The sequence below is a fragment of the Cajanus cajan genome, chromosome 7 (genome assembly GCF_000230855.2).
Source record: "Cajanus cajan strain Asha chromosome 7, NIPB_CcT2T_4, whole genome shotgun sequence".
Classification (NCBI taxonomy): domain Eukaryota; kingdom Viridiplantae; phylum Streptophyta; class Magnoliopsida; order Fabales; family Fabaceae; genus Cajanus; species Cajanus cajan.
Window position 1 is genome coordinate 45760160 of NC_138523.1, and position 107942 is coordinate 45868101.

At 30.9% G+C, this 107942-nt stretch overlaps 9 protein-coding genes across 14 annotated transcripts; 4 read left to right on the plus strand and 5 right to left on the minus strand.

Moving 5' to 3' along the window:
* Positions 1–9562: 9562 nt before the first annotated feature.
* Positions 9563–18947, plus strand: LOC109795178 (Tetratricopeptide repeat (TPR)-like superfamily protein). Its single transcript, XM_020354608.3, has 14 exons — positions 9563–10086; positions 10347–10469; positions 10624–10693; positions 11654–11767; positions 14419–14502; positions 14759–14809; positions 15005–15034; positions 16441–16503; positions 16626–16691; positions 16808–16936; positions 17143–17178; positions 17531–17650; positions 17789–17977; positions 18686–18947. Exons 1-14 carry the CDS (start codon positions 9704–9706, stop codon positions 18794–18796), a joined length of 1569 nt encoding a protein of 522 aa, XP_020210197.1. The 5' UTR covers positions 9563–9703; the 3' UTR covers positions 18797–18947.
* Positions 18685–22459, minus strand: LOC109795177 (metal-nicotianamine transporter YSL1). Its single transcript, XM_083059835.1, has 6 exons — positions 21839–22459; positions 21566–21738; positions 21184–21278; positions 20868–21002; positions 20477–20781; positions 18685–20387 (listed from the first exon to the last, which is right to left on the minus strand). The coding sequence occupies exons 1-6, from the start codon at positions 22218–22220 to the stop codon at positions 19444–19446; spliced, it is 2034 nt and encodes a 677-aa protein (XP_082915961.1). The 5' UTR covers positions 22221–22459; the 3' UTR covers positions 18685–19443.
* Positions 22460–35288: 12829 nt separating this feature from the next.
* On the plus strand, positions 35289–44181 carry LOC109815158 (uncharacterized). The gene is made up of 18 exons (XM_020379799.3): positions 35289–36042; positions 36302–36383; positions 36515–36583; positions 36771–36941; positions 37028–37093; positions 38140–38208; positions 38295–38363; positions 38437–38711; positions 41910–42046; positions 42155–42249; positions 42322–42360; positions 42455–42514; positions 42684–42785; positions 42912–42963; positions 43051–43106; positions 43266–43330; positions 43414–43465; positions 43630–44181. Exons 1-18 carry the CDS (start codon positions 35459–35461, stop codon positions 43693–43695), a joined length of 2109 nt encoding a protein of 702 aa, XP_020235388.2. The 5' UTR covers positions 35289–35458; the 3' UTR covers positions 43696–44181.
* A 1822-nt stretch (positions 44182–46003) lies between these two features.
* ENODL8 (early nodulin-like protein 8) lies at positions 46004–47131 on the plus strand. Its single transcript, XM_020354779.3, has 2 exons — positions 46004–46419; positions 46557–47131. Exons 1-2 carry the CDS (start codon positions 46227–46229, stop codon positions 46946–46948), a joined length of 585 nt encoding a protein of 194 aa, XP_020210368.1. The 5' UTR covers positions 46004–46226; the 3' UTR covers positions 46949–47131.
* A 496-nt stretch (positions 47132–47627) lies between these two features.
* On the plus strand, positions 47628–49238 carry LOC109816576 (protein yippee-like At4g27745). Of its 2 annotated transcripts, none has more exons than XM_020381656.3 (3): positions 47628–47885; positions 48032–48131; positions 48774–49238. In XM_020381656.3, exons 2-3 carry the CDS (start codon positions 48039–48041, stop codon positions 48996–48998), a joined length of 318 nt encoding a protein of 105 aa, XP_020237245.1. In that variant the 5' UTR covers positions 47628–47885; positions 48032–48038; the 3' UTR covers positions 48999–49238. The 2 variants fall into 2 exon arrangements, with proteins under 2 accessions (XP_020237245.1, XP_020237237.1); XM_020381648.3 differs by having other exon boundaries at positions 47634–47885; positions 48012–48131.
* A 979-nt stretch (positions 49239–50217) lies between these two features.
* LOC109816568 (UBX domain-containing protein) lies at positions 50218–56410 on the minus strand. Its single transcript, XM_020381638.3, has 4 exons — positions 55558–56410; positions 51298–51468; positions 50921–51124; positions 50218–50703 (listed from the first exon to the last, which is right to left on the minus strand). The coding sequence occupies exons 1-4, from the start codon at positions 56305–56307 to the stop codon at positions 50473–50475; spliced, it is 1356 nt and encodes a 451-aa protein (XP_020237227.1). The 5' UTR covers positions 56308–56410; the 3' UTR covers positions 50218–50472.
* Positions 56411–60660: 4250 nt separating this feature from the next.
* LOC109817965 (aluminum activated malate transporter family protein) lies at positions 60661–64226 on the minus strand. The gene is made up of 6 exons (XM_020383332.3): positions 63669–64226; positions 63258–63398; positions 62867–63139; positions 62605–62723; positions 62269–62412; positions 60661–61771 (listed from the first exon to the last, which is right to left on the minus strand). Exons 1-6 carry the CDS (start codon positions 63982–63984, stop codon positions 61292–61294), a joined length of 1473 nt encoding a protein of 490 aa, XP_020238921.2. The 5' UTR covers positions 63985–64226; the 3' UTR covers positions 60661–61291.
* A 2779-nt stretch (positions 64227–67005) lies between these two features.
* LOC109817964 (Serine/threonine-protein kinase WNK (With No Lysine)-like protein) lies at positions 67006–72123 on the minus strand. The gene is made up of 10 exons (XM_020383330.3): positions 71662–72123; positions 71342–71431; positions 71097–71193; positions 70954–70995; positions 70681–70740; positions 68317–69819; positions 67979–68080; positions 67710–67865; positions 67482–67607; positions 67006–67353 (listed from the first exon to the last, which is right to left on the minus strand). The coding sequence occupies exons 1-10, from the start codon at positions 71763–71765 to the stop codon at positions 67231–67233; spliced, it is 2403 nt and encodes an 800-aa protein (XP_020238919.2). The 5' UTR covers positions 71766–72123; the 3' UTR covers positions 67006–67230.
* Positions 72124–92131: 20008 nt separating this feature from the next.
* On the minus strand, positions 92132–94654 carry LOC109817952 (dof zinc finger protein DOF4.6). 5 transcript variants are annotated; one of them, XR_014427899.1, is made up of 4 exons: positions 94461–94654; positions 93270–94129; positions 92431–92645; positions 92132–92347 (listed from the first exon to the last, which is right to left on the minus strand). XR_014427899.1 is itself a non-coding variant. In XM_020383310.3 (3 exons), coding segments are annotated over exons 1-3 (885 nt in total). In that variant the 5' UTR covers positions 94485–94654; the 3' UTR covers positions 92132–92591. The 5 variants fall into 5 exon arrangements, 4 of the variants coding, with proteins under 4 accessions (XP_020238899.2, XP_020238896.2, XP_020238895.2 ...); XM_020383310.3 differs by having other exon boundaries at positions 92132–92592; XM_020383307.3 differs by having other exon boundaries at positions 92132–92639.
* Positions 94655–107942: the final 13288 nt, after the last annotated feature.

The window sequence follows — 107942 nt, forward strand, 5'->3', positions numbered from 1 at the left end:
AATTATTATATAATTTTTTAAAAAATTAAAAACTTGTAAACTTAACTTATATATTAAAAATTTGTAATTTAATAATTTGATCATTAAAATTTGATTTTGAATATGAGTTATTAAATAAAATAAGTATGTCAAGACTCATCATATCTAACTCACATTGTCATTTCTAACTAATAATTGATAGACCAGATGTAATTTTATTATTATTATTTTTTTTTTTGAAAAGATTAGTGATTGACTTTTATATATATGGAATCGCATTTTTTTTTAATATAAACTTTTCTTTTATTAAAAAAATATCATTGTGTCTATTAGTATCTATTGTTATTACCGTGACCCACATTTTTTTATGATATATATGTTTAGTAAATCCGGGAAAAACACGTTTATTACTATTCATCCACATCTAGATGCATGAATAAAAAAAAACAAACTATGAATGAATAAAAAATATCACATCTAGATGCACATATAGTTGGTTCGATTTATAATTTTGGTGACCAAAATAAAAAGAAAATGAAAATGAGTTGATATAAGTGATTAAAGTTTTAGATCAAATTTAATTATTTACTTTTCATTAGTGTGGATTCAAATTCTCTTAGTGTGTAAAATTGTTTGTATAAAATAAATGTATAACATATTTTTACAATTATTTTTCAATTTAAATTGTTAAATATTTTTTAATTTTCTTAAAAATTATAAATAAAATAAATTAATCAAAACTTACTTTTAAAATAAGGAAATTATATATATATATATATATATATATATATATATATATATGAATAAAAAACATAGATGTAGATGCACATGTGGTGGGTTCGATTTATAATTTTGGGTGAACAAAGTATCTCATTAATAAAACACGAGGCAAGTGGTGTTGGTATATAATTCATATGTATCATGTATTACATGTGTGTTTGGTTTAAAAATTGTTCTTTAAAGGATTATTAAAAATTGATTACTTTTTAAAGACTTTAAATTTACTATATTCAAAGTCCAAACTTATTGTGTGCATGCATACACACATGCTGTTCAGAACAAATTAACTATAAATTACTTTTGCACAATATGTCAGATGGATCCTAAGTCGTCTTGAACATGCAGTTACTCGAATGACAATGACTAGATTGAATAAGGTGAGGTAACTAGTCTCTGACGATTTTGCAGTATTTCTGCATTGGGGATTAAGAAAACATGCATTGGGTGTCTAGTTTGGATTTTCATAGGAGAGAGACAAAATGAAGCAAGTGCAGAGATGTGAGTGATAGCATGCCTTGTCAGTCCATATCAACCTCCATGCATGCTACAATATTAATAGAAAAATGTTTTTTGTATGAACTTTTTGTTTAAAAGACAAAACATTATCTCATTAATTTAACTTCCTTGACATCAATAATAATAAATGTAAGAGAAAAGAAAAACGACTGCATATATATATTTATACAAATTTGTCTTGCAACCCAAAATTAAATCCAATTTTTAGAAGCTATCAAATCGGAAAAGATGATGGTCACGTGCTCTATATATATTCTTAGAGTAAATAACAATTTTTTGTGTGCAGTATTTTAGCATGAGTACAGAAACATACATAAGAGGTGTGTTTAGTTTTGTATGTTTTCAGGAGAAAGACGAAAGACGAAAGAAGAAGGTGGAGGGGTACACCTGGTCAATCCATCAGCAACCTCCATGTTACTAAAGAAAAATAACGTTTCTGTGATTCTTTTACATTTATTTAAAGACAAAACATTTTTATTATTAAATCAACTTCCTTAGCATCAATGATAACTGATGCTTTGTTTGGTTTATAAAAGAAAGATAAAGGGATGAAAATAAGAAGAAAGAAAATGAGAATAATTAAAAATAAAATGAGATAATTATTTAGTATTTTGGTAGAAGGAAAAAAATGAAAAGAAATAAATAAATATATTTTTATAAGAGATAAGTAACCCTAATAAATACTGAAATATAATAATTGTTTATTTATGTGAAGAATATAACAACAATTTTGCTTATTTATTCTGTTATTTGTTGTTTTCTTCCCAATTTAATTAGAAAGAACTAATTAGATAGAGTTTACAAGTTTTTTTCATTACAACAAAATAAAATTTTAGTGACATTTAATATAACTTTTAGTGGTAATAAAAATTGCTACAAAATTTTTTACCGGTATTTCTACAATAGTCATTGTGACACCCTCTACCCCAACATACATATACAACAATCATAAAAACATATGCTTGATTTAAATAAAATCTTTATAATTAAAACAATGAATCCATTAATATAAGAGTAGAGAATTCACATTCGTAAACTTCAAACATGGTCAAATATGGAATTGATAGAAAAATGAATCTTTTCCAAGACAAAATAACAAGAAGGAAATCCTAAACTAAGCTTAGTTATTATGTCCTGATGTCACATATCCTATCAAACCATGTCCAACTGAAGCCTAAGCCTCGTTACCAACATTCTCGTGCTGATGATCACCTGCAACACAATTTAAACACATACAAAGAACAACAAGGGAGTGAGAAACATCTCACTCATGTTCAGGTGTAGAAATGAATGTTAAATAACACACACACACAACAAACATAAGTCACAAGCACAAATCACATGTAAACAATACACATACACAATCGATATCACATGCATATTCATTTATCATGCAATGATGCCATGAACTCGACTCGTAAATGCATGCATGTGGCGCCATACACAAGTTTCATATTTCTCATCATTTTATCTATGGTGACCCAAGGTACACCTGGAATAACTTGTTACATCACTGGTATGCGGCCTAAGCGGCACACATGAAATAAATCATTTCATCACATAGCTTGTTACATCATTAGTATGCGATCTAAGCGGCACATCTGGAATAGGTCATTTCATCACATAGCTTGTTACATCACTGATATGCGACCTAAGCGGTACACCTAGAATAAGTCATTTCATCTCATAGTTTGTTACATCACTGGTATGCAGCCTAAGCGGCACACCTAAAATAAGTCATTTCATCTCATAGCTTGTTACATCACTAGTATGCGGCCTAAGCGGCACACCTGGAATAAGTCATATATGCACATGATGCATGTCACACATTTACTATTTCATTGACCCAACATTTCACTTGTCATGGAATTTTCATGTCTTATCTATACAAGAAGCACTTCAAAGATAGCCATCAAAAGAGACATCTGGCTCTAGCTAGCACCACTGAGAGGTCTCCATCCACTACAAAACTCCATGCCTATCTTTGACTACTTTCATACCACATATGATCATTATAGTCCTAAATCACATAGAAACATACAAGGGTAAGCTAGAGTTTTAAAAACAACACATGTACAACACTAATTTCAACATGTTATAGATATCAAGTATATCATCAAATAATAGTTTCACATTCGACGCTATCAACATACATCACTATCACATTAACTTCTTTATCAACATGAACAACTCAAGATATTACTACACAATAATCAACTTTAACACCACCATGAAAACTATATCGATCATCAATGCTCAATAAGGCATTTTTCAACATAATATATACAACACAACATCTTCAACACAATAGTTAGGTACATCGTCATGTACTTCAACTAGGAAATTTCCTACAATATAAGGTGAACAATTTAAGTAGTTTGGCCCTATCGAACCAACAACACAAGGTGATCTTTTTGGATTTGCTAGATCAATAACAAATTAGATATCAATCCACAACATAATAACTTGGTTTATCGAATCATCACTTAAATAGGGAAGTCTAGTACTACTATCAGGTTATAACAGCTGGATATAGGTATATCATGACATTAGTTAGCTTAACCAAGTTTCCTGTGAGATTAACTCATTGATTATCCTTCAAATACCAGGTCCTTTTGATATTCGATTAGAAACTAAGTTATTGACTTTGTACTTTACTCAATTTGATCATTTTATACATGTGTGTCTTGACCTTATCTACACACGGTACCAATTGAGTCCTAAAGAAGAATCAACACAACAATCCTCTTTAAGGATCAACTTCCCAAAAAGGATTTTCAACAATGTTAGGCTTTTAAAGAACCACAACACAATATCCACACAATGGGATATTCAACTTTTAAAATCTCTCATATAGTCCTAGGTTGGTCTTCACAACTTCAACAACATTATGCCTAAATACTTAAAACATTTTTAACAACACAACTTTGTCATGTGTATAGCAAATTCAACAAAGCTACAACTCATCTCAACTTTCAACTAGCAACTCAACACAATCATCACATACAAACATCATCCATTCCACTTATTCATCCTCATTTAGTCATCAAACAACTCAATCAACAAGTATTCAACATACAACTCATTTATTAAATAAGCAACAAACTCAAATTGAAAAATAAAATATTTGATTAAGTTCCTACGCTAAGTGTGGAATCTCATGCTAAGAGTTAGGCTTTAAGAGAGTTATATATATATATATATATATATATATATATATATATATATATATATATATATATATTTATTTATTTATTTCATTTTTCTCATTCTAAGTGTGAGACTCATGCTTAGTCTCAAGCTTCCAAAGGACATCCAAAGCTCACGTTAAGCGTAAAAATCCATGCTAAGCCTCAATTTTCCAATGACACTCTCCAATTCTCACACTAAGCTTATGTTTAGTGTCACAAATCCAGAATCCTCTACATAAATGAAGAACACCCCCACAACCATGAATGCCACCCAAATCTCCAAATTCTCTCAACTTATGCAACAATTCATACATGCAACCTTAAAGCCTTTCAATTTTCATAACATGCAACTCATAAATCAGAGGAAAAGAAACATGCATCAACAACACCTTAAGGAAATCATCAATTTCTCAACTTTTCATCAAGAACACCAAAACCCCTAAATCCCCTTTCAAACCCACTTCAATTTGATCATACACAACCATGAATCTCAAGGGAATTCAAACAACATACAACTCATGCATCAACTCATGAGTCTACTTACTCAATCAAGACCAAAAAATCTAGCTTCTCTTACATTGGATTCAAAGCTAATCGAGAAAGAAGAGAAAAAAAAGGGTCTTAGGTTTCGTGCCTCCCTTGACTCAAACAGGCGATAACATTTTAAGCCTTTTATTGACCTGAATTCAAGATCAACACATCTTCCATGAGAATCAGAAGAAAGAAGAGAAGGTTTAGAGTGATGGAACTCACGGAACAAAATCTTGCTCTCTAAAATTCTCTTTAAGACTTTGAAAATTAAAGTTTATGAAATTTTATTTAATTAGAAGTCTTATAAATTTCACATCTCATAAATAATTTAAAGTAACTTTAAAAATTACCTAGACTCATAGGATCCTTAATCCTCATAATCACTCAACACAAAACATCGCAACAACATAAATTATCTAAAACATCAACTCACAAACTTAAAGTGTGACGGTTATAACTTACGATCTCATACATAATATCTCTATCTTAATTATTGACAAGTTCACTGATCCATCAATCAACATAGAAGCTTTACGAGATAAATTACGACTATAAAAAAATAAATCAATTGGTGGTTGATATAATTATTAAATTAGGTCCCAATAAATGTTTGGTTGTTAAATTATAAGACAACACGGATTCGTCGTGATTGATATTTCATGCAAGTTCCCCTCACGGATTCGTCACCACACTTGCTGGGGAAGCAAGTTGAATGGGCTTGGAATGTACCTCACATGCCTACTACCGTGCTTCGTTGCCTTTGGGTTGATTTGCCTCATATCCATGCTTCTATTTGGGCTTTACCTTTTACTTATCTCTGTTCTTTTTGTGATATTTGGGCCGAATGGAGTTTAGTTTTGTTAGGTCGAGATATTTGAGTTCACGATCTAGGGATGGCAAAAATACTCACACCCATTGGTATTTGGGGTAAAATTTGCTACAGATAATAAATGAGTAGGTTAATTGGGTACTCGTGAATAATGGAGATGGATAATTTTTTAACCGTTTATAAATGGGCTGGGGGCGGGTATGATGATATCCATATCCGCGGGTACCCGTTTAATAATATTTCTTAAATATCTTAATTATTCTTGTACCAAAAAGATGGATAATTTGATTAATTTTCTAGCTTTGATTGGACTAATAAGATTTATGTATTTTAAGTTGTTTATTTTCGTTTGAAATTATGATATTGAATTATTGTAGTTTTGTTATATGAGATTTTTACTTGTGAGATTGATGTATTTTAAGTTATTGATTATCTTGCTTTTTTGTTGTTATTTCAACAAAATTAACGTTAATTACAAGTTTAAAATTAACATTAAATTTTTTATTTTTAATATTTCAATGACATTAAATATAAATTTAAAATTATTTATAATATAATTTTTTGAATTTTTAAAAAAATTAATAAATATCCATGGATACCCACCGGTATTCAAGAAATTCATGAATATCCGCTTAACGAATACCCGCACGGATATGGGGCCAATTTTCATCCAGCGGGGCGGGGACGAGTTTATTATTACCGCCACGGGGCCCCATTGTCATCCCTAGCACGATCATTCTTGAGTTTTTTTTTGTGTGTTTTTTTATTAGTTATAATTTTTCAATACTCAGCAAAGTAATGTCTTTTTTTTTTCTTTTCTTTTTTACAGAAATATTTGTAATATTTGATATACGTACTGATATATGAATGTGATGCCATTTTATATAGCCTTGTGCCATATTTGGTATTTTGTTAGGAATATCAGCATTAAGCAGGTATTACAGTATTTGGACTTATGTCCGTGTTTTAAAAAAAAAAACTTTTTTTTTTGGTAGAAATGGAAAGTTCAAAAAGAAAAGTCAGGGCGAAAAGCCAAGATAGGCCACAACAAAGACAACTACGTGATTCCCATGCTGTCCAACGTGAGCTGTTCAATAACTTCATTAGGTGGTGACGACCACGTGAAGTCTCCTCCGCTACAAGTTTTCTTCGTAAGTATGTCTGCTACCTTATTTGCTTCTCTGTTGATGCAGTTAATTTTAATATTCCAGGTCCTTCTCTGAAGATGGTTGATCTCTTCAATAACCTCCAAATGAGAATGTCTCAGGTTATTTCCTTCGGTTATACACTTTATGGCTTCATGGCAATCAGTTTCGCAAATTATGTTTCTCCAACCTTTATTCCAGCAGATCTCCAGGCCAAGTTTAATGGCGTATAATTCAGCTAGAATATGGTCCCCTCTTCCCATGTTATTCGAGAAGCCAAAAAGCCATTTTCCATTGCGATCCCGAATAGATCCGCCAATCGTCATAACACTAGATGAAGGATTGAAGCTGCCATCCACATTAACTTTAACGAACCGGTCAGTTGGGGGTTGCCATTGATTATTTTCATCACTGTCCCATTGTGATTTCCTCATAAAACTTAGGTCTGCCATGGTTGTATAAACATGGCGGATAACTTTATAAATATCCCACTTTTCTTCATCAAATATGTGATTGTTCCTCCATCTCCAAGCCCACCACATAGTAGTGATGATTTTAACAGTATTTTTATGTTTTAGGATATTTGTAACCCAGGTGAGAATATTGTCTGTCATCCATAAATTCTTTTCAAGTAGCTCTAATTTATTCCACAGTTCCTTTGATTTGGGGCAATCCCGGAGGGCATGGATAACATCCTCGGTGGTTGCAGAGCAGCGGGGGCAAGATTCCAAGTTAGACAGGTGGCTAGCCTTCCTCTTACTATTTGTCGGAATTGCATTGTTAAGAATAGACCAACAAAACATTCTTAATTTCTCCGTAATTTGAAGTTGCCATATTTGCTTCCAAATGGGGTGAGGGTAAAATTCAAGATCGCCTTGAAGCCAATTATAAGCTGAAGAGGTTGTGTAGTCTCCAGAAATTGTCTTACTCCATCTGAATGTGTCTTGTCCCACTGGTGTTGGGGGGACTTTAACTCTAAGGATCTTTTGTTCAATGTCTTTGGTGATATTTGTGTGCAAGGCTAGAAGGTTCCATTTTTTGTTCACCCAGAGGTCAGCCAAACTGAGTTGGGTGTCAGAAATATGCACAAAAGGGACTTTAGTGCAGAGTGGCCCATCTCCAAGCCAATCCTCGTAAAATACAGAAGATCTTCCCATACCAAGTTTCGGTTCAAAGCCATATTTGAGAACCTCCACTGCCTTCTTGATACTTTTCCAAACGTAAGATGGACATTTGATGGTCAGAGGGGTCAATATGGAATTTGATTTCAGATATTTATGCTTCAAAAATTTTACCCAAGGAGTTTCAGGATTCATGATATATTTCCATATTTGATTCCCTAGTAAAGCAGTATTCATGTTTCTGGCTTCCCTTACGCCAAGCCCACCATGAACCTTCGGTTTCGTAACCTGAGACCAGTTAACTAAATTCCAACTACGGGAAGTGCCATCTTTAGACCAAATAAATCTGCGACAGAGTTGGTTGAGATGGTCACAAGTTCTTTGTGGTAGCCAGTATGCTTGCATAGTATACACCGGGATAGATGTTATAACTGACTTTGCCAGGCAGGTCCTTCCAGCTCTATTCAAAAGTTTTCCTTTCCAGGAGGCAATTCTACTCCTAACTTTGTTGATGACATGCTCAAAATCCTTATTCGTAGCTTTACCACTGATAAGGATATGGCCTAAATACTTTCCCACAGAGTTGGATTTCTTTATCCCTAGTAGGTTCTCAAGCTCCTCAAGTCTTGAGTTGATTATCTTCTTTAAGCAAACAAACTTGGATTTCTGTTGGTTAAACCCATGTAAATATTAACTTTATTAATCATATTAAAATCAAATATATATTTATACATTCACATTCGGACTCATTAAAAAAAAAGTAGTCTAAAAGTACAAGTTCACTAATCATATAAGTTACACTAGGCTCGTTTTTTCTTTTTTAATTAAATAGAACCAAACATAATACGTGGAAATGGGCAAGAAAATGAATGAAACAAATTAAGTTACACTGTCATTTAATTTAAAGAATTGCATCAACTACTTTGACTTACGTAATTTAGTTCCCTAATTCGAATGGAACGCCATTGAGGGATATATAGTTTTCTCTTTAAGTTTTAATTTGCTACTCATCTGTTTTTAACCTTTATTTTGATTTTGACTAGATTTTGCTTAGACAATAGATCTATAATTATGGTTAATCTAGTTATTTGTTAATTACCCTATAATTAACGTATAATTTTAGTCCTTTAATTTTTTTTTTACTTGAATTTAGCCTCTCAATTCATTTTCTCCACTGTTAATTAGTCTCTCAAAATTAGAAATTTCCAAAATTTTCCCATCTTTAAAATCTTGATTTTACACTTTCATGATTTTTTTTAAATATTTTAAATCATTATGTGAAGGAAAAAATCATCATTAACAGATCAAATTCAAATATTAATCAACATTGAAAATATAATTAATCAATGCTAAAGAATATAACGAAGTCAATGGAATTTACACTTTATTATTTTATAATTTTGCATGTGTATATAATTAAATAAATTCTTACTTCTTCCGCAGTAGTAGTGAGAAAAGAAAAAAGAAAAGGAAAAGTAGTAAATAAAAGTTGTGCTCTCCGTTTTCAGTTTCTCGTTCGTTCAGTAGTCGCAGTTGGGGCCTCGTTGTCTCAGATCGGAGCAGAACTCTCCTTTCTCCTCAATCCTCTCTCTAAAACCCTAACACCTCGAAATGCCCGAACCGGAATCGCAGAACGGACACGAACCGGAACCGCAACCGCAGCCAGAAGCAGAACCAGTGCCACCAGAACAACCGCAACCACAATTGGAACCGAAATCGGAACCAGAGCCCGAACCAGAACCAAATCCCCAGCCAGAATCAGAACCAGCGCCAGCACAATTGGATTCGAAGTCGGAACCAAAATCTGATCCAGCGGTAAACGACGCAGATCTCAGGGAAACGACGGTCCATTCCAATGAGGCGCGCACCAATCCTCCTCCCAATCCGAAACTCCGAAAGGACGAAGGAAGTCGAACTTTCACCATGAGAGAATTGCTGAACGGATTGAAAACCGACTCCGAACCCGAGAGAGAAGATGCCAACTCTCCCTACAGGTTACCTCTCCTTTTCCTCGTTGAATCGAGAAAACGGAAAACGACAATGCGTTTGATGTTCCACTCGATGCAATCTTTTGCTTGTAGATCGTGAATGGCCTGTGGAATGTTTCACCGAGAAATGATTCTGATTTTTGCTCCTGTTAGCGCATTGTCTTTTTATACTGATTCTGATTTAAGGGTTTGAGTTTGGGAGTGTATTCCTCTCGTGCACGCATGAAATGTAGCTTTTATACATTGTGGTGTTTTAAAATTTTCAGCCCAGAGCAGCAGCAACAGCAGGCGGAGCAGAACAATGCTACTATGGATTTGATAAATAGCGTTGTTGGTGCTGATGAGGAGGGCCGGTCTCGGCAAAGGATTCTTACATTTGCTGCTAGGAGGTAACATGTTTACTTCTATTTGCTACTGGAAATTTCTCACCTTGAAAACTTCTTGCAAAACTGAAATCTGTTTTGTAATCTTTTGCAAATAGTAGTAGCTCCATGGTTTGTCCATATTTGTTCAAATTTGTAAAATCGTAATTGGATTTTCTAGGTATGCAACTGCAATTGAGAGGAACCCTGAAGATTATGATGCATTGTACAATTGGGCATTGGTGCTTCAGGTCTGAACAACTGTCTGACTTTGTGTTTTGTTTTTCATATTATATTTTACTGTTTTACTTCTTTCCTCCTCAATCCCCTTTTGGTTAGAATACCTGGGTTTTACCTTATCAATTTATTGCTCAGTATAAGTTATTCTGGCATTTTGCATTAATATAGCTGAAATATGCATTTTTCATTTTTTGATAATCAAATAAAATTCCTTGGATATCCATTACCAACAAAATGCATCTTGCTCTGATCTTTATTATAAACAAAAAAACTGATTGCATACATATTAAGATAATTAGTTGTTTGCGTTAAATTGATTTCCTAAATTGTCCTTATTATAAATGTCAAAAAAGGTTATGCATTAAAAGAGAGGTATTTTAAAGAAAATATCATTAAATGGGACAAAAACAGTTGAATTTCACTTGTATTTTAAGAATAAAAATTGTGACTTTTTTGTTGCTTATAATAAAGAACAAAAGGAGTATTGTTCTGTGTTAAACTCGTGTAAGCACATTGAATCATGTAGTTATTACTAGAAACAATCTGGTTTTTAGGCCAAAATTACAGTACAAAACATAGACAACACAAGGCTTCTCCCTAACAAGGACTGTCCTCCTTTTGCTTTTAGCAATCAGTAAAACTACCCAATGAATAACCACCACCAAGCCCCATACATATAAGGTATCACACACTAACTGTTACTCCACTAAATTGACCATTCTATATCTGCCTAAATAACTAAATAGAAATAATATGCAAAAATAATAATTCAAATCCATAGCTACCTAAATAACTGCCTAAAGACACAAACACTAATAATTCAACTCTACTAAGTGATGGTTTTCTTCTTATCCATTCTCACATAAACTGCCCAAGGTCTATCTCTGCCGGTTTGAAGTTTTGAATTGTAATTAGCTATATTTGGTCCAAGCTTTACATTAACTGTCTATTTGATCTTTTTCGGCATGCAGGAAAGTGCAGATAATGTTAGTGCAGATTCCACATCACCCTCTAAAGATGCTTTGCTTGAGGAGGCTTGTAAGAAGTATGATGAGGCCACACGACTTTGTCCCACACTACATGATGTATGTAGGGATATCCTTCTCAATGATGTTTAGATAAATGGGTAGCAAAATTTTAGCTAGGATTTGGATACGGGTGTAAATGAGTTGAACATTAGAATGCATGGGCTCAACTAAGAGCAGTGAAGCCTAAATGAACCCAAGCCTTAAATAAAACTCGGTATATATTATATAATTGTAAATACCACTAAAAAAGACTTTAAAGGGACATGCATAAGCACATGTATAAGTTATAAATACTATTCTGTATATTATTAATTTTTTAAATATTTTTCTTATATGTGCTATTAACAAGCTGAACAAAGCAGTAAAATTCTCAATCTCAGATAATTTATTGAATGAGTTTCAGTCCTTTGGGTTAATTAAAAATGTGAATCTGACAAAATTTGATCAGAAGTGGGACGAAGTGAGGGAAATTTTTGCAGGAACAGCCTTCTAAGTTCTATCAATGTGGTACAGAACAAGTGGTCAAGAATGATGCGATGAAACACACACTCTCCCTCTCTCTCCCTAATTCCTGGGTATTGAAGAGACCAGCCTATTTTTTTCACACTTATTCTTTAGATACACTATCTTCTCTTCTAACTTCTAACTAATTGTTGATAAATTATTGAGTCTGTTCTAAGTTCTAACTAAGTAACTAACTGCTAATGTATGGACCAAATATCTAACAGATCTGTACAGAGTCAATGATAGATACCCATCAGTTAGATAGTTAGTTACATTATTGAGTTAGTTAAGTAAGTGGGTTGAAATAGTTTGACCAGACATGTTGCCTACAACTAATAAGGGAGGTTGAGGCTTGAGAGAGATCATGTTGCCATTTGTGAGAGCAAAATTAGGGCTATTTGGCATTGGGATTTGGGGGGTGCAGACCCTCTAAGTTCTGCAGTGTGTGTGTTCTATTCTATATATTGGGGAGTTCTTCCCTATTTGTTCTAGTAAATATACATGTTTCTATCAACTGTTACCAAAGCTTTGATCTTGGAGCTATCAGTAGTGTAGATGGGAGGATTCAGGGGCTCTTCAAAGTTCAGCAAGAATGAAGGAACATGTTGTTGACATTAAAAAATGAGGACAGATATAAAAAGTTTCAGTAGGGAACTCAAGGAAGATTGAGAATTGTTGGTGCAAAAATACAGAAGAGAAGATAAAGGTCCTTGGAAGGAATAAAACAGAGGGGATGATGAAGTCTGGAAAGACAGAGGGGAATCTTGGTTCTTGGGAGCATAACAACAGAGGGGAAGAGGAAGCCTAGATGAATGGAGGGGTCACCAACTTGGGGGGAGAAGAAACAAAAAATTCATCAGTGTACATGGACAGGGCGTAGATGAAGACTTGTTGGTGCAAACTCAAGGACTGCTTCCTGTATATGAAGAAAGAACAGAAATTTCAAAAAGAAATAATGCTTCTGTGGAAAAGATAGGAAAAGAGCATCGTATCAAGGAAGAATTTAAACATATTGAAGGTGAAAATACAAAGGTTGGTTGAGGCAGAGATTGTTTAAAGGTAAATCAAATTTCATCAGTGAGTCATAAGCCCCAAAGGAGAAGAGTTGCAGTCATTCAATAAAGAGGTTGTTGGGGACGAGGAGGGTTGATCATGATGGGTGAATAGATGATGCACTGGTCTGCCGTGGGTACATAACTTAGTATCTCAGGTTGTCCAGTCAAGAGACTGCACAAAAGCCACCTGAGTTGTGTTCTTCCATGGAGTGGGATAGATGGAGCTCTAGCTCTCACGTGGGCTGATCCAACCTCTACTGTACGACTACGATGCTTGTAAGGTGGTCAATGTTACTTTATTAATGGAAACAACTGTAGAGAAAGGTGCTGTCTGTCAATTCCAGAACAACATGGTTTGTATGAAAATCACAGCAAGAACAGAAACAAGGTATACTAATACAATGTTAACTAAACTGCCATAGTCAAAACCAATGGATTGAGCTCTTTGCAAGGGGGAAACGATGAAGGGAGAGTGACCAAAAAAGCAGGAGAAAATAAATTTCTGAATTTAAGGGGCCAAATCCAACCAAGGACAGTGAGTCCTATGGGAAAAGTTGTCATATTATAACCCATTATCGGCAGTCATGTGCATCAGTGAAGTTCACAAGGCGAGCCAGATCTCATGGCAACTATAGCGCTGAACTAGAGTAGCATAGGAGCACTCACATTTGTTTTTGATCCAGAAGGAGTGAATGCTAATTTTGGGCTGAGTGAGAGAAATCATATTATCACTTTTGAGATGAAGTAAGAGCCTTTTTGCATTGGGAGGTGCAGACACTCAAAGTTCTGCATTGTGTTCTATTCTATTTTTACACTTCTACATGTGTTAAGTAATTTGTATCACCACAATTCCCTTGTATGTAGCTACATTTTATAACCAGGCAGGCTTTACCAAATATCAATCTTCTTACCTAGGGGACAGTAAGCACCTCTGCTATATTGCTATCAATGCTGTATTGGTAGCCAATCTTTCTTTAGGAAAATGCTGTCCTTGTTGTGATGATACTTAAGTAGTCAGTCTTGTCAAAGCTTTTTGATATAGTAGGAAAGCTCAATATTTTTCCTATTTTCTTATAAGCATGTTTGTATTTTTATACACAAAATGAGTCTTTTCTTTTCATTTTCCTGCCAACATTTGATTGTATTCAGGCTTTTTACAATTGGGCAATAGCAATTTCTGATCGAGCAAAGATGCGTGGCCGCACAAAAGAAGCTGAAGAGCTATGGAAGCAGGTCAGAAAATATAAATGCTGTCTTTTATTAATGGTTTCATGCATATTTTGGCATAGGAGAAAATGATTTTTTTAGTGGTTCTTGATCCTATACTAATCCCTCTATGCACATTGGATAGTGCTTGATACAGAATTGAATTCCTACTGAACTTGAATGGAAGAATTTTTCACATTTTTGGTTATAGTTGTTGTGGTTGATAGAAAGAGGCTCATTGTCACACAATCTAATTTTTGTTAAATTTAACATTTTTTCCCAGGCAACAAGGAACTATGAAAAAGCAGTTCAACTTAATTGGAACAGTCCTCAGGTTCTTCTCAATTAATTGTTAAAAGTTTGTCTTGCAATTTCTTGTAATGTCAGAATATAATTTTGAAGCAGCCTTTCTTGATATATATTTACTCTATTCTGTACAATTTTCTGTTCCTACACTTCTGATTTTGTTCACAAGCATGCTCATTGCATATTAAGCCCTTGTTAATGATCCTCATGGAATCTATTTCAGGCGCTTAATAACTGGGGACTTGCTCTTCAGGTATATTTAACTTGCTAGTGTAGAAGTATTTCTTTACATGATGCAAACTGCAATAATAAAAAATGCATGTATTTTTATGGTTACATGCTTCAAGTTCTAACTGCATTTTCCTCCTCCCAAATTGATGTGTATATTGCAAAGAATCAAAATAGAAATTTTGGAGAAGCTTCATTATATAAAATTCTCTAAAAGGCCATTTTCATGTTTCTCCAAGACCTGGATCTTTTTCCTTCTCCTCAAAGGTTTATATCAAAAGCACTTTGGGCTCCTGTGAATAAATCTTATCCAAATGTGCAGTCACAAATATCTTTTTCAAGTATTATAACAAAGAATCTAAACTCAAACGTGATAATAGTTTTCACTTGGAAATTGTAACAATGGATACAAGGTGCATATTTATGTAAAAAAAAATGTATATATATTCTTTTGTAACAATTACATGATTTATGTATGGTACTTAATAGATAACCATATAAAATTCCAATGCATAATTAATATAATGCGAGTAAGATTACAAGGAATCCCAGAGTAATCTACAGTTCATACCATATTTTTTACTAGCTATTAATTAAAAGTTAATAAATGTTTCTTATCCAAGTTATCATGTATACATACATGCTGCATTCCTCACAGATCAAGAGACAGTCAGATTTCATAATTAGCCTATTTTGCTATTTTTTTTTCTTTTGTTAAATCATAGTTGTTATTATATGATTGATTAAGTAGGTATGTGTCTCTTAATGAAGTTGGTAATGCTACATGTGAAAGTTAATACTTAATACTCCTTCTAATCACATCGTCATCTACTTCCATAGATTTAGCTGTTAATGTTCCAAGACTAAGTGCCAAAGCAAATCCAATAGGAAAATATGAGGACCCTTGCCTATTTTGCAATACATTTGGGCTCTAGTGTAGCAGTTCTAGCTCATTCAACGCTATACTCAAGCAGCCATGAGCAGCAATACTTGAGTAATGACCTAGCATTAGCACAGTTGAATCATTGATTCATGCCAGAAAAGATTCAACTCAGTTTTACTTTGGCCGTGGATTGTCTAATATCTTCCCTCTTTTATTTGGTTTTGGTGGTACCTCCTATGTAAAAAATTCAGCAAAAGAAGCTTGAAATGGGCAAGATTATCTTGAAACCTTCTATAGATGCCAAAAGAAAAAAGAATGGGATAAAACCTTTAAATTCCATTAGAACACCACATGTACCTATTCCCTTCATTTTATTTTTGGCTAACCATACCCAACTCTTCTCTTTTTGGAATATATTTCCCTATATCTTAAGAGTTCTTTAGTAAACATTGTACTTAATGCTGTTATAGAATTCATAGATTTCTTTATTGTAAATTCTCGATTAATTTATTTATATTTTTTTTTAAAAAAATTGGTTTTCAATTTAGGAACTCAGTGCCATTGTTCCAGCTCGAGAAAAGCAAAAGATTGTGAGAACTGCGATTAGCAAGGTATCATTTTTTTTGGTGGAATCAAATTGAAGTGACAAACATGTGTTTTACATTAGCTATGTCCTCTGAATATAGCTCATGTCCTCTTCAACTTTTTGATTTTTCGATATTCTTTGATGCAGTTTCGCTCAGCCATACAGTTACAATTTGATTTCCATCGGGCAATATACAATCTTGGAACTGTTCTGGTCATATTGCTTCTTCATTTTACACATTTAATGACACATTATGCTTTGGTGTCTTGAATTGCCATGTATGTAACAGTATTAAGAGTATATAATTGACTTACCAAATGTCTTTGCAGTATGGATTAGCGGAGGACACTTTAAGAACTGGGGGATCCGTGGGTGTTCAGGAAGTTTCACCAAATGAATTGTACAGCCAGTCTGCAATATATATTGCTGCTGCCCACGCATTGAAACCAAATTATTCAGTAAGAAGCCACTGTCAATTTGTCTTCCCTTGTGTAAATATTTACTGGCTTTATGCATTTTTTGGATTAGAAAGGATTTTTAGTCTAGTTAACATGTGTCTTTTACTTAATTTATGCTACTATTTTATTTCCTTGGATCCCCTTATTTTTTTTCCTCCAATGTTAATCATGCAATCAGTTCATTATTATTTTGGTGTATGTAACAGGTTTATAGCAGTGCTTTGCGGTTGGTGCGTTCTATGGTGAGTACATGTTATCTTAAATTACGTTAGTGTAGTAGCTTTTGACCTGGATCAACATTACAGTATGCAACAGAATTTATCATTTAAATGACTTAAAAAAATTGCTCTTTCAAGCTTTCTGAATTTTGTTTCACGTTAAATAACCATTCTGTTGTATTGGACCTCATCACTTAATTAGTTCTTATAGACTATAGTGAGTCAACCTATCTTCTTTTGTTAGAAGTTAACTTGTCCTCTACTTGAATTGGTATATGCCATCCGTTATTGCTGTTTTCATTACTATGCGAATGGAGTGGTAGTTGATGGATTCATTCATTTATACACTAACTATGACAGAACTCAATTTTCACAGCTACCATTACCACACCTTAAAGTTGGATATTTAACTGCACCTCCCGTGGGGACAACAATTGCACCTCATAATGACTGGAAACGATCAGAATTCCTTTTGGATCATGAAAAGCTTCAGCAGGTACCATGTGGCTGACAAATTGAATTGTCTTAATAGGCAAAGTTATATTTAGTTTCAAAAGCATTGCATAACCTCCAGGCTCTAGTATCGCAACTGCTAATTTATGATTAAATAATTTACATTCCTCCCTTGGTTCAGATACCCAGAGGAGAACAGAAACAAGTACCTCAAAATCTCTCAGGCAGATCAGCAGATGCAGTGAATGGGGATAAGAAAAGTATCAAAATAGATATAGCAGATATTGTTTCTGTATCAGCATGTGCTGATCTGACCTTGCCGCCTGGTGCAGGCCTATGCATAGATACAAATCATGGATCAGTTTTCTTGGTAAGCAACAGTTTCTTTGATCTGAATTTATCCATGTTGCTCATATTTATTGCTTCATTCCTCCGCACATATCAAAGATTGTTTAATCAAATAGCCCTAAATAAATTGATTGAAGGCAACATAGAGCAATTTTCTGACTGACGAATCTATGACCTTTTTCATGATGAAAAAATCCTGACTTATCCATATTTATTAATTAAATTACCACTTCTTCACACTCATTGTCCCTACAACTTTTAACTATAGTGTTTTATTTCTTGGTCAACCCTGTTGTTTTCTTCTGAAAAATGGGATTTTTTTGTGATCGCTTCTTGTGTTGGTAAGTGTATCTGGTTATGCCATGATATTATCAGATTTAAATGGAGAGAGCAATTACCTAAAATATGCACTATTCTTGTCCATTCTGTCTTGAAACAACAAACACAGCACCTTGGGGGCATATTGTCCATGCTTCCAGTAGTTCTCTCTGCATTTGCATAGAAAGGCAAAGTCCATTCATGAGTTTCAGTGTTTCCCAATTAACCCTTCCCCGACTCACCACACCCCCAATATATTTTAAAAATTGTTCTTCCAAATCCAAATTTAATTAATTTTTTAAGGGTTGATGAAATCATTAAAATGTGATTTCATCTCTCTAGAAACCCGAGAAGCTCTTTAGCTTTTGAAAATGCAGCTCTAATCTTCGTTTTCACTTCTTGCATTATCAAGGTTGCTGACTCTTGGGAATCATTGGATGGCTGGCTGGATGCAATTCGTCTAGTTTACACAATTTATGTGCGAGGCAAAAGTGATGTACTGGCTGGTATAATAACAGGATGAATGAATTTTAAGTGTACCCCCAATTTGATATGCCAATTTTAGTAAGAACTCATTATCCAGCGTTTTGCACTTCTCCGCGAACTTGTGTATAATATTGAGTAATGTATGAAATAATTTCAATACAATTGAAAAATCTTGGTTTACTCGTTGATCAGTGTTGAACATTCTAATTTTTACCAATATATATTTTACAAGAGTTGTAGAATTTTAGGAACTGAAATATGAATCCATGTACTTTGTTGGACAGGTGTCCGTACTTGTAATTGTACGAATTTCTCTTGCGGTTCAAGCCTATTTTCGTTTTTGTTCCTCTGCTTGATTTATCACTTCGTCGGTTATATATTCTTTAGCCCATTTCTGGTATGGCTTAAAAATACGCATTACTCAACGCGGAATGGGTTTCATTATTTTTGTTTGTGTGGGGGTTGGGGAGGTACGTGGAGAGCTGTGCTCCAAAAAACATACCTTATTTTTGTCAGAGAAATTTGATATGTTACAAACTGTATGCGGTGGTACCGGCACTCTTCTGTAATGCATTTGGATGATGTTTGATGTGCTCCAGATTATACTACCGTTTACCAAAAAAGAAAAAAACAAGGGTGTACTAGCTAATTCCTATAGCATTAAACAGTTTGCTCCGTGGTCGGTCAAGCCCTACTGGAAGGAACGAATTTCATGCAGATAGGAGGCTTAACTCTTGCAAGAGCTAGAATGGCTGCAGGTAGAGTCCATAGTCCTTCCCCACAAATTAGTCCAGATGCAGCTGCTGGAACCATCAACTCTGCCTTCTTGGAGTCAATCTTGTGCCATACAAACACAACCAAACTACCTATGCACATATCAATTGCAAAGTATGCCCCAACCAGAAATGGTACGGCCATGACCATTGGTAATGGCATCCATTTCCCTATCTTTTGGGGTGAAAAGTCTCTTATGATGTTTACTCCTATGGCAAAAGCAAAGAACCCAAAGCAAAGCTGCAAGCAATGGAGGGGCAATGCTGAGAAACCTTGGACCCCTATGATTGCCATGTTTCTGTAAATTAACGCATAAGGAGCTTTGAATTCTCCATGCAGGTTTCCCACATCAAATGCCTTGTAGTATAGGAAGAAGCTCAGAGGAGCTGTCACACAGCCCATTGCAATGCCGATTACTTGGCATATGAACATTGCTCTGGGAGAGGTACGTGTGTAATGAGCAGTTTTGAAATCTTGCATCAGAATGCAAGATACCGAGATCACCGATTTAATGATACCACAGCCCACAAGGCCAGCTACCACACCATTTTCTTTTCCTGTAACAGCTGCCAGCGTAAAGAGTGCAACTTTTCCATAATTGTATGCCATGTTTATGTCGGTGAGACCTGCTCCAAATGCATTACAGAATGCCAGAGATGGAGCAAATATATAAGCAACCACCACGTAGTACCATTTCAGCTGAGGAAACATGCGCGGGATTATAATTATGGAAATGATTGTGAAAACTACGTATCCTATGATTCCAGTCCGCATGGGAATATTCTCCGTCAGAAATGCCTCACTTTGTTTAAGGTCCTCAGTGGGATTCCCCTGCCGATCAGCAGCTACTGTTGCTGTAAGAAAACAACCTCAACATTTAGATATCATATGTTACTAATGAAAAAATAAAAAGTAGCTAGAGTGAGTATGTGACTACTCTTACCATTTTTATTGTTCTTGCCCTTGGCTCTTTCAAGGACATTGAGGACCGTGGAAATTAGAATCTTGGTGAAATTGTATATGCCATCACCCAGGATTAGAGCAATTGAAATAAAAACCTTATAACCGTATAAACCCTTCATGTTACTTTCTTCTAAATTGTCAGGGAACCAGTCTCCTTTAAGCCGATCAACAAGTGGATACATGATCCCAAAAGAAATCACGGCTCCAAGGAGCAAAGACAAGTTCACAAGGTGGGAACAAATCATTCCTGCTCCCACAAAAGTCATACTAAAGTCGAAATAGAATCTGCATATTAAAACCAAACAATATGATCAGTAACAGGTGGGATGGAACCATCCATTTCGAAGCAAATAATGTGCTCAAAATCATACGTTTGCTTCCAAGCTTGCAATCCAAAGGTAGGGAACTGTTCGAATCCACAGTCCTCTATCCCTGAGAAGAACCACTTAAATAAACCCCATAAGAAACTGATAGAAAAATACTTCGCGAACCCCCGTACTTGCTTCCTGCAATATTATAAAAAGATTATTATCAATCAGAATACCTTTTTATTGATAATAATATTATAGTCAATACTGATAGGGAAAAATACAAGTTCTTAGAGAAATATTATGATAATAATATAACTATTGTATCTGCTAATTGAAACAAATGAAAGCTGGTGAATAAAAGAGAAGTGTACCGTACTTGGCCATTTTGTCACCCTGAGTATGGAAACCATTGATGAGAACCGCTGTTGCCAAGCCACTGGGATAAGTTAGTTTGAGATCAACTATCATGATCTGTAGCAGAAAAAAGTGCAATAAGCCATAGTTTCTTGGAGGAGTCTTTCATTACATGCAACTCAAACCGAACTTCAATACTCTTTACAAGTCTTCACAAACGTAATGAAAAATTTAGTAAAAGAAAAATAAAAAAGCCAGGCCCCATTTTGTTGATGAGTGATTGTAACAAGTTCTACATATATAAATGCATCCAATATTATAAATCACTTAAAGATGTGAAGCAAAGACATCCAATCCAAAACTTGGAATAAACAAAAAAGGGATGTGCAAGTATTAAGTAATACCTTCCTGAGTGGAATCAAGACAAAGAGGCCAACAAAGCAAACCACAAAAAGGAAGCCAGTCATCCAACCAAATCCAGGTTCTTTAATAGCACTAGGGCTGTTACCCTCGTTTCCCACTCCAGACAACTCATAAGTCGTCCTGTTTAACCCCAACAAATAAGAAGCAAATCCTCCTGCCACACACGCAAACATAGATCAAACTACATATATAGATAGATAGATATAGATAGTAAATTCATTAAGTAATATATATGGAAAAGACAAGCCTCTAACCTCCAACAGCAATGCTATAGCATGCAACAGCACATGTCTGTATGATGGTGTTTTCCTGGCGGCTGAAGGGCTTGGCTACAAAGCCAGCCTTGTGAAGTAGTTTGGTCCATGTTCGGACAAACACAAAGGCAAGGAGTGCTGCAGAGACATTCAAGTTAGGAACCATTCCAGTTGTGAGGTTGAGCTTCATCACTATTATGCTGTATATGATTCCAATTATCATGCTCACAAACACTCCTCTCACTGTTATTTGTTCTCTCCATGGCTGAGACTCCACTTCACCACCTGGTACTGGTTGCTGATCCTCCAAGTCCTCATCCCTCTCAACTATTTCTACTTTCTTCTCTTCTTCCATGTCAAGGCCACTTGATGGGGAGATCATCTCTCAAGCAACACAAACTTTGTACATCAGAACTCAACTCAAACACAACAAAATAGATATTGTCTTCTTTATATTAATACTTTGGTATTTGTTAGTTGTGAAAAGTGGAATAATAATATACTATTACTATCTCACCCTAGTTTAATTGTTCTTTCTGCTTTATCCTTTTCCTCACCAACTGGATGGACCATGAAAGATATTAAGATGCTTTCTTTTGGCAAAGGCACAGCTACTGTATGGATTGATGTGGGGTACATATATAATAGAGCAGTGTTAATTAACAATACATAGGATGGGACAAACAGTAACTTTCCTTGACTTCCTGTTCTACAATTTAACAATGCTGATTCTTCGCAAGTTATTAATTAAGTTTAACCTTTGTGGAAAATTATTATTGATAATGTGTTTAAATCCGTGGATGTTTTAACAAGTTGCAGTGAATATTGGTTGGTCTATCATTGCCCAATGCTTGGCTTCTAGTGGTCTGAAAAATCGTATCCATAAATATCGGATTTAAAACTACAAAATAGTAAACATTGCGTACATCTAAAAACCAACACTGTGTCCACCCATCATAGAGCAGATGACAATTCAATACCATTATTCGTTTATACATTATTTTCTTTATCTTTCAATCACACGCTTTTTTCTCCCATTCTTTTTTCCTAGTGTTTTAACATGTATAAATAGATATTTTTAAATATATAAATTATATTTTAAATTATAATAAATAATTTATATAATAGTATAATTTTTTTAAAAAAAATATTAAAATTTATTTTATAAATAATTATGATAAAAAAATCGAATTAGGTAAGAACTAAAAAGATTTCTAAAACTCTCATTGAAAAAAAAGTTCTAAAACCATTCTTATTATCAATAATTATTCATATTTAATATATAAGATTTGATTACTAATTAAAATTTATTAAGAATAAATTTAGTTAATCTAATCATTAAATCATGAAAAAAAAATAAATAAATTTTATTAATAATTAAAAAAGTATTAAAAAGAGTGTTAGAGTGAAAATTCTAACATTTCAGCAAAATCATATTAAAGATATTAAAGATTTCATATCTACAATATTAAAGATTTCATATCAATTAGTCACAACATTTTTCTTTATCTACAAAATTATATAAATTGAGGAATAATCTTCAAAGTGGATGTTATATAGTACCCAATTCCATATCCATACAATTTTCTATCTCCTCCGTAATCAAATCCAAAATTGTTACCTTCCTGTGTGAATATTTTTTGAGTACCTGTAGGATTTGGTTACAGTTTGCCATCTCCAATAACAAATTATCACACAATACAATCGTTTTATTTTATTATGTTTTTCATTAATCGATTTTACACTTTGTTTCGGATTTAAAATTAAAACAGCCGGTATACTTAAAAAAAACCAAAGAAATTAATTGCAGTGATTTTGTGACTGAAAAAGAAAACCTAATTTATATGCTCTTTCTCCACAAAATAGTGGCACGTAAAGTTTAGTCAAAGAAAAGAATAAGATAGATAAGAACATATGTAATAAGAGAATAAACCATGAAAGGAAGAAATAACGAAAAAAGAAAAAAGAAAAACACTGTCTTATAGTTTTTCATTATTTTCTTCATCAATAGTGAATCTCTGTAGAAAAACCAACAATTAGATCTAAAAACACAGAAGAATAAAGTGTGCAATGGATGGCTGGAGGAAAAAAATTGAAAGAAGAAGAATATACAAATTGCTCTTAGCTATTATAATTAGGTTAAAATAACCTAAATATCTTAATTTAAAATAATTGTAATTACCTTACTTAAAAAATATGAATAGTTGATCATAATTAATTTCAACAACATTTCCTTCCAAAATTAATTTAATAACAGCTTCACAAAAAAAACATAATTTAAACACCACCGCAAAATGTCTTTGCAAAATGCTTCAATAAACCTAATTCTAAACACAGAGAGAGAGAGAGTATTTGAAACCTTTTACATATATAGAGAGAGAGATTGAAGAGAATAATTTCACTAAGAATTATTTGTGAAATAACTTAATTCACACACATACATAGTCAAAACCATTGGAGTTTACTTTAGTTGATTAATTGTTGTAGGCTTTATGCTATCGACTTCGATCCTAATGAACAGAAGAAGAAGAAGAAAAAAAACGTATTAAAAAAATCAAACTTAAAGCCATAAAGCAATATGCACATTTTTCCTTTCATTTCATTTTCTAATATCTGTCATTTCATCATTTCCTATCACGCCACTTATCTCGTTTATACTTCCGTGAAGGAATTAATCCTCCCTAAGAGGAAGAAAAAAACTTAAAATAGTAAAATATCATTTATTCTTTTATTATATTGTGTTTTTTTTCTCTCTCTCTCTCTCTCATCTCTCTTCTCTCCACCAAAATGAGTTATACGTAATCACTTAAAAGATTCTAACATGTAATTAAACTTGAAACGAATAATTGAATCTAAAAGTTAAGCAGACAACGCTATATACTATAAAATATTTAGCTACAGCATGAAGGACTACACTTTTCATTGTTGAAGATTTACTTTTCACAGATACGCCCCAACGGCAGATAGCACTTTGAAAAATCACAAGGCTCATCTGGGTGAGCAAAACCCTTTCCAAACAAAAGCAATTCTATTCTTTTAGAATCAGAATAGGCACACGCACAAATCTAATGAATTTGATGCACTTGCAAATACAACAGTGAGGCTAGGTTAGAACCTCATCTCATGCACCTTTTTCATTTGGTTTGACTATTGACCCACTACCCTTTTCCATGTTTGCCCCTCGCATGAGGTTCTCATAACATTATTTCTAGTGGCAAAGATTCTCTTCCCATAAGGGGACTTAAGGTGAGCCATTGAAACACATACATTGATATTGCACCTCTTAGTGGATGGGTTGGCCCGTCAACAATCAGCATCCAGTTTGAAAATGATATGGAATAATACAGATAGATAAACTTGGATCGATGCCTTTTTCCTTTTTTCTCTTTCTCAATTCATTTCATCATTCATATATTATATATAATACACATAGTGCTACATATTTGGCAAACCAACATAGTCTCGTACTATATAGCTCTTGCTAGTTATGCATGTTGATTTCATCTTTGTATGTTAATAATGGAAGGGTCATGAATCGGGTGCTGAAAATTTGTGAAGATTATGAAATGATGATGATGATGATCGATCATTGGGACCGTTGAATATGGGCACTAGTTAGGTTTGAAAGATTCCAGAGACATCACATCGTGCACAAATTCGATGGGTGTCTAAATGTAATTGTAGATAGATCTAAGAAACAAGGTAAGGTAAGGTAATAGTGAAAGTTTTTGGTTCATTAATGCATATTATTTGTGGCTCTAGGGTGGTGCGCATCTCTTGTGTGGGAAAGTAATGGTCAAGTTTTGATTTGTGACGACCACTAGCTCCGTAGTGGATACTAGCTTCATCATTGCCGTTATCAAATGCCACACGACGCTGACACGTGTCACCGAATTCTACCTTATTATAGCTACGGTGGAGTGTGGTCGACATGTGCCTCGTTCCTACACTTTTGCCAATACTTGATTTTGACATTGATTTTCTTTGTCCTTTGCCCACCCTACAAAGTACTCTTGTTTCTTTCTACTGTCAAATGTGGATATTGGGTATTACAAGATTACCATTGTGGGATGTAACTGTTATTGTTAGCGATCGTAATAGTGTTAGTGTTTGAAAGGAAAACACATAGTGAACTGAGTTTTATTTGAAAAACAAAGACATATGTATAGAAGATAAACTAAAATTTATTGATTTAGTTGTGCAATGCATGATACGTCAAATAAGGGCTGGAAAGTCAAACCCACCAGTCAGATGCACTTGTATATTTGTGAGCTTTAATAATTAGAGATGGTAAATGATTGATTTAGCTAGATAAGCACACCATCCAGGTGTGACAAAAAGTAATATAGAGACCCATCACTTTGGTTAAAAAGTAATTTAATTTTGTTTTTAAGTTATATATAGTAGATAAGCAAGGAAAATTAAAACATTTTTGTTTAATTGAGTAGAAATTAAAATAATAATTTATAAACACTATTTTTGGAACTCTTTTAAGTTTTCCATGTGGTTCATCTTCATCCCCAAAATAACACATTTAACTATTTCTATATAAGACATTTTCATACCTACAAGAAATTAACTAATTATGTTTATGCTCATTTTTCACTCATAAGTGTTTATAGGTTTCGCTTCTCATCTAAGTTGAGATTACTTATAAGAACCTTCTTGACTACCTGAAACATCCACTTCATTTAATTTGAAGGTGCCAAAAATATCCCTGATTAAATACCCTAAATAAAAAAAATAACATAAACAATTCTATAAGAAAAAATCCTTTCCCACCTTTTCCATTCAAAGGTGGTCAGAAGAAAAAGGTGTGTATGACTCATATGAAACTATTCAGTCCTTTTTATCTCCCAATTTCAAACAATGGAAAAATTGAATAATAAGTTATTTTTTTTGGATCCATAATCATTATATGGTTCCTTTGAGTCCAATCAAAGAAAGCGTGAAGCAATAAGGTTATGGAGTAGTGATCGAAATTAATGATAATATAATATCACAAATGAAGGTGAGGTTGCATAGCAGAGTTGCCAAATTCACATTGGAGATTGGAGATTTGATTTGGTTGAAAGACGTTTTGAGTTGAATTGGAGTGCGGGAGCAAATAGGCTTTTAGCCAAAGCCTTTGAAATGTTTTGGTGGGCTTGGCTAAGATTATTGGGCCACACCAAATCCGCATGCTAGCTTCGTCATGTTTCTTGGGTATAACTGTATAAGGTATTAACCTTAAACCACTTATTGACTAAAAATAAAATAAAATTAAACCACTCAACTTAAGAGAAGTTTAAATTAACTCATTTTTATTGTATCGTAAGCTGTGAATCCCATTATTGGACGTAACTCTTTTTTATTTTTTGTTATGAGTATCTTCTTATCTTGTTGGAAAATTATTCGATATTAAATATAAATACATCTTTCAACGATAATATGAATCTTAATTAACCTTAATTTGTCGTATTGTGGGGAATTAGTCCTCTCTGCTCAACTTAACCCTTGTATTTTTTATGGTTTAAGTAATTTTTCTCTTCAACCTAACAATTTTAAAATTTTGATTAAATAGGCTTTACAAGTGACCTCATTCATTGTATATTATCGATGTTAATTTTTATTAAGTTATAATCACTTGAATTATAAAATCATAAAATTATGAAGAAAAAAAATCATTTGTTATATTTTTATCAAATGAAAAATTGAAATTTGAAAATAGCTAATTTTCATTAATTAGACATTGTTTAAAATGTTAAAATTTAGTTAAAAAAATATTTCAAATAATATTCAATTTTGATGACTATCATGTCTAAAATATTTCAAAATATATTACATAATACACATTAGGACTAGTTTAGTAATTAGGATTGACTAAAATAAAACTACTCCTAGTTTTAGCTTATATGGTAATATTTTAGAGAGGTGTGTTGACAGTTCAACTTGTCTTGAAATTACTTTCCCATTCTATTTTTTATAAAAAAAAATAAATCATTGTGATATATGTGACTTAAGGTTCAATGTACTTGTTTAGAATAAAATTTCTAAATAGTATTAGATAACTATATAATAGCCAATCTACATCAATAGGGATAAAAAAGAAAATTTGAAGGGAAAAAAAAAAAAGCAAGATAACACAAGCACAAAGCGTTGAAAGAAATTAAAAAAAATGTAGAATACACCGCAACCTCTGAAAATTAAGAAAAAACTAATAACTAATAAATAAAAATTCATAAAAAAAGTAATATTAAAAATTACTAAAATTATTGAGAGAATAAATTAAAAGCTAATAAAAAAAAACTATGTGAAATTTTAAATAATTAAAAAAACATAGTTGAATAAATATGATTGGAAGAGTAAATGACCTTACTATATTTATATATAGAGTTAATCATTTATATACTGACAGTGTAAAAAAAATTTACACTAACAATTAATCATATATTTTAATAGTGTCATGTCAATTACTTATTTAATAAAATAATAATAAAATAAGCAATTTTAAAAGATACGATTGATTACCAGTATAAAAAACTTTACACTGACAATATATAAATGATTAATTCTTATATATATATATCTCCTATTTGTGTGTTCTTGCTTGTTTTTTAATCCTATATTTAGTTGGATATATAGAAAGAAAAACAAGAGAAGAGGTTAAAAATATAAAATTTGAATTGAAATTAATCAAAAGAAAAAATTGATTTTTTAAAATTTTAAAAATAAAATTCAATGTGTATTTTGTTTATTCTCTTTTTTCTTTACTTTAACTCTTTTAAGACTTCTTCACTCTCCCTTAAACATACCATAAATGTTGTTTAAGGAAAGCATTGTAGTTTCGTGTCTAACTAAAAGACGGAATCTTCAAACTGTCCTCCTCGTGCGACATTTACTATGCTACAATCATCCTCGACAGCATCGATGCCTAAGCTGTCACAACGATTTGCTAAAACATTATTCACCTTTTTAACCTTAATTACACATATGAAGCTAAAGCATTGTATAATACAAAAACCCGTAAATCGTCTCCTAATGCATTAGAAATAATATTTATGAAATTTCAAAATTTTCCTTCTTTATACTTTAGTTGGTGGCCATTGATTTTCATCCTCCGTCATTCCGAACACCGCGCCACACATGCTTCTTTTACAAAGGTATATTTGGTAAAGAGAAGAAAAATAGGTAAAAAATTGAATGAAAATAAATAAAGTAGGGACGAATAGATGAGTAAAAATACGTAAAAATAATGAAATAAAATTTGATTGTTTGATTGAAGAAAAATATATAATAAATAATATTATGTATGTTTAATAAGATAGATAAATAAATAAATATGATATTTACATGTTTATTTGTGATAGATTGATATGAGTGTATAGACTATTTTATGTATATAATATATAGGTATATGGTAGCCCGTGATAGAAATTATTTTCGGTGAGGGCAAGGATGCTCCAAAATGGGGTGACCACTCAAAATCACGGGAGTCTTTATTTGTTGATTTTATATATTCATGTTGGTGTCTGCATGATGTCTGGTAGTGTATTAAACAAATATATAGGAAGACATAAATATGGTAAATTAGTAAAATGCCATTTCCTTTCGCTCGGTGTCGTGTCCTCTCTCTCACAAGTTACAATCTTGGGACTTTTTGGCATTCATAAATAGGAGAATCAATTATTTGGCTTCGCAAGTTGCGTTGTTTTTGAAGACAACTTGTTCTCAGATAAACTCGACCGTTTGGATACATGCACCTTACGTAAAAATTCTCTGTCTTACCGCTGAGAAACAACCAACATAGGACCATTAAATATTGATAATGATACTCATAGCTAGATTCCCACTTCCATGCATGCTGATGCAACTTCTGCAGATCCATCGTTTTTCTTCCTCTCCTTTTTTAAACAACTCACCCTCGGTTATATACTTCACTGCTTATGTTATGGATGTATAGTTTTCTCATATATAATTACTTTACCTTTCATAATACGTCACAGTCAAAATACTTTATCGAAAAGTTCCTAAAACTTAAATATATAATTAAGAATTTACTCATTTAGCGCAAGCAAAAGCTACTTTGCCTCTTCCTTTTCTATCATTTCCATATACTTCAATGTTTCATCAAAATTAAATCTAGAGACAACTTCTTTAGGCTATATTGCATAGGTATGAAAAATTGACGTGTCACGCTGTAAATATTTATAGCATTCATGCCTACGACAAGTATGAAAGAAATAGTTTTAACTTACGTATTGCATTTTTTTCTCACCTGTAGTTAATCCGGGAAAAGAAAAGGGGTAACTATGACCATGTCGGTAGGTGTTTACTTCAAGCTGTGGCATTAATCATCCCGCACATATAATTACATTTTTATTCTTCTATTATTATAATTCTATAGAATAATTTTAATTTTTAAATATTATAATTATACAATTTTACGATAAAGTTTTATAATTATATAAATTTTAATTTATTTAAGTTATATATATATATATATATTAATTTTTATTTATGTATTAAATGATATGTGTTTGTTATTACTAAATTACAAATATATGCAATTTAAATAAGTCAAAATTTGTATAATTATTATACTTGAAAGACTAAAAATTGCATAATTACGACATTTAAATAACTAAAATTGTTCAATTAAAAAATGAAATATCAAAATTTTATAAATATAATATTTGAGAAACTAAAACTATACAATTATTAAGTTTCAAAAACTAAAATCATACAATTATTTAAGCCTCAATTTAAGTTATATATATATATATATATATATATATATATATATAACTTTAATTGAAAGTACAATAATAAAATTATTATGTATTGTTGTCATTGTAGTTCTCTCCATTATGGTTAGCATCACCTTTATTATTATAATCGTTGCCATTTTACTACTATGACCGCTACATCCTATTGTTGGCATTTTACTACTATGACCGCTACATCATCACTTTTACTACACTGTCACCACATCACCATCATCGTTATCCACTACCACTCTCACCTCCATCACTATCGTTTCCATCACCGTTGTGTCATCATTGTCACTAGTAACAACAATAATGACAATGATAGTAATTATGGTGGTACCAATGGAAGTGGTGATGATGTGATGTTGAAGGTGTGTTAGAGGTGGAGGTGGAGGTGATAGAAATAACAACACCAATGATAAAAAAAAAATTATAAAGACTACAATACAGAATAACTTTATTTGTAATTTTTTTAACTAAATCATTTATTTTAATCTAAATGTTATTATAAGTTGTTCTCATATTAATAAAATATTTTCACGGCACTCTCTATATACATACATATGTATGTATGTATGTGTGTACGTATATGCACAAATAATGTAACTTAATTTAATGTATAATTTTACATGCATACATAAATTAATTAATTTTTTTATTTTTCTTCAATTTTAAAAAATTGTTCATTATAAGAAATACATAATCAACAAGTGTGTGTATATATATAAAAGTTTTGCTAAAAATTATTAAATCCATTTTAGTGATATATCGCCTGAAAAATAATTTCAAATGGTGAATTAAAGAAACAGTCTTAATGAAAAAAATATGAGTACATACAAGTGTGGCTCATTTACTTTTGGTTCGTTATACATGAAAAAGGAGGGAAAAGCGAAGAAAAGAATTAAAGTTATTTTTCACTCTTCATTTAGTAAAGTAAAAAAGTGTGCCAAAGAGAAGAGAAGAGCATATGAGTTGTGAAACTTTTTTCTTTTACACAAAAATGAGCAAAAGTGTAAAGAATATTACAACTAAATTGATTATGATATTTTTCTTTTTTTAAAGTTATAACAACTTTTCTTCCTTTCCTTCTATTTATTTTCTTTCCATTAAATACAATCGTTTGAACAATTCAAAGTTATAAGAATGAATAAAGATAAATATATTATTATATCAACTTTTTTTAAGAAATAAATTTAATTCAATTCAATAAAAATTTGTCGAACAATACAATAGGAGATGAGATTTCAATCAATAAGGCCAACTTGAAATTCAATTGCTTTGCCTAACATATGAGCAGTTTTAAAAAAATATTATATTATTCTATCCTTAGATTTACTCTCAATTGTTTGAAAAAATATTGTATTGATACGCCTCAAATATTATTCCTCATTTGTTTTAAAAAAATATCATATAAGGGGGGTGACTCTTAATTTGAACATTATAAAAAAAGGAGTTATGTGCAGTTTCATGAATTACCTATAATAAAGTGTGTTGTTATAGAAAATAAATTACTTGTAATAAATGTGTTGTTATAGAAAAAATCTACCTATCAAATTTAATGCAATATTACTCTAAAGTCTAAAGTAGTGTACAATAATATAGAATGTTATATGTTATCCTTAATAAACGCATTGCATTTGAATATCAATTGTAACCCTATTTTAAACGAGACACCAACCCTTTATATATATATATATATATATATATATATATATATATATATTAAAATTATTAATTGCTTTAATTTGGGATAAAACTTGGATGCACTGCTATAAGTACTATTGGTTTTATTTTTATAATATGTCTAGATATTTAATGAATTTTTTATTACACAATTTATTAAGATAAGACTTCAATTATATTATTTAGAATTGAATAACAATATCAACTATATATCACAGTACTTTTATTTTTTAAAATATGTAAATATATTATATTATTATTTTCATATTATATAATTTAGAAAATTTAATATTATAATAGAATACATATTATATTTTAAAAAAAATTATATTTTAATTAAAAATATGTTAAAATATCATTAATTTTTTAAATTGTCATTCAATCACTTGATTATTTTAATATATAATTGAGAGTATATATATATATATATATATATATATATATAATAAAACAGTATTGAGATTGTAATAGTTATACTTTATTTAATAATAGTATTTTAATATAAATATCATTTAACATGTTGTATATTTAATATTTAATATATATTATATTTTATTAATATAGTAATTAATATTTCATATTAATAAATATATTACATTTATTAAAAAATTAATGAAATTTGATCGTAACAAATTTTAAAAATAAAAGATTAAAAATAGATGAAATTGTACTTTATTTTATTAATTCAAATTAATATATAAAATAATTTTATAGTTATCCATCGATTTGAATTAATAAAACAAAATATCAAATAATTTTTAATTTTTTAAAAAAATTACAGATTTGATCTGTACATTACAAATTTTAAATTTAACGATTGAATCGTTAAAATTTGATATAAAATATAATTTATTAAATAAAATAAGTGTAAGTAAACTTATTCTTAAAATAAATGAATCTATCTTTATATATATATATATATATATATATATATATATATATATATATATATATATATTATATTATAGAATGCTAAGTGAGAGAAATACAAGCAAAATGTCAACTTCAATTCTTTTATCGCTTTTTCTTTCTCTTGTAGCGTGTTTCAATAGTTCAATGTTTGTTGATTCTCTTACACCCATCGTTCATTCCAACTCTATTCAACATGGCTCAAAATTTCAAATTGATATCCACATACTTTTCATTTCCATTTCCAATGACTTGCCTCCAAGTTCAACAAAATTATATTTCATGAGTGACTTCGAAAAAGATCAGATTGAAATCTCTCATGGAAATCCTTACACTAAATTGCTTAATTTCTATATCCACAGTGGTCTAGTAAAATGGCATAGGTGTAGTGAGTTCTCCATATATGATCCTAGTCAAGAAGGTGGCCATGAACGCATCTATTACTCTGTAAGAGAGGATGGTGTATATCATAGTTGGGATAATAAGAATTGGGATAGAAGAGAAGGTTGGGATTATTATTGTTGAATGATTTTGAATCTAGTTAAAAACATGCATCAAATATGATTATAATAAAATGAATGGTTGATGCAATTATCGTTTCTTTAATTTATTTGTCAATACAAACATTAGACTTTATATGATTTTCTTTATAAAAAAAAATATATTGTTTAGCTTAACTAACAAAGACACACCCAATTGATTAATAATTGAATTTGGGTGGAAAATTACACTTCTATATTTTTTTTATCAGAACAATAAAACATATTATTGAAAGAGTAAAATATATATATTTCTTTTTTTTTTCTTTTTTTTTTCCTAGTTACGAATATCTCTCAATAACTATAAACTAGTTTTGTTTCTAATGTGAGTACTACTTGTCCGAAAGATTTCGTATTCAATGAAAGACAAACACGAAATTTTCGTCAATAATATATTTTTGAAAAAAAAAAATAATCTAATGAGAAGAGCGTACAGCTTGTTATCGAATCAATTTTTATTTTTACTTTTTTAAATATTTTTTTATAGCGTTATTATTACAATAATTGTATATTTGTGAGTTATTATCATGCTTAAAATCATTTATTAATAAAATATATTTTTGTTATGTCTATTATTGATGACATGAAAATCTTATTTTTAACAAAATATTAAAATAATCTAATTATATTCATCGCTTAATATTTTAATAAAAAAATTAATTAAAATAAAGTTAGCATCTTTTAAGAAGATCAAATTTAGCTTTTTCTACATTTACATGGACTAATTTAATATTTTTTTTGGAGAATCTAAAGCAAATTTGAAATATTTTAGAGGGACTATTTATTTTAATATAAAAGTTTTTGAAGATCAAAAGTGAATTTGAAAAATTTTAGAGAGATTAAAATTAATTTTTATCAAAAAATATTTAGCATGTTATTAAATTAAAATAATCTAATATCATATATTTATAATATAAAAATATTAATTATATTATTACATATAAAATCTTGTGTGTGTGTGTTTTGCTTTTAAATATGTAACTTATACATTAAAGTCATTTCATTCTCCTTGGATAAGCAACTTATACTCATAAATTGATACAATTTAAACTTATTTTTGTATGATAAATTATAATCGATGCGTTTAAGATAGATTGTGATGACGTGTCCTTAAGTAGGTAGGTGATCAAAGTGGAGCTCCAATGAATATTAATTAAAATAAATTTTGAAATGATATGAAATTTGAGGACGTTTGCAGGGGAGTTAGTTGACAAAATTGATACATTGTGAAAAATGAGTAATTATATATAAAATACACTTTAAATCTCAAGTTAGTAACATCAAAGTAATGAGTAATTATTTACTCGACCCGTGTGAGACTAACTTTTATTTATTTATTTAATTTAATTTTTATTGAGGTGTAATATAATGTTTATTAGTGTATATTATAAGTGCTGTTTATCAAATGTTGACTTTGTCACCTTGTAACGTGGTTAATCTTTGGACCAAAAGATGTTTTAATTGACTAAATTATTTTTAAAGAAAACAATACTTTCACGTAAGAGTTTAAATGGAATATATAAGGGGAAGGGAAGTGAAAAGTGAAAAGTGAAAAGTGAAAAGTGAAAAAAGAGGAAGAGGGACCCATAAGCATTGGGAAGCGAAGGGGAGGAGTAGGAGGAGGAACTAGGAAGGAGGAACAAGTGATGGTGCTCAGTGCTCACCCAAACAAAAAACTCTCATAGTCTCATGTGATGGTGGTCAACGGGGGGAGGTGAGGGTGGTCAATCAAAGTCAAAATGGGAAACCGAAGCTACTCGGCCAACCCGAGCGACTACAAGCTTCTGGAAGAAGTAGGGTACGGAGCGAGCGCCACCGTGTACCGCGGAATCTACCTGCCATACAACGAGGAGGTGGCGGTCAAGTGTCTGGATCTGGATCGATGCAACAGCAATCTGGAGGACATAAGGAGGGAGGCGCAGACCATGAGCCTCATCGAGCACCCCAACGTCGTCAAGGCCTTCTGCTCCTTCGTCGTCCACAGGAGCCTCTGGGTCGTCATGGGCTTCATGGCGCAGGGCTCCTGCCTCCACCTCATGAAGGCCGCCTATCCCGAGGGATTCGAGGAGGACGCCATCGGATCTATCCTCAAGGAGACTCTCAAGGCGCTCGACTATCTCCACCGACACGGCCACATTCACCGCGATGTTAAGGCTGGCAATATTCTTCTCGATTCCAACGGCCAGGTCAAGCTCGCCGACTTCGGCGTCTCCGCTTGCATGTTCGACACCGGCGACCGCCAGCGCTCCAGGAACACCTTCGTCGGCACCCCCTGCTGGATGGCGCCCGAGGTTCTGCAACCTGGCACCGGTTATAATTTCAAGTCAGTTACTCACTCCTTCCCTTTTTTCTTCTCCATTCAACCTAGATGCAATTCCCTAGCTTAGCTCTTTCTTCTGCTTCTGCCGTTATCCACCGCGTTAACCTTTATTATGGATTGTAGATTAGCTACGTCAAATCAAACTCCAATTTTAATTGGAGACCACACTAACACTAAAACTAAAAGTATTTAAGTTTTGTCCGGTAGTTCGATTACATGTATGATTTCTGATTTGTTTGGATTGGATTGGGATATTGGATAGGGCGGATATTTGGTCTTTCGGAATTACGGCGTTGGAGTTGGCTCATGGACACGCGCCTTTCTCCAAGTATCCTCCTATGAAGGTATGTTGTAATCGTATCTAGCTGCGTCGTCTTCGGAATGGTTGTGTTTTTTCGAGTATTAGGTTCTTGTGGTTTGTAATGTGCGGGTGAGCTTGGGATTCATTGTTTGTGTTGTGTTGTGTTGTGTATAGGTTCTTCTAATGACCATTCAGAATGCTCCCCCGGGGCTTGATTATGATCGTGACAGAAAGTTCTCCAAGGTATGGGTGTTCTTTCTGCCTGGACGGATACATCATTGTTTATGGTTTTATTTGATTTACTGGTCATGGCTTGAAAGAGAAAAGAGGGAGTATTGAAATTATAGTGTGTTTCTTGCGATAGTAATAGTTATAATTATAGTAGTGGTAGTAGTAGCAGTCTAATTAAAGTATTTCCAGTTGTGACCAGTCTTTTAAGGAAATGGTTGCCATGTGCCTGGTAAAAGATCAAACAAAGAGGCCGTCTGTGGAGAAGTTGCTCAAACACTCCTTCTTCAAGCAAGCTAAGCCTCCAGAGCTTTCTGTAAAGAAATTATTTGCTGATTTACCGCCTCTGTGGAACCGTGTAAAATCCCTCCAGGTTTGATATCATGCATGCTTAAGTGTGTCCTGCGCTATAATTCCCTCAATCTGTAACCTTTGCTTGACATCACATAAATCTTGCAGCTTAAAGATGCAGCTCAGCTGGCACTAAAGAAAATGCCTTCTGCAGAACAAGAAGCAATATCTCAAGTAAGGCTGATAATCAAATTTTATTTTGCATACAATGCGATGTATTATGTATAGTCAATGGTTCATAGGAGCATTTGCACGAATGGCTGATGTTAGACAAATTTGTCCCTCCACCCCTTTTCCTTAGTACTGGTTTCCTTCTCTACTTGAAACCTTGATTGTAGTGCTTATTCAAGTCTGGTTGATTGACACAGTGCATTACTTAAATTGGTAGACCTCTGGTTGATCTTACTTAAATATTTGTCAATCTATTCTTATATTATAAATTAGAATTATAATATACAACTTGGAGAGTGTGGCTTTCGCTCTCCCCAATCTCTTAATTAGGCAATCCCAATATTCTCTCCTTTGGATACGCATTTAACTCGCAACTTGCGCATTTAACCCTTTTATTTTTATCTGTATACTTAATATTCTTAGTCACCCATCTCTTTCAACCTATCCCTTTTTATCTATACCTATGAATCAAATTTTATTAGTTTTTTAAAGAAATTGTCAATAGTTAAAATTAACCTTATATCATGATTTAAATTGTTCATTGTAAATCCAAAATATACTTTATTTATTCAAAGATATTTATTAATTGTGAATTTTAATTGTAATTTATATATTCAAAAATATTTATTTATTATGAATTTTAATTAAATAAAATAAAAGCTGACAATTTTATACAATTATTTATAATGACCTGGAAAAATTTCTGCTTTTTCCCTTGATTAAAATCCCTATCATATTTTAGCCAAACACCTAAAAAATTATTGTCAAATAAATAGAAGTGTTTTTCTTACCTGAAATGCCTGTGTTAATTCAAAACTCTACTAACAGTCTATAGTCTCTACAAATGAGAGATTATATACAATTGGTCCATATTCTGAAAAAATTGTTTTCAAGTGAGACAGAGACAACCATTTTCTTGTGGAAGCTTGGCATTTTGAAGTTTCTCAGTTAACATCAAATATCATGTATATGTTTCATGCAGAAAATAAAAACCATTTTTGGTTTTACAGCCATTAAAATCTAATCCACCTATGTATTTTAATTTCTAGAGTGAATATCAGCGAGGAGTTAGTGCGTGGAACTTCGATGTTGATGATTTGAAAGCTCAAGCTTCGTTGGTATGTATTTTTGTGTTTTTAGATTGTATTTACTTATCTGGTTTTTCTCTTTCTTTGATCTGAACAAATGTCTTCCATTTTACTAGATGCAGGATGATGATGATATTGCAGAGATGAGGGAAGAAGATGAAAACAAATTCTTTAGCTATTATAAGGTTGGTTCAACTGTTCTAAACTTTCTTTATCTTAAAAATAATCTATTAAAATCTTTGTTGTTTGTCATGACAGGATACAACTGATTCCCAGTTTATTATGGACAAAAAGAATTCAAATAACTTGCAACAAGATGAGTTCGTGGCACCAGTAGGTAGTAGTGACATACCACAGAGTGAGAAGAGAAATGGATCAGTTGCTGAAGCAACACCATCTACTTCAGAGAAGGACGCGGGAACAAGCAAAGTTAAAACTCAATCAGGGAAACTTGGTAAAACCCAAAGTGGACCACTGGTGCCAGGCTCAGTGCTTGGTCTTTCTTTACCTGAAAGAGGGCGTGCATTTGAAAGGTACTTTGTATTTCACATGATATCTTAGTTGTTCTTATATTAGGCTGTTGTTGGATGTTCAAGAATGAAATGAAAATGGAGTGGGAGAGAAGGGTAGGAATGGAAAGCAATTGTCTTCCTATGTTTAGTTATTAAAGGGGAATGGAAGTGTGAGGTAAAAAAGGTGGCCCAGTGCATGAGGCTCCCACATAGTGGGGTCTGTGGAGGGCATATGTTTGTAGCCTTACCTTTGCAAGCTGATAGGCTGTTTCTAGGGTTTGAAACTGTGACCTCTAGGCCACAACCTTACTACTGTACCCATGCTCACACTTGTAAGAGTGATTGAGTGAGATAAAGAGTTACAATTTTAAGAGCAAAATTTCAATATAACCATTCCAAAACTTTTTGGAACTACTCAATTTACCTCATAAATTAGTAAATGAGGTTTGTTTTCAAAATAAAATTAAACTATTCTCCTTCAATCCTGTTTTACCCCCAAATTTGGAGAATTAAAGATGAGTTTTCAGAGGGGGAATGGTTCTCCTCAGATAATGCCCTTGCCTAAATATTTATTTTAATACAAAGGGAGCTATTTCCTTTCCATACCTCTCAATGTCCCTTATACGATTAGGCTTGTAGTTGAGGAAAGATGAAAAGCAGTTTGCTTTGATGTGCTTGTTCGTTAGTGTTGAACATATAATGCTTTTTATAAAATATGGGACCCATGACCTGGGCCTTAATTAATTTTCAATTTTGAGATGCTTTTTTTGGTTTGTCTCGACTTTTGAGACTTGGAACTGTTTTGTGCTTGCTAAATTTGTTGAAGGTGTTGGGCTAAGAAGCCCAGGAAATCAATATCTCTATCAAGGACAAAAGTAACATTTAGAAGTTACCAGTTTTCTCAGTAGACTAATACCATCAATATAACATAAACTGTACATATAGTCAAAGATTAAAAAAATAAAAACTGTAAAAAAAGGGAGTTTGCCACAATATACCTCTAGAGATGGAGCATTTGCTAACAAGAAAGACTAGCTCAAATTACTAGAAGTGGAGGATGAGTTGGTTATATTTGTTTACTTTGAAAGCATTCCTAAATTCTTTTTTGGTTTGGGCATGTGTATAAAAGACCTTCAGAAGCCCTCATAAAGAAAGTAGATAAGATGGAAAGATAACCCTATTGTTATGAGGTAGAAGATACCGGGAAAAACAATATGTGAAATCATTAATAAGGATTTAGAGGTCAATGGTTTGTATATAAACATGATTCACAATAGAAGATTATGATGTTTGATTCGTGTAGCTGAACCTAATATGAAAAAGCTTGGCTGTTGATGTTGTAGTTAAAGATAGAACTAAATGATTCTAAAATATTATGATTTATATAGGGAGGTGATTCACCTTCATATGTTAAGGAATGAAGATAATAAGTATTTAAGCTCCACTTGTTAAATGTTCAAATAAACTTGTTTGTTAAACTAAACAAAGAAGCTCAAGTTTGAATTCAGATTTGTTATACAGATCTTACAGGCTTGACTTGAAAAGCTCATGAATAGCTTTTGTCTTTTGTACCAATGGCAAATTTTTTTGTAATTTTAGATAAGAGAATGGATAAATAATGATATATTTTTACTTAGTAAATTTATTTCTATTTTGAGACAGTTGCTTAGGCTTGGTTACTGTAATCCCCTTTCTGAGGAGGCACCCCTTATCCCGAAGTTATGGGGTTATTTTTCTGAGTTCCTTAGATAGAGTTGTCTTGTGCCCTTGTAATTTTATTCATTACTATTACTATCCACTAGTTACCTAAATTGTTCAAAATCATATTTGTACTTCATCTTCTGGAGTCATTCTTCTGTGAGCATAGTACCTTAACCTTAGGCACAACACAATCTTTTGAAAGCTCTGGGTGCACTACAATAATAAAGTTTATGTTGAAATATATGCTGAAATTATTTGAATATTCCAAGTTTTTGAATGGTTGTGCCTATATCAAGTGGAGTTGCGCTATCTTCTAGCATAAATATGCCTGCTAAAAATGATTTTAACATGCTTAAAACATTCCTTCAAAGAGAGATTTGATAAGGAGGAAAAAAAAAATCCATAAATAAGCTAATTATGCTGGACTCATTTTGTATTTCTAAATAAAACAAATTCAAGTTTTTAAATTTGATTTGTTTAAATAAATGAGTCAAACTTTAGTTGCATGTTTTTTTCTCAAGTTGGAGCTTCAAATGCTTTGGCCTAGCTCAACTTACACATCTTTTCTAGTAAGAGAATGAAACTACACACATGTCAATTGATCTCATGTGTCAAATTTTGTAAAATGACACCTCCATTAACTTTTTACCAAAAGTAAACGTTTTTAATCTAAATGTTAAATTAGAAGTCCATATGACATAGAAAAAGTCTAAAAATATTTATACAATTTAAAATTCAATGCTTCATTGCATGATTTTATTTTACCCTAATGTGAGTTACATTTACTTTTATGCCGTCAACAACTTTATATTAAATATAATTTTCATCAGTCTAACTATTGAGCTATAATTATATATTATATAATTTATTTGTTTCAAATGTTTTAAAAATTGATCAATAATAAGAAAATAATTAAATGGTGCTTAGTTTCATATATTTCAAAAGTATGTATGTTAAGTTATTTTTTATGTACACAAATAACTGAATAAGAAAATATTACCTATATAATAGGAACTTTTAATCTAAAAGTGAAATTTAGGACAACATTATCCAGTAAAAAGTTATTAATCATAATAAGAGTGTAACTCAACTCAGCGTTCGTTAATCCTTCCTTTCTCTCTCTCTACACATACATGTACAAGTGTGCCAGGCTGGGATACATTCTCCATTTTGAATTGCAGCTGATAGTATGGAACTGAAATAATAATTGTATTGTTTATTTCAATTGTTAATGGTTCCATTCTTATGTCATAGCTATTAATTTGGGAAGTACATCTAGTGACCAATAAACAAGGCAATCCATTACCTTTATTATGTCTGGAGAATCTTCTTTATCTCTTCTATATTTCTTGAGTTGTCTATAAATATACAATGTAAAAAAGTGTAATTTGATTAAATAAATTCAATGTTGTGCGTGTCTCTTTCTAGTTTCATTCTTTATGCTGCTTGTTTAGGTTTTCTTGTTATTACCAGTTTGATATTTTGCTAGTTAAAATTTTAATGCTTTATAACTTTTAGGTTTGAGAATGAAAATCAGTTCTCAGGTGAGAAAAATAATCGTGATATACGACGAGCTCCAAGCTTCAGTGGTCCATTAATGCTTCCAAACCGAGCTTCAGCAAATAGTTTGTCAGCTCCGATAAAATCTTCTGGAGGTATTTGAATCATCATGTACACCTTAAGGCTGTGTGCAAGTTCTAGTATATTTCAACCAGCCATATTAAAACACTTGGTTTTGATTTTGTTGTTCCAACTCTTCCTAGGATTCAGAGATTCCATGGATGATAAGTCTAAGGCTAATCTAGTGCAAATTAAAGGTCGATTCTCAGTGACATCAGAAAATTTAGATCTGGTGAAGGTGTGTGTTCTTTGTTAATCAATCTAATTGTCCCTATCAACAACTTTAACTGATTTTATCTTATTGGTATAGGATATTCCTGTAAGTTCAGTTTCACGCCGATCTTCACAGGTTGGTTGATGATCTAATTTATTAATTCCTATATATTTATGTTTTTTTTTTCTTATCCTCATTTGTTGTTCTCTTCCTGTTACATTACATATAGGGATCACCAATGAGGAAATCTGCCAGCGTTGGTGATTGGATGGTGGATTACAAACAAATGGTTTGTAGATTTGCCATTTTCTCTATACCCAACTTTGTTTATCGTCATTTTGTGAATATTTGGATTCTATTGTTGGTTAGAGACTTACAGGGTATTTAGGATGTTATATTTATTATTGTATTTGATATATAATGCTTGTTTGTCTTTCATTGCATGTATTTCTCTTCAGCCAATTGGTCAGCCCTCCAATGATTCTGCCAATATGAATATTCCTGCATCTATTTTAGTGCCTCATCTTCACAATCTTTTCCAGCAGACATCTATTCAACAGGTGAGGAAAGCTTTAAGTTTGAGCAATGGCATTTAATTTACTTGTGTGCCTACTGGAAAACTGATCATTTTAAATGTATCTTTTTAACAATTTATAATTACACTGGAAAGTTCTGTTTAATTCCAGGATCTTATAATGAATCTGTTGAATAGTTTGCAAACTGCCGAGGCAATTGATGGTGAGTGAAGGATTTCCGTTGATTATGTTTAGGGATCTTTTTTCCTTAGTATTGAATGAAATAATGAGATCAATCAATTTTTTTCAGCTTCTCAGAATGGAAAGTTGCCACCATTACCTCGCAATTCAGAGAACAATGGAAGTGTAAGCATTTTTCTTTTTGATTTATTCTTTTCACTTGTATGCTTAATTATTTTTAACTTCCGCATGTGAGACTTCTGTTTTGGTGACATAAACCCGTAGCAAAACAGTATAATGATTATCAGCTTGATGTCCTTTTCTTACATTTGAATCATTTTATAGGTTGATACAGCAGCTTCAGAGAGGGAAACTATGCTGCTGGCCAGAATTTCAGAACTCCAGTCTCGGTTAGTTAACCAAATTCTTCCCTGGTAACCCTTTCTCTTTGACTTCTAGAAGTTAACACGCACCTTCTGTCTTGTGTTAACAGGATGATTAATTTGACTGATGAGCTGACGTATGAGAAGTTAAGATACGGGCAGGTAAGTTTCTATACAAGCTTTTATATTTCATCATCATGCTGGATTTGCCATTTGAGATTCCTACTTGCATTACATATATATGTTATGTCCAAGCCGGAATCCAATTAAATTGAAACTTTAGTTTCTGTAAAACTACTGATCGATCTTGTTATCACTTCGAACAGTTGCAACAACAGCTATCTGGTTTCTACAGCCAGGAACAAAATGGGGAGAGAGACGAATTTGCATGAAAGCTGATAAATATGATCTTTAGTGAAGTACATGTACATCCTGGCGAGTGATCAATCATAGGTTGGACTCCAATTTTTTCTCTTTGCTGAAGGAGAACTGCTTTTTGGATGTTGATAGTCCTTGATAAGTGGCATATATATTCTCTGATCCAGCCTTCCTTGTGTTCAATAAGCCTTTGTGACGATCTAAAAGCCCAGCTAGTGCAAATGAGCAAAATGATGATCTGTCAAAGTTGATCTCATTATTTATTTCATTTAAAGATTCAGATGTAAATAAGCTTCTCTGTTGTATCATACTGCAACGTCTTATGTTTGCAGATTAATCCGGAATTCTAGTGATAACTGGTAAGAAAGTTACGGGGACTACCCCGGGGGAGAAATAACATCCCTACATATTGAACTGCTTTTATTATTACTATATCGGATTTGAATTTGTATAGCCTTATTGTATTCTACCAGCTGAATAATAGGTTCTGTTGTGCTGAATGAGTCAACATGGTAAAATATTCTCGTACTGTTGTTATGGCATCGTTTTTAACAATTTAATGTTACCCCAGTCAAGATCAAGCAATTGATTGTTTATTTAGGACCTCATAGATCGAGATAAAAAGGAAAAATGATGATACAATGATTTATTTTATCATTTATTTATTTATTTTTAATAATTTTCTCATGTTATTGTTTTTATTTTGTGAGAGAAGTCTTTTTAAAGTTTTCTTTGAAACCTTTTTATTATTCTTAAATATTGTATAATTATTATAATATTTTAAAACATCTTTTAATTGAAAAATATTTTTCGTAAACTTAAAAAGAGGATCTTTATCCAGTGAAGATTTAAAATGAGATACATCATTGCCTACTAGTACGAAAATGAGGTATTTTGTCTCTTATATTTGTTTGATGGGGGTTTGAGAAAAGATGATTGTAGAAAAAAGAAAAATTAGCAAAGATGTGGAAGTAGGTAACTTTTTTATTTTTTTATTTTTTTTATTGCTGAGAGTGAGTAATTTTAACGGTTAGTGTGTAGTATGAACTTAAGGATAAAAATATCACGAGAAAGTTGAAACTAAAAGAGTGATTATTAAAAAGTGTTCAAAGTTTTAATTGTATTTTATATAAAAAAATATCATTGTCTAAATACCAAAAACAAAAAAAACATATACATGCATATTTATGAAGTTATTAAAGAAAAACTTAATCTTAAATTTTCGCCATATGTTATTTTATACTTAAATAATTCATATCTTTTTAGTAGTTATAATTTTTTATCATAACTTTCTTTTATGTTTTATATTCTTTTATGTAAATTTGTGTTAGAGATGGAATAGACGATTCTAGTAAAATTTTATAAAAAGATTTATGGTTGACTTATATGAAATTGTATCTTGTCTTAATTTAAATTTATTGCAACCAAATCTTTTCTTATATTTAAATAAAGAGCCAACTTGCTAATATTAAGACATGTAAAATTTGGAAAATTCCTAGCCGAACAATAAAAAGGTCAACACTAAATTGTAAATTTGATCTCTATAATATTTAATTTATAATTTTTGATTTTTTAATTTTTAATCTTATAATTTTAGTATCTCAAGTTTTTAAAATTTATAATTTTGATTCAAAATTATTAAAAGTCTAACATTAAAGAACATGATAATTAATATTTAATAACATTTAAGTTAAATTATATTTTATTCCTATTTTAATCTTATTGTCATAGTTTTTACCACTTCTCTACATGGTATTGGCTTGTTCAGTTCTAATTTGCCCTAGTTTGATAGTATTACTGTCCTCATTTGTAAATCATATTTTCCCATTTTGCCAATGCAAACCAATGAACCATGTGATGTGCCTGGAGAAAGTTTGCTGTTTTTCTTCCCTGCGTCACATGATAATGTAATATTATTGTGACACAATTATACACTCTTAAGATAACAAAATGAGACCATCCCCACTCAAAATTCCAAACTTGATAAACAAATGTAGACCGCCAACTGGCCCATGTGATGTGCACGTTATTAGTGCATAATAGTTGTCTACTTGATCTGTTCTGTCTTAACCCTCTAAACTCCGCAGCACTTCATTGCCATCGCATCAATATTCTTCAAGCAATATCTCACTCTTGCCATGTCTTGTCAGCATCACTGCAAGGTTATTTTATCCTTAACCATCTTTCTAACTTCATCTTTGAAATTATTCAGATTTCATTTTAGATCTAGGTCTCTTTAGAAGAGAAAGAAATTAATGGATGACAACCCAACTAGACTAATTAATAAATTATATCATGGAGGATCTATAATACTACTAGTAAATTATATTAGTATAAAAAATTTTGACTCTTGGAATTATAGAGGAATAGGGGCACTCAAGTAAATTGACCTTTTAGGTGCACCCTTTCTGATCTCATTATCAACCCCTTCAAAGCCATACTCGAGACAACTAAGAAGCCTTCCTCGAGTGGTCCTAGGTGAGACCACTAAATCTAGAGAAAAGAGTTTGAGATTAATGTGGGTGTGACTCTAAGTAGAACCAAGATGTCCAATCTCTCAAGTCATAAAAGAATGTTGGTGCTTCTCTTGCTTCTCTTGGTCCAAATCCAAGCCAAGGTGTTTTGCTACCAACACAAAGTTGGAGATCTAGAAGCTTGGGGGATACCCACCTCAGCAAATCCTCAAGTCTACACCAAATGGTCCAAAGATCACAATATCACAATTGGAGACTCACTTTGTAAGTTTACACTACTTTCTACATTTGTTTATTTGATTTATGCAACTACACCAATGACCCTTCTATCTAGACTCTAGAGTAACAAAAAGGGTACAAACATGAGCTCATTTGTTATTATTGTTTATATGCTTATGCAGTGTTTCTATACCCACCAAGTCAAGATTCAGTGATTCAAGTCACAGAGGAATCCTACAAGAGGTGCAACCTTAAAGACCCCATATTGTATATGAACAATGGAAACTCTTTGTTTAACATTACATCAAAGGGACAATTCTACTTCACTAGTGGTGTGGCTGGCCATTGCCAAAAGAATCAAAAGCTTCATATATCAGTGGGTGAAGGAATAATAGAAAATATGGATGCAGCATCTGGTCCAAGTTCTGCATATGCACCTTCCTATCCCACAGTATTTGGCAACATTCCAGTCTCTAATTCTACCTCAACTTCAACCTCACCTCACCTCACTTCAACTTTTCAATTCCTCATCATTGGATTTGTGATATGTGCACTGTTCTCCACCATAATGTGAAGGCAAAAATGTCCATGTCTTTTTTTTGTTGTTGCATTCTTTTGTCATTGCTCAATAATTCTTCATGTTGATTTACTTTTCAGATTACCCTTTCCTTAATTCTGGAACACGGGCCTACCTATATATTATATTATGATTCTTTCGGCAATGTAATACTTCGTGATCGGAGATTTCTGTGGTACAGCTTCAATTCTTCATTAACTTAGGGGGAATTTGCATAAATGTGGTGCAACTACAACCATAAAATTTTCATATAAACGTGTTTGCTGAACTGGCAAAGCTAACTTTTGCATTGGAAAAAAAATTGTGATGAATTATCGTGATTCTTTTTTTTTTTATTTTAGAAATCGTATAATTAAAATTATGAATTTTACTTTTAAAAATGATCAGACGCACAATATTTCATATTCATTAATTGTAATGATTTCATTGTACACTACAAACAAGCTCAAAATTTAAAATCAATTCTTTTTATATTTTTAGACAGTTTAATATATCTAAATAGAAACAGATAATGACCCAAAATAAGAAAGAAAGTAAAAAAGAACCATCTATACTTTCTATTCTTTAAATCCGTAAACCAAAAGGAAAAGATATTCTTTAAAGTAGATAATATTACACGTGTTAAGAGACTAGTCTCTGTAACCGACCATTTTTTTTCCATAAAATAACTGGCATTTAAATTCTAGAGAGTAGAGACTTTCAGTGAATATAGTCTACTGCTTTAGTGATGGAAAATATTTTCAACCTTATAATTAAATCACTGAAATAATCAAATCCGATATGTGTATTATGTTCAACTTTAGAGAGAGAGAGAGAGGTGAGAGCAATCCCACATTCTGAGTGACCCATGAAGCAGAGAGCCCTAAAAGGAGAACTTGCATAAGGAAAAGAAGCATCTTGAAGGCAAAGCAGAGTCTATTCTTTAAAGGGGCAGGTACTTACAATTTCAGTTTCAAGTTTTTATTTCAAAATCATATTTGATTGAACACTCAAAAAGCTATGTTCACGTTCATGACACAATTACACAATTGATTCAATTCAACTCTTTTTGGGTGGGAAGTGATTTGGATTTGAAACAAGGTTTGAGATGGAGGAAGTGATTGGAGCCAGATTGTACAGTTGCTCTAATTGTAGAAACCATGTTGCTCTTCATGATGATGTCATTTCAAAGGCCTTTCAGGTGAACTCAACACTACTTTCACCTTTAACTTTTATTCTCTTTTGAGTTTCATCTGGTGACTACCTTTTCACCATGATCAAACAAGATAAGCAATATACTATCATATGATTGGATTTGGAAGAATTTCAGTTTAATTTCAATTGATTGCTTTTATCAAGAGTAAATTAAGATCACCTGTATTTCTAAAATCAAAATAAAACTTTACGTATTATATATGTATGATGCACTTGAGCCTAATTTTTTTATATATATAAAATTGACGAATTTTTTATTTATACATAAATCCCTTGTGTTTGTTAAACATTAGAAAAAGCTACTATTTTTAACTAGAAAAATAGAAGTTATTAAAATCTCAAATGATAAAATTTAAAATAATAATAGAGTAAGAATAAAAAAAATAACAATAGAGTAATATAAAATAATAATAATTAAAATAAAAAGCTTAACAGGCATGCATAATGAGTATAAATTTTGTTAGCCGTGAGTTAGTTACAAATTATCTTTGACATTTTTTTAAGATAATCATTTAAATGGTATGAGAGTTAAAATTTGACGAATTGTGGAGATATTTAATTGTAATTCATATAGAATAGAAGTGAGTAAAGTATATAACTAGTTATGGTAAAATTGGTGAGAATTCAGGGAAAAAGTGGACGAGCATTTCTGTTTGGTCATGCAATGAACGTTGGTGTAGGAGCAAAAGAAGACAGGGAACTGATGACGGGTCTCCACACAGTAGCTGATGTGTACTGTTGTGATTGCCATGAGGTGCTTGGTTGGAAGTATGAACGTGCCTATGAGGATTCTCAGAAGTACAAGGAAGGCAAGTTTGTACTTGAGAAGTCCAAAATTGTCAGGGAAACCTAACCTGCTTATGGCATCTATTCATATCAACACATTATTTTTTTTATTTTTATATAAATTGTCGATGCTCATCACTATCACTTCTGCTTGGCCAGTACTCGAATTTTCGGTTTCAAAGGAAATGAAACTTAGATTTATTGGAAAGACCAGTATGTTGATTTAAGAAATCGAAGACTTTCACCCTTTTGTTTTGGCCAATTGCTCTTTGGAATATCAAGTTGAAAGGAATAGTTTTTAGTTAGATATACTATTGTTTTATGCATCTTGGGTGTCGGTGATTAAATATAAAAAAGTTTTTTTTTTTTGGGTACCCTACGTATGAAAATATATCTGAAAGGCAAGCTTATCGAATCAATAGATGAGATGTGATGTGATACATGGTAAAGTTGGTTACTATGTCACTTTTTTCTCAGAACAACGACCTTTCAGCCGTTTCGATACTCTTTGTATTTGGAATTGGTTGTTTTTTTGGCATCTTGAAATTTCCACTAGCTTCAACAACCAATATTCAGAAAAAGAGAATAAACTCGTATCATGATGATTCCAAGAGACGTGCAACGGCAACCAATCGTGAACATTTAGTTGGAAACGTTATTGACGATAATGTTCTTGATTTTAAAATTAATTATTATACTTTCATAAATCTTGAATGTAATAGGTATTTTCTTTCTCAATACAAATTTGTTACTTTTAAAAGTCGAAACTCAATTTTGAAGTGCGGCATTAACAGCTTAGTAATATTTAAAAAGCTTGATGCTTAACAAGATCAGATTTATTAAAACAAGCAGCAGGCATTTCTCAGCAATAAAATTTGCCTTATCCTCTCCCCTATCCAAGTATCATAAGATAGATAGGCATTATTATCCACACATACAATACAACTCATAGAAGTGTGGCACTTACAATGGGACAGACCAGAGCTCAGCTCCTTAGAGAAAAATGCATTTCTCTCCAAAAATGACCAACCAACTTCCCTTCAGACAATATAAGAAATGCAACACACTATCATATTCTTTCCAACACTATAACTAGTTGAAATTCGTGCAACTCACAAAGCGGTGGAAAACATGAATTTCGATCAATATTAAAAAGATATATTAGAAAAAAATGTATAGTGCTAACACTCCTCAATATGAGAATAAACCATCCAAACCTTGGGCTTTCCATGATAGCTGGTCCAGTACCAAATATACTATATATATCACGGGGAGATTCGTAATAATTAAGTGAATGGACAAATATATGCATATTATATATATCATTATTCTAAATGATCTCCATGTAACGCTATCTGCTTGATTGATTCAATGGAAAATAAGAGGAACCAAAACTACAGAAACCACAACAATCTATTCATCTAACGCTTGTAACAAGTCATTTTTTTAAACAGAAGAATGAAACAACATCACGGAATTTCCTATTTGCAGGCATCATCTTCATTTCATGTATTCGTAAGATTATTTGGCAAATATTATTCTCATGAAGTGAGCTCCACAAACAGGCTGGCCTGAGGATGCAATCCTGCTTCCTTCAATGACAATGTCAGCTTTTCTTGTCCATAAGTAACACGAGGAAAATTAGAGACCAGGCTGTAACTCTCGACTTCTAAACATCCCAGGGAGTCAATATAATCATATAAAGACTGAATTGTCGCTGTGCTGTTGAACCTCCTTTCCTTGCGTTCACCATTAGGAAACCGTACCAAAACCTAGTAATTTTGATTCGGAAGAGGAATAAAGAAAACAGCCGTCATATATAATTAAACAAAAACTAAACTAAAGATCTTGCATAGAAGTGAAACCATCAACGAATTTTAAGTGAAACTATATAAGCTGAACAGTATATGAACTACTGGAACATGGCAATAGCAAAGTAAAGGCAATATCAGAGAAATAAAATCTTAGTTAAATCTTCAGATAATGTACCTGTGTAACATTAGGTCCTTTTTCAGGTTCTTCACCAAGAGATTGAGCTTTCTCTTGACGTATTTTAGCTAATGCAGCTTGTTTTTCTGCAGCTTCTTGTGCTGCTCTTTCACGAGCCTCCTCTTCCTCCTTCCGCTTTCTCTCAGCTTCAGCAGCTTCCCTTGCAAGACGTTCTTCTTCTTCTCTCCTCTGTCGTTCCCTAGCCTGGACATACATACAACATTAATCCACAACAGTAACAGGCCTGTTCTTTCCATATAAAGGCCTCTGCAAGGGAATTTGAGATTGGACAAAAGGACAAGCCATGGAATAGAGACCACAAAAAATGAAAGTGGTAAGAAATAAGCAAAACAACTATACACTACAAAAAAACATACTTGATCAGCTTCAAGCGCAGCCCTGTATGCAGCATCTTGCTCCTCCCTTAAGCGCATATTATTTCGCCTTTCTTCTGCATCAAGCCTTGCTGTAACAAGAACAGGGGAACTTTCTTCAAGCACTCTCTGCAGTGTCACTAGCAGCTCCTCACTGGATTTTGGACCTTCAACCTGCATTACATAAAATAGATTAACCATGGTAGTATCATAATCAGAATGCCTAATCAACTATAATACTTGGCATACCATTTTAGTAAGAATATGAGCGCACTATGTCTTTATAGATAAATCTACTTGTTGAAATTATGGGGCTTTAAGTATAGAGGGAGGAAAAGGGGATAAAGCAGACTGAATAGTTAAATATGATAAAATTGACATTGAATTGATTTGATATGGAGTCTTACAAATTGATACTGGATCATAATCGATAATCCTAACTAAATAATGAAACAAACAATGATATAATAAGGAAACTAAGAAATTATTCCAAAGAAATAACTAAGATACTCTCATAGACCTTGGAAAGTTTATGTGAGAAGGGATAAGAAACAGACTGAGACTCAGTAGGCCTGAATTGTTAGTGTTTGTGCAGTATTTGAGTCTTTAGGTAGTTATGATTCTGAGTCATTATTTTTATGTATTGTTTTTGTCTTTATGCAGTTATTTAGGTAGTTATGTGATGGTGTGACGGTTAGAGCATTATATTTAAAATGAATGGGGCATGGGGCTGGTTATTCATTAGGTAGTTTTACTAATTGCTGAATGCACAGTAAAAGACTCCTTGTTAGGGGAAAACCCCATGTTGTCTGTCTTGTACTGTAATTCTGTGTGCTTTTACTTGAGTTTAACATAAATATTCTAAGATATAATATTTTTGATGTTATGAGATATTTTTCATATATTCTAACAATACAGATGGAATTAAACCTAATACAGTTTTCTTGAGGATACTCATGGCACAACCTTTTGACATCACCAATCAAAATCTTCCTCACAAGCACAAGTATTGCATACCAACTAGGGAGGAAGAAAATATTTCCAAGTGGTAAGGGATCAAGTTGAGCAACAAGAAAAACTCAGCAGAACAATTACAACGAATCCCGATCCCCCTAGATGAGATTAGCTACATTGAACAAACTCTCTACTTCAAGGCTCTGAATAACCAAAACTCATTCCTCACATCAAGTGAATCTTCATCTAGCAACCATCAGTTCATCTAGCCACACTGAATCATGTGTTCATTGTTTCAAATACAACAGTGAAATATACATACATATACAACATGGATCCAAATAATTGCCATTTAATAGGTGGTTAGATCCGTATTATGGACTTATTTGAATAAAATTCTCTATAAGCATTTATAGAAGAAGAAAATAACAAGGAAGAATGAAATAAGCTAATTCAAAAACTAAAATTAACTTCCGCATAAGTTAATTAGTAAAAGTTCTTTTATATTAGCTTCACTAGAATATGTTTTTAACTTGTATACACTAATTTTAGCTGATAAAAAAACCTAGATCATTTTTACTTCTTATTTTCTTCTCCTATAAATGCTTATGGAGAATTTTATCCAAACAGACCTTATATTGACAATTTTGCTGATCAAAATGGATAGTTTGTTTTTTCTGCATCTCATACATTCATACTGTATTGGTAGGTGAATAATTGTAGATTTTCTAATAAGAAATTTGATATACTAATTAATCAATTAATTTAAAATGCTTTTTTTTTATATGAAATCAACAAAAAACTTCATCAATCATTATTATGCATGAAGTTTCATTTCAAATATTATAATATTATTAATATTGTAATATATTTATTAATATTGTTTAATGTGTGTGATAATAAAAATTATAAGTATTATTTAATTATTACCTACAGTTAAACCATTAAACCATAAAACAGTATCTTCACCAATTCAATGACTGTTTTGGTTTTAAAACATTGGTATGATCTATTATAACTTATCAATTCTAACCACATTATATGTGTATACCTTATCTTACATGCAAATTTTGCAAATAAGGGATGGTTCAATCACTCAACTAGTAGCATTGAACTGTGTCAATATGCTTGTAGCATGGCTGAACTGTAATGGGTAACATGCACACAAGGCATATAAAGTAAGAACTCCATCTTATTGTGAGGAGCAAGAGGAGCTAATCTTATTATAGAACAGGCTAAATATCTCAATACTTATCCATATCAAGCATGTTAACTATGTATGTAAAAAAAAATCTAGCATCAAAATTATGGAAATATTTTACATAGAAATTCACAAAAATAGTGTCAAAATTGAGCTTTCAGGTTCAACAGCTCAAAAACCAAAAACCACAATATGAAGCCAACTTTTAAGCATGGTCTATCATATTATTTTTCGATAGTCTTTGATAAATACACATATATGATATATACATAAATTAACACAGAAGGCTTCAAATTTGAGCCAAAGAAACAGAAAATCATGTTCAAGTGTAATGTATGACCTAATTTTCCTCATTAATAATCTATTTTATGCATATATATATATGAGTATATTACAAGCAAAAATTCACAGAGCAATTGGCTTTAAAGTAGAGCTATATCTGGAAAACTTATCGCACTTCAAGCAAAAATTCATCCTTCCAGAACATGACATGCACACATTGAACAAAGTTTAGGCTTTGAATCCAAACAATGGGGATGAAAAGTAATATTTCAACTATATTTCCTAATATAAGACCAGATCCTAGGAAGACAATAGAAAACATATCTTGTTTAAGACAAATTATATAATATAACATTATCTGCATAATGAGAAATAAACATTCATGATACAATTTGAAAAAATATAATATATTAAAATATAAGTATATGCTGAGGAGTGTAAATTGTTATAGTTAAGTCACAATGTTAAAGCTCATTCGTAATACAAAAGTGTAATTTTGGCAAAAATTTTATTATCTAAAACATGGTGAGCAATAGTACAAAAAGTTCTTCATTAATGATGATGCAAGTTTATGATAGACCCCCCAATTAGAATATGAAAGGATAAATAAGAGACATAGGGGATTGATGCCATTGGGAATTATATTTCTAGTTGAGGATCACAAGGGAAAAATTAGGGAACTAAGAGGGGAACATTCAGCACTCGTGAGTCATGAGGAATGACGAAAACTACAACAAGAAGTGAGACAGAGAGAAAGAGCACAAAAGATATCGAGTGAAGACTAGGGAAAGGTGACCCCTCTTGGAAGGGTTTTAAATAGCACATCATAGTGCCGCTATAGCAGAGTAACAGTGCAGAGTGGCACTGCCTGCTACAGGGTTTGCTGTAGCAGAACTGTTTAGTGGCGGCCACAGTGTTATCAATTGAAGATTGTAAAAGCCAATAATCCACTATATCACAGGTCTGTGGACAAATAGTGGAAGTTGCTTAACAGTTGAAATATATGATCTATATTAATTATATGTATAGAAATTATGTTGTATACAAATCAAAATCAAATGCATAAAAATTGACACAACGTTAACCAAGTTCAATTGGCCATAGACTCGCCATAGATGAAAAGAGCATTCACGATGGGATTCAGGATGCATGCTGCAACCACAACATTCATATCAGCTGCAATAGTCAACAGGGTCATGATAGTGGGTGGATCCAAGGAATTCTGCAATGCAATAGCACTATAGTAACAATTTAACAACACTAAGTGCCCCTAGCAGACAAAATAGTAGGTTGCATATTGGTACCATGTGTTGATTCCGAAAATTCCCTTTGAACAGAGACATCAAGGCTTTTGGTGATTTTAGTTTGCAAAAAATGAAATCTACAGCTATAATAGTAGTGAAAATGATAAAGACAAAGACTTAAATTTAGAAGAAGATGAACGATGATTCCTATCTAGGAAACTTAAGTTTGACTTTTGTTGGCATCTTCTGTTTAAGATACCAAGATCATAACTTTATATTGTTAGTTATGAATGTCATTAATTTATCATTTAGAGAATTTATATGTACACAGTATATATTAAATCTGGTTTTCAATCAGAACCTTGATGCTGGGATGTAGAATTCCTTGGTAGTAATGAGCTCTCTCCACAATTTTTGTGTAGAATACCAAGTATTAATCAACTTGGTATTACAGCCCCTCATCAAGTTGACTCATTTCTCTTGTTTAATGCAAAACATATTGCTACTAAAAACTAGTATATCTAGGGTTTAGACACAACCACACGAACAGAAAATTGGCAACACCAAGCGCAGAAATCAAACCTGTTGAAGGAGCGCGATTCTCTGATTAGTGGCGGCCATAACAAGGGCGCAGAAGGGGAACCTCGAAGCCTTCAAGCTGTTACTCATCTTAAACCCTTCGCTAGCGCGAATGCTGCCACCCCAGCACACGAAATTCTCGTTCACAAAGGCAGCAATGGTCTCGGAACAGAGCGTCCTCTGGCAAAACGACGGCGTATCGGGGTGATCGGGGGAGTGCAAGTAAACGAAGAGAAGCTTGAAGGAGTTTCGGGAGCGCTGAAGCGCGTCCATGAAACCCTCGCCGACGAAATTGGGCCCAGCGTTGCCGTAGTCCCTCTGGAAGGCGGCGACGAAATCCAAGGCCTCGGAAGTGGCGGCGGAGACGGAAACCAAGGGGGCGGAGGAGGATGAGGCGGAGGCGGAAGCGGAGCCCAGGCCGACGAGGCCGAGGGAGTAGGAGAGGACGCCCCCCGCGGCCCATAGGCCCAATCCGATGGCCCCGGAAATTAGCCCTAGGCTGCCGGAAATGACGGAGACAGGGAGGGTTATGAGTTTCCAAGCGATGCCGGGAGGAGGTGGTTGGGGTTGGGGTTGGGGATTGGATGCAGAGGGAGCATGGTTGTTAGGGTGAGGGTTAGCGTTGGTGGTGAAAGATGAAATGGCGAGTTCGAGGTCCCAATTGTGGGCTGCGAGGATTTCTGTGCAGAGGTCGCGATCTTCTAAACCGGTTATGGCTTGGAAATACGCCAATTTATCTGATACATCACTCATCTTCCAGATTTCTCACTTCTCTTCTCTTCTCTTCTCTTCTCCTTTCGCTTCTCTTTAGGGCTTACTTTCGCGATCCTTCTTCTCCATCACATTTATTCAATTAAACTTCACGGATTCCGTCGCCTTGAAACCCTTTTTTTTATTTTTTATTTATTACTATTATCTAATCACTTTAATTAATTGCAGATTCAATTTAATTTCATATATTTTGATTGCATTATTTATTACTAAAGGACCCTAATTTCTCTAATAATTATAAACAGATTAAATATTAAAAAGTTGAGTATAATTCAATTGTTCTTTATACTCAATGAATATAATGATTCATTAAATAAAAAATTGGAGATCAAAAGATTATATATTCTCAATATTATCTTTATAATAGATATAAATAAAATTATTCATTATGAATCAATTTAATTGGATAGATATATATAGGAAAGTTCTTTTTTTCTTTATTCATTATTAGAGAGGTTGAAGCATTCCGTACTTTTAACAATTATACAGTAAATTATATTTATATATATATATATGTTTTTTTTATTTTATCCCTTATCCATAAGAAGTTATTGTATAATCAAATAGACAAAAAAGTAAATAAAAAAAAATGAAGATCAAAACAATTATTTAAAAATGTATTTTCTTTATTAATAGTTATAAATATATCTATATTTATTATAAGGGAAATGAATTTTGATAACTACCCTTTTTATTTTCATTTTTATATTAAACACTATTACTCATAGATTTAACAAAAAAAAAATTATTATTAACAAAGTGTCTCTTTCCCTACTAGTATGTATTAAAAGAAAAGTTTTTACTACATAGGCAATGTGATAAAATAATATATCATGTTTATTGTTTTTCTACTAAAATATTTTTTTATATATTTTAAATCTTTAAAATAAAGCTAAACAAATGATCGGTTAAGACAAAATTTTCTTTGTTTTTATTTGGTTCAACAATTCATTGATATATATATATATATATATATATATATATATATATATATATATATATATATATATATATATAAATGGAAGGTTCAAACGATACCGATGTAACTTTTACTAAATATTACATTATTCAATAACTTTATATTAGATGTAAATTTTGTAAATCTAACCATTGAATTATAATTTCATACCACTTTATATGTTTATATCAAATTTTGTTAAAATTGAATAATAACTTGAAAGTAATTTCATATTTTATTATATTATAAACTTGAACCAATAAAGATTTGAAATATATAGAAATATTTTAATTTGACATATTATTATTAAGTCTTACTCACTCCTACTTTAAAATACATATATATAGTAATTACATTTTTTTAAGCATGTATTAGTGTAAAATATCTAATATCTTTGTCAATAGTTAATTTGTATTAGGAATTTGATTGGATACATTTAGTATAATATTTTTTAATTATAATTTTTTATCTACAAAACTCGTATCATAACCTTAAACAATTTAAGTCCAATTTTACTCAACATATCATAATAGTAGTATAAAAATTGAGGTTATTATGAGTATATATTTGAATTTAAATTAATTAGTATATTAATGTCATGATCTATGTATTATAATCTTTAACTTTTAAAACTTAAAATCTTTAAGATATTGTTGGTTATGTTTAATTCTCAATCCAATTAAATTGAATTTCACTATCTTAAATAAAAAATTATTATTATTTTAATAAATCAAGTGTTCTTTGAATTGTCTTTTTAAACAATCTACCTAATTATTATTTTCACACAAAGTCTCTCCAGGTTTCAGCACCAAGTAATTTTTTACTATCAAACTTCTTTAGGCTTAAACAAGTATTTTTTTACAAATAATTTTTTTCAAACTCAAACAAATATTCTTTTACAAGTAAGTTTCTTTAGGCTCAACCCTATAACCATGGTTATATTTGGGTAAAGTTTTTATAGATGTTGTTTTGTCTTACAAATAAGACATGATACAACCAATTAAGAACAAAAGTTTTTACAGAAAGAATGAATTTGTACAAAAATTCTTCTAAAAATATTTCTTCAAAAGTTCTTATTTCTTTTTTGATCATGAAGCTTTTTATATAGTAGCTCAAATGAAGATAGTCGTTGCAAAAACTTGAGGGTTCCTCATAGTCTTGCTTCGACTATCTTCATTACATGTTCCTTAAAGTGAGAAGTGTCTAGTGATGCATTACATGATTATATTAAATATGTTTTTACCAAATTGTCACTTCTTATCTAACCAAGAAGGCTACTTATCAACTTTATGATACCAAATAGACTATTTGTAGCATGTGTCAGGGAGGAGTAGGTTTTGCATCAACTTTTATTGACTTTCTCTATGATTTCAAAGATATGTTTGTTATTAGTTCTTGTGCAAAGTATGACTCCATTCACTTTAACAGATTTGTAAGTTCCAAAGAGGCTTCTTAATTCGATATGTTAAGAAATCAGTTAGATAGACATGCAACAAGTAGTTATTAGTCATTATAAAATATATGCATTTCAAATTTTATGAAATTAGACTGTATGCTTCATTAATGACACATTATTTATCTAACATTTTGTGTCTTTATGCATTGTCTGATTTGTATTTTGCAAAAATATTTTCTCTTAGAAAAAAGTTGTTTGTTAACATTAAAATATGAAAACTTGAGGGATTTAAAATCATCTTTTACTTAATAATCTACTATTTTTATGGTGACAAGCACGTTTTTGAAACTAAGCTTTTTTTTTACTTCTTAGAAAATATTTTTGTTGATTAAGGAGAAATGATTATTGCAAAAATAACTTAATTTGAGAAATCATTTTTATAAAAAAATGTGATTTTCTTTAAGACATGGAAGCATTATAATATCATTAGAGTAGTATAAGAGTGTACCTCTCAAACGTTGTGTATAAGATCATACGAGCAATTTGATTTTATGCATACGTTCATTTAACACATGCATATTGGTGTATTCTTTTGATCTTATTGATCATATTAGGGCATTATTAATAATTGAGCATATATGTATATTAGTATGCTTATTCATTTCAAAACCTATTAGAGTGAACATATATATAAAAAAAATTGCATAACAAAGCATATATGTTGTATATCAGAGCACATTTTATCTATCAAGCATATTAGAGCCTACTGTATTTATCATAGCATATGTTATCTATCATTCATATCAAAACCTATTTTTCAGAGCATATATTTATACATGACATTTATACTAGAGTATATAGAAATATGAGATAAAATGCATAGGGGACTCTTCCCGAAAAACATGCATAATCCAAAAGGCATTGTATTATCATGAGTTAGATCAAAGCAGAAATAACAACAACAAAATAACAATAGATCATTAATGAAAGAAAAAAGTTGTTCAAAATACAATTTTTAGTTTCTCTTTTGGCACTAGCAAAAAGATTTGTCGTGTAAAAATATTTTTTTTATAAATACACAACTAATTTAAGAATTTATACATTTAAAAAGAATGAAGGATGAATTGAGACAATTCAAAACATAACCTTATCTTATTCTAAAAATTATATCGGTCTAATTTTAAGACCTGAGCCCATTCAAATGAACAAGAGACCAAGTTGAGTCTGTAGACGAATCAAATCTTACTAATTCCTAGTTTAAAATACATATTTATAGTAATTGTGTTATTTTAATCATGTTATTAATATAAAATATCTAATATCTTTGTCAATGGTTAATTTATATTGCGAATTTAATTGACCGCATTTAGTATGGCTTTCTTTAATTATATTTTTTTTTATCTACAAAACTTGAATCATGACCTTAAACAATTTAAGCCCAATTTTACTAAAAATAATGTAATAGTAGTATAATAATTAATTTTATTATAATGAGTATATATTGTAATTTAAATTAATTAGTGTATTAATGTCATGATCTATGTATTATAGATCTTTAAGATATTGTTTAATTTAAAAGTGGGGAGGAGCAATGGTAGAACTTAAATAAAATTTTTGGGGGTGGCAAATTATTTTTGTATATATATAAAATTATAAATTAAATTTTTTATTAATTAAAAATTAATAGAACTTCTCTTCTTTTTTTTACTTAATTTTTTTAGTTTTATTATAATTAATAATATGATTATATATATTCATATATATATATATATATATATATATATATATATATATATAAGAAATTTAGAGCTCCCCCTTGTCATGCCTAAGTTCCGCCTCTAGGGTGGAGGAGAAGAGTGTAAAGAAAAGATAGACAATAAAAATGAGGGAGTTGAATAGTATTAATCAAAAACTTGCATTTTTTCAAATTGTGAAGTAATAATGTCAACACTAAAGAGTGCTGGAGAAGAGAGACAGACAAAACACACAATATTTTTATTCTAATACGTTTGAAGTATCAAGATTATGTCTAATTCTCAATCTAACTATATTGAGTTTCACTATCTTAAATAAAATATAAATATTTTTTCAACAAACCACTTATAACTCAAATTTAAATATTTTTTAAATTATATCTTCAAATAATCTATCCAAATATTCATTTCATACAAAGTAATTACAGTAATCAAAGTCATGTTCGATAATTGTTACATGATCACATGTATGAGTGATATAAACTTATTACTAGGAACATAAGTAAATTTACACGTGTTGATTGGCCTACGAACAAAATGATCTCATATATATTCATAGATCATACAGACCTCAAATTTCATGTATAAACATAAGGACAGAGGGGTCTTATAATTAACGACAAAAGTAGTAACGATAATAAAAATCATGGTCTATAATTGTTACATGATCACATGTATGAGTGACAAACTTAATTACTAGGAGGCGGAGCATAAGTTTGGAAGGTAAATTTACACGTGTTGATGGGCCTATAGACGAAATGATCTCATATACATTATTCATATATATTCATGGATCAAAGAATATGCAAAATACAGACCTGAAATGTCATGTATATTATTATATGTTCATATCTTCATTCAGACCATTTGGAGTGTTCTTTCGGCTTCCTTATCATCATTCTGTTGTTCTGGGGAGATCTTGCTGTCCGCTGAATGTTGTTGTTTGGACTTGACACACATTTCTGGTTTGAATTCAGCTAAATCTGAAAGTTCCTCAACAGCTTCCACTATGCCTTCCACACGTGCCACAATTTCATTAAGCAGAGAAGCTACGGTCACAACTTGAATAATTTCCATAAGTGGGATTTCTATCTTTGCAGCTACATCATCAGGTGTACGTTTTGCATCATGTGACGTAGGGTTAACCAAGTTTGGATAAGAGTTTAATAAACTACGGAGCTCTTGTGCAGCACTATTCATCTCAGTAACCAGAATATCAAGTTTTGATGATTTTTTCGTGTTCCTTATTGTGCTTGCTAGCTCCCTTATCACACTCGCACACTTGCCACCCACTTTCATGGAGATGCTGCTCATAGTCTTCTTCATCTCATCAGAGGCCTGTTCAAATTAATTGAATTAACTATCAAAATTTTTACTAATATACTAACATATTATGTAATTAAGATTTTAAAGATTTGATTGATATGTAAATTCACCATGTCAATTTATAGTAACACATTGTTTAGGATATGTAATATATATTACAATAATGCTTAACTGTTAGGTCCAGAGTAGGCTTAATAGTTACTCACAGCTAAAATAAGATATGAGTAAAAAAGAGACAAGGGAGAAAATAACCACAGTAAAAATATTAACTTACTCCTTTGACTTAGGAGACTACTACTACCGAGAACAGATCTCAAGGTGTATAAGAGAGGAAGAGAGAAGAGAAGAAGATTTGGGATTTCCTCCCTTTCAGTAAATAATATTTTTACTGTGGTTATTTTCTCCCTTGTCTCTTTTTTACTCATCTCTTATTTTAGCTGTGAGTAACTATTAAGCCTACTCTGGACCTAACATTAACATGATAATTTGATTAGAAATTGAGTTATTACCTTGTTGTCTGAATTTATACATCCAATAAGAGCATCTATACAGGAAGCACAACTACGCATTGAGGCCCCAATTTTAACATATTGCTTCCACGGGTGACGGAAGTTGAAGCGGCCATGAGCAGGTTCCCATCTAGCTAAATTTGCCTTGAGGATAAAAATAATATTAGTGACACTCTATATCTATATCTATCTATATATATATATATCTATATATATATAAATATTTACATATTGGATATGTATGTATATAAACACTATGTACACAAAATAAATTGAAGTATTATAATTAAATAACGAGATATTCACAAATAAAAGTTGAGAGTTACAAGTATATACCATGGTTTCCTCTGTCGCTTTGGAACTTAGCACACACTTGTAGCCTAGCAACTTTTTGCTACACTCATCATCACTTTCTGCTTCTGGGGCACTACAAGCGAAATACTGAACCACACAACCTGAAATACATGTATGTGTAAATTATATATAGAGCATAAATGGTAATGCATAGGACTGTGAAATCAATAATTTATATTATCTATCTATCAAAGGTATATATAATTTGAATTTGAAAGGAAGGAAATGAACATTGAAAACTCACATTGCAAGGAGTTGGCCAATTTGTCGAGGTTCCCTGTGACTAAAACATAGAGTTCCTGACCAGCCCAGATGGGGCGAATGATGACGCTAACAATTATGCACAAAATGCTGCCAGCTATAATCGTGAACATTCTGTACTGTGCCAAAGCCAACAACTCATCAACACGATAACCCGATACTGACACCAAGCTGAAAGTGAGGATGAATATCATAGCACCATAATCAAAACGAGCCTTTATGGTGGGGATGAACCTCGAGAATGTTGCTGCCGAAGCTGAACAAAACACCAATTTTTCACTATCATATATAAAAGTCGATAGTGTGCATGAATATATAGAATGCAGAAAAAATGGCACTATATTGTGCATGCATGTAAGATTTTATTTTATTACCTAAAATAAAAAGAGAGAGTCCAGTGATTATGGGTTCATATTGATCTCCTGCTTTACTAGCTACCCAATGTACACCAATGCCTAGAAATCCAGCGAGGAAAGTTCCACAAATTCTGTTAACAGTTTTACATATGGTTGCACCTGCAATAAGATATATATGTGTCATGATTTCATGAGGGACATTTCATATGAATAATTTTAGTTAAAGAGAAAGTAGACCATGCACTGATAGTTTAAAATAGTTTTACATTCTTATTCGAACCATAGATCATCATGTATGTTAAATTTATTGACTTTTATATAATAATTATCTTAAAAATTATCGCAAGGATGATTTCTAAATTTTAGTTGATTAACGATGCAGATTCGTTAAGATAGTAGCTAGCTAGCTATATATGTAGCAGTACGTACCAGCCGTGTACTCAAACACTACAATGACAGTCATGACAGCCCACATAGCATTTCCTCCAACGCCATCATACAAAGGCTTCCAATAGTAGAAGAGGGAAACAGCTGAAAGTGCAATCCCTACTTTCAAGCAATGGATGAATTTTCTTGGATCATTCACCCCCAACTCCCATGCTTTCTTCACAAACTTGCACAACCTCAAAGCCAAACCTGCTGTAATTTCCCACATGCAACCAACCACTCTTCTCTCCAATGTGCCATCTTCTTCTACCTTGATCCTCCATTCGACTTCTTTTGCCACTTCCTTGCCACCAGCCATCTTCTTCAATACTAAACCTGTGTGTATGTGTTTATGAAATAAGAAAGCTGCTGTACTGGAGAATATTGTTAGAGCAAGATTAGTGGCAAAGGTCCTAATTAATTAAATGCCACAAAACCTTAGCGGATCAAGCTAGAGGGTACTCTTACATTTATATAAAGAGAGGCCAAGTGTCGTTGTCTCAACATGAGGATATTAAATGTTAATCAGGACAAAACATTTTATTTTTAATTCAGTGAAATAGGGAGAGTGTATGGCCATTAACTTTTTATAAGTCGGTAACTTTATATTCTATTGTTAGAGATAGCTGATGCAAGAGCACACCAATCCCACTCAAGTATTGTTCTATCTTTTTCAGTAGGTACATGTCCCAAATTCAAATTGTTGGGCATACTATATTTATATATATGCATAGATGCTCATATCTTCTTGTATATATAAATATGCACGTACGTGAGCACTAATAAACCAAAGCATGCAATTAAATGCAATTTATATATTAACTTAAGTTGCACAAGTAGTAATGAAGAATTCACGTTATATAAATGTTGAAGTTCGAATATTTAACTCTTACAAATATAAAAATTAAATTGAAAAAAGATGTTCAACAATTTGATATCTTTCAGATTTCATCTATATTTGTTGAGAAATGTTCCTCGATAATGAAAAAAAAAATGCAATTTGCATTATTGCAAACAAAGTTAGTCGGCATTAATTTCATGATAGGACTATATTCAATATGCATAATGGGCTACTTGACTTAAAGTGTTCTCATGAATATTTTTTGAAAATTCTAACTAGTTAATTCTATCATTACGCGTGTATTCTTTCATTACCTTTTTATTTTGTTATAAATGGGCAACAAAACATAAAACTATACACGTATAAGGTATAAAAAAAAAAAAAAAAACACGTGTATGCGTATTCAATATTATTGCAAAAGGAAGGTGATAAAAAAGATCTGGACATAATTGTTTTGGTTCATGTTTTATTTTAGACGTCCAGCCCCAGCATGGGCATGCACGCATTACATTGTTTTGGATGAATTAAAAACGAATAAACTAGTCGAGTCACTTGTTCCACACCTAATTTATATAGGCACTTGCATATATTTTACGGCAATTCACATTACGTATCTTCTTTAGTTGACCTAAAACCAGCAACATTATAACTTGTATATGCAATCTCATGGAGTAGTAGTATAGTGACATGGTCCACCATGTCTAGCATTGCTTGCGTGTTGTACCGCACACATGCCTCTCCTGATTCTTAGTGGCTCCTTGATCTGATGATTCTTCTGCTGTCTAAATATGGATAATAAAATTAGGAATTAGGTCATGAGTAGGATCTTTTATTAAAAAGCCTTAAAACATTAATTTTGAGGCAGATTAGGGTTGTGGGATTAACAATGGGGACTCCATATTGGTCATATCTTCTCTTGGCATTTTGAAATGACAGCCATTTATATGGGAGAGCCCTTATCTAACTCCTTTTCGGTGTTTGCGCACTATTTTTGAAAAGTCAACCCAACTATCAAAAGTTGCTTTATGTATATAGATATATAATTTATAAATATATACATACTTTGTGTCACCATTTTCTTAAATCTTGTCCTAATTTGGCATAATTAATCAAAGTTTAAAATTGTCAGTTGCAGCAACATTTATAACTTTGCCTACTTTTGGTTAACTATTCGTACAAAGCATGTGTGTCCGGATTTATGTGGATGAATCATATCATCACATCATGTAAGATATGTAGTTTTTATTTTTTTTAATAAAGGGATTGAAACACTACAGCTAGCAAGGACCATATTTGTGATTAGTACTACATTATCTCTTGTTGGCCATTTGTTGGTTTAAACTTCAGCAGACGTATTGCAAACAGACAAGCAACTATATATACCTAATAATTTCTACTATAAGGTAAACAATTTGGATGCGTTATCCTGATGAAACAGTTTATATTTGGCAAATGAGACACCATTACGACTATTTTGTAGTCTTCTTAATTTCATGAACATGGATATGTGAATCTAATAATAAATTGCTGCGCGGATATTCCTTGAAGATGTGAAATATGAAACTCTAACTAGTGCTGCATAGAAAGACAAACTAACGGGATATACCCTGGAATTTTTTTGTTAACTCTCAGAAAGGAGCTGAATGAATTAGGTCATGAGTACAACTTTCATATTTTAAAAGATTTCAAACATTTTGAGATGAATGTGGGTCCATAACATTGTAGAGCACTTATTAGCTACTTCCCTGGATCCGCACTCTCATTGAAAAGACAAACCAACTATCAAAAGTAGCTTTAAAGTACTTTATTGGGTCAGCATTTTCTTCATGTCCTAACATTGGTCTTTACTCTTAACCAAAGTTATTTAAAGTTGTCTTGCACCTACACAGCCATGTTGCCTTTTAGTTAACCATTCGTAATGCATGTGTTCGGATTTGTTTGGATGATTCGTCATCTCATCATTGCATATTGTTTAGCTTTTTCATAAAACGATTTAACCACTACACCAAGAACCATATCATTAATCATGTAATCTTTTGTTCACCTTTTTTTTACAACTTCTGCAGGAGAAGGGTTATTTGTAAATCAATCCACCTACAGTCTAATAAGTGCGACTGTTACAGGAAATCATTCTGCTATATGCTAATGAAGTTGATTATACTTATTTGGCACTTGAGAATTGAGATACCGTTCCAACTATTATATTTAACATCTTCATGGACACAAAGGAATCTAACAATAAATCCTAGAAGATTTAAATTATCTAAATATGCCTTTGGATGCTCATTATTGATCACTCTAACTTTCGGTCCATATAGAAAAACAAAGTTGATTGGATAAACCTTGAACTTCCCTAGTTAACTCGAGAAGAAACTGCCACTGTGTCAGAGTCAACAAAATAACAAGGAACCAGTCATGTAAGCAATTTCATCGAGAGAATCTTCTAGTTTTTCATATACTATAATTATAAAATGAGACAACGAGAACACAGGAGGAATTAATGCTTAGAGCAATTGAATTATGTTCACTCCTTACATGTCTTGCATGCTCAGCAATTTTCATTATACATAATTTTGCACCTCACATTTCAATTCATCACTTGCACAGCCTCTTCCATGTGATCACCTACAATTTTTGCTAAGTGTATCCTAATCTATCATCTATGTACACGCATGGATCCTGTTTCTAGGACCTGCGGAAATGGGTTGATTATCCTCTTCTTCCCTAAATTTTGGCATCAATGACATCGCTATGTTTATTAGAAGAATCAACGCCAGAGTTGTTTGTTTGCTGTAGAAGATGGATAAGGGACCAAAACACATCTATCCTTGTCACGTGTCTGGTTGCCTGTTGCACAAAGTCAAGTAAACCAGTGTTAATTCTTTTATAAAAGCTAAAAAATGAGAGAGAAAAAATTGCCACCATTTAAATGTTGTAATTTATACTCTAATATTGCAATCAAATATTGGATCTACCTCAACAATAAAGCGTGCCCATAATTTGTTCTTCCTTCTTTCCATCTTGGCTTTCAAGATATTCAGCCCCAAACCCCTAATTAAGTCAATTATCTCAAGGAAGAAACCCTTTTCCTCACAAAGCATCTGCAACAGAACAATGCTAATGAATTCACTGTTGCATAGGTAATCCAAATTCCAAAGGATTACAGATGATATACAAAACATGCATTCTTAATGCTATCATACCTCGATAAGCATTTGTCCAGGTAGACTCATGTCCTCAACTATAATTGGGCATAACATGGTTTGGTGTGCCACTTCAAATGCCCATGTAATGCCACCGTTTTTGCTATCCGCCACACCACTGTCTTTTAGAACCACTTCATTTTCCTGTTCAACAAGCTAAACATCCAAGCAAGTCCAATCATTTTCTGATGCTGAGTGAGTGATGAAGATTAGAAACGTTTATTTTCTTTTAAAAGAAAAAACTGTAGAAAAGTAGTTTGATCAGTTACCTTTGGCTCATTTGGTTCATGTAGCTTGTCTCCATACTTGAGCACACTTTGTAAGAAAAGCATGTATCTGATGGTGCGGTCTAATAAAGAATCAATGCTACACTGTCAAATCAAGGAAACATTTTTCAACATGTTAATATCAAAACAATCTGCATCACAACAAATTAAAAATATTGTAGGCTAGGATTATAAAAAATCATAAAGGTTGAATGGAGCAAGTTTTATGAAATTAGAAATTTTGCATAGTATGTAGAGGAAATATTAGATTGTTCTTGCAATTACTTAAAAAAAATAGAAGATTTATTCTTAGCTTAATGGTTAGTTAAAGCTTCATTTACCTTTCCACCATTGGGGATGATTCCTCTCAACTCTTTAATACAATCTTGGATTTGCTGACGATCTTTTGGCCGTGGTCGAGTACTCTCCCCGGGCCTTGCCCTCTTCTTAGTAAGCTTTGTGGGTTCCTCTGGCTTTTTAGGGTGTAATGAAACAGCCTTTCCAATATTAATGCTATGGCTATCATCAATCCGCATGCCTGCTTGTAATTTTGGGAATGTATCTTTCTTGCTTTGAAGATTGTTTGTGCTGTCTAAGTCACAAAGTGGATGCAACAAGTCTGCTTTAGCCCCAGGCATTCTATAAAGGTTGGTGAAATGTATTGGATTTCTATTCACTGGTGAAGATTCTATTGTCTGCCTCTTATTGCTTGATAAATCATGCTCAATGTCAGAAGTATTAAAAGGATTGTAATTTGCTGCACTCCTCAGTAGCTCTTCAATTCCTAACTCAGTGAATAATCTCTTCCGGGTGCCGGATAGTGTATCAGTATTCAACTCTGATATGCATTCAGAGAAGCCAGTATCAGTAACACCACTCATTACTGGTGTAAGCATATTCCCCCACCATTTATGAGCTTGATCATAGCTAAAATCAAGTTCCATGCTATCCAAGAGATCTTTTTCGTTGCTATGCATAACCACAGATGTTTCTTTCCCATCGGTGTTTGAATTATGTACAGATTGGTAGGTCACTGAAATATCATTTATAGAACTATTTCCAACAAGATCCAAGGAAGTGGGATTAAATTCTGTTGATTCAGAAAAGTTGTTATCCAACGCAATTGCTGCTTTGCTGATACTATCCTCTGGAGTAGAAACAAACCACTGACAAAGATCATCCATAGAGCTGAACTTCAAAATTTCTTCCGACATATCAACAGGTTCGAAATTCTTAGAGTGTCCATGCAATGAATTTGAACTTAAGGGAAAACCAACATCTGTCACAACACTAGACTGGGTTGAATATTGGTTATCCAGTGAATTTTGTAATATGCCTTGAAATGACCCTCTGTCCATACTGCACAATGAGGTCAACACTGAATCCTTAGTAAATGCATTTTCGTTCGTAAAACAAACATCTGCAACTTCTTGTGCCGTTGCATCGGATACCAATTGTTGCTCCAACAATTCAAAAGCAGATAATTCATCGCCACATGCACCAAAACTGGGGTTTTGAGGAATTAAGTTGTTCATAGAAGAGTTGGGCTTCAAAAGCATATCTGATAATATAACTTGAGCTTCCACGGTAGCTTTCAATTGGTCACCAAGATAAGAAGAATCTCTTTGCAACGAAGGCATCGCTTCTTCATAAGTCTTATATTGGGAAGGGAAGGGATTGTTGGAACTAATGGAATAAATGGAAGCCAACAACCCATTTAAATCATTATTTTCATAATCCAATGGTAAAACAGCATTTCCTGGCATGTCAAGCATACCCATATCATCAACTATCTCCGTGAGCACGCTTTGTGTTTGCTCCAAAAATTCCACACTCTCCAAAATCTGCAGCAATGGAAGTATTATATATGATATGATCAATTAACACTCAGATATGCATCAGTGTAGATAAATATCCAAGATCATCAATAAATTATCAGCCATGATGAAAATAACAAAATTTGAGCTAGTACAAATTAAGGAGGCACAACATTCAAATAAATATTGAACCAATAGAATACATATAGTGAATTATGCTTGTCAATTAGCATCCTTAACTTAACAAAGAAATAGTTAGTTAAATAGTATGCCGAAGCTGGAAGCTCTCGTATATTTAAGAAAATGCTATTCCACAAGAATATTTTTGCATTCAAAGCATAATGCATTAGAGTGAAATGAGTAAAAGGATTCCACATCCTATCATAACAATAAGGGAACGCTGTTTTAACAATTGTGTCCGAAATTTTTATGTCATCCTAAAATACTCTTCCAGATGAAACATGAGTATAAACTTCTACTTTCCAGTCTTTCAGATAAAGAGCTACAATTTTAAACGAGAATTAAACCTTACTATCATTCAGATCTAGCTTCGACATTATGAAATATTATAATTTGGATTACCGTTACAACACTCACTAGGTTTAAATAGTTAAACCTAAATAAACAGTACAAGGGAAGATTTAAGGTTCTCTGTTTGTGAAACAATAACTATTCATTTTCTATATAATATTATTAAAAAATCCAGAGCATGCATCCTGTTTAAAATAAAAGTCATACTAAAACCTCTAATCGGCATCTATCAATTCAAAGTTAGTACAGAAACCAGGACACATTGTGCGTCATGATTCTAGTTGTCAAAATAAAACTTGCCTGCACAAATTCATTTATGCATGATATAAAAAATTCATGTTCTTTGATGATACTAACCTTCTTTCTGGATCCAAACTGTACCACGCCGCTTGCTTTGACAGGTATGACCACAATAGTCTACAAAACAGAAATGTTTATCAATATACATCAAAAGATAACCAAATAAGCATACACCATACGGTATTGACACTAATTACATGTGATCTTGCTAACTTGAACCAAAACAATTGTATCTGAGCATTGAAGGAAATGTTTAAAGAGAGGGGAAAAGGAAAAATACGAAGCTTGGAACTTCAACTATGAAATACATTTTCCTTCCTTTTGTAGTACCTTTATTCCAGAGGAGAATTGTTGATGCAATCCAGAATCATCCTAAATAAAGAAAGAAAATTCTTTAGTGATAAGTGGACAAAAACTAAGAGCAACCGAAAGGTGAAAAAAAATGGCACAAACTCAACAGTTGACAACAATACCTCACACACATTCTGCCCAGTCAAATCCCAATCATGAGTTTGACCATCTGAGTGCACCCAACTGTGCTTCCCCGTGAAAGCAGCTTCACCAACAATTCTGCTCAGGACATGGCAACTGTATCAGCCATTTATCTTACATTGGTATGTATTTTGCGCTTGAAAAATCTCCACTTTTATGACTGGTTTAGTGAAAATTATACAGTTTTGGAAAAGTGCAAACAAACAAAACAACAATTTGAGCATACCCTTCACCCAGCAAGTGGACCTGTGGAAGCATGTTGGCAATCTCTTCTCCCAAATGCTCTTCACAGTATGTTTCTTCCACAGTCAACAACCTAAAGGAATTTCAAACATGCAATGCAATCCACGGTGAGAAAATCAAATGACAGCCAAATGTGAAACCATTGCATAGTAGAATTCAACAAGCATTATAATTTGTGGTATTTTATCAGCAGTATAAGAAAACGTTTGACCTTCCTGGTACCACAAACGAGAAAGGAGAAAAAAAAAAAAGACATAATTGGTACAATAGAAGAGAATGTGAGTGGAAAAAAAAAATGCTTACAAGGAATTCCTTGGATGAAAGCGCCAGAAAATAGCATAAGACCATCCATCACCCCAAGTACAAAGAGTCTTGAGCTTATTCCTTAGAGTAAGAGGCATTGTCATTTGCCACTAACTAAAGGGTTAGTAGTATTATATATGCATGAACAAGTATGGTCTATAATCTATATAGAAGAAGAGAAATTGGTGAAATGAAGGAAGGGCCACTAAAAGAGAATATTCAGTCAAGAAGATTGGAAATGTCAAAGTGTCAAAGACAGGAAGAAAAGGAAAGGCAAAGTCTGAACAGAAATGTTGTCAGGTTTGGCCTATTCTCGCTTTGAATCAAATCTGAGAGCATAATATTAATATAGACAGAGAGTATATAATAGTATAATGTAGTTGTGTTCCTCTTCCCTAGCTTCCAATTTCCAACACAGCTTACGACATCACTGGTCCCACTCACTCACCGCCTACAAATATTCCCCAACTTCACTTTCGTTCTTTATGTCATCTGCTTATAATTCTTCATAATTTCATATATTCGCATTCATTGCCAAAAGTTAAAAACAAATACCGTCATTTCTTTTCTTCATACTAATATAAAGCAGATGAATTCAAGACTTACATATATTTTAATCGAATTTGACCCTTTTCTTATGAATTTCAACATTACGTGCACCGACAAATATAATTGTACTGATTTATTCATTTATTAATTTATAATTATAATATCCGGAGAATAAAATGGAAGGTTATTACGTTCTGAGATTAAATGCAGAAAAGCTACGGTCATCATTGGACTTTTATCATACAGATACGCATGTATGGTAGAATTGAAGTTTAGATAAGAAGAAATATTTTGTGGTTTCATGCTCATGATTATATCATAACTATCCATAATTAATACTAATGGATGGGAATAATTATAGTTTATGAACATTGAATTTGAGAATCTTATGATATTGTGAAAAGTTGTCCATACCATAGTAGATCATAATTAATTAATAGTCTATGTGTTATTTTATGTGTATAGAGAATCTTGCGCCCCGCGCTCGAGTGACATGCACAGAACTGGCAATGCCTTGTAGCACTAATTAGTAGTTGTAACTTGTAAGCAAGAATTCTGAATATGTCATATGTGTGTCATATTCTGCATTATTATTATTTTTTTCTTCTTCTGTGGGCTGGTTTCAGAGTTCACAACCCATACATGAATTAATGATAGCTTTCCTTTTGGTTCAATGTATTATAAATAAATAACGGTAATTTTTAATTATGTTAGTTTCCCAAAAAAAAAGACTAAAAAAAGAAGATAGTGCAATTAATAATTTTTGTTAAAAATGTGCATTACCTTAATATAGTGTTTGGAATAGTTTTTTTTATGAAATTTTGACTATATTAGTGATATGAGGTCTTTAATATTTTGAATTGTTTTTTTTATCATTTATAGTTCTCATATCCAATTTAAACATGATTGTTTTCCAATAAAGTTTTCCAATAAAGGTGTATATGGTCTATAAAAATAAAATTTTATTTATTTTCATTTCTAAACTATAAGTAGATATACAACTCAATCCGATTTGTTTAGTTCAATATGTATTGTTTTGTATTTATATTGACTTGATGGAAATGGTTCATTGAACAGGTAGATTCCATTTTCGCATAAGTTGCCTCTAGTATGGATATAAATAGAGGTGTGAAAGAAACAAAAAATGATAGAAAGAAGTTGGAGAGAAAACATAATGAATAGAAATTGAGTAGATTTTTAAGGTATTTGAACTGGAAGAAATAAAAGAAGTATAAGAGAAATTTTGTTTCTTCTTCATTCATAGTTTGATTGGATAGAAAAGAAGAGAGCTAAAGAAAATGAATTTTCTTACAAGGACATTTTTATTATTATATATGAAGATTTTTTTGAAGGTAGGTAAGAAATAATAAAGTTAAAATTATAATTTTATGTGGGTTCCACATTTTCATCTTTTAATTTTTTTTCTTCTTATTTATTAAGAAAAGATTTATTTTGAAGTGTGACCAAAACATTTTTTTCTTCTACTTTTCTTCTTAAACAAACAACATAAAACTTTTTTTTTCTCTTTTCATTTTCTCTCTTTTCTACTTCTACTAAACAGATGGTAATGGACTAATTTACAGGCTAAATAGTTGAAGAAAATTTTTAAGAATCAATTGCATTTTCATTATCTATTTTTTTATTTTCACATTTTATCACCTCATTTTAATAATTTTGTAAATTTTGTCATAATACTATTATTAATTGACGATTAATGTAACACATTAATTAATAATTTGATGCATTAATTGCTAACATCTCATATTAATCACTAACATAAATTGATAATATGATATAATATGTTATGTCAATTGTTAATATACTATATAAAAACGATTAATAAAATGATAAAATATGTAAATTTTAAAACTTGAATAACAAAATGTACAAATTTAAAAGTAGGATGATAAAATTCAAAAAATCATAAAACATTGTAACAAAAAAGTGCAATTAAATCAATTGAAAAAAACTAAACATAATTTTAAAATTTTAAAATATAATTGAAAATTCTAAAAAAATATTTTAAAATGATAAAATTGAAAATGTATAACAAATTATTATCAGAAAACATGCATGGAATAACGAAATGCTAAAAACTAATGTTGCATTTCGTTAAGTGAAAATAGTGAAGAAACCGGGTAGAGAACTAGAGACGAAGAAATTAAAAAAAAAAAAAAAAAAAAAAAAAAAAAAAAAAAGGAAGTGTGTTTGTTAGAAAAAAAATGATAATAATAAGTGAAGTGCATGAGAAAATAAAAAGTAATAGAACTCACCACTTTTTATTCCTTTGCTAAACTCGAAAGAAATGCCAACACTATTATTTAAGTGTCTTATGAAATTTAAACTATTAAATTAGTATTTTATAGATTAAAATAATTTTTCTTATATTATCGATTAAACTAAAATCTTACCCAATTAACTTTGAAAATAATCAATTACAAATTAGTTTTAAAATATATTTTGTCTTTTTCCCAATTATTTTAGTTTTTTAAAACAAAAACCTTTTTTTTTCACTTTAATTTTCAATTTTGTTCTTGACAAACACATCATATAAAGAAACTTTATGTATATATTAAAAAAAATGTAAAAAAGCATCTCTATATAATTTTTTTATCTATATCATTTTTTATCTATATAAAAAATTATAAAGACAACTGCAATGGAAATATAATTTCTTCTCTCAACCACTAGGATGAGGTTAAATCTCAATACATTTAACTTTTCATAACAAGAAATTACAAATATTTAAATACTAACGAAAAAAAAGCCAATATATGTATGTAATAGTTTATATCCATAATTTTAGAACATGTTTGAAATAACTTATGATTTTCACTTTCAGCTATTTTTTTTAAGAAAAAAGTTGTTTGTAAAATAAGTTGTTTAAAAAATTTAGCTTAAATTAAGTAACTTTTTTTTTTAAAAAAAAGTTATTTTTATAAAGTTGAAAATTTGAAATTTGTGATTATTTTTTAATATTTAAAAAAATTTAATTTATTATATAAAAATTGATTATTTTGCTGTACTTAAACGAGATTAAATATCTTAAAATTGCTTTTGAATAAAATTATCCAAAAAAAATTATTTTGATTATTGTTCTTACCGGAAATTTGTCGTAGAGACGGTCTTTCGAGCAAGATTGGTGAGCCTCCTTCGCGGGTACGCTGGTGCTCCAAGATGGGGGTGGTACCTGCAAAAGAGACTCCGATGCCAAAGTTAGTGTTTGTGGGAGTATGAATCTCGTATAAGTAATGCACGTACCTTAGTGTGAATTAGGGTTGCTTTGGGCCTTGGGCCTAAGATAAGATATGATAAGATCTTGAGATAAGATATGATAAGATCTTGAGATAAGATATGATAAGATCTTGAGATAAGATATGATAAGATTAGATAAGGGATCTCGTCTGGAACGAGATCCCTTGAGATCAGTTATGATCTACTTAAATGCCGAGCTAACGTCGCGTAGCGCGTGCTCGAGGTCATCTTGCGTTGTGATGTCGAGCTCGGAGCTCGGCTTCATAGCACGGACAGTACAATTATAATCAATTGTAACAATAATCAATTATCCCTATAAATAATTATTAAAATAATTTAATTTTCACAATTTTCTAAAACACATTCCTATAGTTAAACAATAAAATAAAAAAGTAATAATTAATATTTTAAAAAATAATTAGTTTGAAGACCATCTGTTAACCCAAAAATTAAACAAAATGGTCTAAATAAGCTCATGTTTAAATAGATCGAAATTCCGGGTTTGTAAAATAAATAAAAATCACTAATCTTAACACGCTTGATCTCTAAACAGGTCCTCACCAAGCTCAAGCTCATAAACCTACTTCTATTTCGAATTAAAATACTTTCTTACAATGAGATTCTTGAAACTATAATTCCTCAAATATAAATGTTATATTTATAATTATTTGCGGTGAAAAAGCTTACCAACTTTACAGTTAATAGCAGGAAAAAGTTCTCTTTTATGAAGGTAATAAATATTTATTTTATTTATTTTAATTTTTTAAATCAAAATTTTTTATTTTCTTTTAAGAAAAATAAAAAAAATATTTTGATGCTTTTTAAAAGTATTTAATTAGAACAAGAGGAATAACAATATTATAATTCAGCAATGTTATATATTTTTACAATTTTTTATAAGTATTTTTAATACTTTATAAAAATATTAATAAAAAGTTAATATATTTAATATCTTTAAAATATAAATATATATATATATATATATTTATTTATGATATAAAATAAATGAATTGGTTAATAAAACAGATATTATAAAAAAATATTTAAATATATTTTTAGTGTCCCAAATTTATGATAAATTTATTTTTTTCTATCAAAATTACAAAAATGAAATAAATCAACATTAAATTTAAAATTTTAAAAATATTTAAACCTTGAAAAAAAATCTATAATCATTGAAACTAGAATTAGTGGTGTTATATATTTTTCCTTTCGACTTGACTCTGGGATCAGTACTGTCCTTTCCTAGTTCCAATGCAAAAGGGTTCGGCTTCTGATTCCTCTTCTCTTCATCGTTCCTCACGAAAAATATGTTTCACTTTTAATTTTTTTTATAATTATGATTTGCTTGGAGGTGGTAACACTCTGCTCATTCGATCGAGTGTAAACTTTCACACCATAAAAGTAAGAACCTCTTCTATTTTAGTTTTATTTTCTAAGAAATCTTAAAGAACAACTGGCTTATATCCTTAAAACATGTGATACACATACACTGATAATAATTTACAGTAGTTCCTAAGAATAATGAAGACATGTCGACATAATGTGGTGTATTCAGTGTCATGTTAGCAATAACACCACTTAATTCATTATTAGTACATAACAATTAATGTTATAAAAATATATCACTTCTGAATCTATTTACATAACAATTATAATATAGAAAATCACACTGTAATTTTTAATTTTAAAATAATTTTTTTACATTTATTTTAAAATAACTGATTTTTTTTATGTTTGTTTCAATTAGAACTAATATTATATCTCTTTTTATATATTTTTCTTGTACTTTATTTTCGTATTTCGTATTCTTAAAACTATTTGTCTTCCCTACCTTGTGCAAACTCTCTTGCCATCGTTTTTCTAAAACATTTTCATATAAATTCTTTAATAACATCTTATATATAAACAAGCATCCAAACTAAAATAAAATGGTGACGTTGATATTAGCTAGAATGATAGAATTTATACATTATGTATACTACTAATAAATTTCCTTACAGTTAGCTAACCTTAGATGATTGAAAAATATACCATCTTTTATAACACATACACAATCATCTGATTAAAAAATGTTTCTGTTCATTTTTAAAAAATGCAACATTATAGAATAAATGATTATAAACTAGTGATTTTTTTATTACTTAAATGTTTATATATATATAAAATAATTGAGTCTGAATCTCCACATGAATTATTCCCATTATTTGTATATTGATCAAGATATATCCACATAGAATAAGCATTCTAATATTAACATATAATGATAAATAAGAAATAATAATTTTAGTGTGTTAGTAAAATGAGTAGAACTTTTGGGTGGAGTAGCTTGGCACTGAACAGCAATAATGAAGCGTGTGGTGGCTAAAGGGGACAAAATTATAAGCCTTTGCTCACTAAAAAACGAACCCTTTCATTAGCTATGCCAACAAATATATACCCATATTTTGACTTAACAGTAAAGCAACTTCGCGTTTTGTAATCACTTTTTTCCCTTTCCTTTGTTTTCCTCGTTTTTCTGACGCATAAACATCATAATAACAGCTAAATTCTTACTTTTATTTTTTAAAATATTTAAATTATTTTATTTTTTATATAATACCACATCATGTTTCATTTTATTTATTTTTTTTCCTTTTTATCTCTCTCACTGAATGTTGAATAAATTCTTGGGTGTCATTTTTATCTTTATTCTTATTAAGGAGAGCGTATGAAAAGATGGACATTCTCCTATATGTTCAACGACCCTATGATTTTCAATCAATGAGGACCAACTAGTCAACAAAAGCAACATGAACAGTTTTCAAAAGACACATTTCAATTTCATGCTTCATACACAAGTTTCGTTAACGTAAGGGTTCATTTGGCAAAGGTTTATGGCCACACAATTTTATAGGAGCTACCGCATAAGCTCTTTTTTGATAGTTATATAGCTTCTAGCTTGTTCGTTGAGATTGTAACCAATGTACTTTGGCGTTTCAGGCGAATCTTGTAACTACAAATAAATTTCATACATAGACAAAGTTTAAGTATGATTTCATCAAAATTATATTTTTAACTTCAAAATCTGTATAATAAAAGTCAATATTAGAAATATATCAGTGTAAAACTCTAATTTTAATTAAAAATAAAATCAAATATTTTACTTAAATTTGTTTCTTTTTTTAAATTGTATTTGTCAACATAAAAATAACACACCCTTTTATTAGACATGTACCAAAATTTCGAAACAAACATGTTTTTTCTCCTATTGCTTTAAAGATTTAAATAAAAGGGCATGTTGAAATTAAGAAAGAATTTGGATTGGTGATATTGGAGAGCCAATTCAAGTTAAGGTCCTACACATGATGAATTGAGGGAACTAGAGAGATTTGTTTTGACTCTTATGATAATGTGTCAAATTCAAATAATGCAGCTTAATTGTCTATATAATTTTTAGTTTTGATGTATGTGTGGAAAGCAATATGCTTTGCCCTTTGAGTAAGGGGCGATGGGTCCAATTTTATGGGAATAAGACAGAAAACTATTATTATGGTTAGTTATTACTTATTATCGTGCCATGTTCTCTTTACCCCAACGGTGGCACATGTTGTTGTGTTTCTCGTTGTTGAATTTCCTTTCTTGTTTGCTAGGTTTTTTTTTTTTTTTTTTAACTTAATAAATCGTCTTATCATGTCTTCATCTTTGTTTGAGTACCGTAATTATATGTTTATGAGTCATCATATGGAAGAAGTACACAATATAAAATATAATTGATTTTAGCTTTTCCGAACATTTAACATCCTCAAATGTTAATAAAGAAATTATGGGTATCATTGATGCTATTTATTTTTTAAAATTAAAAGAAGGATTTTATATATATAAAAAAATTATAGGTCACTAAAATTGGGATCTCCAACACCAATTTTAGTGACTATTGTTGTTATTATTTTTATAATACGTCTTGAACTTTTAATTAGTTGTATTAAAATTACTGCACTCAAGATTTGACCAAACTGTAATGAGAGGGGTATAATTCAAAGGGTTTGGTTCAAACTTCAGAAGATATGGAAACGGATTTGCATGTATTGCAAGTGCTGGTTGTTTGCCAACATCTTGTACCGGCAAAGTTGAAGTAGGGTCATTATTAGGTTCAAATAATCAAATCATGGTATTTTTGGATGGATTTGCCTAGGAAGAGTTACACTCAGCTAAGAATTTTTTTTAAAATACAAATTAAAATAACTTTTTATTTGCAAGGATTTTTTTTTTTTGTTCAAATTTGATGAAATTATTATAAGTGATAATTTTTTTTTATAAATATTGATAGCTTGATCAAAATTTTTATGAGATCACTAATTTCTTAACTCAGTAAATTGACAAGTTAGAAATTAAATCATTTTATTTATTTATTTATATTAAAAAATATATATTATACCAAAATTTCGAGCTCCAAATTATTCTCTCAATTTCACCCATTTGATCTATAAGGTTAGGTCAAATTAGTCTAATTATTTTTTAGGATATCTTTTCTTTAAATTTGGGATTATCCATCATGTTGAACCTTTTTTCGCATTTACATATAGCTTTAAGAATAATAAATAAAAAAAATAATTGCATCTCATAAGAATACATATTTATTTTTTGAATCACCTATATGCCCGATAGAGGGCCAATAAGCTTAAGAACAAACTTTTTGAACACTATGAAAATTTTCTATGATCGCGTTATGATATGCTTCATATTTACTCAATAGTAATAAATAAAAAATATTTTTAAAGGAATTCAAAGGATGTAACTCGATGGTAGTGCTAGTTTAAAATGTTTAAAAAATCAAATTAATAATATTTAAAAAATAATTAATATTTTATTTTTTTGTTTAAATATGTTTTTAATCTTTCAAATTTAAGATAAATTTATTTTTAATCTTTTAAATTTAAAACTAATTTTTTTAATCCTGTAATTTTTAAAAAATTTATTTTAATTTCTCAATAAAAACATATCTAAAAATAACAGATTGAAAAAATTATGTAGTATTAATTACTTTTAATGTGATATTTTCACTAACAAAAATACCAATAAATAGATTTTATGCGACAATATTTCATAGAATTCTTAACAAAAATTAATTATAAGAACTATAACAAGATTTTTAGAAATCATAGGGACCAAAAAAATCAATTTTAAATTTGAAAGATTAAAAAAATTTACTTCAAATTTGAGAAGCTAAAAACATATTTAAATATTTTTATTTTTTAAGATAAACTAAATAAATCATCTTTAAAAACTAACATTCTTTTAAATTTTAGCTTAATAAAAATGATTTCGTAAGTATTAAATTAAAGAACTATTAGGGTTAGCCAAATAGTGGGAGGTTGTAATAGCACACATATGATCTTAAAAAAATTTGATTTTATCTTTATAATTTTGATAAATGAAGGAAAGGAATTATTTGAATCTCATTGTTGTAATAATCTATCATGATCTTTACGCTTACCAAAATCGTCTAGTAGTAATGAAAAATACAACTCTTACCTAAAAGTTCACATAATTATAAATTTTGGAAAACATTGCAATAAATTATATATATATATATATATATATATATATATATATAGAGGTTATAATTACACCGGTGTAACTTTTATTAAGTATTACATCACTCAACAACTTTATATTAAATGTGAATTTTGTAAATCCAACCGTTAGATTGAAAGTTCTTTACTCTTAGATCATATATACAAAATTTTATATTAATCTAAGATGATTTGATACTTCATTCTTATAAAACAAAATTGACGTAAATATATTCATTTTAAAATATACTAAAATATGAACACTTTGATTACCTTCAAGTTGTTGTTCAATTTTAACAAATTTTGATATACACATATAAAGTGATATGAATTTTCAATCTAACGGTTGGATTTACAAAATTTACATTTAATATAAAGTTATTGAGTGGTGTAATACTTAGCAAAAGTTATACCAGTATAATTATAATCTCCCTTATATATATATATATATATATATATATATATATATATATACACACACACACACACACATACATATAATACTCCAAAACTATACTATATGACCCTAGGTGTCGATCATGCAACTACAACAAAATAAACAAAAGTAATCAAGGGCTATAATGGCAACATCATGGTTCACCAAAGTTCCTGCCTGTCTCCAGTTAACATTATTCTACTCCCATGTAAACATGATTATCGTAGTCCACTATATACATGCTTGACACCATATACCTTGCACCTAGTGCCATCGAGACAGGGAGCTTTTTGTCTCATCCACTTCCAATGCTATACAACCCACACTCTGTGTGAATTAGGTGGAGATCCCTTGGGTCTTCAGGCCTGGCATGACAAGGTCTCATGCTCAACCCCAAACCAATTTAAGATGATTCTCTCTTCTTACATATGATGCCACTCCTTTGGTACCTAATGCTAATTTAGGTAAAGTCAATTCTTTCACCTCACGTCCAACGTCATTCAAATCACGTTTGATGAGACCAAGTCAGAGGTAATTCTTTCTCTTCAAGCTTTATGTCACTAATCCTGCGTTCGGTGTGATTAAGACAAAGGTCTCTAATTTGAACCACGCCTGGGGTGATGATGAGTTTTGCACCCAACAAACTCGCAAATTAGTCCTCCCATCACCTAAAAACCAGGAAATCAACATGTAAGGCAATAGTCCATATATATATATATATATATATATATATATATATATATATATATATATATATATATATATATATATATATATATATATATGCATCATCCACAACTCATTTCTCACAAGAATTTCAACATGCAACAACCATTTGGTTCAATCACCAAGAATCACCTCAAACATGCTTCACAACCCCAAAAACCCACCATCTATCATTTTCAATTCTAACAATCATAACAACCACATAGAAATGTGATTTAAGCAACCAATCCAAGTGGGAAACAACACAAATAACAAGAAATCAATAAGGTTTAGTCTAACTTCTTTTACCTCAAATCCTTATAAATCGAGGAAGAAGAAGAATAATAAGAAAATGGAAGTTGAACTCCAAGACTCCACACCACCATTGATTCTTAGCTTCAGCAGCCTTGAATCACCAACTCAGCTAATCAATGATGATCTTCTATGCCTAGAAAACCTAGAAAGTAGAAGATGAGAAAATCAGAACTCTAGAGTTTCTCTCTATAGTTTATCTTTTTAAGATTATGAAGAATTAAACCTATGAGACTAAATTTTTAACAAAAATATTATATATTTCTCCCCTCAAGATCAAACTAGACATCTAGTTAGAGAAATCATCTAAAATATTTTCAAATTTTTTAAGAGTTATTAACTCTCATAATCTTTCAACCACATCTCAAAATAACTTAACACATGTTAAAAAACAATACTTACACACACATATATAACACCTTACAGTGTTACGATTGTGATCATTGTAATATTTATAAAAAAAAACTATATATGTTAACAAATTTGATTGCCAAAAGTAACGATGGGAAATTGTTAAAACAACATGACTATTATTGTTTTAAGATGAAGGTTTTCGTGTAATGTAGTAAATTATTTTAGAAGGCTCAGTATGGGTGATTTAGTAGTCCAGAACGGGTTGTTCTCAAACAGGAACAGCCGTTCCAAACTACTGAATTGACCTATAAAACGTAGTTGAGAACGGGCCGTTCCGGAGGGAGTACGAGCCATTCTGGATGGAGAACGGGTCGTTCTGGATGAGTCCCAGAATGGGCCGTTCTGATTTCAGAACAGGCCGTTCTGCATGTAAATTTTGTACTTGGTGAAAGAGTGCAGAACGGGCCGTTTCGGATTCGGAACAGGCCGTTCTGGCCACTCCAGAACTTCTATAAATAGGGGTTGGTGGTTGAGGAGAAAGGGGAGGTTTTTAGAGAGAAGTTTTAGAGAGAAGGACTCTGGACTAAGAAGCTTGCTTTGGGTGGATTGAAGTTCCGGATTGAGCTTCAGAAAGGGAATTTTGCTTCTTGGCTATCCTGAGCCAATCTTCAGGTAAGGGAAGATAGATTGTAAAGTTGTTGGTTGTATGTGAGTTGAGAACTTCTTTGGGTACTTAGGTTGATTAGTATGAGTTATGTTAGGTGATGAAAATATTGTGTGTTGCTAATATATGATTAAATATTTATTAATGATGTTGTTGGAGATGCATGTTGTAGTTAAGTTGTGAAGTTGTTTACAAGTTGTGTGTTGATCTATGATATTGTTGAAATTAGTTGAAATTAAGTTGATAAGGTTGCTATATGTGTGGACATGTTTATGTTGTGAAGTATGATGAGATGTTATTATTAGACTGTGTTGTCAAGTTGTTAGAGGAGAGTTGTATGTTGCTAAAAAGTTGCTATGTTGTTTAAAGTTGAGATTGATGACTATAGTTGTTTATTGTTGTAAAGTTGTTAAGTTGTTTATTGCTGTAAAGTTGTCAAGTTGTTTATTGCTGTAAAGTTGTTAAGTTGTTTATTGCTATAAAGTTGTTAAGTTGCTTATTGCTGTAAAGTTGTTAAGTTACCTATTGCTATAAAGTTGTCAAGATGTCTATTGCTGTAAAGCTGTGTTGTTGAGTTGTAAGCTGATTAAGCTGTGATGATTGTTGATCACTAGGACTAGGGGAAATGTTTTCGAAGTTGTTCATCTCATTGTGTGGATTGAGATAGTTGTGGTGCTCTGAGAGCCCAATTTGTTGAAAAACCCTCCTTGGAAAGTTGTCCCTTGGAGTGGTCGTTGTGTTGTTCTCCTCTAGGACTTAGTTGATCATGTGTGTGGGCAAGGTCGAGGCACACGTGTATAAAGCGACCACGGTATAGGGGCAAGGTCGAGCTATACCGATTATAAAGCGACCACGGTATAGGGGCAAGGTCGAGTGATACCGATTATAAAGCGACCACAGTATAGGGGTCAGGTCGACCTATACCGATTACAAGTGGCCAATTTGAGTAAAGTACGAAGTCGGGAACTTAGTTCCTAATCGAGTACTATACTTCCTTGTTTAAGTGGCAAAGTCTGAGAAACCATTATCGTGTTGTGGATTGATATCCAAATTTGCTGTGTTGTCGGTTCGATAGGACCTAGCCACTTAGACTACTTACCATGTTGTAGGAGATCTCCGAGTCGAAATGCGTGACGACGCATAAGTTGTTGATGAGTTGATTTGTTGTTGATATGAATTGTATATTTGTTGTTATGTTGTTAAGCTGTGATTGTGTTGTATGTTGACCTTGTTGAGGATGACGATAGTGTTGTTATGTTGTAAGTTGAAATGAATGTTAAGATGTATAGTATATATATATGCTGTTTGTCTCAAGTGTGCGAAGATGATTATATAGTTGTTATGTTGAATATTAAATTATTATGAGTTGTTTATTGTCTCTAGCTTACCCTTGCATGTCTCCATGTAATTTGGACTGCGATGATCATACGTAATATGGGAGCAGGGCAGAGATAAGCTGGGAGGTAACTGCTAGAGGCCACAGAAAGTGTTTGAAGATGGATAATTTTTTTTGTAGACTACCTTATAGTAGCAGATTTTTTTGTATATAACTAGTTGTTTGTTGCTTGATTAGCAACTTGTGTTGTAAATATTTATTATACTATTTTAGTATATTTTCAAGTAGTATATAATGTTGTTCTGTAGTGTGACGACTATATCGGGTCGTTATATTTCGCAGTGATGTGTAATTCAGACGAAGTTTATGAAACTATTCACATCTCACTTAAATATTTAAATAAATAAAAAACTTGAATAAGATCATTCTTGAAGAAAAAAAGAAGAAGTTATTGTTAGTGCATATTTAAAAACAGATTACAAAGTAGATTTTTTACATCAAGATAAACGCTATTAATTCTAACTTTCACGGTTTTCACTTCGAGAAAGTAAATCTTGTAGGTGTAAGACATGTTTCCGAAAACTTTATCTGTAGCTTCACTTTTCCATTATGTCTTCCTAAAACCAAACATATATAGGAAATGTGTATTTTTCTTATAGATTATTATGATGGAAATCTGGATAAGATTGAATTTTATTTTTTGAAAAAACTTTTTATAAAGTTTTTGAGTCATAAATTATTTAATTTAACGACAAATAAGGTAATGAAAATGGCAATGGAAAAAAGGAAAGAGAATCTCACACTTTGTTTGAGGGAGGGGGGAGCTAAAGCTGACAGAAAGAGGTCCACTTGAACAAGCTGCTTCACGACATAAGCACAGGCTTTAGTGATTTATATGTTAATAATGTTGTCCAAGAAAGTGAGACATTAAAGCTCACTTTTCCCATGTTCTGCTCACACCACCTTCAAAGTTGTGTTGAGTTGTTAGTTTGTTTCACCCCAAACAAAAAAAACTCTTCTCTTTTCGGTCCACGGTGCTCTAGGTTAATCAAGTAACTTAACAAATCTTTTCATATTAATTAAACTTTATTAATAAAAAACAAGGTTTATATAGTTTTATTATTTTCAACAATTTTCAATTAATTACAGAAAGTGCTATAGATTTTTCTAATATTTTCGGTTGAGAAGCAATATCATGGTTAAAGTTTTGTTTATAGAAAAAAGAGAGTAAAGATATATTAAATTAAATATGATCAATGAGATTCTTCTATAAATATTAGTAACTAGTGAAATTAATGATATATATTGTATATTAATAATATGATTATTTTTTTAAAATAGAGCTTTTTTTTAACCTTTTACTGCTATATTCAAATCAGTGACACTAGACCTAGATTAATATTAATGTATGACTTAATAAATAATAGGACTAAAATATTAAATTAAGCTGCATAAAAAACATAAGGACTTAAGAATTTTCTTGAACATAATTGCCATTTTGAAAACGTAGGTATTTCCTAAAATAACGTATTTAAAAATATTTAAAAGGTTAATTAATTGTAGGTGGGGTAATTCGAACCAAAACCCTAAAAAAATCATTCTACGTGACTACAAAAAATAAATTCATATCAACGAGTATTTACAAGTAAAATCTGTCACATATAATAAATAAATAATCTAAAAGAATATTTATAAATAATAAGTACATATATTTTTTAACTCATTTTTAAATGGGACAAGGCAAATATAGTAATATTTATATCATGAGTATCTGTTATAAATAAAATACTTTAACATTTATAATTTTATATTATTTCTAATATTTCAACAAATTAACATTAAATATAAATTTTAAAACTAATGTTTTTTAATAGAATTAATGTCAAATACAAATTTAAATTTAAAAAATTATAATTTTATAAAAATTTATGAATATATATAGATATTTATGGATATGTATAAGATTCGCATATACTCACTTAATAAATACTCTTATGAGATAGGAGTATAAAACAGAAAAGAAAGGAAATTTTATCCAAACCCTAATGGTACGTAACATGTGAAGTGATTAGTTGCACACGTGTCGTGTTCTAATGAAATATTCCATTTCATCGTAGAAATTAGAAAAGCTGTATTCTATTTGACACCTAAGACCAAAGTACAATAGACCCTTCCAGCTCACCGTCACATAATGCAATTATTCTATACATGATTATATATTGTCATAACTCATAACAATGTATATTTATGAAGTATTTTAAAATCATTAAATTTATTTTTGTTTTTAAATAATATACTTTTTAAGTTTAATTTAATTTATAAAGATAATTACATATTATGTATATATATATATATATATATAAATTTTATTTAAATTTATCATGCAAATATTATATACTTTTTTAATTAGTATTTACCTTAAATATAAAATACTCCTATTAGACTCAAGATTTTTATTGATAAAAGGGAAAAAATGATAGTGTTTCAAATTAAAAGTAAACAATTTATTTTTTTGTACGTAATCCACAAAATAATTGTTTTTAACACCTTGGGATAACGTTAAAAATAATTATTTGATAAATGAACTCTTCTTTTATACCCTTTTATCTAAACTCCATATCTAAAAAAATATATATTTAATTTAATGCTAAAGATATGTGGTTTATAATAATTTATATTTAATTTGATAAAAAAATTATATTTAATAGATATTATATATACTTAATTAATTTGTTCTCTGTCCTCCATCATATTTAAATTTTTAGACTTTAATTTTACCGTTTTTCTTAACTTTCTTTTACTTGTTTTTTTTTTAATAGATATTATATATACTTGTCTGAAAACAGCCCCTCTAATGTGTCCCCAAACATATATAGTTTGATTACAAGTTTTGGTATGATTATGGTTGCATTTGGTGAATTAATTGAGGATTCACTTCTTTAAAGTCAACTCAATAATTTTTTTGATCTGTCTGATTACTTTACCAGCTGTGATTCACTGTATAGTCTATTCTTAGTCAATCGTTTGCGGCGTAAGGGTAAATAATTGAGCATTGATTACAAGTCCCATTATCCTCTCTTAATCGGTGAGGATCAACTTGTATTCTATCTCATTGTGTTTGACTCCCAGGTAAAATCAATCGGAGAAGATATTGCTGCTATCATAATTCATAAGCTGCTACCATGAGTGGGTTCTTCTAAGTTCTAAGTAACATCATTGCCACTGATCTTAATACCACTAAAATCTCAAAGTCAATAACATTTTTTTGTTACAATTTTCCACAGGAATTCTTAATTATATGGTTCATTGAAGCAGTGTTATATGTTATTTACGGTGTAAAAGTTAACCCTTCTTATATAGGAACACCCAACAACTAAATTCTTACAATAAAAAAGAAAGGAAGTAGATCTATTGCATAATCTGCATAAAATAAATTATCAACCCAAGTTAATTTCTTTTATCATAACAAAATATAGGGAAAAAAAATTTAAATCCTATGTGACAACAGGAGATCCAAATTATAATAGTACAAAATTTCCACTTTGTCACGTTGTGGAATGGAAAGTGAGAAATAACATGAAGGATTATATATGTTTTTAATTCTTAAATTTTTATCAATTTTTACTTTTAGTCTTTTGAACAAATTTTATTTAGTTTTATTTTTAATTTTTTTCATAAACAAATGATATTGTTATTAGGAACTAAAATATTAACAAGAAAAAAGTTTAAATACTAAAAGTAAAAATTGGCAAAAATTTTGAAACAAAAACTAATAAAACATCTATTCAGGAAATAAAAATAAAAATAGACAAAAAATTCGAGGACAAAAAATATATTTAATCTAAATATAAATAATTTGAGAGCTAGCATAATTTTTTACAAATATTATAAAAAAGAAAATTCCCTTTTATTGTTTTCAATAATTACAGGTACGAATTTATGCAACACTATCCATAAAATAATTTATGACAAAATGAATAAAAATAGTTTCTTCGCAAATTTAAGACGTAATGACCTTAAACTTCATCACAAGTGCTTTAGAAAGACGTTTTCATTCAAATTGCGTTACAATATTTTGTCTATAAACATAATAAACTAAAATAAAAAATAGACATTTCATATATACTAATCAAAGACTACTATATCCATATGCAATTGAAATATTCGTCAAAATTTTAAACATAATTGTTTAATCATATAAATATTTTAAATTGCTCCAAATAAAATAGGTCTTTCAATATAATTTAATCATTCATCCGGGCCTAACCTTAAAAAGAATTGTACAAAAATAGTGTTTCTCATATTTGAGCTTCGTATTAAAAGCTTGCATAATTGAATCCACATTTCTTTTTTGGCCTGACTTACTGCAACTCACATCAAGCTTGCGATTGGCATGACTTGAACCTTATGAATGAAATATTAGAATTGAACTTTGACTTTTTGAACATAAATTAAATATGGAATATCTTAGTTAATTTGAGCTTATTTCAAAAACTCAAATTGAGTCTCAATTTTATTTGTCTAATCTGCATCAAACCCACAACCAACCCATTCCAAATATGTTGGATGAAGTGTAAGGCTTTTAAGTACAAGTTTTGAGCACAAATTAAATTTACATCATTTTAGACCCATTTGATAATGGGTTGATAGAGATCTACTATAGAGAAGATGAATATGAGTTCAAGAGGGAGCACAATGTTGTTGGAAGGAGCTAAGTTTTTAGATTATAAATCTTTTCCTTGTAATTTTTTTATTTTTCTTTGTATTTGAACCTTGGGCCTTATTTGTTATGTTTTGGGCTTTGAGGGGTAAAAATTAGTTTATTGGATCTTTAATGACAAATTAAATGTTGCCTAACTTGGCCAAATGAAGGTGGAACCTACTTTGTAGTTTTGTTCACTTTTAAGTTAATGTGGATTTAATTGGCTTGGCATTGTGTTCTCATAGGTTGAACACATAGTCTTTTATTGATATGACAGTTAGTTTTGGTTCATTTGAATTAAAAATAATGGTTGGAACTTGATATTAAAATTTAATTATTATCGTTTTTCATATAAAATCATTATAATTATTGTTTCTATAATTTTTATCATCACTATTATCCGTTATAACTATCAATAGTACTGAGTATTAACCGTAAAAATGACAATAATAATAATACCATAAAAAAATTCTTTATAATTGAATTTTAATTTCAATCATCAATTTTAATTCAAATAATATTATTTAACATAAGAGGATAATACTATATTCTTTTTCATTATAATTTATTATTTTTATTTATTCAAATTAAACAAATTTATAATTTTATTTTATTTTTATTTATTTTTTATTTCTCTCAAACTAAATAATTTTATTTTTACTTTATTTTGTTACAAATTTTTACTATTTATTTCTCTCTCCTTTACTTCTCTTTATCTTATTTCTCATTTTTTTTCTGACAAAATACAATATTGATACTCAAAATAGGTCAATTATATTTTTTCAAAATAAATAAAGTTAATATATATCAAAATGAAATTGATTAACATTAGGATTAACCTAGTGATTGGGTGGGGAGGGATTGAAGTAATTAGACACATGAGAACCTAGGTTCAATCTTTATTGCGATTATCTGTGTAATCTTTCCTATCTTAAAAAAATAAGATTAATTAATGCTAAAATACTTTCTAACATAAATTGTATTATATTTTATTTCACTAGAAATATTTCTAAACTGATTATCTACGATTATATTTTTTAAAGAAATTTTATTTTTTTCAGTAAAATCTTCTCTATAATAATAAAAAAAAAACCTTTATAATATATTTAAAAAAAAGCACTCAGTCATGCCGACTGTGGTGACGTCATGGGTAGATTTTAATAATGAAAGTATGAACTAATGGATCCATATATATATATATAATATTGTAGGAGCGTATAAGATTTACACGCATGGTAGCACCGACATGAAATTCTGTATGGTGTGACATAGACATATCAAACAATATCAGAATATAACATGCGTTTCACACCAATGAACAATGACATACACAAATTATATATATATATATATATGAGAGAGAATTTGCAAATATACAAAAATTTAAAAACACAAAATTCAATTAACTTTGATGTTTACCTCACTATTATATTTATATTTCAATAAAATATTAAAAATAATACAATTTATAACTTTCTAAAACTTGAAAGTAAAATCTATGAAAAAATATTTTAGGGGAAAAATTTGCTGTAATATAAAAATTTAGGGACACAAAATATAATTAAACATAAATGTTAATATAAATATTACTTAAAATAATTATTAGTTTTAAATAACATACGGAAATCACTAGTTTATAATCCTTGAAAGTGTATAATTAACTTTATCGTATTTTCTAAACCAAAATTGAAATAAGTATATAAAAGTAAAAGATGTGAATCATGTATATTTTTTACTAAAATTTTTTAAAAAATTATTGATAGAATTAACATATATTTAAGAAATAAAATAATAGTAAGTAATTAAGTTTAAAAATTATGATAAAATAATTGAAAATTTTAATAACTCATTTAAAATTTCTTAATTTGGGAGACTACAACAAAAGCACGTTGGTTGCACTTTTAAAGATTTTTTTTTTTTTAGTTTAATCCTTATATTATTCTTCTTTTCCTTTCATTTTATCTATCATTTACATTTTACAAAAATGATTCATTATATGAATTTTATGATAAAATACTTCTATTTGATAAATGATTAACCATTCTATACAGTTATAATCACGCACTTATTAAATCATTATTTATTTATTATATTAAATATTTACATTATCAAAAAATTAATAATTTTCAAAAAAATATTTTGATAAATATTTTAAAAATAACTAAAGAAACGAGACAAAAAATAGTGTGTGTATATATATATATATTAATTATTTTCTTTAAATTATTACTAAATTTTGTTATAACACTTGAAAATTTGCTCTATAATCAAGTAATGTATGAAAATTGTTAGACTCTCTAACATATTTTTTTAACAAACTTATTATTATTAAATAAAATTTATTAAAAATTAAAAAATCATAATGAATTTTACTTTTCATTTAATAAATATTAACCAATAATAAAATGTAATAGAATATATATTGGTAAAAAAAAGTTAATTTGTTTGTAGTATCTCTTATCATATTAAATATATATGCATGATGAGATTTAGTCTGAAGAATTGGTTTAATAATTTGCATCAGTAGTGGGTTACAGCGCAGAATGATGAGAAAAGGACAAAGCAAGTTTATAGAAGAGAAGTTGGGTTGGAATGGTATGAATTTGATGAAGCAAGTGGGACTGACTGTATTATTATTCTTATTCAGCACACATGCCGAGGGGAATGTTTATGGGTCCCCCACTCAGAAAAGCACAAGATAACAGGGTATGTCATGTGTCAGATGCTTCTCACTTTTTTTTCTTCTTCTTCTTCTTTCAATTGGGATAGACAAAGGAAGAGGTGGGACGCAAGCAATCATCATTGCCTCGCCTTAATGCTGCAAATGTGAATCTCATTCAACACTCTTAGTTTTTAAATCTATCATAAAAAACATTTCACTCTTTCAAACCAAAATATTACTATTGTGGAGGCCGGTAGGTGAGCTTTCGATTGAGAGGCAGCTTTTTAGTTTGTAGTTATGATGACTATCTTAATCACCCTTTCTCTAATGGGATGTCACGTGAACATATCAGAACTCTCACCTCCCTTTTATTCTCCTCTTGCTATATTGCACCATATATTCTGCTTCATCATATAACACATTTTAATGCACAGATGAATCTTGCTAGCTGCAACTTACAGCATAAAAAGAAAAAAAAGGCATTTGCAGTGAGACATTCGTAAGTCATATAACATAATTAACATACCAATTTATATAATATGTTCTTGTACATTATAGACAACCAAACCAATTTATGATGGCGTAAAATGTTGTGTGGGTTGCCTTGCCTTGTGATGGAATATAAATTACATGAGATATTAAAAGGGCAACATGCACTTAATTTACCCGGGACCCCTTTCTAGCTACTACTAGTTAACCCTAAAAAAAATGGGGTTAATCTTGATCTCTTCTATCATTACATAGAATGAAATGAAATGTAATGTAACCCTTGATTACTACTGAAGCCTGGCTAAAATAAGCTTCATTAATTTCAAGATCCCATCTTGGTCATGAAGAGGAGCTAGATACATAAGAAATTGACAGAAGAGGAAAAGAAACCCATGTATGAATCGATCCTATCAGCTGTTAGCCAGTCATGAAGAAATCCAAACAAGTGAAGTCCTCATATGATCTGAAGGAAACTCATTAAAACCAAAAGAAAAAAAAAGTTGAAAGGAAAATTAACTTGGTAGAAAGCTAGAGAAGAAAGTAAATAAATTAATAAATATATTTTTGACTCTCTTGATTAATTAATTACCATGATCCACCGCCTAACATTCCAGTCCAATACCCAGTTGAATCCCCTTGTTGCTTCTGATCCATTGGCGTGGTGGTGGTGGTGGTGTTAGAAACCTGTTTCAAGTCCTCAAACGGAAACAAGAGTCTCCCACTTTGAACATTGTGAAGGCTTGCATACCCATCTAAAGAGAAATTCAGGGTTGGCTTGAAATCTTGCAGAGGAAACCCACAAGTGTAGACGGAATTTGGATCAGCAGGAACTGGCATAGGCATGAAAGCATTCAAACCAGTGGAACTTGAAGTGATCCCAGAAAGAAGCTCCATTGCAGAAAGGTGAGAAGCTGTTGTGGCTGTAGTAGTAGTAGTAGTTGAAGAAGAAGAAGAAGCAGAAACTGAAGCTGACATATTGCTGTTGCTACTATTGTTGTTGTTATTTTGTTGAACCAATTCAGATATGTTTCTGAAATCTGGGACGGTTGCTGGAAAAGCCAAATTGAGATCTTGGCCTTGATGAACATTATTATTATTCTTAGGGTTTTGAGTGTGTGACAAAGTTGGAGGTGAGATGACTAGATCAGGAACATTAAGCTTCTTATTATTAGGTGTGGAAGAAGAAGAAGATCTCTTGTTCTTCCTTGATCCACCTCCTACAGGGATGTTTCTGAGGGATCCACCTTCAGTCCAATACCTTCTACAAGTCTTGCAGAAATAGCGAGGCTGTGTGAGGCTGTAGTTGTTGTAGTAGCAGAACTTGGTGTTAATTGAATGACACCTTGGACAGTTAAGGGCTTGTTCCTTCTGTGGCCTTGCCTTCTTTTCCACACCCTTTGGACATGTATTTGTCACTACTATATCTTCTATTGGTTTCACCACCATCTCCTTCAATAACATATCATGCACAAACAAGTTATATAATTAATCAAACCATGCAGGTTTGTGTATCACGCAATTAACATACAAGAGAGGTTAACTAATTAATAAATAATAATTAATTTACTCAGTGTACACTTTTCACGATCGAAAAAGGGGGAGTACTGAATACATGTGTAGTTTTTGCTAAAGAAAGAGGTGGTGAATAATAGATTAAATGGAAACTTTTTGATGATGTTCTTTATGTTGTGGCAAAAGCAAAGGAAAAAGTGAGAAAGCGAAAGGTTAAAGAAAATTGATAGATAAGGGGGGTTGCAGCAGGTACATATGGATTACATACCTGTGGCCAGTGAGCTGTGTCCATGGATGAATGAAGATGTGAAGAGAGGATGAAAGGATGAAGTTGAAGGCAAGTGAAGTTGCAAGAGAAATGATGGTAGCTTTTGTATTTTAGTTGCAGAAAGAGAAAAGGGGAATGTTAGAGACCTGTGCGAGAGTAAGTGTGTGACGGTGTATGTCAAGAATATGGATCACCTTTATCAATTTTAATAGTCTAAGACAAGATGGGTGGGTTAATTAATTAAGTCATTTTTTTTCTTCATCTCACCGGTCACCGTGGTATATGAAATACTAGTATAAATATAAATATTATATTCCAACTACTCATCGGTGTAGCTGTGGGAATACATGTATGCACTATAAAATTAAAAGATGCAATTACACCCCATTTTAGGTGTATGACTAGAAAGTAGAGAGAGAGGGGTACCGTTAAACAGGGTTATTGAGAGAGAAAAAAAAATAGAAATTGGTGGATGTAATAATGATTTTTAAAAAATAGAAGAAAAAAATAACATTTTATTCTCATTTACTCTTTTTTCTATTTTCTATCTTTTGTGATGACCGAGTTTGAAAGAATATTTCTTTGTTAGATAAGGGATCTTTTTCATTTTAATGGATATTTATAACATCTTAAAATTGCTACCTCGATCAAATAATAATTATCTTTAAAATTGATTCATTTAGTCCACTTACAATAATGTGTCACATATCTCTCACATAAGATATAAAAATCTAAAAGAATAAGTCTTGATAGAATTAAATTCATGGACTACATTAAATTTATAAAATTTGAAAATTACTTGATATTTCGTAACATTAATTCAACTGACTTATATAACTAAGTATCACACATGTGTGTATGTGTGTGAGATTTGTAATACATTTCAAATTTTATGTCTCAATGGCCACATTCTATGACCATGACACTTCATATAGTGAAACTTCACTTAATTTTTTATTAGTCAGAATATCTTACCGATTAAATCTTTTGTGGGTAGTTCTTTTTAAGATATTCATCCTCCTTTATGATCAACTACAAATTAACATAAGATTTTTTAACATATTTTTATCACATTTGTACACTTTCTTAAAAAATCTCAAAAAATCACTTATCTTTAAATCACTATAAGTCAAACACACTTATTTGTGAGATTTTTAAGTAGTGATTATCAAAAAGTATATTCATTTTGTTATTATAGGTAATACTAATAATTCTTTTAAGTCATTATCAACTTACGATCTTACACCTATACACATATATGCATTTAAACTGGAAAAATTTCTTAGGTAAAAGAATATTTAAAAAATGTCTAAGTATATTGTCTCCTGATTCGATTGAAAAATTTAAGAGAAATTACTATAGCTTCTATTCAAAGAGGAGAACTTGGTATAGATATTATGATGATTCAAAATCAGAAGAATTTAACTCTTCCAGACCTAAGGAAAAATAAAAAATTTATTAAATCCATTTTGCTTTTTCTTTTAAAATATTTAGAAACATTTTCAATTTTTCCCTTGAAATTTTTAGAACTAGAAAAATTGAAAATTGAAATTGTTTCATTTTTTTTTAGTTCTTTAAAAATGGGATCAAAAAATAAAAATATATTTTTTGTAGAACTAGAAAAGGGCAATTTCTTCTGATTTTGTGTGTTTGGATTCTAATAAGAGAGATGTGTATATTTTTTATCTTATAAATAAAAAATATTGTTAAAAAATTATAATTATACATATATTTTTTATTTAATTTATATTCTCATTAAATTTAAATGTTATATATTAAAAAAATGTTATCAATAAAATAAATAATGAATTAAAATTCAGGTATTAGTTCAAATAATATATTAAAAATATTACGAGCTTAAAATAAAAGCATTATTTATCAAATACTTATATAAAATAATCAATCAATTAAACGAAAGTGGGAGAGTTGTCGTTTAAAATTAAACAAGTAACTCCCTCAAAAAAAAAATTAAACAAGTAACAAATCTTTTTGATATGACAAGCGGAGATTGGTGCAGGCCAACCTCGTAACTTTTTTCTTTCTTTATACTCCATTCTCCATAGACTACGCTTGCCACACTGCAACACGAGTTAACATTTTGTTATTTTCTTCCGAACCCTGTTTTTAAGTAGAGAAAAAGAAAAAGAGGGACATCAAATGTATACAAAGAAAAAAAATTGAATAAAAATATAAATTATTGAAATTAAGATAAAATAAAAAAAATAATTTTTTATCTTGTTTTAAATAATAATAATAATAATAATAATTTGCAGATATTAACCATCACATTATATTAAATCAAAACAAAAATATATGTATCTGTACAACAGAAAAAAAATGCACATACTAGAATCGAAACAATATTAGGGATGACAACATTTATATCTATACATTTCCATAAATATTTATTAATTTTAAGGTAATTTCAGGTGTTAATTTAATTAAATTGATCATGGAATCCCACTTGCATGTAGATATCTATATTCATAAGGACTATTGAGGAGGGAAAATGTAAGTGGGTAGGTTTTATAGACATTAGGTGGGAATGAATAATGATGATGTTAATTGACTTTGGCCATACCCATGTCCAAGAGGAGCGTCTTTTCCACTCTCATTCTTTCAAACCTTTTCCTCCTTCAACATTTTTAATTATATATCTACCACTATACTATATGCATTATTCATCACTCAATTTGGAAATCTATCCCAAAACTATTTTCCAGATTCATTTTTATATAAACATGTCATGTACTATAAGAGATTCTTATGTTTAAATTGGATAAAAATTTATCTTTAAATATTTAACACATATATCTTATAATATTACTAATTAAATTATAATATCTCACACTAAATAATGTGCGTTTGAGATAGTGATTGACTTATCCTCTGGATATACTAATAATAAGCCTAATTTTCAACTATATGCTTCTCTAGCTACCATTCTCCAATTGGACATAGTGTAATCAACTTCGATAGTATACCATTTTCATACTTTGTCAGATTTGTCCGCAACTTCATGTATGCTTTTAACTTTTTAATCAAGTGATGCTAAAGGTATTTAAACTTATAATCTCACGTAAATCACAATACTTTTTTTTTAATGACCAACACAATCTTAAAAGATTGATAGTTTGACAAAGATCGATAAAGTCCAACATAAGAAGTTATTCCTTTCCTGTTGAATTATATTATATATATCTTTTATAATAGATATTTCTTTAAAACTTATTAATTATGTATGTTATTATGATGAAATATTTTTTTAACAAAAATACCACGATTAGAAGAATTATAATGTAATTAAGAATTCATTTAATTATTTAGTGAGATACTACTGGTGAGTAGTGAATGAGAGTGTTAGCTCCTGTAAAGTGGGAACATTGCATTAAAATAAAGTAATAATTATTGATTAAAAAATAAATAGATAATATTATAATTAATTTTAAATTTTATTTTGCATTTTATCACACATCTTAATTATTGATTTTATAATAAATAATTATGAGCGCACTTTGTGAGGACCCTATTTTCATTTTTCCATTTTTACCCTTACTCATTTTCAGCCTCACTCACTCTTCCTTATACAAGACTTTCTTTCCCTCTAAACCCTCACTCATTTTCTCTCAAATTTCCTTGTGGTGAATCTTGGTGACCGTAGGTGCAAGTGGTGTGAGAGCTGATTCCTTGTCCGAGAGCTAATTCCGCAAGCTTGTTCTTCCTCTCTGTTCAAGCTCTTTTTCACTCTTCTTCTTCTCCGTTCAAGTTCCCGAAAGCTCGAAAATCTTTGCCCGAGGTAAGAGAAGCTAGTCCTTTGCTTTGTTTGGCTGAAAACGAGATCTGAGAACTCTTTGGTGGTAGGGTGTTTGCTGCATTTGAGCTGAGAACTGTTGAAATTGCTGATTTGGGGGTCTTTCGAGTTTTTTTGGGGTTTTTGGAGAAATTTTGGGAAATTCCTTGGATTGTGTTTGCATGTTGAAAATGAGGCATTTTTATTGATATTTGATGAGATTGGGAACTTTTGGCTGGATTGCATGTGGATTTACTGTTAAGTTTTGCAAGATTTGGACAAATTTCGAACTTGGGGATGGTTGCTGTTGAATTCGCGCTGGGCGCTGTTCTTCGTGTCGGGCGCGTGACCACCAGGAGACTCTGTTTAGGCAAGCCCGCTGGGCGCAAAGCTGTGTGCGCCGGGCGAGCTTGCAAATGGGAGTCTCTAGTTGGCCCGCGCCGGGCGTGACTTGGGTTGCGCCGGGCGCAATATCAATGGTGACACATTTTGGGAACTATGGTACCGCGCTAGGCGCGCGTTTGGACTCGCTGGGCGCGGAGGCTCCTTGGGAGTCTCTGCCAAGAGAGCGCTGGGCGCAATGCGAATTGCGCCGGGCGCGAAACCTTGGTAGGTCTTTGCCTTCCCCACACTGGGCGCGGGTTAGGCCTCGCTGAGCGCACGAGACTCCTTAGAGTCTCTGCCTGGCAGGCGCTGGGCGCAATTGGAATTGCGCTAGGCGTGTGAGAGCCTTGGACTCTCGGGTTGAGTCTCACCGGGCGCGAGTACTCTTGTGCTGGGCGCGATGGCCCCTGGTGCTCTCGGGTTGAGCTGCGCTGGGAGCGACCTCGAGTGCGCCGGGCGCGAAAGGAGATATTGAGATATATGATGTTGGCTGTTGAATTGTGCTGAGATTGTTAATCAATGTTGTTATATGCTGAACTAAGTGGTATTTGATGAATATGCTGTGATGACTAGGTGATAGTGCTGAGAAAATGATGTGAGGTTGTATTAGGGATGTATTGTTGAGCTGGAATCAATGAATTAAAATGTAAAACTTTATAGTATAGTGGAACTATAGAGGGTTGGGCTGAATTGTGAAAATAAGTGTGTTGAATTGTTGTGCTGTGTAATGCTGTGCTGTGTTGTGTTGTGCTGAGTGGTGTGATATTATAGCCGCTAAGTCGGTGCTATTATTAGCCACATATGTGGTGCTGTTATAGCCGCTAAGTCGGTGATGTTGTTGCCGCTTTGTGGTACTGTTATAGTCACTTGAGTGATGCTGTTATTGATGTTAAGCAGTGCTGATATTGCCACATTGCGGTGCTGACATTGTTGCGTGCTGTGAGTGGTATAAGTTGTACAGGTGTGCTGATAGCCATAGCGGTTGTTTATCATATTGATATATATTTGTATGTTGATTTTTAATTACACTAGCTTACCCTTTTATTGTTTCCATAATGTTTGGACTGCAATGATCATACTATGTATGGGAGCAGAGCAGGGATAGGTGGGAGTCTTGTGGTGAGTCTTCAGCAGACCGGTGGAGCCGATCTCTTTTGTGATTCTTTTTGTTGATGAGCTACTTGGGATAGTAGCATATGATTGTATTTCTTTTTGGTACACTTTAACTCTGTTTCAGATTGGATCATGTATATGTATATTCTAGACTCTATATGTATACAGTTGTTCTTTTTTGTGCGATGTTTCTAGTGTGCTATGCCGTGTGTAGTGACCAACCGGGTCGTTACACACTTTATCTTCTAAAATGCATTTCTCACTTTAAAAGAATGAAATCCTAAAAAAATGAAAATTTTCTAAATTAGTAAACATTTTAAAATAAAATATATGATTGGTCTTTAAATATTTTTTCCTCATAAAAGTTACATGAAAGAAAAAGTAAAAAAAAAATGATTAGAGATCCAATTCAACAGACCCTAATCTATTTAATGGTGATACATTTATAGTGTATAATAGTTTTACACTCTTATCCAATAACAAATCATATAAATAATAAATTTTGTTAATTTTTATAAAAATTATCTCTAAAATTATATAAACCATAATTTCTAATTCATTGATTGATTCATTGTATCACAATAAATCCTTATATAAATACTTTAGCATAAAATAGTTTTTAAGCGGCCTATAACAAACTAAGTTAGGCTTTCAAAATGGTTGGATGAAATCTTAAAAAAAAAAAAACTCTATGACAAGTAACAAATTATATATACTTGGACCTTGGATTTTTAAATATATGTGGGTTAGACTCATTTAAATAAAATTTTGTTGACTTAATTTATTTTTAGTCATAGTGAAAAAATGCATTAAGTAATTAAGTATTATATAAAAAAAAGTAATATTTAATATCTGCTTAATATTTGTTAATTTATGTACGTACCTTAAATATTAATAGTAATGAGAAGAAGGTAATATATTTATAATTCAATTGCTTGTGATGGATGAAGGTGACAAGAAATGGGAGGTTTTTTTTTCACCAATTTTCTAAGATTTTGTTTTTAGACTAATTTAATCCAATTAGGAGATAACTAAAATCTGACAAAAAAAATTAGGGGTGAGTGTTCAATGATTAATGAATGCTTTTTTATCCTATTTTTTACCAGTCATAATTACCTATTTAAGATTTGGCCTATGAAGTTTGTATTTCTAATGGGTCACATAACTCTCATTTACGAAATAAATAGACTAATTTTTTTGTTCGTATTCAATCTGCGAAGTTCATGAATAAATAGGTCGGTCCACGAGCCCAATTATATATTATTTTTTTATTATAAATACAAAAAAATCAATGATTTATTTTTCTTTTTTTAACCTATGAAAACATGAGAAAAAAATATATAAAAATTTATATAAATACATCTATAACATAAAAATTGATATAAATACATGAGAGAAAAATACATAAATTAATAAACAAGCTATCCGCAAGGTTCGCGAGTTGGACCAAAAACTTTACTATATTTATATAAATTAAAAAAAAATTAGACAAATGAATCGATTCATAGGCTTAACTCCATGTATCCACCCTTAATCATAATCCAACCCTTTTAACCCATTATGTAAGTGGATACAACTATGCGCATACTTAGCAATTTTTGTGTCACCTATCACATGACGCATAGTATATATATATTCCGTAGTTTAAGGCTTGATCGAGGATGAAAACTCATATAGTAGTGATTATTAATTGGTGAATGCATGGGGAGTCATATTTTGACCTAGTACAAGTGGTCTTGTTCATCCTTTCACGACCCCGTGCTTGGCAAAACATAAATATATGTCAAAAAGGAAAATAGAAAGCACAATGTGGTGTGGAGAATTGAATTCGCATGCGAATCCTCACCAAATGCAAGGTTTCTAGACCCATTTAGGAGGAAGATAGTGGAAACGTCCAACAATGTGCAAGTGAGGAAGAACCTCCTTCAGCCAAGAAAAAAAATGGTATAATAGTAACCATGTGACACTAGCATAGCATGCATGCTACTGAGTTTGATTTGAAACAGTTGAGTTGAAATACCCAAAAATAATTGATTACAACCGAATAATGTTAGGTTATAGGAGTAGGGTTGTGGAAGTGGCAGAATAACCGTAGAAAAGGAGTGTCGGCGATTCGAATTTCCAACAAGTCATATGCGAATCTCACTTATTATTTGGGAATAGTAGCCTAGTAGCCTCACCAAAATATCTTAAAACCATCTTATTCAACATTAAATATATATATATAATATCTTATATATATATATATTCATTCCATACTACAACTTTAATAATTAAGAAAATAAATAAAACTGTTATGAAACTTTTTCAATAATTAAACTTAAAAGCAATGCAGTCGACTAACTATTGTAAGCGATGCTTCCAATCCATCCATCGACCGTTGGATTGAAAGAATAAAGAGTGATATGTCATGACTCATGTGCTTGGTCGGGTTCCCACTTTTTACACTATAATTTCTAGTTTATTTTTTTTGTGTATTATTAACAAAAAATATATATAATTAAAAAATATTTGTGCTGCTTGTATCAAATACTGAGCTCCACGTCGGTCCTAATTATGCTACGACGTTAACCACGTGCGCTGGTCCATAGTCAATGAGGCTCGTAGCCAATGTTCGGCCGACTTCAAACCCACCTCTCACCTAAAAGAGAGGAAACCCTAAAATTATCAATGTACGTCTGCTATTAATACAAGACATCTACACAATTAAAAATTAACTTTAGCATCAGAATCTCTTTTTGCAGGTACACACAATCAAAACTATCAATGTACGTTTGCTATTAATACATTTTTATCTTCTAAAATAAAATTTCATTTTGGAGAGTCAAATCAAACCTATATCCTATATATGCTTGCTAGTTGCTACTACATAAGGTCCTGAGTGATCCCATAATGTACTAGTATAAAGTAGCATCTACTACATTCTTATTTCCTTTTTTCTCTAGTTTTACACCACAACTGAGGTTAAATTACAATTATGCACGATATATTTTCAATACAATAATGAGTTAATCACTTATATACTACTGGTATAAAGTTTTTTTACACTAATAATTAATTATATATTTTAATTAGTCATGTCACTGTTAAAAATAAATGTATTTATAGTGACATGACATAATTAAAAGATATAATTAGTTGCCATTATAAAAGAAACTTTACACTGACAGTATATAAAGTATATAAGTGATTAACTCTACGGTAATTGCATATTTAATTTTTCCTTGACTCCAATGTTTACTTTATCATGTTTTTTGAGTTTGAAATTTCTTAATCTTTTTTTTACATTATCTGAAAGCTATTTTTTCCCTAAAAAGCTAAACCTTTTTTTTTTTTAACGAACAAGCTAAACCTCTAACCCACGTAAAAACACACAACAAATCTCACCCAGGAAAAAATTCTTTCTGAAAGCCCTTGATAAGCCCAACAGGGACAAAAAGGCAACAAATAATTAAGCAAAACAATAAAATAAAAAAATATAAAGAAAAAAATATAGAAAAAAAAAAAAACAGGACTGTAGGTGCTTATGTCCCACGACAGCGTGTTATTTTTCTCTCACTGAAGGAGAATACCTCCCTCATTAAAATAAATAAATAAATAATATATGAAGTTACATTTGATACAAAGAACAATGCAAGAAATACATTTAATATTATTAATTATTTTAATTTAGTAAAGGTATAATTGGAAAAATAATGATTATGATAACAATGTAAAAAAGATCTATAATTATTAAATGATAATATGTTTGTCTATTTTACGTCTTTTAAATATTTTTTTATATGTAAAATTATTCTATATTTATTAAGTAACAAAATGTTAAATTTTTATATTGTTCATATTCTCTTAATTTTTTATGTTCAAAATATTCACTAATTTTATCCATCACATTTAATATTTATGTATGGGTATGTATTGACTTTTTCAATTTTTTTTCTTAAAATTATTTTATGTTTATTTTTTGGCTAAATAGTATTTTTGTGTCTCTATTTTAAAATAAGACATTTAGTCTCGCTATTTTTTAAAATAAGGAATTTTAGTATTTTCATCAATTTGATATTCGTTCATTATTAAATTTTGACATTATTTAGTAATTTGTTATTAGTTAAGTGATATAATATTTAGTGATGCGACGCGATGTATAAGAGTAAAAATAAAAAATAATATATAAAAGATTTTCATATATATATACTTTTACAAGTGATTAATATTTATTATATTAATAAAAATTTTATTTGTATATTTTTTAATTTTTTTGTTTTTTAGTGTTATATTATTAAATATTATATTACTTAAATATGAATAAACATTAAAATTTAACGCTTATTAGATGTTAATTTGATGAAAAGATCAAAATTTTATATTAAAATTAGAAAGACTAAATATATCTATATTAAAAAAGAGACCAAAATTTCGGATCAACAAAAATAAAACAATTAAAAAAATAATTTAACCTACTTTTTTTTATATACAAACTACGAAATATTGGTTTATTAATCACTTTGAATGGTGGCTCATCTTTTCATATATAAAATTTGAGCTCGAGACTTTATTTAAGAAAATCAAATCCATAGTCCCAACATCAATAACTTGTGGGTCCATCTTTTCTTAATTTGTGTTCTCTTATGATTCTTTTAATCAAATAAGAAATAATTATATTTGTATTGTTTACTACCATCTTTTTTATAAATCAAATGACCCTTTATGTCTTTAAAAAAATATTAAACAAATTTAGATAACAGATTCTTTTGCATTATTATTTTTGAAGTGATTTGGACAAACTAAGCGTTGACATATATATTACAAAAATTAATTAGTCTAAAATAAAACGAGTTATCATCGTTATTTTTTTTTATTTACTCTGTTGCAAACCAGCCTATCTAACTTATAATATTGATGCAAGTAAAAGTCACTGAAATATCATTTCATAATTTTGTCTGCATCGAAGTGCTTACCATTTGGCAGGGGTTGAATCCTGCTACTCGTAAAGACGTGTTTTGAGCAGAATTTGAATGTAATATTTTCATGAATTCTCCTCTTGTGCTCCTCTTGAGCAGTATTAAATTTTTTGAATTGGCAAAAATATTATTTTAGTTCTTTATAATATTTTAAATTTTTAATTTAATTTCACTTTAATTTTTTGTTTCAATTTGGTTCCCAATAAGTTAAATCATTGCAATGTCAAATTTTTTGTCCAAATTTTTTAAACAGAGTTAACTTTTGGCCACGTGAAAGCCACGTAGATGCATAGGTAGCAAGGTCCCACATCATCCTCCTCCTCCTTCTTTAATACATCTGAAATGACCTGTTCTGAAACCAGAACGGATCGTTTTGCGTGCATTATTTCTTTGTTAATTTTGCATCTAGAATGAGTCATTCCAGATGCCGCATTTAACACACAACGAGTGTAAGCTGAACGGCCCGTTCTGAAATCAGAATGACCCGTTCTTGTTCCAGAACGGACCGTTATAGATTCAGAACGGGCCGTTCTAGAAAGCCAACATATGTTCAACAAAATGCAGTAATGTGATTCAGAGATTGAAAACAAAAATTTATAATATAACATAAATTCAAAGACTGAAATAAGGTTCAGAGACTACAAATAAAAATTCATAACATAACATATAATAAGAAAGTTCATATAAATTACTGAGGAGGAAAATAAAACCATGTTGTTTGACTTGTTTCATCCTTGATTGTATAGTGTCAATTTGGTACTAAGTGATTCACGACTAACAATGAAATACAACCTGTCACCATTGTCCTTAGTGTCCTTAGTGATACACTGCATTGCATAACAAGTATTATAATTAATACTTCCAGGAGTTTCTATACAATTGGTCCATAAAATGGTGTATAACCCAAATGTTTAACAATTAAAGTTATCAATCCCTTATTGATAATATTACCAAATTCAGTGTTTGAAATGTTTTGTACCTTGAGCTTTTTTTCCTTGAACAATTCACAATCGTGATTTAAAATCACGGGCGCACGTGAATTATAATCATTGACCGTTTGGTGTTGGTGTTCTGAGACCAGAATGGTCCGTTCTGAAACTAGAACGGCCCGTTCTGGTTTCAAAATGGGCCGTTCCAGGTGCATTAAAGAAGGAGGAGGAGGATGACGTGAGACCTTACTACCTATGCATCTACGTGGCATCCACGTAGCCAACAGTTAATGCTATTTAAGAAATTTAGACGGAAGATTCAACATTGCAGTGATTTAACTTATTAGGAACTAAATTGAAAAAAAAATTAAGGTGAGAGTAAATTTAAAATTTAAAATATTATAAATGACCAAAATAGTATTTTTGCCTTTTGAATTTTATTTTTCCTCTGAGAAAAAGCGAAATTAAGTTACTGTGAATCGGTGTGGAAAGATCTTAAGATCATGATCATGATCATGTCAGTACAGAGTCTCACGGATGAGATTGAGAGATTGACACGGCTTAAGACACATGCATAATGGACAAATCATATGGGCCCAATGTTTTACACACTTCGTTTTGGGCACCGTTTTCTGGCCCAATACTTGTTTAACACTTCAACATCAGACACTAACATTTTGCCACTATAGTATCAACCAAACAGAGAACTGAAGTTAGTGAATTACTTAGAGCATTTTTCAACGGGGTTACTTATGTCACATCATTGCTATATTAACTTTATTTATTTTATGGGTTGCTTAAATTTTAGCAAAATTTCTTGTAAACAATTTTGCTAAAATTTAAACAATCTATAAAATAAACCAGAGTTAACGTAGTAGTGATGTGGTACATGGATTGTTTATATTGCAGATGCTCTTATCACCGAATTTAGCACAAATCTTTGCTGACAAAGCAGATACCCTAGTTTTTTATTCGTAGAAAAGATAAAATCTTATGTTTACAATTTCGTCGCAAAGCGTGATGTTGTTGTCGATTCCATTGCTGAAAAAATCAAATGTAATTTAACCCACATGCATATATCATATCGCAATGCAATTATTTCATGACACCATTAAATATGAGTACAGTATTTCAAGACACGCATATTTCTTGGAATTTGTTTCAGTGACACGTACACAACACACGTAATTAGGTTTTGAAAAACCACATGTATATGCTTTTCTTTGAGGATGTAGGACGCACATTCGGTAGATATTTAGCATAATTATATCATTGAAATTAATTTGAACTTGAGAACACTAAACAATCTCATGTTAATTGATTCACATATTTATAATTTGAAGTGACTAATAATTATTTGACATAAAAAAGGGAGAAACAAGTTAAGTTCATGGCCATGCCCAAGCAAGCTCCTCGTTGACGACAATATAAAATAACATATGTGGTTACCATGAATGTATCGCTTCATTGAGTCTAAAGAAGCACAACCCTAATAATGAGGTAAACAACGCGATCTAAACTGATAAATGATTTGTATCCGTAACAACTTTGAAAACAATGCAAATAATGAAGATCTATCCATGATTGGGCTTGAACGAGTTTTATAAAGTATAACAACAACAATAAACAGTAATCTCAAATCACACATATCTGACAGTAATGAGATCAACCAACCAAATTTTTATGTGAGGGCAATAAGGTAATTTGAGTCAAAATCATCTCAATTGTTTACTATAAATTAATTTATTGACTATTATCATTTACTTACTTCAGATGAACCATCTCCACTAATGTAGATTTTTTCCAAATTAAGATCGAAAAAATAGTAGAAAAGATAGAAGAATGTTTATAAAAAGACATAAAATAACTCTAATGAAAAGGAGACATAATAATTATATATATATATATATATATATATATATATATATATATATATATTTACAATTTCAAAGGGTATAGTAATAATTTTAATCTTTCACTTATTTTTCTCAAAACATAATCATAGAATAATAATTTTTAAAAACATTTTTTTGTTAATTTTTTCAAAATGATTATATATTTTAATATATATATATATATATATATATATATATGTGTGTATAATTATTCTAGATACAACTTTTAAAATATTTCTTAAAAATGTAAAAAATTTATCAGATATATACGATGACATGTTATTAAATAATTATTAAAAAAAATAAAGAATTTTATATATTACGTATTTTATTTATTTTTTATTTTTTATTTTCCTATTCATACAGTTTAAAATATTCCGTACAAATACAAATTTAAGATAATCTCTGTTTAT

Coding starts and splice junctions, on each gene's coding strand:
- LOC109816576 (XM_020381656.3), top strand. CDS start 48,039: ATGGAGGAAGTGATTGGAGCCAGATTGTACAGTTGCTCTAATTGTAGA. Junction 48,132..48,773: donor TCATTTCAAAGGCCTTTCAG/GTGAACTCAACA, acceptor GTGAGAATTCAG/GGAAAAAGTGGACGAGCATT.
- LOC109795177 (XM_083059835.1), bottom strand. CDS start 22,220: ATGATCTCCCCATCAAGTGGCCTTGACATGGAAGAAGAGAAGAAAGTA. Junction 21,279..21,565: donor TCTTGATTCCACTCAGGAAG/GTATTACTTAAT, acceptor TTTCTGCTACAG/ATCATGATAGTTGATCTCAA. Junction 20,782..20,867: donor TTGCAAGCTTGGAAGCAAAC/GTATGATTTTGA, acceptor TTTAATATGCAG/ATTCTATTTCGACTTTAGTA.
- LOC109795178 (XM_020354608.3), top strand. CDS start 9,704: ATGCCCGAACCGGAATCGCAGAACGGACACGAACCGGAACCGCAACCG. Junction 11,768..14,418: donor TTTGTCCCACACTACATGAT/GTATGTAGGGAT, acceptor GATTGTATTCAG/GCTTTTTACAATTGGGCAAT. Junction 17,651..17,788: donor ATCATGAAAAGCTTCAGCAG/GTACCATGTGGC, acceptor CCCTTGGTTCAG/ATACCCAGAGGAGAACAGAA.
- LOC109817952 (XM_020383306.3), bottom strand. CDS start 94,484: ATGGACACAGCTCACTGGCCACAG. Junction 94,130..94,460: donor ACACAGCTCACTGGCCACAG/GTATGTAATCCA, acceptor ATGTTATTGAAG/GAGATGGTGGTGAAACCAAT.
- LOC109815158 (XM_020379799.3), top strand. CDS start 35,459: ATGGGAAACCGAAGCTACTCGGCCAACCCGAGCGACTACAAGCTTCTG. Junction 36,584..36,770: donor GTGACAGAAAGTTCTCCAAG/GTATGGGTGTTC, acceptor AGTTGTGACCAG/TCTTTTAAGGAAATGGTTGC. Junction 42,250..42,321: donor AAAATTTAGATCTGGTGAAG/GTGTGTGTTCTT, acceptor TTATTGGTATAG/GATATTCCTGTAAGTTCAGT.
- LOC109817964 (XM_020383330.3), bottom strand. CDS start 71,765: ATGACAATGCCTCTTACTCTAAGGAATAAGCTCAAGACTCTTTGTACT. Junction 71,432..71,661: donor TTTCATCCAAGGAATTCCTT/GTAAGCATTTTT, acceptor AAATTCCTTTAG/GTTGTTGACTGTGGAAGAAA. Junction 67,354..67,481: donor GGGCACGCTTTATTGTTGAG/GTAGATCCAATA, acceptor TTTGTGCAACAG/GCAACCAGACACGTGACAAG.
- LOC109816568 (XM_020381638.3), bottom strand. CDS start 56,307: ATGAGTGATGTATCAGATAAATTGGCGTATTTCCAAGCCATAACCGGT. Junction 51,469..55,557: donor GAATCGCGCTCCTTCAACAG/GTTTGATTTCTG, acceptor TATGTAATGCAG/GTTGAAGGTCCAAAATCCAG. Junction 50,704..50,920: donor AAGGACCTAATGTTACACAG/GTACATTATCTG, acceptor CAAAATTACTAG/GTTTTGGTACGGTTTCCTAA.
- LOC109817965 (XM_020383332.3), bottom strand. CDS start 63,984: ATGGCTGGTGGCAAGGAAGTGGCAAAAGAAGTCGAATGGAGGATCAAG. Junction 63,140..63,257: donor ACTCTCTCTTTTTATTTTAG/GTAATAAAATAA, acceptor TGTTTTGTTCAG/CTTCGGCAGCAACATTCTCG. Junction 62,413..62,604: donor AAGCGACAGAGGAAACCATG/GTATATACTTGT, acceptor TTTATCCTCAAG/GCAAATTTAGCTAGATGGGA.
- ENODL8 (XM_020354779.3), top strand. CDS start 46,227: ATGTCCAATCTCTCAAGTCATAAAAGAATGTTGGTGCTTCTCTTGCTT. Junction 46,420..46,556: donor CACAATTGGAGACTCACTTT/GTAAGTTTACAC, acceptor ATGCTTATGCAG/TGTTTCTATACCCACCAAGT.